The 127432-nt window shown below is 41.6% G+C and overlaps 3 protein-coding genes across 9 annotated transcripts; 1 reads left to right on the forward strand and 2 right to left on the reverse strand.

Annotated features, from left to right (window-relative positions):
• The first annotated feature begins 14676 nt into the window (after positions 1–14676).
• Positions 14677–17115, forward strand: id2a (inhibitor of DNA binding 2a). The gene is made up of 3 exons (XM_080871246.1): positions 14677–15136; positions 15466–15526; positions 16405–17115. The coding sequence occupies exons 1-2, from the start codon at positions 14783–14785 to the stop codon at positions 15520–15522; spliced, it is 411 nt and encodes a 136-aa protein (XP_080727372.1). The 5' UTR covers positions 14677–14782; the 3' UTR covers positions 15523–15526; positions 16405–17115.
• Positions 17116–18494: 1379 nt separating this feature from the next.
• On the reverse strand, positions 18495–64673 carry kidins220a (kinase D-interacting substrate 220a). Of its 7 annotated transcripts, none has more exons than XM_080870100.1 (32): positions 64540–64673; positions 60986–61144; positions 59631–59729; positions 58838–58936; positions 57555–57653; positions 57112–57210; positions 56798–56896; positions 55831–56028; positions 55626–55724; positions 55221–55319; positions 53491–53589; positions 53213–53390; positions 52938–53102; positions 52645–52824; positions 51420–51585; positions 51069–51220; positions 50222–50322; positions 49897–50082; positions 49571–49711; positions 48455–48692; positions 46985–47076; positions 44473–44617; positions 43868–44030; positions 29895–30073; positions 27671–27882; positions 26821–26934; positions 24176–24208; positions 22879–22995; positions 22575–22673; positions 21403–21621; positions 20279–20500; positions 18495–19920 (listed from the first exon to the last, which is right to left on the reverse strand). In XM_080870100.1, the coding sequence occupies exons 2-32, from the start codon at positions 61115–61117 to the stop codon at positions 19030–19032; spliced, it is 5115 nt and encodes a 1704-aa protein (XP_080726226.1). In that variant the 5' UTR covers positions 61118–61144; positions 64540–64673; the 3' UTR covers positions 18495–19029. The 7 variants fall into 7 exon arrangements, with proteins under 7 accessions (XP_080726226.1, XP_080726228.1, XP_080726227.1 ...); XM_080870102.1 differs by having other exon boundaries at positions 64544–64668; XM_080870101.1 differs by lacking the exon at positions 64540–64673 and adding an exon at positions 63001–63089.
• Positions 64674–66133: 1460 nt separating this feature from the next.
• On the reverse strand, positions 66134–115582 carry mboat2a (membrane bound O-acyltransferase domain containing 2a). The gene is made up of 13 exons (XM_080870107.1): positions 115339–115582; positions 90736–90881; positions 85551–85628; positions 80759–80854; positions 78404–78459; positions 75591–75645; positions 74168–74354; positions 73401–73593; positions 72701–72804; positions 72539–72603; positions 72134–72266; positions 69585–69736; positions 66134–68033 (listed from the first exon to the last, which is right to left on the reverse strand). Exons 1-13 carry the CDS (start codon positions 115420–115422, stop codon positions 67865–67867), a joined length of 1518 nt encoding a protein of 505 aa, XP_080726233.1. The 5' UTR covers positions 115423–115582; the 3' UTR covers positions 66134–67864.
• Positions 115583–127432: the final 11850 nt, after the last annotated feature.

A 127432-nucleotide genomic window follows, 5' to 3' on the forward strand; every position in this document is an offset into this window, starting at 1 on the left:
CGCACACACATATGAGAAGGAGGACGATGATGTCATCAAGTCAAGTCTGTGTCTCACATCATCAGCTGACCCGGTGGTGTCGCCTGCGGTGAGCACCTGGCTGCTTTCACCACAAGAGAGCCATTACATGTCAGAAGGTTGTTTAGAGCGCAGTCATTATGCACAAATACACGCACACACATACAGTACATAGAGCCAGCAGCTGGTATGCAACTCCAACTGGACAAAACAATAAAACTTGGAACACCGCAGCCCATTGGATGCTACAGAAACCTGGTGAATTTGGAAAGAGCTCTTTCTGGTTGACTGTATGTCTGTCTGTGTGTCTGTCTGTTTCTCTCTCTCTGTCTTTATTTCTCTGTCGTTCTCTTACTTTGGTGCCACCCAGCCTTGACGCCATAGCTTTTATGAAACACCAGCCTGACGGATGCCTTTTGCTCTGTGTGGTCCAGACGTAAGCCATCCAGGCCACTTGTGTTTGTGTGTGTGGGTTACTTTTTGCTCTCTCTCTCTCTCTCTCTCACACACACATACACACACACACACACACGTCATCTCTTGCTCTGTCTCCACAGGTCTGGTTCTGAGCTCCATCACTCCTAACAATTATCTTTGGCTCACGGATCAGGCACCTCAGAGTCTGGGGCTGCTACAGACGAAGCACATGCCGGCTTAGAGATGTGTTTACAAGAACTGGGGGGTAAAGTGCGTGTGTGTGTGTGTGTGTGTGTGTGTGTGTGTGTGTGTGTGTGTGTGTGTGTGTGTGTGTGTGTGTGTGTGTGTTTTCATGTGTTCATGACAGAGAAAAGAAAGAAAATGTACGATGTTAGAGCAGAAGGCTAGCCTATAGTGCGCTACAGTCACCAAGACTCTAAAAGGAACGCTTGTAGTGCTCTTCCCAGTACCGGATCATGTCCAGTGTGCACACACAAACACACACAGACACAGCCAAACATGCACATACACATTCGCAGAGCCAGATGGACAGCAGTGCTAAGGCTTAGTTTAATGACAAAAGGACCCTCAATCTGGACATGGATTTATCACTCACTTTAAAGTCCATCTGCGAGAAGTTTGGACAGAAAACACAACTGCTCAATCTCACTGCCTTCCCCAGCTTGTGTTTGAGCAACTTAGCAACTCTCTCTTTTAGACCGCACTCACACACTTCGCCACACAGCGTGTCCCGCACCTCTCCTGTATCTTTAACAAATCTGAATGATAAATGTTTGAAGAGAGGGGCGGCTGCGCTACTTAGATTCCCGGGCCGGTGGCCCTGTCGTACAGGCATGCAACCATAGGCTTTTATTTCCTGGGTTTAGTGGTGTCCAGGGGCCTGGCAGCATGTGGGGTGGTGTGAGGGGAAGCTGAGAGGCAGATAGACAAGAAGAGTGACAGCACGGAGATAGACTAGCTACCTATTTATAGCCCGGGCCATCTGCAGAGCTCCCTCTTGTCTTTGGTCATCCTGTTCACAAAGGCTTGGAGGCAGATTCCAGCAGCCCAGCGCCCAGCCGCTCCATTCACTATTCATTCCAGAGCCGGCAGCACCATATGGATCCGGCCCCACTGCTGGGCCCTGGCTGGCCTGTTTCTCCCTCTCTATCTCTCTCTCTTCAGATTGACATGGTAATGAAGCCTGGGTGGCTTGCAAAGCGTTCTCCTTTCTTTTTCCCCCTCTTTCTTCCAGTGTCTTTCCCCTCTTCTCTCTCAAAGACGCCGGGCTTGAGCATGACCGGACACCCCCTCCTCCTTCCCTCCTGTTCTCTTCCTATTACTCTCCCTCCTCCTCCTTTTGCAGCACTCGCCTTCTGTCTTTCTTTACAAGCAGCCCAGACACTCTCCTCTCCGTAGCCACTCTCAGACATTCAAATGATCTCATTTGATTCTCTCACACCTGTGAGGAGCTAATGTGACCTTAAGTGGCCAAGATGTTCTCTTGCCAGTTTCGCACTGCACAGAGATCGCCATCTCTGTCAGGGCTGACGCTGAAACAGAAATGAGTCAAAGTGTGTCACTTTTAAATCACCAGTGTCACATGTCAGCAGGAACACAGGATACTCCCAGACACCATATCCTCTTTTTCAGCTCACATCCCCTTTCCAGCTTGACCATCTCACTTTAATGAGGCATAAAAGGCGATAAAGCGGAAATAGAATCAGAGAAGGGGATTCCACGCAAGGAAACTGTTAATGAAGCTACAAAGCACAGCCCCTTGGGGGAAGTAAAACGACTGTGAAACTAAACCCAAACAGAGCTACTGTCAGGCTCTCGCAACCCTGCTTGGTCCTCCGTCATTGGTCGATAGGAAACACGAAAGGCTTTAAAATGAAATGTCTTAGTCTATAAACACCACATGCTTTCAAAAAGCCCTACTGAACAACCTGACACCATACCTCTGCAAATTGTTCTCAGAGACTTTGTCTTGCAAATATTAACTACAATCACAAGACTTTTCATCTGCCTTTCCCAAACATAAGATCAGAGCTCTAAGGTAAACGGTTCTTTCTCTACAGTACTATGATCCAGAGCAGTTTTATTTTGAAGTGGCCACTAATTGGTGCGTTTATAATCTGATATTCTCACAGCTACTTTCAGCTGTTATTACTGCTTGAAGAGCTAAGAAAGAAGACCCTAATGATAGCAGAAAAAAGAGAAAGTTTAGCAGCTGTTTGATGCAAATATTTTTTAAGAGGAACTGTAACTGCTAGAGCAAACTTTTGTGCTTTCTTGAGTGTTTCCCTCTAATTGCAGAAGGGCATGAAGAATAACTGTGTCCATGAGTATTTATTGCCGTAATATTTTTAGAAGATGGATAACGTTAAAAGTACATTAGTAGACCAAGGCATTATTCCCGCTGTAGTGTGCCAGTCACCTTGGGATCTGTGGAGCCTGAGGCCTAGGCCAGCCTAGTTAACCATGCATGCTGTGCTGGGCCTAACCTAATTAGGTGCCATCCCAATGTCAACACTGCTGCGTTCAGAGCATGATAAAAGACAAGGCTTCTCTTCCTCCTCTCAAACTGTGAAAGGGCTACAAAGTAGGAGAGACCCTACCATCTGCAAGCTCCGTGTGTGTATTTGTGTATGCATGACTTTGTGTGATACTCGCATGCTGTCAATTTGCTTTAAAACACTCGCTGGGAAAGAAAACAGCTACAGGTTCTCTGCGCAATTGCTTCATCTTATTGTGAAACTGGTGTGGACTGGTGGGTTTTTTCTTAATTAAATTTAGAGCTTTTTCTGTGATAAGCCTTCAAAAGTGCATCCTGCAGCCAGTGGTACTTCATACATCCATCTACAATTTAATGATTCCACTTTTACTTTAGTCTAGGTGCACTCTGATTTCAATGCCTTTGTTTTTTGTATTCTTTTTTTTTTTTTTTGGGGGGGGGGGGGGGGGGGGGGGATTTTCCATCGCATCCAGAGCATCATTAAAGCAAAGACAGATTTTTGCACTGAAATCCCAATTAGGGTCGATCAAATATGGCTCCCCAAGCACAGAGGCGCGCACGCACACGAACTCAACGTTGCCTTTTTAATGTGTCGTCAAACCAGCCACTAATTCCATTTATACGGATAAAACACTCTCACAAATAGATTACCTGCTACATACGATCCTCTCTTTCACTGTGAAATTGTGGCACGGAGCCACATCCTCCCACTGCTTCTTAGTCCATTAAAATACAGATGAGAGCGTTTTACAGCCTGGGCCAACAGCAACGCCTCCCAGCTAATCCACCAACAAACACAAACATCAGATGAATTATCTGTAATGGAGAGGACTCTGTTCTGGCACAGCTGACGGAGAAATGAAACAAAACACGAGTTTATTTTGGTAAATATTTGGATTTCGTTTTGATTCTGCTTTTCATGTATGTAATTAGCTGGCAAATATAGATCTGTATAGAAACCTTTGCTCGTCTATGGAGGGTGTTGGTGTCTTTAGGTGTGCTTCCAGCAGTTCCTTTCAGAGCCGCTTCGTGCCTTTGCGTTCTGAAAGCTAAATGCGAAAGGAAAAGTTTCTTTCCTCTCAGCATTTGAAGAGTTTGTCAACTTCAGCGTCTAAAAATGCACTTTGAGAAGAGAAATCCGCTTTCTGAAACCTCCATCCATCCATCTATCCGTGGCCAGCAGCACACTTGACAGTTTCACTGGCTCAGGAGCCAAGCAAACAATGCTGCTCTGACAAGCGAATCTCTGCCGTGTCGGAATCTCATCTACTTAAAGCACTATTTATTCAGCACACATCCTTTTAATGCTGAATCTTGGCAACGGTGCATGAAATCCAGCACCTTAATTCCATTAGCTTGTTACTCCAATAAGTCCCAATAATCTAAACCTAACTGCAACACATACACAAACCCTGGAAATACACAAGCCATAGCTGCTCCCTCTGGGGCATTTTTAATAACAGTAATAGCCTTTAAAGGTTGATTCATTCTGCTGAGATAAAAGTAAATGGCCACATTAACCTGTTGGCTGGGACTAGCTGTGCTGGAGCTTGTCATATAGAGGAAGTAAAAACTAGCGGCAATGTGAAACACAGCAGGTTTTTTGAGGATTTAATGTAATTACATCACAAAGACGTAAAGATGCCACAGCTTAAGGAAGTTCTCCTTCAAACGCTTTCTCTCGGCTGCTTTTTTTGGTTAGTTTCCCACCGTCCTGAATGAAACGCCTTATGCTTGATCATAGTCGACACACAGGGGTGAAGCTATTGTTGATAAGAGACTGAAACTTCTCTTCAAATGGGGCTTAGCGAGTGTCATTCAAAGACTTTGCTCTTCATTTCAAAAGTGACTCAGCTTTTGTTAGTCAAAGGGTAAAGAGGGTCCTTTAAGACCTAGATGCACTTGGTGGGAAAGAAGCGATAAAATTGTGCAAGTGAAAGAGAGAAAAAAGAATTTTTAAAAAAAGGCGAAGACGGCGTCAGCGTCGCGAGATAGATAATCTAAGAGGAAAGAGAGAGAGAGAAAGTGATGGGGATATTAAGAGTACACCAAAAGAGAAAGGCATGAGAAAGTCCGCTGGTAAGTCTGATCCTGTGTGAGCCGATGAGATGGGTGACGGGTGAGGAGGGGTGAGAGATAAGAGCCAAAAAGGATTAGGGCTGTGAGAACCTTTGTTGTTGTGATCAGTTAAAAGCACTGGCTCTCAATGATCCACCTGACCACTTCGGTGTGCTTACAGCAGCAAATCTGCATGTGAGGCATGACAAGACAACGTCAGCAACCCACTGCAACACGGGGACCCACGACCACAAGTCCACAGCCCTGCAGACAGATGTTTAACAGAGCTGACGTCTGCTTTCTTTAAGCATCTTTACAAATCTTAAATCAAAGCGTCAGATACCAATATGAGTGGAGAACACAAGCATGAGTCATGTGAATCCAAGATGTGTCCAAAAGCATTCACCACATATTTTCCCATGTGTTGTCTACAGCATTGTTCACACTGTTTTATCAAAGTATGTGAACAATTATGAGCCAACGGTACCACAATAGAACTGCCTCAAACATATGCATACTGTGACAAAGTGGATGAGCGGTTGAAATACTCTCCACTTGTCCCAGAACTTTTTGCACATTATTCTCTCTATATATTTATTCGCTATGATTTGTTATTGTCAAAGTAACATTGCAGCACTTACTATCCCAGGGTTTGTTTGTGTAAGCATTATGTTACTAGCAAACCAAACATTCGGCAAATTAAAGCAAATACTCAGTTACATGTTGCTTTATATTTTTATTATGTTGCAGAATTCGTGCATACTCACGTTGTTTTTTGTTTTCAGTCTTCATGTAGGTCAGGTGTGAGGAAAGGCCCGCCCAGCATTTCCTGATTTTTAAAGTACTGATGATGTCATGTCTGACATCAGCAGGTTAAACCAAGAGGAGGGGTTTCTTTTACCATAGGAATGCTTCCTTTTGTTTGTTTCGGGATACAGCGGGACTTGTTGAATATTTTTTCTTATAGAGAGCAATTTAGTTGCATAAATGTGTTAATCAGACAAGTGGTGAGCTTTATGTAATTCTCAGTCATTTGTGTTTAGTTTTAGATTCCTCAGCTCAAGCTAGTGATACTGGCTAGACTAACTGAAGGGAAATTGGTAGCCCTATATATAGTCAGTCTCTGCTGATTCAGAGGAAGGAGAGAAGAGTTGTGTTACTAAAGCTGTGTGGGTTTGGTGGGGGGTTTGTTAAGTTTTGCATATGATGGCGGTAACTGTGAATAAATTGCCTATCTCTGGGAACCCAAAATGTCTGCTGAGTCTGCTTACCTGCCACCTTCATTGACGCTCGAGTCAGATTATCTCACACATACATTCTTAAATCTTTTAATAAATTATGCTAAACATCCACTTGTCATGGCCTATTCATTTCTCCTTAAAGGTCATGACTGGCTAAAACTGATACTTTGGCTTTGCCAGCATAAAAAGGATTTGTTTGACACCACTAATTGGATTGATCAATGCTCAGAACAATGGGAAGGTTCAAAGACTACCTTCATCTTCACCTTAACGCAACAGCTAGATGGTTGAGACTTGGCTGTACCAACAGGTCAATGATCCCAAACACATCAAGACTGGTTTTGAAAATGATAAAGCAGGCTAACATTAAGCTGACCTCCCAAAGCTCCAACCTCAGATCTGTGCATTACGCTTAAAAGCTGCGTCTGTGGCAGGAATCCAGCTAATTTAAATGAACTCTACCAATTCTGCCAAGAAGAGTGATCAAATATCCAGCCAGAATTATGCCATAAGCTTGATGATGGCTACAAAAAGCATCTGATTGAAGTGCAACTTGTTAAAGGACATTTGACAAAATATTAGTGTGGGTGTGTGTATATATTTGAGCCTGTATGTATACTGTATGACCCTGTGTGTAGTAGAGAAGATCCAGAATGAATCCAAACTTGCGCACCTAATTCTTGTTTTTAAAGTCATTAAAGATGGATGCTATAGAATAATTCCACCCTAGAAAAGGCTGAAAGAAATCATTAAAATCCTAAAAATTACCATAACATTCATGCCCATGATGAACTTCTAACCACAACTGTATTACAGATAGAGCCATCATGACATCATCTACTGGTTTGTAACTTTTGGGTTTATTACCTGCAGTTTAGCATCATTACTACTGGCATTTCTTACCCTCAAAACAAGCCATTTATCATTTAACAGAGAATTTTGTTAGTGCCCTAGATGAGTCAGTAAGTGGGAGTCGAATAACTCACTTTTGGAGCCAGAGTCAAGTGGCCATTCGAGGTACTGCACTTTTTGGAATTGGTACGTTTTGTCTGCCCTCCAGGTTGCAAATTAGGAAATTAGGGATTTTTGAAGAAGGTGTTAACCACTACACGATGGAGCCACTACATTCCATATGATGTAATTCTCCGTAGCAGCTTTAAAACGAACAACTTTTAAGACAACAAAATGCAAACAGCAATTAACATCACTTTAATGGCATGAGAAGGTGGCATGGGGTGAGAGGTGGGGTACACAGGTCCATTGCAAATATGAACACATAGTCTACAACATCCTTTCAAAATGTATTTATGGTGATGTACTGGTGGTCAGTGAATGTATAGGAGCATGTAATGTATCAAACAGGGCTGACCTGTTTTTACAGAAATAAGTGTGTTTCCTACATTAACTCTCTCTTCCTTCTCTGCTGTATAAATAGATAAAGATTGAGTAAGAGCAAGATGACTGTGGTTAGAAGGAAGTGGGCTTTGCTGCAACTAAGAGATACAGCTGAAGGAAACAGAGTTCTGCAAAAGACAGAAGTCAGTCCGAAATGTTTTCTTCTTGTGTTCCTGTCGGAGTGTGTCGCAGCAGTCAAGCATAAGGTCGTGTACCTTAAAGATATAAATCAATTTTTTGGTTGCTTGGCCCAGTGTATTGAACACAAACGTGACTCCAGCTATGACGTGTTTCTTTTAACTAAAAAAAGAAACATTTTTGTAGAGTTTATGTGCATGTGGTGGTCTGAGAATAAACCAAGAAAATTAAGGTTCTAAATATGCTCTTCATGGTTAAATATTGTGGTAAAGTAACCTACATGTCCCAGACAAATCTAGCATCCTCTCCAGCTAAAGATCCTTGTAGGTCTTTTACAGTGGTACAGCTGATTGTCTTTTTTATTGAAAGGATTAAAAATGAACAATTTTAGAACAATTTTGTACCAACATGACCCTACATGGTTCAGTAAAGATCTTTCAGCTTTAATCGTGGTAAGATTTTTTTACATTTTGTGTTATTGTATTATTTTTAGTTTAGTTTAGTTGTTGGGGTTTTTTTCGTTAATTATGTGCTTCCTGGCCCAAAATGTTAACAGCTGCAGCTCAGATGCCAAATCCATTTCTTAATGGTTTGCTCCAGTTTTGTTTTGCTTCTAGACTTATTTCAACAAACCCCTTTAAACTTTAACTGGCTTTTCTCTTGCATGCTCATGCACATTGCTTCAGCATGTTTCCAAAGATTCAAAGACTTGCTTTTGCAATCCATAAAGAAAAAACAACTTGAACTCTTGAACTCTTAAGGTCTGCTGAGGAAAAATGATATGATACAGCTCTCTGTATGCTATTAGAAATGGTCCCTGTGAAGAGATTGCTCTAGTTCCTGGAATGTCTTGCAAAACGGCAGTAATAACTTTACTGAAATTTGGTGTCGTGGATGAAAATAGGGGACCGCTTATGCAAGGCTAAAGCTTATTTAACCAAAATGGCTTTTTTGACACATATCATCTTCGAGACGAGCACGCACAACCGCATTACCACAGAATCCAAGAAGTCTGAGGGCTAGGTGGTATCAGAACCTAGTTTCACGTCTCATATACATTCTCAATTCCCCTTGGAATAGAGGAACCTGACAAACTGAACCCTGGGATTGAAACAGCCCCAAACTTCATCAGTTTAAAAATGACGAACACAATGATATTACACTGTTCCTGCACCTGTCACATCCTAACAGTAACTGACTAGTGGTCATTAACGCCACACGTTAACGTTGACTTAAAAAAACATTTTTGTCACATGCGTGTAGCTGTGACAGATAAGCAATCCCAACTCCTAATTTCCACTCACACACCAGCTCACCTCTCTTCTCCCAGCTGCATTAAGAAAAAAAATCTCATTTCCACAATCATCTTTTAACAATATTCTACTAGAACCCACACTGTCATACTCCCTGTGTGAAAGTGGAGATATGCAGATATCTGATTACGGGGGTGCAGACTGCTAGCTGCAGTGACAGCTGTACCGCAGTGATAGGTGGGCGACACAGCAATGTTAGCGTGTGATTGTATGCCAACGGGCAATATTGCCTAAAAGTTAAACTGCAGCCAACTTTTTCACACTGCCAACTGGTTGGTGGTTGTTTCTCTGTCCAAAGAAGCCGAGCGGTTCAGCAGAAAATAAGTGGAGTTCTAACTTTACACAACTAGTTGCTTGAACGGTTTAAACTATAGAGTAGGGGGTAGCATAATGCACATCATATTGCTGCAGCTCAACTGTCCATCTCCATCCTCCACTTTTTCTCCTGCAGCCAGCTGTGCGTTGGGGAGAAGCAGAAGAGGAAGGCCGGCCTCCAGGGAGGCTTGGAGTGGCCACTCCACCACCAGCCTGGAAGGCACTTGGACAGCCACGGCCTTTGTCTCCCAGACCAATCTGGCCAAGATCTCTCCCAGTGCTTGCATGTGATGCGGCCACAGCCTCTCACGTTACAGTAAAGCCAGGCATGGCCGTTGCTCAGAGAGCAGAGAGAGTCCCATCTGGACCACAGGACAGACTAAAAGACGGGCAGGAGGTGGACTGGAAGACAAGGAAAGCAACAGGATGGAGGATTTTAGTCAGCTGCCAGTTAAATCAATGCAACAGTCTCTCTGATCTTAAAAAAAAAAATCAAACATATCAGTATTTCACATAATCAAGTCACAAATGTGGGCTGACAACTTAGGGTGTCTCACATAACCTTTTAGTTATTCTACTGCACCGAGATAAAATAATGAGTCCAATGAATTTGAAAGAAAATGATTCAACAGCTCTTTTGATAATGAGTAAATCTGTGTCGGCTCTTGAGCAAAAATACCAACAAAAAATCCCAATGGTGGTTTTTGTAAGCTGCTGTTGTCTTATTGATTGACGGGTTTACTGAAACGCTAATGTGCAGATTACTTGACGATGAGCCTGATCGTAGTCTGCAGTTCAGCTGCGATAAATGTAAAAGAAAGCCTTTACCGTGCTAGAGGTGACTCGGGGGCTGATCACGCTTCACCCCACCGCATCACATCAGTGTTTGGGGGTGTGGGCCTATTTTAGCAAACCCCGCCCTGCAGAATAGACGCTGCTTAAAGAGTCACTGCACCACTGTTTGATGTGTACACTCCTCCACGCGACAGGCGCGTGGCAGCCCTACGAAGAAGAGTGTCGAAGGGGAGACCGCTCGGTACTGAGGGACGGTGGAGAGCAAAGTGTTACTTGCGGTGTACTCGGCTGATGTCACGTCGGAGGACTCGGAATTGCAGGAGGAATTCAGTGTTAGGAAAGAAAGAGAGCGCGCGGTTTGTACGATCAAACCCACATTTGAGAAATTACGAGTTTAAATAACCGTTGAAAAAAAAAAAGCTTTTTAATCATCGGTGTTTTCTCCTCTCCGCTTTTAACCCTCTCCATCACACGGCTGGGGTCGATAACATCAGCCGTAGAGGGATATTATAACATTTTCTCCTATTTTTCTTGTTTTACTGTATTGTAATTGGTATTATTATTATTACTAGTATTATTAGTAGTAGTATTTCTGCTGTTATTATGAGAACTGAAGACCAGTCGCCGTTCGGGTTAACTTTTAGGCGCACGGGGAGGACACTTTGATAGCCTCCACTGTGATTCACTGCATGCAGCAGGGTCGACCAAAAAGTTCATTTCTTTGCGTTTCCCGTAATTAAAGTATTGGCACCAGGAGACGATCGGCACATCGTTTAGAGCCAGCTTCATCTTTTTACCTTGAGAGTTAGGTAGGGAGAGGGGAGGAGGATCAACAAGTTCACCGGAGCACAGTCGGGCTGTAGAGCGCCCGACTCCGCTTTGGGTGCTGAACATTACTTTCTGATCCTTCCCTTGATATTTGAAAGAGAGTTGGTTAATGGGGATTTCTTAATTAATTTATTTTTTCATTATTATTATTTTTTATTTTTTACTATTCTGTTCGCTCAGATTGGATAATCTCTCTGAGTTACAACACTGTGTTACTTTAGAAAAAATTGGGAAACGTTTTGCAGTACTGCTGGAGTCCCAGAGGCATGTTTCTAAAAGTCTGACTGTGCGCTCACAAACTTTTGTGCAGGTTCTTTCCCTGCTTTTCGCAAGGTGATGCATGAACTCTGACACTGTGGTACAGAACAAGACATACAGCCACATATGGAAATAAGTATGAGCTTCATAGTAGAAAAGAGACAGATTACTTTAAAGTAAAAGAAAAAAGACTGGTTAGGTTTTGCAATTAAAAATAAATCAATCCAAACATAGTTGAACATAGGCCTGCAGTTGGTTTCTTCCCACACACCCACACCTAATCACAGAAAACAGAAAGAAGATGCTGACCGTTTGTTACCATTAACAATATAAAGTTTGGTGCAAATGAAAAGACAAAAAGAATTAATTTCATAATGACACTCAGAAATAAAACAAAGAAATTAAAATCTCCAATCATGCACTGAAACAGTCACAGCATGCATGAAGTCTTAGGAAAGTAAGAAGCATATTCATACTCCATAAAATATGCAAGTGTTCTTATTTAGCGGCATCCGTGGATCATTATGAGTGATTCATCTGTTATAAGATGAAGATTAATCAAGCTATTTTATATTCACTTGGGTTTTAATCTATCTTTGGCTTTAATGTTCCTGTGGAAAATCTTAATCCTTAAACTAGTGACTATAGATGTCAGATAAATATAGCCTAATGGAGTAAAAGTATGTCCACAGTATTTCCCTGCGGGTTGGGATGTAGCAGAAGTAGCATCAAATAAATACGGACCTGTAAGCTTATCCTCCATTAGCGAGTAAATGTAGGCTACTTAGTCACACTAGAGGCATCATAGGAGCGGACACGGCACTCGAAGAATCTCCAATTGAACTTTGTTTTAAAGACAGATATTATAGATCTATATAACTATATAGATAGACAGATATAGTTTTTAAAATCAGATTTGATTGGTGATTCATGCATTTGGCTACAGAAATTTAAAAATGGGCTATTTTAGATAATGCTTTAAAATAACCGCCCAAATAAGGGTCCAGATGTGTTTCAGCATGGCTGCGGGGTTACAAGACTTTCTTCTACATACTACAGAGGCTTTGGTCACATTCCTTTAGTGGTATTTTCTTCTTCTTCTTTAAGATTTGTAATGAGATAATCCGCTGGTCCCTCGAAGCACCACCACCAAAGCAGACTCCTCCGGAGACTCAAACCCGTCCCCGGTGTTAACGCTTCCCTGGTTCGGGCCCCGGCTCGATCAGCTGAGAAACACCTCTGACTGACATCCCCGAAACCCCGTCTCTATGGAAACCGCCTCGGCGGCGCCGGGAGGGCTGGCTCGAGGGCTGCTGTGAATGGGGTGACGTCACGGCGCCGGCGCCAGAGAGTCTGCTCCAAAGACGGAGAGAGAGGGAGAGAGAGAGGAGAGAAAGGAGAAACAGGGAAGAGTGAAGGCAGGGTGAGGCTGCGGCTGCTGCTGCTGCCGGTGATTCGCTCGGCTTTGTACCGACGTGCTCTTGCGCCAATTCATCACCTGTCTGTCAGGCATCAGTCAGAGGCGCAGAGCGAAATGTACACAGCTGTGGGAGCGAAAGGATGAAGGGGAGAAATGGAAAAATCCTATTGCACCAGATGTGGACGCAGACTGCAGGAGTTCCAGATTATATTAGAAATGAATAAAAAAAAATCAGGCTCGTCAGACAGCTGAAGGAGAAGCTGTCCGTGAACTGAACCACGCGCAAAACAATGGCACAGATGGTGTTTCACCGGTTTTTCTGAAATCCCGGAAACATTTCTTTGATGTATATTTATATATATATTTATATATTTTTTATGAGAATTTCAGGACTCAAACCCTTTGCATAGCTTCTACTATTATAGACTAGAGCGTCTTTCTTTGCCATGGGTGAACAGCCTTTTTGGGCTTTTTCATCAGGATCCACCCCTGAAATGCTTCTCTTGTGGTCCATTAAGCTGTAGAAAGCGGATTCTTTTGACTTGTGGGGTTTTCTTTGATTAATCCTGTCAACCAAATTGCCTTGCCAAATTACTAGGCCTATATTTCAATAAACTGAAAATACGAACGCTGACCGCTTCGTCGTCTTTTTAAAAGTACACTGAAACGCGTCATCTGGAGCAAATTTGATCCACAGTGCCAAAATCGCGCACATCACATTCAGCTGCCCCTGGGGGCAATTACTTAGTGCAGTATTAAGCAGCCCCCATCACCTCCAGCCGAAGAATGAAGCGTGTAATTCCTGCTAACAAATGACTCATTCAGAAAACATTAAAGTGTCAATTGTAGTTAATCGCCTCTTCACGTGTGTGGATGTAAAAGCTACATTTGCACTCTGCTGTGCCGAAGTGCACTGGGTCTTTATTAAAGACACATCTCCAACGTGAAAGTGGTCTAAACACGATGCTCTGGATTACTACAGTTTAATACAACTGTGGGGAAAAGTCGCTGGAGTAAATCGACTGATGATTTTCCCTCTGATTGCAACTGTCGCGCATCATGTCTAACGCACACACGCACTTTATTGTGATATATTTTACAGACTCTTGGCGTCAGTGAATACAGTGAATACATTTTAATCAGGTATTAGGTGCGTTAGTTAGTTAAACTGTATATTTCTGCCACCAAAACAAAACAAACATCCATAATCTTTCGTGCACATGGGTACGTTTCCTAGTGCGTATAAACAAACAAAACAATTAAAGGAAAGAAAGAAAAAACTTTGACTGGTCTGAACATTTCTTTCTGTTGGTAGCTGTTTCAGTTCTCCACTTTAAGGTTATTGTTCTCCTTCATGCAGGAACCTGCCTTCACGCCGGTCCGGGCTGGTGTGAATTAAGAGTCATCAGGCGCGCCGGACACGGTCACTATCATCACTGCTCCACAACTTCAAATCCACAGCTGAATGCGCTGATGCAAGAAGGAAAAATAAGTGCTGGCTGATGAGGACTTTGATGGTGTTCCGTAAATAGGATTAGCAGATAAACTCTTGAAAAGATCTCCTTTATTTATTTTTATGTTGAATTTAAATACACCTTTCTAAACCCACTGAAGCTCGACGCCGATCGCAAATCTATGGGGTCAAATTTAAAACGTGCAGGCAAAGGTGCTCGCGCCTTGCCGTTGTCAACTGACATCCATGAGAATCATTAATTTTCTTGATCAGAAACAGGTAAGGGCTTAATTTTCCAAATTGCCCACCGGAGCTGCTGAAGCGCCCTCTGGGTTCCGCCTCCAACATGCGTTGCCACTGGTAACCTGGTGGAAAGGGGGGTGGGGTTTGAATGAGAAGCGCCAATAGAGGGTATAAAGGAAGTTGAGTGACATGTTAGCAGCTCCCAATCAGCGCGTTTGGCCCGCCCGTGCCGCATGCCCAGCCTACTGGCTATATAAACCACACTGACAGCTAGGTAATCCAGTCTGATCGCAGATCGTCTGGCAAATCACAGGACTTAATAGAAGCAAGACATCCGACACAAGCAAACCCTCTCGCTCAACACTTACAAAAATGAAAGCAATAAGCCCCGTGCGATCCTTCCGGAAAAACAGCGTGAATTTATCAGAGCACTCCTTGGGAATCTCTCGGAGCAAGACCCCGGTGGATGACCCGCTCAGCCTGCTGTACAACATGAACGACTGCTACTCCAAGCTGAAGGAGCTGGTGCCCAGCATCCCCCAGAACAAGAACGTCAGCAAGATGGAAATCCTGCAGCATGTCATCGACTACATCCTGGACCTGCAGATTGCGCTGGACTCCAGTGTCGCACTAACCAGCCTGCATCACCCTTCCCGGCCGGGGCAGACTCCGTCCAGGACTCCTTTGACCACCCTCAACACAGATATCAGCATCTTGTCATTACAGGTAATTACACTGTAGCTGAGCGCGTATCCTAATTGAAAAGCGACAGTCCAGAGTGTTGTGAGAGAAAGATTTGGTGGATTTTTTTTTCTCTTTTTTTCATGTGCGCGCATAAGCAGTGCGCCTTTGTAGCCTATGCGTAACTCGCACAAAATGGCTTGTTGGAAAGGAGGAGGGGGGGAAATGGCATGTTATATATTTTTTTCCTCCTTTTGTTCAGAATCAGATGAGGAAGAGATTTGACCTACATAACACTATTGCAAACGCCAGACACATCATTCGGATACTGCTTAAAGAATTAACATTTGGTCGGTTTGTTTGTTTGTTTTCAGTCCCCGGAGTTGCCATCAGAGCTGATGACAGATGACAGCCGGACTCTGCATCGTTAAAGCGGTAAGTAGGCTGTCCTCATGTCTGCTGCTGCATTCTGTCCAGGGCTTTTAGGCTCCGCTACAGCCTGTCTCCCAGTCTGCTGGAGCAGAATGGGCTTGAATTACCATTTACCCATCCATTTGTTCCACCGCGAATGTCGTCTCACGTTGCTGTAATGGTCCCACTAATGTTTTTGTATGAGAATGCGATGCAACACTGGGGCGTCTGTTATGGCAAGCACGACTTGGGTACATTTTTATTATTATTATTATTACTATTATTATTATTATTATTATTATTAGTTACAAGGCTCATCCGAAACAAAATTAAAGATCACATCACTGGCTTCTGCGAGACTTTAGTGTGTCACAGATTGATCGAACTATTTCGTGTCTCATCTGCTGTGTGGAAAGACGTAGCAGACTGATATTTCGCGCTGGAGTTTAGTGGCAAGATATTCGCTCCAGGCTGCTTGGTTTACTGTATATAAGTAGCAATCGTCAGGGTTGTATTATACCCTCTTGTGTCTATAATGAAGAGCATCTGCAACAGGAAAATAATGGCTGTTTGGATTACTGCTACTACGATGTCTGCACATAATTGGTACAAGAAGTGGGTAGGCGCCAGCTGAGCGGCAATTACGCTGATTCTTCCCCAGATTGTAGGCTGAAGTTGTGCGAGAAGTGTGTGTGTGTGTGTCTGCCTGTGTGTGCGTGCGCCCTCTCCTTTCCCCCTCTCTCTCTTTCTGTGTGTGTACATCTGGAGCGCAGGGTTTGCTTAGTATTGGGAGTGTTTGGTTAAATGTTAAAAACTGCGGCTTCCTCCCTGGCGCCAGTCTGTCCGGATCTCTGCCCTGTTTGCATTTTCTAAACACGCCTCTCTTTCTCAATCTTTTGCAGGTGTTTGGTCAAGACGTAAAAACACACACAGGACCTGGGGAGCAGGACTTCTCTCCCCCCCCACCCCCTTCTCTCTCTCCCTTCCCTCACCTCCAACCTCTGTCCTCCAGGCCTGGATTTTTTTTTTTCTCCTCTTCTGACGCTGAAATCAAGAGACTTTTGCTTATTATGGGACAATCTTTATGTGATGTGTTTTCTGTTTGGACACTTCATTATTATTTAACTTAAGACTTTTTTATTATTATTATTTGTGGGTCCTTTCTGGAAATGGAAGGCGCGTTATATTCCCGACAGCGGGAGGAAAAACGAGATTGTCACAAGGATTATCCTCCACCCCACCACCACCACCGACTTCACCCCATCCCTCTTCCTCCCTCTTCACCCCCCCTCCTGTCCTTCTCCTCCTTGTTGAAGTCTTCGCTTTTTTTGCGGAGGTGGGAACGTAAATAGACAGCTTGGTTAGTTACTGTAAAAAGTTTAGTCTTGTCAGAATTGTTGGCACATGAAGGACTGGACGTTGTTTAAAAAAAAAAAAAAAAAAAGTTAAAATGAAAAGAATGAAACCTTGTGAACTCATCGGGAGTTTATCTTGTATAGTTGCAGGAATTTCAAACTTCTGCAAAAGTGTAATGTTGTACTTAATTATGCTGAAACTTTTTATAAAAGTAATGTAAATTGTACCTTTTTATACAAAATAAATCAAAAACGCCATTTGGATATGTGTCATTTGGGGGAAGAACCACTTCGGGTTGGGGGTAAATGTGGTGGGCTTTTGTTTGTTTGTTCAGGAGATATTAAACCAGTGCGTAAAATGATCTAGTCAGATACAGAACAAGCTGAGGTTATCTGTGTTGGCTTTAGGTTGGATGTAAAGAAAACATCTGAGATGCATGAAAAACTAATCGTACAGAGTGTCCTTATCAGACCTGCAGTATGTGACCTATAATAGTCTTAAAACACAGCGTCAACACTTCTCCAAGGCAAACACGACCTGGAGGCACGGTTGCGTAAAAGCTTACTGAGGACGCACTGACTGCACTCTTACTTTCTCACATGCCGCTGAAAGTAAAAGGGATTAACTGGTTTAGGTTGTGAGAGCCAGAAGCCGAGGATCTATTGTTTTTTTTTGTTTTTTTTTTAAATGGTAGACAATTGTGGGAAAGAGGTGAAACTATAGGTCTGTGATGGGTTGGATTCCGTAAGTCGAGCTATTAACTTGCCTTTCCCCTTTTTGCAAAACAGAAGTACGAGTCAGATCAAAACGTCCTAGAAGCATCTGTATTCAGACCAGATTTTGACTAATCAAACCCCACCGGTGTCCGCAGTTTGGACTTTATCAGCTTGATTCCTGTGAAATTAAACTATAAACCAAGTCAAACGATGACGGGAGTTCAAAATCAAAAAGCCACCCGTGGTCATTTGGCAGTCCACTGTTCTTTAAAGCAGGCATCAAAAGCGGACTGAGGTAGAAAGGGGGGGCAGGGGGCGGCTAATGCGTGCTGTTGGGTGACGTGATGGACCCCGCAGTGAGACCTGACAGTCACGTGTTGCAGGATCTCAAATGTTTCCATACCACTGACCCGCCAAGTAATCTGTGGCCTCCCATTAGGTGATTATTTTATTTATTTATTTATTTTAATAACCCCAAGGGATACTTAAAAATCTCCAAGTGTGGAAACAGTCACTCTTATACAAACCAGGAAAAATCTATTTATAAATAAAGCATGTCTTAAAGTTAAGACTCATTTACAGTTAAATGTAGAAGTACCAGAAATAAAAACGGCTCCTTAAAGGACACTTTAAGAGTTACTGTGTTGAAGTTCAGAGTCCTCAAACCTGACAGGCGGTGTCTGTACAACCAGGCAGTAGCACGTTTGTATGAAGAGTGCGCCATCTATCGGTCAATACGAATCCTACCACTGAAGACATTTGCTTTTCCTCACCACATCATTAGGTAAAATATGAAAGCTATTAAAAATGTGACTTAATGTGCGTATTCTGGCCTATTTACCAGCGAATTCCAATAATGTACTGCACAAGCAGCTGAGTTAAGTCGAAGAAAACAAAAAAGAAAACCCCCGTCAGACTGATTTCAAGAGTCCACATACTGAGGATGTTTATTGATTCACAAAACACACTTACATGTGACGCTTTGCAGTCTAGTTCATGCATTTCTATCACACAGAAAACAGCACAAGTGTCTACACTTTGTTCTACCTGAAATATTCTAGCAACCTCACAACATGCTTTGAAGGCCGAATGCCTCAGAAACACTAGACTTGTTTTCTCTTCACAGTCATGGCTACTGTTCTATAAGCAACACTTTATTTTGTTTTATTTTTTACTGTAACATTACCGTCACTACACACAGAAAATCCAAACTAACGACAAAAACACACGGGACAAACAAACAGACCTTACAAACATTTTTTGGTATTTAACCATCAACTATCAGATTTATCCTTTTCAAAAATCAAGGTGGTTGCTTTATTAAACCTTACAACTCTTCTTTGACTTTGTCCTTAACAACACAACACTCATCTACGCTAGTTCATCGCAACACAATACAAACATCAAGAACCACACTCCGCATGACCCTTCTTAGTGTAACAAACACGTGGCTTCTTAGAGGACGCTCTCCCTCTCGTCGCCAAGGCTGATGGTTCGCAGGTTCTGGTTGTGGTGGATGGTGGCTGCCGTGGTGTTGGCAGTGCTGCTGCCGGGGATGATGATGACATCTGGGGAGATGATGTTGGAGCAGGCGGACTCTGTGCCTGTGATGGTAGCCTGCTGCTGATGGCTGTTGTTGGTGTTAGTGTTGGTGTCGCTGGGGCTGCTTGTGTTGTTATTAAGGGTGGTGTTGCTGGCGCTGTGGTTGAGGTTGCTGACCCCGCTGGATGGCCACCCCTCATCTGGGCTGCTGGCCATAAGGCTGGCCTCAGATGGAGCTTCGGAGCAGATGGACATGCGGGCCACTGTGGCATCCTGCAGGCCGCTCAGGCTGCTGGGTAGGGGGCCTCTCTTCTTCACCAAGCCCTCCAGCTCCAGTTCAATCAGACTGGGCTTCAGTGCATCTCTCTGTCTGCCAGTCTCTCCTTCAGCCTCTTCCAGGGATGGGTCTGAGGAGCTTTCACTGGAGCGCATCCCCGAATCGGACGAGTCCTTCTTATCGATGAGGATTTCGGTGAGGAAGCCAGGCTTGGCAAGCAGCCCAGTTGGCTTGGAGCTGTGGGAAGACAGAGCACCAAATTTTGCCTCTTTATGGAGGAGAGGTGTGGTGTTGTCAGAGTCTTCTGGGCCCGAGTCTTCATCATTGGGCAGCTTGTGGTAATATGACCCAGCTCCTTTCTTCTTGGAGCCTGGAGTCCTGGAGGACGAGCTGTGATCCAGCTTTTCATCCTCTTCGCTGATGGGGTCTAATCCATCGGTCCCTGAGGCAAAGTCTGTGGCATCAGAATTCTTGGAGCTTCTCTTGGTGAAAGACTTGCGGCTGTCTTGATCAGATCCTTCCTTGGCCTGAGAAGAGGGAAGAAGTTTCAATGAGGAGAACATAAAAATATACTGAATCCTCTGCTGCTGACCTCTGAGAGACCACTGACAAAAGGATTCCTCTCTCTGCCTCTGGTGCCAAGACAAACAAAGAATATAAGCCAATAATGATGAAATGCAAGAAGCAGTGGTCTCCATTTTCTCAGCTGAGACTTCGAGTTCCGCCATTTCTCAGTACAGCAAAATACAACATTTCAAAATCACAAGTTAACTACACAGTACTTTCCTCCAGTCATGACAGTAGAGACTTATTTGAATGAGCTATTTCTGCCATCAGCGATGTGGTGACAAAAACACGACAGTGTACTTGTGACTGTCCACCCACCCCTTTGTCCTCTGAGCTGGCAGCCTGAAGGAATTGTCCAGGGTGGGGCTGAACAGGCCTCTCTCCCCCACTGCCGGACATCTCCAGCTGGGCCATCTGAGCGATGTACTCCCTGTAGGCATCATGATACTCAGCCTGCTGCTTGTCTGTCAGCTTGCAGATGTCATTAGAGGATTCCTGGGAATTCAGGCTAGACATGCTTGAAGTGCGGTGATTTGCCACCTGAAAAAATGAGGAAAAAGTTTGGTTGGGGTGCAACATTCATCCGAGTCTGTCATGTGCTGAGTACAGAGTGCCTTATGGTTCTGGGCTATTGACTTAAGAGTGCATAAAACAAGAGTGCAACAGCATTTACTCTGTGTGCAATCAGACATATACAGCAGCATTCTAAACTGCATGAATATGTACATGAGCTTTTGTAGCTCAGATTGATTTTATTTGTAGAGTTTATTTTTTGCACATCTTATATTTCGACTGTATTTCTTACATACTGTTTGGCATCTGTCGTGTACAGCAAAGGAAGAGTTTCACTGTACAGGGAAACATGTTTCTTTAATGTGCATATGACTAGAAAACTTTGAAACTTGAAACTGAAACTGATCATTAGATCTGAAATATTCTAAATCTGAGAATTGAATGTTTCCAGCAAAGACCGCGTGTGGAGTGGGAACTGGAGGTCATCTGAAACAGCAGCAGTGTCACTCGACGTGTGACCGTTTGCATGTGTCTCAGATGTTTGCACACTGGAAATACAAAAAGGTGAAAATACCAAATAGGGGGCCCTTTGACACCTTTTGGTTTGCAGCAGTGTCTAAGTATTTTTAATTCTGCAAATTTCAAGACCATCGTCAGCTTCCTCCGCTGTGCTCTTCTTTTTTTTTGGGTTAAACCACATTTATGTGAAACTGCTGAGGCCATCAACACACTGGCTTGGTGCAGCGACCATTCAACAGTTTGGGGTCCGACTATTTCCAAGTGTAACATGATAACAGTTACGCTTAAAAGTAGCAACTTCAATACGGTTGCACATCTGCATGTGTTAAAATAATGTGCCCACACACACACTGGTTGATCACGCCGCAGTTGTGATATTTCTATAACAAGCTCGTGACAGGAAGACTAACCGGCCAGTGTGAGTTGTTGCTGCGTCTCACAGGCTCCTCCAGACCCACGCCGCTGAGTTCCTCAAAGCTGAGGTTGAGGCTGAAGGCGGCTGTTTCGCGCTGGGCTCCCCCTGAGCGTCTGCTGGGCTCCCCGAGGTGCATGCTGCTGCCCTGCTCGCTAGCAGCTCGGGACTCATCCTGAAGTGCTGCCTGGCTTTCAGCATGCCGCTGTTCTATGACCTTAAACAATACAGGACAATATATGTGATCAACAAGTCACTTAGCGTGTTGGTTTTTGGTGTGTTTAAATGTAACAAGTACATCAGACTGCAGCAACAACAACAACAAAAGCTTGTGAGAACAGAATTGGGAGCTGTTCCTTAAGTAGATCTACTCAGCTGTCCCCTCCTCCCTGACAATACCCTCCCTTCATCCAGATATCAGTCAGCAATCTTGAACCAGATGGCTGTGCTAGCTGCATCCTGGCAACACAACACTGGTTTTTACATGGAGCTGCAAGGCCACTGCACTCTCCAGCTGCTTCTACCCAAGCCCTGCATAGGATCTCCGGTAAAACACGACCAATCTGGGGCTCTTGCCTTGGCATTAAGAGCACAGACTGACATTTGATGAAGTGGAGCCGGCTACATGTGTTAGTGATTTGAGCCGACTAGACCTCTGGCTGGCTGACTAGCGCCTTTCTCGTAATACGGATTATAAAATCTCCATCCCAATATCTCAGCACAACACGAGATGTCTTATTATGTGATATTGTCTGGATTCTGGCACAAACCACAACTGAAACAAATATCACCAGCGGGGCCCTGGTATGGTTGAGTATACGTCAGAGTCGCAGAGGGGCAGTTGATATTGTTTGTGGCGGACTAATGCTTTCCCTGTCAGCCTACATATGACCACTTCTGTTCACAAGAGTTTAACGGGTAATTAATAAAAAAACAACTTTATTTATCCAGGAAAGGAAACTCATGAGATTTAGAGCCTATTTTTTCAACAGTATCACAGGCCCAGAAAGGCAAGATTGACCTAGCATCTTTTCTGGAGCATGAGAAACCAGAGCTTCAAGAGAAAACTCGCACAAGAATGGTGAGAACATGCACACAATATTTAGCAAGATGTTGAGTTGCACAATATTATTGCATTAAAGGCACCTAAATGAAGCAATCTAGTCTCACCATTCCTCTGAAGAGCTGCCAGTCACCAAAGTTCATCTCCATCTCTTTCTTCAGCTCATCTAGGTTGCAATGCGTGAGCACCCGACCATTTATATTGGCCTGCAACGGATAAAAAAAAGGACTGGTTTGCTCACAGATTCAATGCAATTGCCTAGAAAAGCCCACAGAGTAGCGAGAACTTCATGAAGAAAAACACTGCATTCATATGTTGCAATAAATGTGACCATCGAAAGAATGCCACACAAAGATGACGACAAGAAAAAATGAGGTGTTCACATAAACTTCTTTTAGTTTAAACGCGTACCTTCTTAATGGTGGAGGTGTACTGAGGCAGCATGGTGGGGTCGATTCCTTCTAGCTGCCTGAGACGCTCGCACACTGCGTCTGTGTTCAAAGAGCTGAGCAAGATGGCGGGAGAGCCCTACATAATAAAACACATTAACATATAACTGGAACATATTAAGACAGCTTTCATGGAGTTAAAGTCACCAGAGCAAACACACGCACACATTCTGTTAGAGCAACTCATAACTCCTAACACACTGATTAGGGCAAACTGAGCAACAATTCCTGAGAAACAGACGTGCAGGGCTGTTAGCTGCGAGGCACACAGAGGTGCAAAACCACGATCTCACACTGTATTTCTTTCTATCAGTCACACAGTGTAAGTGTAAAAGTAAACATAAATGCCAACCTATCCAAATATGCTGTTATCTTCCCTTATTCTTTTTCTCTGTGTATATATAAGCGCATAATGTGTGTGCTCAACACTTAAGGGATGGAGTCTGTGAGTCTGTGAGCCGACCAACACCGAAGCGGCCTCTGCTGATGAGCAGCTACGTAGCTCGATGTGACTAACACCAGTTGCCTGTTGATGCAACTGGCTGTCTGTGAAGGCCTCACAGACAGCCAAAATGCCACCCGCTGGCACGGAGACCAAACAAACCTCATCCACCCTCCTTCAACCAACCCCCCCTCCCGTCCCTTTTCTCACCCCTCTCCCTCTGGCTCTGCTCGTCTTTGAGACAACCAAAGTTCTCCTTTCTTTCTTCCTTCCTTCTCCCTCTTCTCTCCCTCCCTTCCTTCCTTCCTTTCACATTCCTCCCTGCTCAGCCTCCTGCACTGACCTCCTATCACTCTCTTTTCCATCACTGTCTTTCTCTCACCCCTCCATCCTTCCCTCCTCCCGCTCCACTCGGCTATTAGCACTATTAAGACAAGGCTTCAGTCTAAGCCCCCTGGCTTTGTTTCTGGTTTCGAGGGAGAGAAGAGCAGAGCTTAGCTGAACTGTGAGTGGTTGTTAGACAAAAAACCTAAGCAGCTCTTACAACACAGTACACAATAATAGGTGCCAACTTTCAGTAATGGCTAGGATGAAGACTGGCACTAAGGGAGTTTAACTACTGATCATATCCACACTCTAGAATGAAACTATGTTAGTGACTCTAATAACTATACTAGTTAAGTTGTGTTTTGCATTGACTTTAAAGCAACAAGTCCGTGTTTCTACAGCATGCAACGTACACCGGTGCAAGTGTTAGGGATGAAGCAGAGATAGGTGGATGATGGAAATGGAAGTAGCATCGAAACCAAAGGTGTACCTGCTTGAATTTGTAAGGCAGCGGCTTTAAATGCTTGATCAGGAGACAAAAAAATAAGAAGCAGACGGACAAGAAGTCAGACAAAAATACACACAGACATTTATAACACTGTGAAACCAGGAGTGTACCTGTGAAAAAAGAAGGCGGGGAGGCAGAAATTTAGACAGACAAGCAGAGAGACTGTAAGGACACATGTTAAACTCATCACCACGACAACAGTGCAGACATTTATCTGTCAAACAGTAGGAGGGGAGACAGCTAGCCAGCCAGTGTTGTCGGCCTGGAAAAGAGGAAGCTATTGGAAGTAGAATTGTCAGAGAAAGAGATTTTGTTTTCGCTGGAGTCAGCTGGCTTTTACAGCCATAATCTTTGCAGACAGAGCGGACTGCGGAGGACATAGAGACAGAAAGAAAGATCCATCTAGAGAATGAGACGTTTCTCACTCTGCAAAGAAAAAGCAGAAGTTTCGATTCACTGAAGGCCTTGAATAAGGCTCCTTGATTCAGACACCAAACGTGTCTTCTAAGAGCGTGAGTGAAAGCATGAATGTCTGCGGGTGTGTCCGTGTGTGTGTGTGTTTGTGTGAACCCTCCCAGTGTGTGTGTGATAAGACTGTAATTACAGCTGGGCTGAGCTCAGGGCTGGGCAGAAGGATGGGGAAGAGGAAACAGAGCTCTGTGAGGGAGGAAGCGTCTTGGTAAGGAGATAAGCTCTACCAGCGCTGGGCTCATTGTCAGTATATATGTGTGTGTCTGTCTGTACGTGTGTTGCCAGCCCCAACAGTTGCTCTGATGATAATCCCAGCAGCCAGAGGAATCCATACTCGCACTTACATCAGCTAGGCAATTACACTGGGATAGGGCTGCTTATATATCCCCACACTAGGAATTACACACAAATGTACACATACACATTTGCAGATTTGTAGAAATGCAGGGACACATGAGCACGACACAAAGAGATTAAGTACAAACCAAAAAAGGGAAGGAAAATGTGAAAATTTATACTAAGGAGGAAAGAGCACAAGGGAGATACGAGGAACAAAAATTGGTATTAAAATATAAGAGACTGATGAAGGTATAAAGGATTTTTTTTTAAAATTAAAGACACAAAATACAGACAGATAAGAGTTAGACGGAATGAACATTACTCAGTAATCTATATTTAAATCTTTCATACAGCTCCTCTAAATGCTTGCTGGCAGCAGCCTGATAAGTGCCTTTGTGAAGCAGAAATCTCCCGAGTAGCGTTATCATCAAATTGTTCTAATACTGGCTGATTTCTCTTCAAATGTGTGAATATCTGGATGCAGAGGCTCACTTCTTTTCAGTGCAACTCCAAGCATCCTTGATGTAAGTTCACAGGACCTCTACATCCATTTACAAGAAGAAGAAGAAAAAAAAATCCAACCCGCTGTTGATTTTTGCACACTGCCCATCACTTATGATGGGCACAAAATGAGCAATGGGCAGTGTGTGTTTTTGGCTTTCGTTTTAAGACAGACCATTTTTGATCCCACACACTTTTCACCAAGACTTCGCAGTGTGAAATATCCATTTATAAGAGAAGTAGAGATTGCAGTGTGCCAGAATCAGAATTAACTTCATTCAGCGTGTTATAATTACATGTGTTATTGCTTGCACACTCCTTAGTGGGGGGTAATAATCACACCGGATGCAGCTTACTATGAGTATTTAAGCAGTCTGCAGCACGCAGCAGGCGTGACAGCTTATTTTAGTTCTCCTGGCGTTTGTAAACCACTGCAACAAAATAAGTAGCCTGCCGCACAACGAGGCATGCCTGTTATTCGTGCAGCATGTGAGGTTTAAGCATCAGGCCTGCAGGCAGATAATGAAGGACTACTTTTTTTGTTTTTTGCATTAGTGTTGAGTTTGTATGTGCGTATTACACGTCCGCTAATGTTAGTAAGGTTACCATTGTGGGGTCAATGGGGCTTGTGTGGAAGGCTTCGCTGGCATCCTCTGCAATAATGTCCTGATATGGAGTGCAGAATGGAGCCAAGGATTGTACAGGGAGACGTGTTAACGAGGGTTGGGGTTATAAGCATGCAGCCTACTGGGAGGACCTTAAACTTCTTAATTTGCAAGGGTAAGGCTTTACAAACAGAGAAATACCCCCGCTAAGGTCAGGACCTGGACTGTGAATGAGAACAGTGATAGTGAAAACAGGGAGTTATAAAATCATTGAGAGGAAATGAAGAAATTTAAAACTAAAGCATATAGAATCACTAACAGGACAAATGAGGTGTGCGACAGAAAAGGAAGTATTAAAAAAGGAAAGGAGGTCATACTTTGCGGTTCACAATGGACTTCACAGCACATTAAACACTGAGTGCTAAAACTCCACGCTGTCCTGAGCCTGAAATTTTACAAGTTTAATTATTTAATCTATTAACTTAACTCTGTGTATGTCTAATCAAATAAGACTTTTCTAGCTGCCAGGAAGCACTGCTCAGATGTCATAAACTTATTAACAAAGTGAACCAGAAGAGTAAAAAGCGTTTAAACTTTCAATCGATCCAGTCAAACAACGTCAAACACACTATTAACACTTCTTTACGGTGTATGTGCTACGGTGAGATGAAAGCACGTGTGAAATGCATTTAGCCCAACTTCTTTACTTACAAGTCCACTGGTGTCTTGCGGTTGACCGGGTGGTTTAATGGAAGGACGCGAGGATGAGGGGACATGGTGGGAGAAATGCCGTGGCAGGTGATACACGTGATGGGGGAAATAAGGCTACGAGGGGAGAAAGAAGGATTGTGGAAAGGCAGGCAGGAAGACAAAATAAAACAAAAATCATAAAATCATATAAAGGAGCATGAGCATGTGTACATATAACAGGAAAGGATGCTGGGGGGGATATCATGGTCATGCGGCACTGTCCAAATCTGCAATGTAGGTCAACTGATAAGGAATAAAGGACTGGGCAGCTAAATCCAGTAACTCTTTGAAATCCATCTTTATTTCAATAGGTGCTTTCTGACCAGAGGAGCCAATCACAGTTCTTAAGAAAAACAATGAGTAAATATTAGTAGAGATTGAAGGACTCTGATATTGGCTGTGTGAGTCTGCACTCAGTGAAAATGACAATCACAACAACCAAAGTAGATCTGAATCAATATGATTTAATGGAGACTATCAATGGTCAAGGATCAGATTTGGAGGCTAACATCAGCAGCAAGCTGCTGAAAGAAGCTTCTGTCTAAAGGAAACAGCTATTTGTAACACTACCTAAAAGAACATCACACTGCTTTCAACTATGTCCTTGCTATATTTCCTTTCCGCCTACATTTTTCCTAATTCCTCATTGGTATGTTCTCACATGGGACCACCCCAGTGGGTAGTCCTTAGACCTGTTTGGCCTGAAAGCACCTATTGTGTGCCATTTTTGGGTTGTTAGCATTGTCATTTGGCCATATAGACACCTTTTAGAGTGAGTAGTAGGTACAGGATGTAAGTCATGTTTCCTCACCCGGTTGTAGAAAGGGTGCTGAGGGCCAGTCATTCCACTGAAGTAGGCACTGTGTGGCTGAGGAGGCAGGGATCCGGTGAAGGAGCCTGCTGGGGAGCAGGCGGCAGAGTGTTGGGTGTAAACTGACTGGGGACGGGCCGCTGCCTCTTGGAGGGGCAGTGTGGGATAGGTCACTCCTCCGATGTGCATCTGCTCCCTGGCCGCACGCACATCTAAGAGACGGCAGAGGCAGGGAAGAAGTACAATGGAAAGAGTGAGAGAGAGAGGAAGGGTTTATCTGTGATGCTGATTATCATGTCTTGGCGATGACTATAAAGATCCACCCACACATCAATAATTTAGCTTTATTTCATAATCTCTGGAGAGTTTGGACAGTTGTGAATTCAGAGGAAAAAAACTACATATCAAACAGCTGACGTACATGCTGGCAAAATTCTTTGATTCTCAAAGCACTGCAGGGAATACAACAAGAACATTGTTCGTGAACATGTTCTCCTTATCCCAGTAAGAAGAGAGTCAAACAACTACAGACTGGAAAGAAAATTAGCGCAGATGTTACGATTACAGAGACCTTCAACTGTGAATTCCACTCTCACATTGATTCCTATTACTCTGTTTGCTCACAAACAGCAGGCGTGTTGATATTCTCTGTTTTCCAGATTATATGCCAGCCACGTGACGTTTTCTGGCACATGCAGCTCTTTGCTGTCCCCGTCAAATAAATTCGCCCATGTAAACAAACAAAGAGGACCATGTGAACTCATAGACATCATCCCGTAAGTGCTTTGCTACAACCGCTTTCACACGAACCATTCTGACTTTGAGAGAAGTCGTGGAGGAGGTAAGTAGGGAGCTTTGGTTAAAGCTCCCAAATTAAAGTTAAATAAGCCCGAAGACAGAACAGAGTAGCTCTGTGCGGCTGGCAAGAAAGGAAGAACCAGAAACAGAAGCAGGCACCAGAATGTCTCCTGGTTATACAAGTGGCTGCTGAATGACACGCTGAGTGAGACCCAATCCAGCCTGTGAACACAATGGGGGCCTTATGATGTGAGTCAGGCTCATGGGCGGGTATCACTGACAGCACTGCCCACTGGTTGGCCACAGGACACTGGGCACCAAGTACCAACTGGTCAGGGAGGGGAGCGCAGGGAGTTCGATGACTGGGTAGGAGCGTTGGTCACCTTCCGTTTCGCCGTGGATAAGAGTGGAGGCACAAACGCCCACAGTTTTGAGCACGTACAAACACATGTTTCACGGATGCATACACTACACGCACCTTTTTAGGAACAGAGTACTGTACTTACAGATCGGGGCGTTTGGTTGTAGTACTTTGTCAGCTGCGCCCTCCGTGACTCAAAGTTGTTTCAGTGGAACAGACTTTCTGTGTGTGCGAGTGTGTGTTTTCTGTGGTCTCATAACGCTATGATGCAGCAGCTTCACACCAGGCGTCATCCACACTCCTGTACGGGCCGAATGGACGCTGACGCACGGTAGCGAAAGTACAACTCCGCTCTGGCTTACAGTTTAACAGTGATGCACTATTACGTCAGTGTAACTACAAAGTGTGAAATTTGGTGCTGCACTATGGCCAGATTGGAAACGGGGAGCGAAGGCATTGTCCTGATCGTACAGCGCTGGTCGACATTTGATTGTTTGGAAACGAGACCCACGCTGTGGGTTACTGAGAGCCCCTGCAGTGGGCGATTTTAGAGCAAACCCTGCTACAATGCTATGAGTAATGCCACTGCCAAATGAGCTGGCACTGCACCGGACACATTGCATAGAGGACAGTTTTCAGTGTCTCCATGCTATTGTTCACTATTCAGTTTGGGGGTTTTTGTCCCATCATAACAGCTAAATCATCCACGTGCCAACTGAGCTTGTCCGTTTGCTGAAGATGTCCATGAGATGTGGCTGAAAGCTTCAGAGGCAACAACAGAGTTCATCCCCTTCATGCTCCCTTTCCTTTCCCCAGATTGCAACAAAATAAAACAGATTTGGATGTGGTAGACTGCACTCCCCAGCACTATCATCAAAATACCAAATGAGGGAATATCTTTTGAAAGAATGCTAATCCCTGCAGGAGAGCACAGGAGACTGCCAAAGAGCACTGAAGTTGTTCTGACAGGATATTGCAACTCAAATATCTACTAACACTATGCTATTTATGGCAGGGTTTGTTTTTTTTTCTGCCATCTGTAAAATATACCATGTGTGTACAGACCTGCTATGATCTCCCGCAATTTGGGGTCCAAGTTAACAGTGCAGGGCAGAAACATCTCCACATCTCTGGCAGTAAGAACAGGCGTCCTGGAGGAGAGGAACACTTCAAAGCTGCGGATGTCTCCGTCGATCTCCAGCAGAGGCTCCACGTCCTTTGTGGTCGGGATGTTCTTGGAGATTCTTTAGAGGAATGAAGAATTTTTGAAGGAGTTATTGTAGTGAATATTTACCTTAATTGATACTTATTAAGACGAAAAATGCCAAGGACAACAAAAAACACATGGCACCACTGACTATTTGAGGGTGTTTAGAAATGTGATGTTTGCAACCACTGCTGGCATGACTTATCAGAATGTATGTATGACATTAGTTAACACCATTTTACTACATCTTGTATTGCACGTGAACACTAAATTAGAAATCAGAAAGGTAAATTACCCTTTGATCAAATACTTTAACAATACAAATAACAGAAATTTAAAAAGCACCAATTGGAAACAATATTACAATTTGACACCTTTTACTCCTCTTTATGAGTTAAGAACCAAAGAGAGCACAAGGATGACGACAAACTATTCTGTCTTACTGACAAATATGGCATAAATATGTAACTGCATGCTAAATTCTGACTTGTGGATTCATAGCAAAAAATAGAAATCATTAAATTCTGACAAAAAAAGGAAAGAGGAAACAACAAGCAGTTCTGTTAAGATTGAAAAGATATGACAACGGTCATCATCATCATGAGAGTAGAGAGATAACTGGATTTAGAAAAAGGCGAGATAGTGAAAGCGGGGATGTTCGAGTACAGATAGAGTGAGGGATGTTATCTTTTCTGAGCAGAGGAGGAAACCTGAGAAGATGACAATCAGGGTAATTTAGCAAGCAGCAGACGGAAGCGCGTCATGATGTGCTGCTACGGTTAACGTGATGTTTGTTATCACAGGCCCTAAGTAAACACCACGTTTGGAGGTTGTTCTGTTTCTGCATGATTATAGTTTTCCTGGTCTATACAGCAGGGGGGAAAAAGCTGTACTACATGAAGAACTTTAGATGAGAACAATTTATCGACGCTGTGTTCAGCTTATGGAATATTCCATTTTAAAACACTAAAATTAAAATTGTATAAACCAAATTTTAGACCCCGGAAATGCTGCATATGGATTACAAATGCTGAAAGGTTATGAAGTGAGGACTTTTATTTAAGCTGAATAATGTTAAAAGTGCTATCACAAAATCACAGAAAGGGTAAAATGAGGCCAAGGATACACAGGATACAAACAACAACAAGCCACAGCAATCAGTACATCTCGACCGATCCTATCATTCAGACAGGAAAATATGAAACTTGGAGTGACTTATGACACCGGCCATTCATCATGAGAGTATGCAGCTCTTATCAGATGAATGAGGAGACTTCAGTGGGGAGTAGACATTTTTCTCATCTCGGCTTCCATTTGTCATCCAAACCCTTCATCATTTTCTCAGTAGATGCTTTTCTCTCCCTACATCTCCCTTAACCTTCCCTCCTTACAGATCAACCTCAACTCACCCTCCTCTAATACATCATCCAGTCTGTCTAGTGGTGAGCTGTGCAGGGAATACAAGCTGGAAAAGTTGGGGTTTTTCTCAAAGACTGAGCTGTTTTCAACAGTGAACACAGACTCGTCTTTCTGTGACTTGATTGGATGATTAGTACGGCTGCTGCTGCTGCTGCATGCTAGCTAAGTCAGGATGAGGTCAGCATCTGGCCAGAGCTCAACACAGCAGACTGTTAGCTAATAATCCAAAATATAAACTAACTTAATCTGGTTAACACGGTGGCCTGAAATGTCCTCCATCAGCCCATTCCAGTGAAGTTCTCATACCTCAGTGATGGGTGGTCACAAACAAGTCCTTTAAAGGTGCAGAACACTCAGTTACAAGTTACATAATTTCCATTTCTGGCTGTTAGTTGACACTCCAGACTGCTTACAGTGAGTGAACAGGTAGGGCTCCAGTCCTCTGTTCAAGGACATTTCCACAGGACAGATGGCTGGTGATAGACAGGTCTGCTGCTGCAGCGCTAAAACCTGTGACCTTGTTGCAGGTTCATGCTCAAGTCTGACAAGAAATACTGACATTTGGGTGTCTTAGAGAGACATTCTGGCGTGTTTGGTAGTCATAATAAATGAAAAATAAATATATGACATGCAAATCCCGCATGTTGATAGCATATACATTATTTCAGTTGAATCAAGTGAATGTTTTCATATTTATCTTCCCACTCAGGATCTTCTCTTAGAACAGCCCAGGTGGCTCACAGCAACCCTTTGTACCCACCCAACTGCTACTTAGAAAAGACAGTGAGGAGTAGGGATGGGTACCGGTACCGGACATAAACGGTAGTAACCAGACCGAAAAGCAGCGCACATTTCGGTGCTTTATTTCGGCGCTTTTTTTTCCTGAAATGTCATACACTTTGGATTCCAGCCAATCATTTTACCTTTGCAAGCGTAGTAGGCGGGCCCAGGTACGTACGTTCTTTTAGAGCAGAGCTACAGATTAAAAATGCCCAAGGCGAAGCGGTCAAAAGTCTGGCTGTACTTCACAGCAAAAGATGCAAACTCAGCAGCCTGCAACAAGTGCTTTAAGCTGATACTGTGATACTGTCAAAGGAGGTAACACTTCAAATCCGATGAAACACCTGGCGACGCATAGCGTGTTTTTAAAAGCAGAGAAATGCGCCGTATTTGATAGCTTGCACTGTGCACCGTGCACATCTACTGCGGGTGTGGTGCCTGTTATCGGACCCGGAGTTTGCAACATCCCCCAAAAACCCAAAGAGGAGAGTCCTGGCCCCTAGCCCTGCCAGTGTAGCAGAAATGATGAGGATGATGATGGCAGCAGCAGCCGTTCTTCTCTGCGTGAGTAGCTTAATGTTGTTCGTGTGTAATTTACGTTGAGTAGGCTAACCACGTTATTACATTAATGCATGTAAGGTGAACTAGCAAACATCATCATAGCTACATGCGGCTGTCTTCTTGTTTGATGGCAGATACTAACTTCACCCTGGCCAAAAAGGCTAAAATGACCAAAGAAAAAGTGGAAAACAGTTAAACATGAGAGGTTTTTGGACAAAGTTTGTGTTTTTCCCCCCCCCATTGTTTAAGCACTGCTTCCAGCCAAGAGTGATGCCATAAATCCCCTATAGCTGCAGAAAAGGCTAACATTGTTGTCTTTTTACAAAAAAACAGCTAAACACGAGAGGTTTTTGGACAAAGTTCGTGTTCTTCATTCTTTAAGCACCGGTTCAAGCACCGTTTAAGCACCAGCACCATTTCAAAAGTACCAGTTTGGTACTGGTATCGGATAAAACCTAAACGATACCCATCCCTAGTGAGGAGACAGAAAAGGCTGTGAGTAGAGAGGACAGAGCAGCACAGCTGGCTCCAGTGGACAAAGCCCTCTCAGTGTTTCTTCCATTAGAACCTTTAATAAGACCCAAAAAGTTGAGGAAGCTCATTGTTGGCACACAGACGAACCCTCTGCTGTGACCTAGCGGATAAGTGTGATTCTGAAGGCACAGCTGTTACCTGAGTGTACATGCACGTAAGCACCACCACTGATGGTGTCAGCCTGAGTGCTGATTCAAATAACACTGACGAGAACAATTATGTAATATCCACTGCAGACACCTGGGCAGTCAGGATGGGAAAATTCAAAGGCACAGATGAAGGGTGGAGTATGTGTTTAAGCGCATGCGCGAGTGTCTGTGTGTGTGTGTGTACTGTATGTGTGTGGGGGTGTTTGGTTCCTTTTCTCATGAACTGTATTAACCCATACACAGACTGAGAGAATCTTGTGCTTTTCCCCATTTCCAGCTGGCTTAGTGCTGTTTATTTGTGGGTCTGAAGACACAGACCAACAGGAGCCAGTGAGTCACACACACACAAACATGCACGCACACAGAGCACTTCCTTTTGCTATACAAAGAACATCCTCCACAGACTTTCTAAGGAATCTTATATCTTTTTATAGGACCATCTAAAATAACTCTGTAATGTGTAAACAGGAAAAAAAAATTAGAAAGGGCTCCAATTATGAAAGTATAACTGAGACTTATTATGCTTAGATGTACACACAGACAGAAATTTTGGTCTACTACAGACTGTTTATATTCATAGATTTATTATAGCCCGAGGAGTCATATGTTAGATGATAAGTTACTAAGAATTATAACTGAAAATAACTCAATAACTCATTTATCTTGTCATATTTTCAGACACATTTGCTTTTGTTAAAACTGAGACAAGTTTCACAAACAAATAAAAAACCCTTAATTTATACTGGACAACAATGGCAACCAAGAAACTGGCTACAATGTGCATAATTCACTGAGTTGTGTGTTTGCTCTTGGTAATGCACAATGTGCAAGCATACAGGAGCACAGACAGATGTCTCTTCTAAATACAACTGGATTTGCTAAGAGCAAGTCAAGTACATCCATCATGCCCAGACAAACTGTGAGAGAATAAGAAGACGACTAAGTTCCCAACTACCTATTCAGACAAGAAAGGAAAGACAGACACTGAGTGGAAATCCTGCTTCAAGGAGGACCAAAACGTGAAAAACAAAACAAATCAACAAATAGTGGAAAAGGACCCCCCCCCCCCACAAAATAAGCATAAACTGTACATAAAAGATGGATATAGCTACTGTGACCCATTGCCATATTGGGTTTCTGAAAAAGAACATGACAAACAGCTGATTTAGACTGGTAAAGCCTACAACGTAACCTACTTAAGCAGCCGACGGCATTGCCAGCATTCATGCGTCTGCATGCTGTATTATGTGTTAATCATCCTGTGGTTGTGTCCCGGTGTATTATATGCACTGGGACACAACCCAGCAAATTATAGTGGTGTGAAAAAGTGTTTGGAAGACTTGCTGTGGTAAATGAAATCATGAATTCTGCTTTCTACCAAAACATCCTGAAGGAGAATGCCCTGCCATCTGTTTGTGACCTCAAGCTCAAGTGCACTTGGGTTCTACAGAAAATGGAGACTTTGGCGTAGCCTTCGCTTGAATCCGATTGAGATGCTGTGGCATGACCTTAAAAAGGCAGTTTAGCTCGTTCACCTTCATTTAGAAAATGCAAGTATAACAAACATACAAAAAAATGGGAAACACTTTTCACACTACTGTAAATCTGGTGCAAGCTACGACTGAAACAAATGAAAAGCTAAGACTTTTTCCTTTCTCTATACATCCATTGAGATCCATTCTGACAGTTTCAGCAATCTCCCTCCAGGAATTTGCTGACATGTGCGAGTCCCTATATTGAGGCTATGATTATTACACCTTATATAATAATATATTACCATAAATGATATTTCAGTACTAATGGACTGAGAGCTAACAACTTGACTGCAGGAGTCTGGGTAACACGCTGAAATGCATGTACCCATTAAATGATAAAAACACTTTTAAAATGAGATACGACCACTTAAAATGCCAATATCTAGAATTCCTATCGTTTGAGATGTTGGCTGCAAATCACTATGGACTAATTAGTCATTCTTATCAGAAACCAGTTGCTTAATGAGAAGTTGGATGTTTTGTTTGCAGTGTCCAAGAAGCCACTACACTACTTTCAAGCAGATGAAGAAAAAATTTTCAGCAGCCATTTTTGTAGCACAATAGGCCCATTGACAGGACCAGGCTTATAGTTGCAGTCATGCAGGCGCACAGGTCCAACCTCTTGCTGTGTGGCGTGGCTACTGGGAGCTTTCTGGGCTTATCCAAATGCTAATAGGTCCCAAAGCTGACTGGGGCATAGCCTTTCTTCTCCTCTCAACTCCCACACACTGCAGCTGATGGGAAGGAGCAGAATTCATCTCGCTCGCTCTCTCTTCAGTACTCTCGCTGGGCACAGAAAGTATGAATGTGCCACTTGACTTTGCTTTATTGCTGCCCACTGTGCTTATGGGTGACATTCGCACACACGCCACAAAGAGGTGGTCTCTCTGCCAAACATTTCCATAAAGGGGCCCAAAGACAGAGAGATGCCTCAGAACAGACAACCGCCTGTGCGCATTGTGTTTGAGAAGCTCAAGAGTTTCGATGTCAGACACTGTGCGACCAGTACAACAATGTGTGGGTGAAGAAGTTAACCAGGCCCGGGTCCGGCACATTCCTCTCCTGGTCAGAGTCATGTCAGAGCTGCTGGTAGTGTCTACCCAGCATGTGGATGAAAACAGCGAGGCCCTCTCTGGAAAAACAGTGGACAGGCGAGTTGGCGCGTGGATTCACAGCATCAAGGCTGAGGGAGGTTATTGTTACAATGGAAGCTGCCAAGACCTCCACCACCCAAAGGCAGAGGGGGAGAGCAAAAATATGTTTTCACTTTAGATGACGCCATGTTCTTTGTCTCCTTAAAAATCCAGACGCATTTCCTTGATTTAAAGCAAATGCTTCAAGTACTGTGGACACCCCTGTCTCTGCTTTCCTCTTCGTCTCTAACCTTCCCTTTTCCTTGCTTCCTTGTCTTGGCAGTGCCAACTGACAACTTGCGGCAGCGTCTGCTTTCCATATACATTTGTGGCAAAGTTAAGTCCAGTAATTGAAACTCTCTTGTACTAAGCTGGACCTGTGCATCCCAAAGCAAACCACAGAGACAAGCAGGCTAATGGGAAACACACCATGCTGATAAAAACCAAGCAGTTTCGGAGCAAGCGGCCTCTCAGTGAAACGGGCTCAGGGCTCAGTGGTTCCGTGAAATGTTGATTAAACTCATGTGTAGCGCCGAAATGGAGCCTCCTTGTTCCAGACCCCAAAAACCTTAACTGAACCCTCCACTCAGAGCAACTAGGGCCTCATTCTTGACAAATATTAAAACAGTAAACCTCAACTTAGTGATTTACGCACAAGAAGAGAGTTTGGAGCATCCTTGGGTCATTACACAGTTTGTTCATTGTGACAGTAATTGCACCATGAAGCTCATATCAGCACATGTGGTTGTTTGATAGCTGTAATGGCCAGTTGATAGGCCATATGATGCTCGGTTAAGTGGGGTGGACTGCTAAAGTGAAGACAAATGGGCAGCTGTAGATTATGCAGCTGGAATAAAAATGAATCCATACAGTGAAAAATTAATATGACAAACAAACTTGGGAGTCTCAGACTGGACGAGCAATCCTGTTCAACGTCACTGAAAGGGATACATGTGTCAATAATAAGAAGAGAAACTGGAATGAGAAAAAGAAAAATCAATGAGAATGTGAGAGAAAGAAAAGGAAATTACTGTGGTAAAACAAAAGCTTCTCCAGTTCAATTTGCATCCAAGTTAGAGGCAAGGATGTAAAGCCTCGCGTGATTATTAAGGACTTAAAAAAAAAAGCAGACTGTTTGAGCAACTACTACAGAGGCTGACAACAAGATCACAGAAAGTCAATGATAATGTAGAAAAAAAGCACCTGTGAAACCTTTCAGAGGCTAAATCCTCAATATGTTTCTCTGGGCTTCTTTGCAATTTCCGTGTGGTTTCTGCACACATATTCTAACAAGCCCTAACCTCCATTGACCTTTGAAGGGCCAGGATGTTAATGTCAGTTAAGAGCCGGATGTGTGTGTGTGCGTATCAAGATTGCCCGTGGCTCCCGCAGTGGCTGAGTGGTGAATCTCACTGTCCCCTTAAAGGTCAGCGCCGACCCTCTTGTAACCCTGTGCTGCTATTTATAATCAGCCCCCACCTTCTAGCAGTTCCAGCACAAAGACACGGGAAAGCACGAGAGAGATCAGTGATAATGCTCAACACTGCAGAAATACCAAAGTATCAGGCGGCTGTCAGCTTCTCAGCCCTCTGCTCTTTTTCTTCCATCTAAGTGTCACATTTAAATGTTAACCCAACCTTGTGGTCTGATGGATGGGCTCTAAGACCGGAGCAGAGGTCAGCCAGAGGTGTAGCGGTGGGGCTTTTACTGCATTTAAAAATGATTATTTGTGCTTTGTACAAAAAGAGAACAGAGCAGCTCTCTTGTTTCTGACCAATTAGACTAATCCTTCAACCTCGGCTTGCAGGCACAAATGAAAAAGGCTTTAAGGATTTTCTAGCAAAGAATGCTGCACAACGTTCTTTCCGGTAGCCTCCCTGCACAAATACACACAAGAGCAGTCAAAAACTCCTCTTCCACATACATACACACACACACACACCTCCTCCTGTGTCACCTGTACACACTGGCCAGAGCTGTCTTTTTTTTCCTTTTACATTTTAAGTAGCTCAGTAGGGGTTGGGTGGTGTTGGAGCTGGCTGAGGCTGATTCATGCCTTAGTCAACGCCAGCAAACACCTGAGGGATGCAAGAACGACAGAGCAGGCCAAATCGACCCACACGCATACGTGCACTCAAGTGGAATCAGCAGAGGACCGGTTTCACTAATATAAACAGCCACGTGGGACCCAGGGGACATGTGCATGAATTTCTGTGTGTGTGTCCACCACCTGGACTATCTCACTTGGAGCAGCAGCATCACCTGAGGCTTCAAATACACCCGAGACGCTAGCACACCAATGGCAAACGCCTCATGCGGTAATCCTGCTGGTATCTGGTCTGATCCTCTGTAGTATTCACAAGCTTTGGTTCCGTTACCTTATTTTACCTCCAGAGACAGAACTCTTTCTTCTTGCTCTCTCTTTCTTACCCACCCCACCCCCCAACTGTTCCTGTTTTTCCATCTTTATCTCACACCAACCCTAGTTTCGTTTTTGTCTCCGTCTGTCTTTATCTTCCCTTCAGTCAGGTGGTCTGTCAGCACACTAGTGTGTAGACTCAGTGGCGGTGTCCTATCAGCGATGGAGCCAGAACTCTATTGAGACACAGGTGACTTCACATTAGCCTTTACAAATTCACACTCGTTTGGAGGCCTCTTGGCAAATGGCAGCGCAGTGAACGATCGAATTACCAGTTTTACTCTGTATTTCACTGAAATACCTCCTGGGTACAGGGACAATGGGCTCTCTCAGAGGACAGAGAGAGGGAAGAAAACCATTTTGCGCATTTGTCGTGCAGCTAGATTATAGAATGTGTTGCAAATGCGACAGAACTCCATATGAATGGGCTGTATGGTGAAGAATAAAGACTTTTTTTTCTTCATTTGAGGGCAGGAAAAGTTCAGAAGTGTTCATTATAACAAAAGAACAGGGTCTCGCCATTTTTTGAGTCCAGATTTTTAAGAGCTTATTAAAAGAACTCCGCATAAAGGGAATCACCAGCGTGAGCTTTGGAATGGCGCTTTTATCCCTGCACATAATTGCAACCAAATTACAATAATTGTGCCAATTAAAGTAATCCCGAATGAAGAGAGTGTCATCTTAATGTTTCAGTACTTGGGATAAGAGTCTCCCTAATTAAGAGTGAATTGGTGGGCTGCATATTCATTCAGACTGTGATTAGTGGAAAAAAAAAAGTTTTTAAGTGTCCATCGAGTGGCTGGCTGTACATCACTGAAAGGGTGATTGTTTAGCGTATGAACGCTGGGTCAAGCCAACAAATCGGAGGTGAAAAGAAGATGAAAGGATGAGAGAAACGGTTCGTTATTCACAAGCCGTGACCTGGTGATTAAAAGCACAGAGGGCACAGAAAGTGGGAATTTTTTTTTTGCCCACAATACTACAAAACATAGTGTCACTGTGTTTCTAAATACAAATTCACCTGACAACAATTTCTCTGCTGTGTTCTGCTTCCTGCACTGTGTGAATGTGTGTGAGTACGCATGTTTGTTGAACACAGCCTGCATCTCAGGGTCTGATTAATTACACCGATTCTCAGAGGAGTTGGGGGTGACATATGTTCTTGCACTGGTGTGAGAGCTAGCTAGTGTGTGTGAATTTTTGTGAGTTTTCTATCAACTGCATGCATAAGATTTGTGTGTGATTTCATGTGTGCACCTGTGTAAATTGCAAAACCTTGTAGTGGCAAATGAGTTTCAGTTGAAACATGCACGGATGACAACTCCTGAGTGTGTGTGTGAGAGAGTGTCTATAAGTCCATGGCATGCAATAGTTTGTGTGTATATATATGAGTGGGTGTGTAATGAACAGAAGATTCAGGTGCAACGCCAGAAACACACTCCTGAGTGCAGCAGGGGCATCCTGGCACACACAGGGTACCAGATGTCAGAGCAGCGCAGGAACCTGCTCAGTGGACCAGTGACACTTTTTTTTTTCTTTTTCTAGAGCTGAAAACTGGATCTGGGCGTCCAGGAATAAACTCTCTTAGGACCCGACTGAACCCGCCCTCACAGATGATTAGATCCAAGTATGTTAACCCTACATCCAAAATTACTTCACTGTGAAACAAATTATCAAAAAACAAGTACAAGTCATTTGAAAGTCCCTGAAGATCCTGCAGTTAGCATATTTAAATCACATCCAAACCCGAAGATATTCAGTGTTTCAGAAACCAAAGAAAGCAGGAACTCCTTTGATTCTGGTTCTAGCTACTTGAATGCCTGGAAGCAATATTTAATTTTTTCCACTAAAAAATAGCAACTTATCACATATTTTTGCCAACTGACTCATCCACTCACTATTTACACTCCTCGTGTCTTCATTGCTTATCCTTTCTCGTTGTTCTTTGGGTTTTTCTCTTTGCTAATACCTACCTTCTGTCAGCCATACTGCTACACTATAAAGCAAATTATTTGCTAACTTTGCTGGTTTGCTTTTTATTTCGTCATTTAGACATTTGATTTTTTTGCTGATTGTTGACTAATTCTGCATAATTAATTGCTGAACACCATGTCCTTAATGCCTATCCACTGCTTTTAATCTTCAACTAATGACAAAGAACAGAAAAAAGGACACAGCTGTAGTTAAGTTTAGAAAATATATTCTGATCACTTATTTTAATTTTTTTTTTTGCTTTTTATTCACAAATACAAACCCCCATGGAGACTAGTACCAACCGTTCACAACAATAATAACAGATGTGTATTCAACATCCTAAAACTACTTGTTCAGACATTTAAATTCACTCTACAAATGAATTTCCATTAGATGGCAAAATGTAATATAATGATGCTGAAAAAGCTCAAGGAAATAAATATACAGCAATAACCGCAAAGCAGGAGAGGGCCAGGGTAGCTATAATCATCAGGTTTCTAATGGCAGCTAAGAAACAACTCCTGAGAAGAGACAATAACGAAGAGGAAGTAATGATGTAACCGAAAATGATAGTCATAATGCTGCAGGCTCCAGATCCAATTTACTAATGGAAAGAAAAAACTCAAAAGAAAGATTTGGGTTTGTTAATTTGACAACTACAAATTGAAGACTTGCAGATGCTGGTCTAAAGCATCTGAGTTTTTGTTTTCTTCTCAGGTTCTGTCAGTGTACTGGACACACCACAAGGCTGCCTCACTCGCCCAAGTGTTTTTTGCAATTTCCCCTGTGAAAGTAGTGACACAAACATTTTACCTATGCTTCGAGTAAAAGCTTGACTGCTTTGGACCAGTATCTCCTTCAGACAGTGCCGTCTTTGTTCCTCACACACCTCTTTCCCTCAGCTACCATGCATGAGCCTGGGCGGCCCTCAGTCTTAGCATTAACGATAGAAATCGCTGAAGTTATTAACCGATTACGCATTCTCCATCAGATTAAGACGGCTGTACTAGCCTGTTCCTGCAACGGGAATCAGAAGTGAGCTTTTCTCTGCACGCCACGTCCTAAAATGACAGTTCACAGCCCTTCATTGATGCTTGTCAATGCAAAGCAAGTTAGTGAAAAACATTTAGCTGTTTCGAAATCCTGTCTGTTTGTGTGAGATAGGAGAGAAGGTGGGTAAGCATTTCTGTTTATTATTTCTTAAGAGTTCAGCTCACCCCCTTCACTGAAAGGCCTGTGTGTATTCCATAATAATTTACAGTGTGAGAGTTAATTTAGTTTTAATGTATGGGGCATGCAATCTGAACTGAGACCAACTAATGGTGGTTAGCCCCATTTAAAGCACGTTTGTACTTATGAAGATGGAAACAGAAAAAAATATTTAATTGCAACCACAGCTGCACTGTTTTCAGTCTTATGGTTAACAATAAGTTTATTTTTGATGCTGTGGTATACTTAGCTGTAGACACTTTTACAAAGAGAGGGCAGAGAAGAGGAAGAGCTGCTGCCTTGTGACTGAGATGCAGGGCGACAGTTGACCTATAAGGGGCTGACTCACCCCCCACGTTCACTTCACCACTAATATATTCACTTAGTAACGCTCAGGGGATGTGCAGTTTTGCTGTGTAAAAAAGGCTGTGCATGACAACTCGCACACATGTTTGCAAAATAAAACACAACAAAGAATAGATGAGATCTGAACCACATGAGCAAAAGGATGCTAAGTATAAAAAAAGGAAATTATCAAACTGGTCAAAGTGAAGCTGTGAAACGAGACGTGGGTGGATGTGTGTATTTTTTAACGCTCTGAAAAGGAAAGCAAATAAAAGAAGCTATCCACTTCTCAAACAGGCAGGCAATCCCCGAGACCCCGAGGTTCGTAGAGGTCAGTCAAGTGCCCATCCGTCGTTAAAGGGAATGAGACAGAATAACTCATCCAGAACAAAAAAAAGGGCCTAAAGAGCCTCAGATCATATGAAAGAGGAAGAAAAGAGCAGAGACAGAAAAAGACAGACAGACAGAGGCCTGAGTCTTATCAGCGGAAGATTGGTGTAGGAGATAAGGCCTCTAGGCAAGGCGTTGTGTTTAGCCTGTTCGAGGCTTCCTGTCATCATCATTAAGCCAGCTTCTTCGACGGCCACTGCGGAACAGAGCAGCCATTTGGAAAGACACTCAGCGAGGAGGAAGATAAAGAAAGACAGGGCCGTTGGTCAAAAGCAAGATGATGGCTATATTAGGTCTAATGAGTAGTCTAAGTACAACCCCATGCTGCGGTAAGGAGACTTGAATCCAGGCCTTTTGTTAGATGTAGAAACATCAGTTTTTATGGCTCTCTTATTTTCCACAATAATTACAGCAAAAGTAAGAACGTTTCTTTTAGGGTCTCCAGTGAATGCGAGTAGAGTAAACATACACAGGAGGAAATGTAGTGATATTTTTTCCCATAAAATGCAGAGAGAAACGAGACATTTAAAAATCTGCATTCTGTAGTGCCATATGGAAAAAGAAACGGTAATAACTTTTGTCCTTTAAAAAACCATAGAGCAAAAATCCAGTCTAATGAGGTAGTGGTTTGTGTTTGGAGATGGGGGATGGAGAGTTGTCGGCTGAATCTAGCTGGCTGAATAGCTGACAATAACCGTCTGTGACACTTCCCTGCCGCAGGAGTCGTGGGCGCTAGTGTATTGTGACAGAGTGCAACCTTTAAAGGCCAGCGATTGATGCACAACAGCGCCCAAACCCAGCGACTCAGCCTCTATCGGTCTCCTCCTCTCGTCTGCGGTGAGCACGCCTAAAAGCATTCATGACCTCACAGTATACACACACAGGGACAAGACTTTACTGCTCCTCTTGTAGACTTTAAAGAATTAGTGTCCCTTTGTGAATCTCGAATCCGGGCAATAACTCAGTCATCATTCGCCTTGAACATTATGGTCAATTACAAAATCTGTCTGACAGTTGCCAATTAGTGTGGCACAGCCTTTGGCACTACATGTGTACAGATTATCTCGCCTGCATGGAAAACAAAATCCTCTACTGCCACCTGCTGGTTAGGGTTACTTAAACAGAGAGCAATAAAAGCAAATTCTTAGCTGACATCTCAGGCTTTTTATTCCGGCTTGAAGATGTGGAATTTTACTCATCCAAATACATCCATCATCTAATTTTCACTTAGATAATTTAGTTGATGATCAGTCTGCTAGTGCTGCCCTCAAGTTAGAAAGAGAATGAATAAAAGGCAATAAAACAACCCGGGAAAGAAAGGCAAGAAAGTCAATAAATCAGATCAGTAACTAATCAAAAGATGATGTTTCTGTGTGTGTATACCTCTCATAGATGGTCTTGAGAGTAACCTGATCAGACATCCCATCAGCCTCTTCCAAGTACAGGATGATCCATGATGTCCTGTAAGGCCACTCTTCTGTCAGGTTTATCCATGACGCCAGTCGATCCCAGTTGAAGATGATGTGATTGGCGCGTAACAGACGACCTGCCAACAACGAATCAGAGGATTAGGGGCCACAGAAGTCACTTCCAATCTGCTTAATAACAAACATTTTCTTTTGGCTGCATCATTGACTTGTATAACATATAATGGTTTTGCTCACAAGCACTAATCAGCTATAGGGGCTTGTTGTGCCAACTTGCTTAAAAACAAACTGTCAGTGGTAGTGCCAACTGTTTTTAATCTTCTACTCTGTTCTATTACTGTACCCCTTGTGTAATTTATTATAATATATTTATAACCTCTAAATCCTAAGTCTGCCAAGCCTTTGTGGTTAAATTAAAATTACTGTTTAAGCTTACAAGCAAAATGTACTCTTCATTAAAACAGAACTCTTGAAGCGCGGATGTTGATGTAAAAAAAAAAAATGGCTTTATTACTGTAATAATATGTACAGTTCCCAAGCAGATCATGGTTAATTCCTCACCTGTAATAGAAACAATGTTGAGCAGCCTCCTCATGGTCTGTGGGCTGATGTCACAGAACCAGTCCTCGGTCACCAGCAGCTTGGTCAGGTCGAAGGACATCTGTCTGGTGAGGGTCCTCTGCATCTGACGCCGTCGGTATGTGTCCTTAGCAGACAAACACTCATTAGCATGAGGCTGGAGATGGTACATGCTGCATTTTACTTCACAATAAGTTACATAATGGATCGCCAAAAAACACTTTACACGAGGGACGTCCAACTCATTTTATATCGTGGGCCACACTTTGATCTTAAGTGGACAGAACCGGTGAAACTACATAATAAATGCATAAAATTACAGGAAAGGTTCTTCTAAGGTTCTTCTATATTTATAAAAAGTCTTCATAAATACAGTTAAAAGTTTAAAATCTGTGCCCACATTCACATTTTCTAAAGCTGTTTAATGAGCCAGATTGGAGTCTTTGCCGGACCGACTTTGGCCCACGTGCCTTATATTTGACACCACTGGTTCACAGTATATAATAAAGGGACCAGGAAAACAGGAAGTGTATTCTAGCCACACATGGAAAAGAAATACAGCAAAGGAACCATAGAGAGCCATAAATTTTTCCTGTTTAATGTTAGACTTCTAAACTGAAACTGCAGCAGTTATTGTGGACCCTGACTGATGTTTGTGAGAACGCACCCTTACTGTCCCGTTATGTGCATCATGAGACCAGAGGAGAGGTTTCATGGTCACCATGTGATCTAAGACCATTTTAAGAACCTTTGCTTCATTAGACTACGACTACATCTAGATGGGATCATTTCTATATTATTCCACATACCCCATATTTGAGAGAGAGATTTTATTTTAAAGTATCAGCAGCACCACAATAATTTTTAACAGCAAACACTACCTTACTCTCAACATAATCCAGTTAAGGTTTATACCGATAAGCCCTGTAAAAGAGATGTACATGGGTTTCTTTCCTTCCATATAATCAATCTCTTAATGGCCATGACATACACAGCACTAAATCTCTGTGACTGCACAGAAGAAATCAAAGAGCCGCTGTCCAACACTGAAAAGTCATGACACACAGGCAAGCTATTGACACAGATCTACCGGAGAACATCTGTGATGATTTCAGACAGCTGCAATGGTCATGAGCCAAGACAAGCCTTTTGGTTGACTTTGAAGTTGTAACACCAGTCTCATGACCTCTTTCTCAGAGAGATGAAACATATGGCCACCGCTCAGTCTGAACCAAAAAGGTCTATCATAGAGACACCTCTTTGGGGCTAGCTTTTTGGTATTTATTAACTTTTGCTGTAGCTTCACAGCGTCAATGGTTTATTTTGATGATTCCTTGAAGTGCTAAGAAATACTAAGCAGCAATTAGTTTCAATCCAATAAATGTTAAAATACTACAGAGATATTTACAGCATCACACTTAATTCAAGAAGTCACAGAATTTCAGTGTGGAGAGAGCTCATAGTCAATTTGCCCTCCTGCCCCCTCATTTTAATCTCCACTTCTAGAAATAGGGCCCTCCTGCCAAGTGCTAGCTAGCGGCATATAAAAAGAGAATGCTGCCCTGTATTAAAGGGGCCAACATCAATAATGGAGGATGCTGGGTAAACCCAAGGTACAACCAAATGTCAAACAAACAAACAAACAAGAAAGGAAAGTGGGAAGGAAAGGGGGGATTGGGGGGAAGGTCTCATAGGAGGGTGGAAGGCATCAGCGACAGCAGCAGAGTCACTTAGCCTCCTGCCAGCAGACCTGGTGCCAGTGTTTTGTCACAGGGACCCACTGCTGCTAGGCCTTGTCATTAGGCTGTGGCAACGCAGCAGGAAGGATAAACAGCCATTACATCAATTACACCAGGAACCTTGGCCGCACACCGAGCACCTCTCTCTTTTTGTCTCTGTGTGTCTCCTTCTGTCCTCTGGCCTCTGCACCGCCTGCCAACACCACGCCTGTACTGAACCCCTCCTCCTCCCTCCTTCAGGGAGGAGGCTGAAGAGAGATAGCAGTGAAGGTTTCTCAGCCAGAATATCTCACACGAAGCCAATGTTTTCTGGTCAAAGAGCAGTGAACTGGCAGCTTTTTCATTTTGTTTGATTAATATGTAGAAATCAAACGTGAATATTAAGTACTTTCCTAAACAGCGTGGGTTTTGGGGAAATTATTGAAACAAAAAAAAAACCCTGCCTGCTTTCATATTGTGTCCAAAGCTTCTTCAATATGCTATTGCAGCCTTTTTGATTTGGGTATTACAGGCTGGTGCAAGCAGTGAACACTCCCTGCTTAAAGTAGAATTTGGACTAATGACACTTTGGAGTTTTTTTATTTGATTTTTCTTTTTATTAACAATCTGTTTTGAACTACCACGGCTCTTCCTCGTCTTCTTAACTTACAAACCTAAAGTTAGGAAATCAACCACTGATGTGTGTTTGTAAATCCCACCAAAATATTACATGTAATACTTTTTTTTTTTACAAACTTGACTTGAATAGCTGTTACCCTGCGGTTTAAGGCATTCTTGCTGCCAAGTTTGGCCTGGTCTTGAGCCAGGCTGCTTTGAGACATCTTCTTGTCCGTGTCTTCATGCCATCCTAGAGAAAGGGATGAAGAGGAAGAGTCAAAGTGTCAACAGAGACGATCAAGCATCACCAAGTATTAGATGTAAAACAGTTTATGAAACTATGAGTTTATAAAATGCCTCAAAGCTCTGTGTAAACCTACTTGTATATATTAAAGTGACCATATTATGCCCAGTTACAAGTTTATAACTTTAATTTGTGGGTCAACTAGAAGGGTGGGTCATGGTTTTCCCTTTACTATACAGGACCACTTTTTATTATCTCACTGAAACGTATCATTTCAGCTGCTGCCTCTTTAAGACCCCACTTACAAAAATTCCAATCTACTCTAGATGGGTCAGCTTGCCTGGAGCGTTGGCTAATTAGCGTAGTTCTATGAGGAGGAGCTGCCTTCTTAGAGCTAAATGGTAAATGGCCTGTATTTATATAGCGCTTTACTAGTCCCTAAGGACCCCAAAGCGCTTTACACATCCAGTCATCCACCCATTCACACACACATTCACACACTGGTGATGGCAGCTACATTGTAGCCACAGCCACCCTGGGGCGCACTGACAGAGGCGAGGCTGCCGGACACTGGCGCCACCGGGCCCTCTGACCACCACCAGCTAGTGGCTAGTGGCTAACAAAATCCTGGGGTGTAGCCAAGAATATGATCCAGAACAAAAAAAGTCTTGCAGAAGTTGCTACCTTACATAAAGCATAACCTTGGTGCAGAGATGATCATGAGCAAAGGAACAACCCGTTAAAGACATTTGCGAATCTAGATTGCTTTCTTTAAAATAACAGGATCAAGAACAGTGCCCGTCGGTATATTTTTCTACAAATGTACTATGAGGGAATTGCTAACAAAAAAGCATTCACATCTACAAAAGCTTACAAATTTTGATGCCTCAGTGTGACAATTCCAATATACTATTGCTCTGGCTTGTGAAATTAGCCCCACAATGTGCTAACATTGTTATGGGGACACTGCCAAAAGTAATCAATTGGTTATTGGGTTCCTCACATGGGGGAAGTGCACATTGTTTTTGCTCTTGCAACCAGTAACAGAAGACTTAGTGTGTTTGCACTTGGTGAGACATTTTAGAGTTAGCATGGCTTCAACAAGTAAGTAAAAATGGTGTGTCAAACTAGCTGCTGAGTGGAAATGTTTGTTTTATTGTGACATAGATGTGGGGGAAGTAACACTTGACCTACAAATGAGGTGCTTTAAACTGTTCAGTAGCAGCACTCTATTGTGGGAAAGATTAACTCCCTTTGTAATAAACTTTGGGTGTAACTTTGCAGACTTTTTCACACACAAAAAGCTATATAACACACTAAAAGACGACAGTAAAGAAAAAAATAAAGCACTTTAAAAGGAAGACGTGTAGCCTTTGTCGTGTACCTTCACCAGACAGTGGCTCCCCGTTGGTGGGTGCTGCCATGCTCATCTTTTTAGCTGTGTTAAATCCTCTGCTGTTGAGGAACACGGGCAAGTGGACAATGTTTCTCATGTAGTCGTGTCCATTGATGTTTGAGTCTCTTAGCACACTGTTGAGGTTTTGGTTGATAGCTTTGATGATAATATGGGGGTCACTGGCAAAAATGGAGATAAAAGGGCCTTTAGAAAAGAGGACCCTTACCTGGAAAGAAAAAGAAACACCATAAGAAAGTTTTTCAGTATCTTTCAGTTGCATTAAATATATGTTTACAATCTAATCACTCCATGACGCGACACCTCGAGGTAGTCAGTCAGCTGTAGTACTTAAACATAATGACTCCTGTGAGAGCTGACTGTCCACAGCACATGGTGCTGGGGAATTCCACTCGACTAACTAAGAGACATTGTCCAAGTGTCACAGGACATCAATTTGTGCTAGATGCAGTGCTGGTTTGTTAACCCGTAGCCAACAACCCTAAGGCTCGCCTGCAGGACGATGAACCTCCTGTCCAAAAGGAGCTGTCAGCAGAATCAAGTGAAAATGTTTTCACATGATGTCTGCATCTTTAATGTACATGATCTGTTAGCAAAAGTACACAGACTGAGAGAAAAAAAATTACATTTAGTTAATTGACAAATGTGTTGTTTGAGTCTCTCTCAAAAGAAAAAGGTTATGGAGTGACTGGGACATGCTTGCAGAGATGAGAAGATTGCATTAGCACACAGGAGGCTGCCGTCTTCCCTGGGATTACTTCACCAAATAATAACATTTGGCTAAAGGAAATTATATTAGAGCAGCTGGGAAAAAGAATCTAAACTTGGAGGCAAGCTGAGGCAGCTGGGAACACCAAGGTGGCTGCAGTGCAACAGAGATGTGTGGTCTCTGTGTGCACAGGTGAAAGACCCACTTTGTGTTTAAACCACATGGCAGATGCTCTAAAACTCTCTGGCTCATAGTTATAAATTTTCTTGAGCGGCAGATGTCAAAAAAATCTAATTATTCCATTATCTTGTTTTCAGTCAAGAGGAAGCTGCTCTAATTGTTAATCTGCCTGTACTGACGCACATGAAAACACGCACCGTGTCCAGCATCTGCAGCACTTTGTCCTGCTCGCAAGCATCTAGCCCATCAATGATAACCGCCATGCGTGTCTGGTTCTGGGTAAAGCCATCGATAGTTTTGGCCATTTTTGACATCAGCTCCACTTCATGTTTCAGAACCTGTGAGACATAAAAAACCCCAAAACAAATCAAAGCCAATTCATTTTCTATGAACTAAAGGAAATCAATTGAATTAGAAAGCACAACTTCATAATTTCATAAGCAAACTGAATGCCCCACTGTCATGGCAACAGGATGTCAGAGGATTTCCATTTTCTCTTGATTATGTACAATTACTAAATTACCTTCATAAACCCTTCACTCTTGAGTCTATGCAAGTTGTTGGCAGCACTGTGCAGGCGTTTCCTCTGGGAGTTGAGGACAGAGTCAGCCACCTGCCACCAGGTCTTACAGTTGAGCAGCAGGGCCAGGCCAACCATGCTAGCCATCGCAATCAGCACTGCATTTACTGTCAGATTCCTAGGGTCCACCTGAGGAACCAAAAGATAAAAAGTAGGACTGAAACTCTGACACATACTGGGTAGGCTCTCTTCTTGTAAGGCTATTTCAGACCAGGATAAACAAAATACACCTACACAGTATTTTTTTCAGAGAACTAAAAACACCTACCTTAAAAATAGACAACAGTGCCACACCAGTGATCAAGCACCCTAGCGTCAATGCAAAGAGTACAAATGAGGGAACACAACATGTTTTCTTCCATTTTTGACCTAAGGGGTTCACAGAAAGGAGACAGTAATATTACACAGATGCACAGAGGGCACAACACACCTTCACATGCTAAAAATACATCAAGAAGGATATAAAGACTTTTTAAGTTGAATAAAACAATGAATTAAAAAAAATTCCTGCTACATCAGCAGCTACCGGTGTTTATACTGGGCTTACTGGGAGTTCTGGTCCTGAATCTACTCTGGAGCCTGCTCCTTCTTTCTATTCATTTACTTTCACCATTAACTTGCAAGTTTGTTTTGTTTATCATTTGTTGTTTGCTGTTGAAGCAGGTTAAAACCACTCCTGCATGACCAAACCAAATGTAGCTAACTAAGAGGGAGACAGATGTCGGGAGATTGTTTGCACAGCTTTCTTCAAAGGTCTATTTACTGCGACACAGGTATCTCTTGGTCTCTCGAGCGCTTTCTTTCATTTGTATTTCCGTCATATTTTTTGCCCACAATGACTCACCATCACAATTTGTGCAGTGGTTCACCAAGAAAAGTCCACAATGCTTATAAGACTCCCACAGAATTCCCATCATTAGAATTTTACACAAGTTCTGATTAATAAAAATACATAATTTATATTATTTATCCTTTGCTGAACTGCAGCACGTTTAAAAAAAAACAGCATTTAGTTATATAGTGTATTATTTGTAAATGTAATATTCTTTATTGTCTCAGTAAACTTTTTCTTTACGAGTCCTGACATGACTCATAAAAAAAGCCAGTAACATCACCTTGGATCTCATCACTCTTGAAAACCCTAAACAGCCGGGTGGCTAAGAAGCCAAACTCCCTCTCGCAGGCATCTGACAGCGTTGCAATCATTTCAGCCATTGACGTCTCTCCTCCAACACTGGACAGGCGATTATAATCAGTAAACAAGAACCTGCATAAAGAGCGAGAGAATGCAGATCAGTATTTAGTTTAATATCATCACTACAGCAGACATATACAGAGTTAGTCGACTGTGCTAACAAATGCATTGCATTTTACAACTTACAACAAGAAAATTGTGAAGGTGTATTTTATGTGTTGACTACAATAAATCGAGTGGATGTAGTTCTGTGTCTGTGCATCATTGTCACCTGACAGGAAGGGCGCGGGTGGTCTGCTCAGGGAGTTCACGAGGGTTGACAAACATCAGTTTGAGCAGCAGCTCCAGGTAACCGACATGACGAGCGAGCCGGGTGCTGATGACCCATGCCCAGTTCCAGCTTTCCCTCTCACGCCGGCTTCCGAAGTACACCAATACTAAATGCAAAGACATATCACAGTCAACAAAGAAAAAAATAACATTGTCCACCTTACTCCATTTAACCAATATCTGTGATTACTTTATCTTCTTAAACCTCAAAAGGTTTGGCTTCTGAAATTCAGTAAGATTTTTACCAGGACCAAGCCTCAGTGACAAAAAAAAAAATGTGACAGGCAAAATTTTTCAAATGCTGTCAAGTATGGTGTAACCAGGATGATGATGGAGTAGGATTGGTTGTGCTTCTTGTTAAGATTTTACGAATTTAAGACACATTAAAGCATTCACCAAACATGCAAAAAATGCCCTGCTTCAAGACCAGGAGGAGACTTAAAACTCTGGGAGGGTCACAAACAGCATGCAGGATAAAAATCTACTAAATCAAATACATGCTGTGGCGCCCCCTTGTGAATATGAAAACAGCCGAAAGACGTTTCTTCACGCTTTAGTAAATTATGATTCAAACAAAGGCTGATCTGTAAGCACTGAGCTGGATCTTTAAAGCATCCATTTTTCTCTTTATTTTGTTCTTAATTGTTATTTTTCACTCATTGTTCCTATTTTTTATTTTTTTTGCTTTAGTCAATATTTCTATACTGTCTGCAGTGGTTGCTTGACTATGTTTCTACTAGTAATTGTCTCTGTATTAGGATAATAGAAGACCCCAAAAGCCTAACCAGGGACAAGATCTGCAAATTAAGTTTGGCTAGAAGTCCTAGCGTAGCAATGTTTACACGTAATGTCCACTAAACGGAATTAAAATTTAATAGTAGCTAAGCTGGTAATTTTTTTAAAAGGGGTTCATTACAACACTGTCACTGACTCATTATTAAAAGGCTTTGATTTACAGTTTAGATTAAATGTTTTTGCACAGCATAAAAACACGCCACACTGAAACAGGGGTCAAAATATTTTCCAGTTAAAGAATTCTGCTTGACATTCTCTTTGGACAGCAGGCTGACCTTTTATTCTCATCTCACTGCAGAGTGATTCAAATCAAAGCAGAGTTTTCCCACAATCATTCAGTACCCAGTATTCAAGCCGGTCTGTCTCCTCACCGAAAAAGATGTAGAGCAGGGCGAGGAGGCTGAGCGAGACCGCGATCGCCAGTTTGGGATTAACAGTAAAGCCCAGAACGATGGCCACTGAGCCGCAGAGCAGCAGGGTGAGGAAGACTACCAGCCATGAGAACTGGAACAATGGCTCTATCTGCTGGCCTGCAAATGTCTTCATCTCATCTGTTGAACAAGAGAAGAACGGAGAGGCGAAAACAAAAAAGAAATTTAAAAAACAATAAAAAGTACTTTCCACATCCCAGTACCACTTTATTCTCATCCAGGAGAATACATACCCTCCAGTTTCTTAAGAAGGAAAGACTTGCCACTGCCCCACTGAGCATACAGGCCAACGCAGATAGGCGGCTGCATCGTGGGCTCACTAAGGATGTCTGCTAAAGCGCTGCTATACAGGTCATAACCCAACATGTCTCCATCAGACTCAGTGGGGGACAGGTGCTCTGAGAGAAAGTTAGGAGGAAAAAATATTCAGAGAAAATAAACAGCTTCTTTTCTCAAATTCTGAACGTAAATTCTCCTTTTTTAGTTTGCAATGTGAAATGTGTCGTACTCGCTCCAAATATCTGCGTCAGGATGCTTTTCTGGTGGGTGCAATCGATGTTGTACGGTGTTTCTCCAGCTTTGTTGGGACGGTACAACAGGCGGCCATCTTTCGGGTTCCTCAGCAGCAGCTCGGCCAACTTTCGGCTACGCCCTCGAATGGCGATGTGGAGAGGCGTGTCTCCTTTCTGAGAGAAGAAAACACAGAGCTCAGTTAATGACTGTTCACTCCAAGCTGAGAACACAATCTAAAAACAGAAGCAAGACCAAGAGTGCTTTAAACAGTACCTTGTCCACTGAAGACACCTTGGCTCCTTTATCCAGTAGCAGTTCCACGATCTCTATGCTCCTCATTTTCGTTGCTTTGATAAGCGGCGTCTCTCCCTCCTAAAACCCAAACAAACACAATCACTCAATTAACTTTACAATGATTTCCCTTCAGAACTTCAGAACCACATCACCTTCGTATGCAGCAGACTATTTATTACATTACACACTGTTAAATTTCACAGCTTGGCTAAATCAATATGGGTCTAATAATGTACAAAGCACAAAATAATCTATGCCTGAGGTTATTTGTTATCAGAGAGATGCAGCATGAACTCAGAGCAAGGGTCAGGCAACATATAAAAAGATTGAGGGGTAAAGTTGTGAAATAAAGTATTATACAGTCTTGAGAAACCCCTCATTTCTTAATATTTGCTTGGAAAGTCTGAAATAGGTGTAGCGATTTTTCGAGTCATGTCCAAACATATATGGATACAGAGTATATAAAGTATAGAAGAGTTTGCGTAATTCTAACAAGCATAAAATATTTGGTGTGACCACCATTATTCTTCAAAACAGCCTGAACTCTCTTGTGTAAGCTTACTTTTAATTTCTTTAGGTAGTATTCAGCTGTAGCTCTCCAGGCGTCTTAAAGGTCATTTAAAGCTCTTCTTTGGATGTTGGCTGCCTTGTTATTTTGTTCTCTGTTAAGATGATCCCACACTGCTTTAACAATGTTGAGGTTCGGGCTCTGGGCAGGCCAAATGCATTTCTCTGTTCCTTGCTGGATTTGTTCCCATTTGTTAGGAGATTACTTTACTGTTCACCTCATGCTCCACTTGTTCAGTTTCTTTGTTTATTTGTTTACTTATTTTTATTTTGCACACCTGAGATATGCTAAGTTTTTCAGCTCTCTGGAATCACCTACAATTTTATGTTTGTGTAAACTGTGTTATTGTTGAGATTTTATACAGATAAAACTAAAATAAAAAACAGAACAAGTATTTTGTTTTTTGCAGTAGGCTTATTGTAAGAAAATGCCTGAAGATACAATTTAAAATTGGGTCTTTGCTAAACTGCCTCATGTGTAGACATAACACTGTGTAGACAATGTGTTATGTGTAGACACAACACCGGTTCATCCTTGACTTAGGTGTCTTTTTTTGACCGGTTTCTTGAATGACTCATAGGTCAGTGTTAAGTGGCTTAAACAAAAACAATGCCTCTGAAAATGCTGTGGTACAATGACTGGACTGAAAATGAGTGAGAAAGCAGCCAGTGTACAAAGACAGACTCTGAAAAACCTTTAGAAAGCCTGGAAAACATTTTTGAAAATGAAAGAATTCCTCTGGAAGCAAAATATAAAGATATCACGGTGACTTTTGCACAGTATTGTATAAATCTAAGGTTTATTTTTATTTATTGTTATCCTCACCATTTGTTTAGTGAAATCCAGTTATAAAAGTGTTGCTATTTAGAAAACGCTCTGTAAAAGTGAAGGTTACAGCCTTCCAGATAATAATTTGTCCTCTCTGAACTTTGTGTGGAAACATATTTGCTGTTGTTGTCTCTGAATAATGGCCAAAATAAAAAAGAACAATGAATCAACACCACACATTTAAAAATAAATAAATAAATACAATTATATATAAATACCAATACCATGTTTTAAAATTTGATTTTCTGGAGGTTTTAAATTGCAACATAATCAAGAAATCAAATTAAAGAAGTTCAAAGGTCAAGAAAGATACCTTGGTGGCGCTCTCGGTGTCAGGGTTGCACTGCAGAATGTCTCTCACCATGGTAGCATTACCTTTCTCCACTGCCCAGTAGAGGGCAGTCTTTCCATCCTGATGAAAAATAAAAGCTTTTTTTGTACTAACAACAACAAATTGCATTAACAAAATCCCAAATAAAATAAAATATATATGGTTTAATATGCATAGCTGGGAATGCAGCATATTATGCTGTACTGTGCATATTTTTATGCACATTAAGGTAGGTCTATGCAACAACAACAAGAAATATCTGTAATTCTAACCCATGGGGAAAAGTTCACTTTACTGAGAAACAATAGGGATAAGTAAACAGTACTGATCAGTAGGGTGACATTTTACACCGAGCACATGAGAGGGCAGAAGGAGAGGAGCTTCTACCTGGCCCCTGGCGTCAATATCAGCATATTTGTTCAACAGAGCTCGCACTATCTCCACATGACCTCCTCTAACTGCTCCTATCAGCATTGTTTCCCCACTCTGCAAGAGAGAAACCAGAGAAAACCAAACAGAGAAAAGTGAGTTGTATTTTATTTCCATTGTATTTCATATCAGCCACTGCTGCTGCTACTGTCAAACATCTCACCCTGTCTGGAACATTGACGTAGGTTCCGGCGTCAAGCAGGTCCTGCACAATTTCTGTGTGTCCCTCCTTGGCAGCGATGGTAAGGGCTGTGTTGTGGTCTTTGTCTGTCTTGTTAACGTTTGGGTTCCTCTTCAGCAGCTCTTTGACGACCTCTGTGTAGCCGCCTTTCACGGCTACGATCAGAGCCGTCATTGAGTTCTGTGAAGCCAAGGAAAGAGGCATATTTAGACATCATTCGAACCCCTTTTTGCTATTCATTCCTATTATCAAACAAAAAATGTGCAGTTATCAGTAAAGATCATCCTTTCCCGCATGCCTGTTTATTTCAGGAGCTTTAAGAGACAATACACCCTTCTGTCAATGAACAATCTAGCTTAAAGAGCCTAATAACCCGGGTTTTGCAAACTCCACAGTCTCTTAGTCACTGCCTTTTAAACTGCTCTGTAACATTAGCTATGACAGTTCCATCCGATTACTGATGCAGCACGTAAAAAAAGCGCATCATTCACTTTGTATTAGCATAGATGCAACATGACTTGAAGCAGCACAGATGCACTACATTGCAGAAATCATTTTTTGGGGGGGGGGGGTTAAGATTGTGTTTTGTTCGTGTGGAAATAAAATAAATAATGCTGCTACTCAAACATTCCAGACACAAAATAATTAAGAACACTATTTTTATTAATAATAAAAGTGACTTTGCTGAAACCTTTAGTGGCATCATCACAACTAATGCCAAATGAAGTTCTTGAGTACTTACATCTGTGTGGAGTAGTCCTTGAAATAAATGACAGCACTGTCTTGTTTATAGTTATGTGAACTACAGCTGAGGTGCTGCCTAATGTACAGCTTGACTCGTAATCAAAATAATTTACACAGAAAGGAAAACACTCCCTTTGACACAGTGTGTCCATTTTTATATGAAACGATTAGCATCACTGCTGAATGCTACTGACAGTCTACTTACTGCTCCTTCCTGGTCTACATCAGCTCCATTGGCCAGGAGGTGCATCACACAGTCATAGTGGCCCTTCCGGGCTGCCCAGATCAAAGGAGTGGTGCCATACTACAAATAAAAAATGACAGAGTGCAAGAGATGATTCAATCAACAACCTAGAGATTGATTAATCATGAAGGAAGGGCAACAAATAAGAGGCCCAGGACAGAGGAAAGGCACTTGGGGAATAAGAATGTTCTTTTAGACCGAGTCCTAACCACAAAGCACATCTTATGTGGGATTTAAAGCAAGTAAATAATGAGCATCTGTCAGTATGTAGTTACCTTGTCTGAGCAATTGACCTTGGCTCCGTGCTCCAGCAGGAGACGGACAATCTCTGCGTGGCCTCGACCTGCCGCCCAGATAATGGGGTAGACGCTGTACTGTTGGGGCAGAGGACAGCCGTGTAGTCATGCTGACAGTAACTAATGATCAGTGTTAAGCCCGCGGTCATACAAATGCTTCAAGCTGTAAAAGCAGATGATGGGGAGAGGCAAAGCACTGCGGTGCTTACCCCTTTTTTATCTTTAATTCTCAAATTTACTGACTTTTACCACTTATTTAAAATGAGACATTTCTCTCTATTTCCCTGCATTTACACAGAGTTTAAAATCATAACAAACAAACCAAATAATGTCTTTATTCAGATTATCAGATCACAGATGCCCAAAGATTTCAGAAGACACAGATAACATACAAATAACAATGCTGTGTTGAGTTTTTATACCTGTCCAGTGATGTTAGGGTTGGATCCTTTTTCCAAAAGCAGCTGGGCCACATCTGTACGACCTTTATAGGCTGCCCACATGAGAGCAGTCCAGCCTCCCTAAGTAGAAAACACAGATAATCTAGTTCAGCTAGTGAGGAGTTTAAGTGTACACGATCAGAAAACAGCAACACACACAACACATGTAATATTCAGTTTATTTTATTATAATAAAGAGGAAGACAAACAACAGTACTGACCTTACAGGCTAGTACAGATCTAGACAGATTTTGTGGTTGGAAAATGTGCTATTTAAAGATGACGTGACCCAGTAAGTGAAGTATCACACAGTGTCGTTTATTATAATCCCACTGTGATGACTGACTGTGATCTCTCCTACGCAGCTTAGACACACCATGAACGCCAATGAGTCAGCCCACCTCCTGACTCATTGCCATGGAGTTGCAGAGGCCAAGGATTTATAATGTACATGTCTGGTACATAATACAAAAGCAAATGTATCCTTTGATACACGGTGATACATAAAGACTGTTAGTTTTCACTATCCTTACTGTGTTTTTTAACATTTCTCCCAGGATTTCAGCCCAGTTAGGAACAACATGTAGATCATATTTCCTAAGCATTGCTTTTAATCTTATTAATACAGAAAAAAGCTTCTATAGTTTGGTTACTGTCGAGTCTTTGCCTCTGACGAAGTAACTAAATCATATCACTGCCCATGCAAAGACAACCAGAGCCCAGTAAATGGGATTACTACTAGAAAGGAGCCATCAGACAGAAAGTAATTTAATTTTAGGTCGATTTCCAAGCTAATGCATTACTCTGTTCAACCAGCAGTGGAACTGTCACATCAAACAGAAAGCATTAATAAATATAAAAGGAATATATACCATTTCAGTAAATTCATAAGACTGATTTGAGGTCTTTTTCTTTTCTGTTGTTAAGCTATCTAGCCTTTTTTTTTATATTATCGTAAATTAAGTCATTTTGGTTGTGCTTGGAGCTTGTTCCAGCTCAGCAATATACCCCAAATACATTTAAGACTTTATTTGGTAACACTGATTGAAAGTAAGGGGAGTTAGTGAGGAGCTAAAGCAAAACAAAAGGCTATTGGCCAATACGTAACAGGTGTTGGATCACGTTTCACCCACAAGGCTAGCTAGATGTTGGGAGCCCAGTTTTCTAGCCAAATTTCATTTTTGCTCCTTTGTATTTGTAGTACAGTAAACACAAACTTTACATATTTTAAATGAGGAAAAATTTCACACCGTCTACATTCTCACCATGTCTCTGTGCTCAAGGTTAGCATTGTTCTCCAGCAAGTCCCTCACCACCTCGATGTGTCCCTCCTTAGCTGCCGAGATCAGCGCCGTCCAGCAGTCCTGTACACAGACACTACCTGTTACTTTGAGAACTCCCATTCTCTAAATCCAGTTGACAGAGCATCTGTCAGAGCAATAAATGGGACGCTCGAGGATGGTTAGAAAAAAAAAAAAGAAAACCGCACCTACCAGCTGGTCGTACCAGGTGCTCATGGGAACGCGGTGTCGCATCGAGAGACAAAGGTGTCACAGAGCGCGAGTGTGAGACACGGACAGGACTACGAAATGGAAAACTTCCTCTCTCTTCTTTGACTTTGAGTGCGCCATGTGTAATAATAGGTTACATTACGTGAGATGTTAATAAGTGGTGTGAGAGCAATGCATGCGTGCGTCGAAGTAGGAGGCTGCATGCGTGCGTGCGTGAGTGTGTGCTGGGATCTGAAGTCGCAGGGTGTTGGCTAGTGAGTGGATCCTGTCATTTACTCAAATGAGCGAAGGTAAAAGTATGTAATAAGCTGTCATTATGGCTCATGACGGATCATAACAGCTGAGGGCTAAGCCCGAATGTGGTGAGTTCAGCAAGATGGAACATCAAGGCCACTAGTTATGTCTTCTTTGTCAAGTGGATGATGTGGTTTAAATGACCGCACTGTTTTTCACCTGTCCCTCCATTCTGCGTACATTGCGTTTACTCATGTTTGGGGCTGTGCTCTTTATTAAGAGATGACACGTGCGTGTGCATTTGAGAACTTACAATATCGTCCAAGTTAACGTTGGCTCCTCTCTTAATGAGCTCCTGCACTATTTCCAGACTGCCCTGCTCTGCTGCCACCATGAGGGGAGTCTGTCCATTCTGAAACAAGGAGACGCGGAGTACAGGTGGTTGATTATCCAATACAAATGAAATAAGACGTCACTGGAACAAAATGACAGATAGGTCCAACGATTTTATGACTTCATGTACAGTAACACAACTGATTACTGTCCCATACAAGTCTACACGCTGCTTGATATTTTCCACATTAAGGGAGAGGTCTGGAATTGTCTCAATTTTTCTTTGTCAACAAATTCATGTAAAGCCTAAAATTACAAAATCTGCTCTACTCGGGTACCAGACTGTCTGTCGCCGCACAATTTTATTTCTTTAATCTTTTAACAACCTGCTATGTGCTCTATTTTTTTTTGGTAAATGCTCCTATATGTAACTCGGGACTCATTTGCAGGAAATTTAGCACTTTGTGGTAATTACAGCAACAGCAAGAGGGTGTCTATACAAGCACTGTGCATAAACTACAGCACCTATATAGACAAACATGGAAACAAACAGCAATGTGCAACAATCAGATTTTGGCTACATGAAAATACTTATTAGTAGTAGGATCGGTTCAGTTTTGGAGTTCTGGTCTTTTTGTAGGATTTCTTGACAAAATATCATCTCACTGGCATTATCCTTTAAGATTGTATATGTTGCAAATACAGGAATCAGGCTACTTACAGCTGCTACAATCGTACAGTGTACAGTACACATAGTGTGGAGATACTGCATTACCTTTTAATGGCCTCGGATGTTTATATTCCCTTCTAAGCTCTATCCCTCTGTGTCTTTCAGGGTATACTGCAATAACGTCCTATGAGTACTAAGTGCACATAATAAACTATTTCTTTACTGTTGTAAAACAGTAGCTGACCTTTTAGTTGCAGCGACAAGAGATATCTAAAATGTTATCTAAAATAATTAAGAACGCAAAAGATAATAAAATAATAATGTTTTATGAGTACTATATCTTCATCCATCCATTCATTTTCTTAGCTACTAGCTGGAGCCAATCCAAGCTGATTTTGGGTGAGAGATAGGAAACAGCCTGGAGAGGTCACCAGTCCTTCATAAGGCAAGCACAAACAACCATTCATATTCTCACCTAAAGCCAAGAATCACCAATTAACCTAACAAGTATGTTTTTGAACAGGAAGAGGACACAAACTCCACACAGAAGGATTTCAGTTTTCCTACATAACACCAACTAAAGTTATTTTAAAGAGCCTTTAATTACTGCTTATTCTTCCCTGAACTTCTAGAGCCAACATTAAGGCTGCTGTGATGTGGCTTACATCACTCCTGCTGTCCACATCCGTGAACATGTCCAAATGCGCTTTGATGGCAGCCAGGTTCTCCTCGTCCACATAGCTGAACAGACTCTGGACAGCCAGAGAGGTCATCTTTAGGGACGTGCTGGTATCCATGGTTGACAGCTAACCAGCTATACACCCCTGCAGAATGAGAGCAAAAGCAGCATTCACAATGAGCTAAAGAGCACAACAATAGCTTTGTGGCCTGTGCAGCTAAATATACAGCACTTCTAAGAGACAAACAAGAAGTTAAAATCGTGACCGGGAAGAGGTGTGGCGTGCCTTTGAAGTGATGCAGTGGAATAAATCACCACTGTCCAAACCCCAACTTGCATGCATACATACAAGCAATAACAATACAGCAGAAACTAGATGGTGTACACATTAAAGTATAATATTTAAGAAACACACATATAAAAAGTTCGACATGTTGCAATATCCACTCTAATGCAACTATATTATCGATCACAAATTATCAGGACAATTTTTTTGAGCGTGCATTTCAGAGGTCATTACAAATCTTTTAATATCATGTTAACGTATCATTATAACCATACTTACAATCTATTAAACAAGCTTATTACACAGGGATGAGCAGGGGCTGTTAGTTCTCTTCAGTTTCGTTCAGTCTGTCTGCTGAGGCTGAAAACACTGACTGAAATTTGTCCACTCAGTATAATGAAGGCTGAGCAATCACAAAGCTCTGCTCAAGATAGTTAACCAAGCCATCAAATACCAATGAAGACAAACAATAGTCTTTAAACTTTGACTCTCTGATGTAATAAAGGCTAGGACAATCGGTGCACTCGACTGTTTGCTCCAGTTATATCAGAGCCAGCCTTTTCTACCCTCCTCCACTTCCTGAAATTGGACATTGCGGAACTTTTGTACACAAGAAAAAAGCAGAGTTCTCCCTAAAAGTACTTTAGCACCGATAGGAAAAAAGCAGTAAGACGCAGTGACTATATGACAAATCAATGCACATAACCCACTGGAGCGAGATTATCTATAATTGGAGTGAACCATTCTCAAGAATTATCCTAAACCCAGAGACAAGCATGTTTCTAAATTTACTGAGTCATTTTAAGCCTTTTTACCTTAACTGGACGGCCAAGGTTTGTTTTTTTCTTTGACACTTTAACTACTGGGTATTGACTTACTCTATATTTAGAAAAGATATTCCCAGTTTAAGATAAAATGGCACAAAACTCCCATAAATGTACTGTATAATATATCTTGACAAGAAAAAGCCCCTAAAATATGTTTTCTTTTGAAAGGGGTTTTTACAGGAATTAGGGATTCAGCCAATCGATAAAAGCACTCATTAATCATTCATCAAGTTGGGCTCTTTCCTAATGGTCAGACCTACTTCCTGCCACAGTAACAAAGAATTAATCAGCTCCATTCATTGCTTGTAAGTTGCCCTGGCAATGGGCTTTATATACGGCTCAATATTTCACCATAATCCTTCAGACAAGCAGCTCAAGCTCAGGTCAATAAACACTCAAATGTCACATGCCTCTTGGGCTGTCAGTACAAAGGCCTGGCAGTTTACTCAAATGCAGAGTAACCAATCAATGCAAATATTTAACCTTTTTTTTCTGAATTCTTTATATTTTCAGTCAGGGATCGCCTGGTAACCATTTGCCCATATTAGACAGTGCCAGGAAGAGGTGAGAAAAAAATCCTTTGTTTACAGTCAAAGCAATTGGAGCCTGTTGACACACCCTCCCCAGCTTCTTGCCTCTCAGCATAATGGGTGGACAAATACACCCAAGAACCAATCAGTAAACATTAAGCGCTCTCTCCCTGTTCAGCAGTGATCAGAGTGGAGCTCAATCGCATCTTTTTCACAAAACACATGCACACTAAAGCTCAGAGACAATAAACCAGTAAAAAAGAAAGAAAGAAAAAACATCAAAAATAAGCTGCTGGAGAAAGAAGGGAAAATAAGACCTACAATCTCCAGAAAACATTACTACAAAAGAAACTCTTACCTTCGTGAAGGGTAAAACTGGCAGTGGTTCTCTGCTCAGCTGCACACAGTTTCAACAAGCACTGCCAGGCTCAGGCTCAGCATCCCCCCCTTTTTACAAACAGCTGAATATTAGATGAGGGGGCTGGCCTACGCCCATCCTCACCCAACACAATAGAGGCACACGACCAGATATTCATTCATTACATGCAATGGCTTGGCACCGACTGATAAAGATAAAAGGCCAATTAGGATGTTTGGACTCATCTGTATGACTTAATTTTACAGATAATGCAATAAAGTAGCATGGGAGCTGTCACTTTAGCATCACTATAATCACAGTGTTTACAATGACTCAGGTGCTGATCAATTAAAATTAAATATTAAACTAACCCTTTGAATCACCCAACAATATAGTAGAAAACCAAACAATTTACTGTTATTAATGAAAATGAACACAGTTCTTGTGAAAGTGAATTAGTGCTATAAAAATGATCTACACACAGGATTCTGGATACAAAAATAAAGAAAAACAAAGGATTACCAAATAAATCAGTCGATCACTGCAAGTTATTTTCTAACCCATTCTTAAATGTGACAATTTATCAAATAAATTGTGTTGCTGCCCTGACAAAACAAGAAACTGGCTTTAGAAGTTCGGTTTTCTGGCATTTTAATGTCCAAAAGTCAAATCGACCAAGAAAATAATAAATTCTAATCAGTAATGAAAACACTTGTTACTTGCAACCCAATTCTCTTTGTTTCCAGCTGGAAAACTGACATAAACATGACATTTATAGTGTTTATATAAAAACACAGAGCACTAGCTAACATCACAAACCATCAAATAAAACTCCACGTCAGCTGTTTGGTTATCTGAACGCATTCAAATGTTAGAAGGGAACTAAGCAACACTGGATAGGGTCTCTAAATTTAACCTGTCAGCTTTTTATGACCAGTCATGTGGGTATGAAACTGCTGAGGATTCAGTTCCCTTATGCATACTAGGGTCTGCTAATGTCATATGGATAAGCAAAAACTGTCTCATGTTTTTGATACACACAGAGTCTTAAACTGCTTGGCTGTGGGCTTTGCAACGTGCACAAAGTTCATGGACACAACAAACTGACAGGCAAAACACCGTATCAACATCGTGCCATTTAAACGATGTTGATACGGTGTATAATATAAAGTCACCAAGTCTATGGTGCGTTCACTGCTCTGACCCCCATGACTCTTAAAAAAAGAACATCTGTATGACGCGCATATAATCAGATGGCTTTAAATGTGACGAGGCGAAGAAAGGTTTAGAAATAGTGTGGCTCGGTTATTCCGGTGTCTTGACAAAGGTCTTTTGCAAACACGATATTGCAAACACAGCAGCGACTTCCCGTTCACTATCACTAGGAAGCAACTTGAAAACACAAGCTAGCCAAACCTGGAAACGGGCTAACAGGCTAGCGTTAGCTTTCCAACAGGTCCCTACATTTTTATTTATTTTTTTTATCTCCTCTAAAAAGCTGGAGAAAAGTACACCAACAATTTTTTAAAGTAGTCTTACCTACGCTGGGTTGCTCTGTATTTTAATTCCGGTCCAGATAATCCAGTCACAAAGTCTTCGTTTTTTAAGCCATAATATCTTTGCTTCTATTTGACAGAGGAGCCTCGACCTGCTACAGTAAGACTCCACCTCCTCGCACCCAAGAGTACAGCAGGGTAACATGTGGCAAGAAAACTAACAGGGGGAAAAAAGCGGGGAGGTGGGATTTGTTTTTACTGTACGACATTAATTTTACAGTTTTAACAGTAACTTTATAGGTTCTGAGTTTAAAAACACAACAAAATATTTTTCTGAATTCAACAAGTAGTTAAAATAAGCTTTAAGCACAAAGCTTACATGCTGTGCGTTGCTTTTAGGCAATTCTGTTGATATAAAGCAAAATATTTAGCTTTTTCTTTGGTCGCCTATTAAAGTATAATATAAATGCTGAACCTGAGTAAAGCATCTGGATACTCCCCCCAATTTGTACTCAATTCCCATTATGATGTGCATGGAGCAGTAGATGGATAATCTAATGATGATGGCAATTTTGTTACACTACAAAGCAGAAAATAAGGCCAATTCCTTTTGTTTGCCCCATTTTTTTGACTTTGGGTGGATGAAGGATATATCCACACAAGTCAAGTATTGTTTAAAAAAAAAAAAAAAAAAAAGAGACAAAAATCAATAAAAGATAAAAACCCAATTGATAAATATGTTTTAATATATTTTAATGATTCTACTCGTGTTTCTCTTTAACATGCAAGAATCTTAACCTCCTAAGACCTGAACTCTTCCACGACATGCTTTTTTAATTTCTCTTTGATATTTGGTCACATTGGGGCCCAATGAATGTAAAAACAAAGAATTACCAGATTTTATTTATTTTTTTACCTTATTTTTGTTTTTAAGAAAAAACTAATTTTGATAGAACAGTAGCAGTATAATGTCCTCGTAAGTGGATATTAGACCCTTGTAGAGCAAAATTGTGTATTTTGGTCTAAATAACCCATGATGTAATGTCCACATATGTGGACGGCAGGTCCTAGGAGGTTAATGTTATATGCACATGTGATATATGCAGCTAAAGCCCTTTTGTACTAGTGTTTGCATTCATTTAAAAACAAATTACTTCGTTTTTTTTAACAGGACAAAAACAAATCATTTATGACATAATGGCAGTGTTAGTGTTTAAAAATAAGTTCTCTTTATTCCCCCACATAAATCAGAATTGTAATGTACTGTTATACAAATCTTTCAATAAATTTCCTTCTGACACAAAAATAACCAATATGTTCCACAGGCACGCACACGCACACACGCAGGCCCACTTATACACAAAAGAAAAAAAAACCCCAAAATGCGCCATTTATGATTTGGCACTTTGGACATATGGAGCAGTTTGCATTGATCTGCTGGTTTGGGTGGCCATGCAGTGCAATAATCGCTATGTTTTTGAACAATGACATCCCTTTCCCCTTGGGTGGGCCGCTCTCACCTACACAGGGCCCAGGCTACAAATATAGTGAAGTCGAGTTCACATCAACGGGTCACATGAATACTGGTACACACACACAAAGTTATGGCAGGAAAATGCGAGTGTTATCTTAGTCTTAAAAACCAAAAAAAAAAGAAAGAAAAATCCCCAACTCATCTCTGCTGCTTTGTTACTACTTTACAGGAAACAAATGCATCAGTTTAACTTAAATTATTGAGAATGATTTTTGGAAAAAAAAAAAAAAAAAAAGGAAGCATAATTTCAAAGTGATGTTGTGGGCTTTGAAATCCCAAGACTATATCTTGCTCTTACAGGTACATTTATGTGTCACTATTATTCAAAGAGCAGCGAGGTGCCTTGTAAAAGGTCCTCTCTGCACCATGTTTTCATTAACTACATCATTCATTAATCCGATCTAATGATTTCAGAAAAATATCACAGCAGTCGCTGTTATAAGGTCCAACTGAGGGACTCTAGAAGGCTAATAAGGCGAGCCACGGACCAAAACAACATGAGGAAACAGGAACACCATACAGCAAATGCTGAAACATCCCCTAGGCTAACATTAAGTGCACACAATATGAAATAAGACCATTTACCACAACAGCTGGCTTATGTGTTTGAAATTTGTACAATACTATAAAGTCACGTACATATATAACTGTAACTGGTTTCTTTATGTGCTTTTATGCACTGTGCATGGACCATTTGACACTTTATTTCTAAGTCAGTGCGGTGATCTGATTAGATTTCTGTTGTGTTTGTAGGACTTAAGACAATTACTGCACAAATAACTCAAGAAGGATGTAAATTCTGTAGGAATTCTGTTAATTAAAATCATTTTGGAGACTTGTTTTAACAACTGAACACAGAGGAAACCTGTCATGAGACAAATATCAGCAGAAATTTAAAAATAATAATAATTCTGAACCCCAAGTCAACAAGCCTTAAAAGGTATTCTAAGTTACCATAGGGTAAACAAACTCCCTTTGAAACACACATTTATCAGATGAGTCTTCTTTGCCCAACAAAAAAAAAAAAAAAAAAAAAAAAAGCAGCAGATATGAAAAATATAAAAAGATATCCAGTTATTAAATCTTTTAGACTGGAGAGGAATGAGATCTGAATTCCACTTTGAGATTCTCTCTTTCAGGCATAGTCAAGTCATCCCACAAAAAACAAAAGAGCATTCAGAATGGATTTCAATTAGTGTCATCACAAACATCTAAGTACAAAACACACACGATGTGAATTCTTCTGGAATAGAGATTAAAAAAAAAAAAAAAAGACATAGAAATCAAACAATATGTTGAGGATCCTAAGGCCTGTTTGAAATTGGCAGCTGATGATAAAGGTTATGTTTCTTTTACATGTACACGGTTTTCTGTTGCCACCTAACAGAGGCTTGTACCCAGACAATGACAAAAACCCTCCACATACTGCGCTTTAAATCTGTTTACCTTACATGAAACCACACTGGTGTAACTGCATTTAGGTTCCTGCAGCGTGCCATTCAAACTGTTATTTCACCTTCAAAGTACATAGAGGGTTTAAGGCAGCTTGGAGGTGTTCGTTTTCACTAATGTATTGTAAAGTAACCACTACCGCTCATTAGTTTACACCTTGGCCATTTCTTCACCTTGGTCTTGTATCCATGTCAGAAGTGTGATTGCTGTCAGCCTTGCTACTGGAAGTTTTTGCCAGGATGTAGACTTGTGTTTTCTGTCTGATAGGAGATATTTGGTTCTTTGTCAGGTAAACGGACTCAACACACTCCAGGTCTCAGTAGTTTATAGTTCGTCTCAGTGTTTCTGCTGCTGAAGGGGCGGCGCGTCACTGTCCCGACCCTCATGTGGTCTTTTCTTTCTGGTTGCAGTTGTTGTCTGTGCTGTTGTGATCTGTCTGGTTGTCCTTCTGGAGGTCGTCCTGCTGCTCTTTGGCCTGCCGGCGTTTCGACTTGACAGGTAGGGCCAGGACCACCAGCAGACATAGAAGATGTAACCCAAAGTACCAAGTCCTGCGAAAACATCGATGAGAGAGAATGTTGTTAACAAGACAACAGTAAACTGCATACTGCACATGTTTGACAACATGACTTTGTAGTAAACAAACAAACAAACAAGCCAGTTTAGCTTGCCTGCAGTCAGACCTTTCATCAACAGAAAACATCTGGCGCATCACAGACATAAAATACAAAAATTAAGACCCGGGACTGAAAAATGAGACAATCTTCTCCCAAAAGTCCAGCCCGGCTCTCCTCAGTTCCAGGATATTCATAGACTGCTACAAGACATGGCTCTACCAATTTTTTTGAGAAATGTTGCTGCCATCAAATTGAAAACAAACTAATATTTTTCTTAAAAATGGTACATTTTCTCAGTTTAAACATTTGATATGTTTTCTGTGGGTGGCTATAGCTCAGGTGGCAGAGCAGGTCAGCCACTAATCAGAAGGTCGGTGGTTCGATCCCAGGCTGCCTCCTGGCTGCATGCCAAATATCCTTGGGCAAGATACTAACCCCATGTTTGCCTACTGGTGGTGGTCAGAGGGCCCAGTGGCGCCAGTGTCCAGCAGCCTCGCCTCTGTCAGTGGCTACAATGTAGCTTGCAATCACCAGTGTGTGAATGTGTGTGTGAATGGGTGAATGACTGAATGTAGTGTGAAGCACTTTGGGGTCCTTAGGGACTGAGTAAAGCGCTATACAAATGCAGGCCATTTACCATTCTGTACTCTATTGTGAATAAATTATGGGTTTATGACATTTGCAGCTCAGTAATGTTTCTTAACATTAAGAAACCAAGAAGAAGAAGACGAAGCTGTGAGCAAGGAGGGAGGGGGTGAGTGAGTGAGTGATTCGTTCATGCTATGATTCAGCACAGAGGGAGGGGGCGAGTAACTCAAATGTGCTGTTAGCATGCTAGCAGAGCGATGCTACTGTGAACCGAGGAGCTATTGTCTTGATGTGACTCAGGGTTTTTTCTTCCAGTTCAGAGCAGAAATGTTTTTGTTAAGAAACTGGCTGTTGTTTTTTTCCCCCCACACAATTTTAATTATAAGCTAGATATATTTCTACTAATGAAATTAGTTTGCTAATAGCAACAGGGATGAGTCAGTGTGTCAGTTGGGCTTGTGAATCATGAGTCACGAGTCAGTAAAGTGATTCTCGAGTATTGAACGATTCATTCATGATTCGCACATCACTACTACAGTGTCTGTTCTTTACTGCCTGTCTAGCAGCTGTTGTTGATGTTTGGATCGTAATTTCTTTGCAGCGACTGGTCAATGTTAAGGTCACTTGTTTTATTTCCTCCTCATCCTTCAATCATAAAGCTGTCTCGTTAACCATTACCGCCTGACAGGCTAATAAAAACATGTAAATTTCAACACTACGGGCAACGATTTCATTTACATTTTTAATACTACAACAATAATAAAGTTTAAGTTTGCTACAATACCACGGTAATCTCACACAACAGAATTGCTTGCAAAATGAATGTATTTTTTTAAAATAAGAAAGGCTGACATTGTGTCTCCTACTCCACAGTGTATAAGAAGCTCATAGACGTACCTGTAGAACTTGAGTGAGGGTCCTACTGCAAGTAGCACAAATGGCGCCACTGTATAACTAATGGCCACCTGAGTCCATGCCCACGTGATCACATCATAGATGCCCTTGTATGAGTCAGACACCAGGAAGTACGGCCTGATGTTGTGCCTTACCTGAAAGAGAAAGTATTTTTCTTACTGCAAGTTCAACTTGTCAATTTAAACATTTTAGGTAAATGAAGCTGTAAAGTTCGAATTATACTCTACCCACTCTTCCGTACGATAGACTAAAGTTGAGCTAACTGACCTAGTTCCAAAAATCTCCACATGACAGCAGGGATTACTGTCGGCTTCCACTCATTATCTGCCCATCTTTCTTTTGCGCCGTCTCTTTCTGTCCCTCGTAGATCTTAGGAGGAATCTATCTCTGAAACAGCTTTGTGTGGCAAAGGCCAGAAGTTGGCATAACTACAGTGGGGCAAAAAAGTATTTAGTCAGCCACCGATTGTGCAAGTTCTCCCACTTAAAATGATGACAGAGGTCAGTAATTTGCACCAGAGGTACACTTCAACTGTGAGAGACAGAATGTGAAAAAAAAATCCATGAATCCACATGGTAGGATTTGTAAAGAATTTATTCGTAAATCAGGGTGGAAAATAAGTATTTGGTCAATAACAAAAATACAACTCAATACTTTGTAACATAACCTTTGTTGGCAATAACAGAGGTCAAATGTTTACTATAGGTCTTTACCAGGTTTGCACACACAGTAGCTGGTATTTTGGCCCATTCCTCCATGCAGATCTTCTCGAGAGCAGTGATGTTTTGGGGCTGTCGCCGAGCAACACAGACTTTCAACTCCCGCCACAGATTTTCTATGGGGTTGAGGTCTGGAGACTGGCTAGGCCACTCCAGGACTTTCAAATGCTTCTTATGGAGCCACTCCTTTGTTGCCCGGGCGGTGTGTTTTGGATCATTGTCATGTTGGAAGACCCAGCCTCGTTTCATCTTCAAAGTTCTCACTGATGGAAGGAGGTTTTGGCTCAAAATCTCACGATACATGGCCCCATTCATTCTGTCCTTAACACGGATCAGTCGTCCTGTCCCCTTGGCAGAAAAACAGCCCCATAGCATGATGTTTCCACCCCCATGCTTCACAGTAGGTATGGTGTTCTTGGGATGCAACTCAGTATTCTTCTTCCTCCAAACACGACGAGTTGAGTTTATACCAAAAAGTTCTACTTTGGTTTCATCTGACCACATGACATTCTCCCAATCCTCTGCTGTATCATCCATGTGCTCTCTGGCAAACTTCAGACGGGCCTGGACATGCACTGGCTTCAGCAGCGGAACACGTCTGGCACTGCGGGATTTGATTCCCTGCCGTTGTAGTGTGTTACTGATGGTGACCTTTGTTACTTTGGTCCCAGCTCTCTGCAGGTCATTCACCAGGTCCCCCCGTGTGGTTCTGGGATCTTTGCTCACCGTTCTCATGATCATTTTGACCCCACGGGATGAGATCTTGCGTGGAGCCCCAGATCGAGGGAGATTATCAGTGGTCTTGTATGTCTTCCATTTTCTGATGATTGCTCCCACAGTTGATTTTTTCACACCAAGCTGCTTGCCTATTGTAGATTCACTCTTCCCAGTCTGGTGCAGGTCTACAATACTTTTCCTGGTGTCCTTCGAAAGCTCTTTGGTCTTGGCCATGGCGGAGTTTGGAGTCTGACTGTTTGAGGCTGTGGACAGGTGTCTTTTATACAGATGATGAGTTCAAACAGGTGCCATTCATACAGGTAACGAGTGGGGGACAGAAAAGCTTCTTACAGAAGACGTTACAGGTCTGTGAGAGCCAGAGATTTTCCTTGTTTGAGGTGACCAAATACTTATTTTCCACCCTAATTTACGAATAAATTCTTTACAAATCCTACCATGTGAATTCATGGATTTTTTTTTCACATTCTGTCTCTCACAGTTGAAGTGTACCTCTGGTGCAAATTACTGACCTCTGTCATCATTTTAAGTGGGGGAACTTGCACAATCAGTGGCTGACTAAATACTTTTTTGCCCCACTGTAGGTCAATGCTCTGCTTGTCTTCCTTCAGATAAAGAAGGATACAGTCGCTGCAGAAACTCACAACTCACTGCCCCGCACACAAAATTGACCGTTTCTGCATTTTATCTCTTTTATCCAGAGATTTAATGCATTCCTAGTGTACTATCAGTCCACTGTCTCTGCATAAATCTCCTCCTGTCTCCTCTTTTGACATAACTGGAATGAAGATGTCTGGCTTTGCTGAGATTAGTGGTAATGGCCTCACGCTCAAAATGAGGTTCAAGTGGCACACTACTTCATTATTATCCACTTGCAATCCATTAAGTGATTTTGTTGTGTGTTCGTTGGTCTGTTAAGTAGCTGTGGTAAATCTATAGAGGTCTTAAAGTCTAGTATGGCGGTGGCAAACAAATCAATTTTTGTAGCAAAATTTTAATGCAAGTTTTTTGAAAGTAAGTAATATGCAAATTCAGAAGCTTTTCATCAATTGAACAGTGTGCACTGCGTGTACTCACTGCACGTGCAGCCATGGTCATGCCGATGCCAGTAAGGAAGGTCAGATAGTAGCCAGGGTACACCCCGTGCCACATGGCTGACAGCAGGAAGGTGGCAGCAGTGGGGTTAATGGGACAGCGCTCGTAGCACACCCTGAGAAGAAAACATAACGCGTACATCTAGCGCTCAGTCCAAAAAAGTGGAGACCAATGAATCAAAATCTCATAAATGGGCAAAACTGTCTAATTTAAGTTCACTGCATCAAATACAAATGCTTCAGATTATAGGTTCTGTAAAATGTCTCCACATAAATGATGCAGGTATCAAGCAAACATTTTTGCTTATGTGTCAAGGACAATATACATGCACAACTTGTTCTCTTGCAGACTAAGAAAGCTACAGCATTATAACAGAAATGCTCTTACCTCTTAAGCCAAAGAGCTGTTTGAATGTTCCAATTGTCTAGGAACAACTTGAAACTGGTGGCGAACTGAAAACGAATACAGAAAAAAATATTCTTTCAGGCTTTACATAAAAAGTAGCTTTATCTGGATACAAAATAATAAAATGAGAACAAAGATCCAGACCTCAATGTCCAGAATTCTGAGATTTGATATCAGATCCCACCGTGGGGAACCATCTTTGTTGTATCCGTTGAAGCCGAATCCGGCAGCATTGTTGATAGCATCAGCTGCGGGACAGAGGTACATGGGCTTCAGAGTAGAGCGACTACAGTAAAGAATGACAAGAGCTTCCCTCCCTGCAGTTTGTAAAGTAGTGACGGAAACAAATGGAGCCTTGGATGAGTTTGTCTAAAATTAAGCGCGACACCACTAGATCTTCACCACTAGATGGCACTGTTACCTCAAAAAATATCTTGAGGTTGCATTTCACATAGACAAGTTCAATTATAAAACTTAAAGAGGCAGTGGGGTTGAGCAATATGATCTTAGTAACACTTATAGACACACATTTCATCAGACTGTCCAGCTTATCACCAAATTTGAAAATTTGAATGCCAGTAGGCATAAGGTATTTCCTCCCTCTCCTGTCCCAGCTCTTCCTAACATTTTGTGCACGTTACACATGTTATTTAAAGACTGTTTCCTTTCCAGCATAAGGGAACCTCTGTATATACAGTGTTTATGCAAATGTTTAAAATCTGCATAAAATCAGAATATACAGATTTTATTTGTAAACATTCAAATGACAGATTCAAATCTCTGAATAACACATTTATGGGAGGAAATGTGTTATTCACTGATAAGAAAGCCAAGTCAAACTCACCGAGCGTCCAGACAAAGTAGTACTTTGGCCTCAGCGCCAGCATTGCCAAGTAAAGGTAGACAACCTGGAGATGGAAGGGTGTGGAGTTTACAAAGTCGTCGTCTATCGAGCGCTCCACTGGGAGTAGCTTGTAGAGGGACAGATAGACGGCCAGCGAGATAGCACAGGTACACAGCTTGGAGATGACATCATTCTGGACAAAGGTGGGAGACAATAAAAGCAATTAAGCAATCCAATTAAACTCGGTGCACTCTATTATATTCAAAAACGAACGCTGGCAACATGACGAGAGGTGATGTTATTCTACAGAAACCCGGTTAAGCTGATTTGAAGGTAAATCAAGTCCTTGAGAATCCTTTCATGTTTTATATTTAGCAACATCTGTTTTCACTTTGTTCCTTTCTTTTATGAAACACTTAAACACAAACGCTAATCTTGGACTGTCGTTAAATTATTAATGCATTATGCATCAAGAATATATGAAAAACCTTGAGGTTTCGATATTTGCGTCACAAATTCCCAGTAATGTCCCAGTTTCTGTCACGCAAATCAAAACCCTGTATATGTATGGCAATATATTATTCTTAGGACTGCTCCACTTTGGGCCTTTTATCGAAATGTGCAATTTTACATCACAGTTATGTGCATTCAAGATTCAAGATAGTACCTTCTGTCAAGTAAAAACTGCAATTTTGTATTGACCGTTAGGCTCATCTGCCTAACCAATCTAAATGGAACTTAACTGTGTCCACTAATGTGCTTTGTACCTTGGGCGAGGGTTCGGTTTGCTTGTACTTTCCATTCTCCTTGCCGTTGGCGTTCTCCTGGTGCCGCGGCTGGTAGCACGTTCCTTCAATGAAGGCCTTGTAGTCGTTGTAGGAGCAGGTTGGCCCTGCCAGGATCCCCATGAAGTTACAGTTGTAGCTCAAGTATTCCAACAAACTGGGCATACGACTTGAGGAGACAGGGATTGAACATTAGAAAATATTCATCCATTCATTACAGAAACCAGACCAAACATATATGAGTGACTAAACCCATGTTATAATGCCTTAGAGCAGTATTGTCCATATCGACTGAGAAGAAGTAGGATTTATTCGACTGAACGGTCCAAGCAAAGATGGAGAATCTCGACTGACCCTGGAGACTTTTTTTTCTCCTAGTTTTTCCTATTTAAATTTCATCTGCTAGGTGAAGCACAGTCTGACTGCTGGAACATGCGGGATGTCCTTCCCAGCAGCCATTTCAGAGTAAGCGGCTGACTCAGAGTAGCCCAGCGAAGGATTGTGATGTCTAGGGCCTTAAAGCTACAATGAGTAGGTCTTCTAGTGATCACTATGTTTGCTCGGTTTTATAACCATCTAGGCTGGTTTGTGTAAGATTCACATGTAAAATATGTGTTATTCTTTGCTGTGCATTTTTTCCTATTCTGTTCTTTTTATTGGCTAGTCTTTTCTAACCTTTTTGACAAATATAAACTACCTGTTTCTAAACAACTACTTTTACTTTTGTTTTTGCTGCATTATGGTCTCCAATAGGAATGACAAATGGCCTGCATTTGTATAGCGCTTTTCTAGTCCATAGGACCCCAAAGCGCTTTACACTACATTCAGTCATTCACCCATTCACACACACATTCACACACTGGCGATAGCAAGCTACATTGTAGCCACAGCTGCCCTGGGGCGCACTGACAGAGGCGAGGCTGCCGGACACAGGCGCCACCGGGCCCTCTGACCACCACCAGTAGGCAAACATGGGGTTAGTATCTTGCCCAAGGATATTTGGCATGCAGCCAGGCGGCAGCCTGGGATCGAACCACCGACCTTCTGATTAGTGGCTGACCTGCTCTGCCACCTGAGCTACAGCCACCCAAGGGGGGGGGGTCAGTTATACAGCAGGATAGATGGAGGGGATAGGCATTCCCACAGTACAAGTCACCAGAGAGTAGTCAATGTGTTGTTTCCTAGATACAGAGTGCCTAACAACTGCTTGACAGCGCCAGAGAGACTGAAAGGGGAGGGCAGTGTGGCGATTGCCTATGCAGAAAGCAATAACGCCTTTATTAAAGAAAAGAGGATCATTGCTCTCAGACTGAATGCCAATTTAAAAATCACAGCAGCTTTTTAATTCCACTTGATTCAGTGAACTCATCATTTGAAGCATCAAAAACATACCTGAGTCACATACCTGATAGCAAAGTATTTCTGACCGGGAGTCAGCTGCCCTTCTCGCTTGGTCAAACCTACAAATGTAGAGAGACACTTCAATGCCAACAGGTGACATGCATAACAGCTTCACAACACACACACACACACGCATTATTTTAAGCTTGTTAAGGGTCACAAGCATTTTTCTAATACACTATGCTATTTTAGCTCTTTATTCTGTCAACAGGATATGGATTGAAATGGATTACACTCCTGCCACAGCAGCTTAATACCATTTAAAACTATCAACAAAACATTTTGTACCATAGATTCTGCAGCGTTAATTGTACAAGTTAGCGTAGGTGCTACACAGGGCCTGACCAGGGTGTATAACCTCACATCCTATGAGGCTGCCCTAAACTGCAAACTTTTGGACATCGCTTCACGGCTTTATCCAGAAAGTTGCAGGCGCGTAAATCCCCTTTTTATTTGTTTTTGTCCGCAGCCCTGGCCTTCCTTAATAACACAATTCCCTCTTCATTTATGCTCATCAGCCACTTTATTAGGAAAACCTGATTGACTGGTTCTTAAGGCAAATATCTAATCTACAGGAAAGGAACAGGAACTTGAGGTGACAATTCACATGGGATCACCATAATAGAAGACTGGAAAATACATTTCCTGGTCTTGATTTGCTTAAGCGCCACAGCCTACCTGAGTATTGTTGCTGACCCTGTGAGCACAGTACCCATCTTTTGATGGCTGGTAACATGCCCTGATGCCACAAAGCTCAAGTCATCGCAAACCAGTTTCTTGGAAGTGATGATGAGTTCAATGTACGCTCACAGAATAGGTATAGAATGGGTTCAGACCACCATCATGTTGGTAAGGAGACCACCTGTCTAACAGTGGAAATTAACTTATGCTCCATCAATCGCAGGCTGGTAAATTTTCCTTCCTGGCTGGCAGCATATAGCTGAGCGGGACACAACAATATCACTTGCTACAGGAACGATTTCTTTACAATATTAACGACCGTTACACGGAAATTTATGGCTCACACACACCTGATCCTTTGTTACCTGATCCTAAACCCAACACACTCTTTTTTTTTTTTTTTTTTAATATTCATTCTTACATTCTCATCTCTCTATTCAGTGCTTGTTTTTTAAGATACCCGTCACCCCTTGTCCCCATTTCACATTCATTAAGCTATTATGTTGTTTAAAAATTCAATACAATATCAATCACAGCTGAGTTAGCAGAGGACAGTGAGTGACGGAGAGCAAAAGCAAAGGGTGTAAAGAAAAGATGATGCAACAGAGTAAACAGGGTGTTGTGTGTGCATAACCTCATTGCCTAACACTGACTGTTCCACTTTGCAGTCTGCTCTTTGTTATGAAGACCAGTGGCTATGCAATTCATTATACTATGAGATTATATGCCTGTTGTGCAAGCTAATATTTAGTTAAACTTTCCTGTTCCTCGGGCCACAATTTAACCCTCTGACTCAATTTAAAACTCAAATTAAATATTGACCTCTGAGACTGTAAACTGTGCCATCGACACATGTATTCTAACAAAGGGAGACAATAAATATTGGGCAGGTAATCAGGATGCGGCACTTCGTTCATGGCCACTTATTAGACCAGGGGTGTCAAAAATCATTTAATTCATGGGCCATTTTATCTCAGTGGACTGGACTTAACAGCGTTACTGCATAGCTACCAAGAGTAAAAGACATCCAAATTTTTAAGCCGTATGTAAAGAATTTTGTGAAAATGTTTGCAAAAACTTAAAATAAAAAACATGCTGGTACAGCTCCTTGGCTTAACCAGCTCAGTTCATTGTTGCATTGCAGGCCATGGGAAATGCGTTGTCGGTAAGAAGTTCTGTAAAAGTGATGATGATTCAAAACTCTGGTTGCCCAACCTGTTGATTTTGTCCATGCCACTCACATGTTACATCTTGTTCTTAATGATTTGGCTTCCTACAAAATACAGTGAAATCTCCAGAAAACATGTACTCCTGTGAGACTTTGCAAAATCATCCAGTGACACCAATGCATTTGGCATAATTGCAAAGAGAAGCAGTTAAAATCCTTATATCACACTATTCAAGTAAACATCATCCAAATTGTCATTAGACTGATGACTGTGTTCAGTCAGTACACTGAGGTGACTTAAGCCACCAAGTGGGCGCTAAACAGCTGTGAGTACCTCTCTGATACTCGGTTAGGTGTTCCTATTTTAAACATGATTTCACTTCTGGATCTTTATTTACTCCTCATTGGCACATGTGGTGTTTCAATTATATCAGCAAAGTCTCTATTTGTTCCAGGAGCAGAGGGAGAGTCAAATGCAGGTCAGCCACAGGGAGACAAATTGGACTTTTGCACGTCCACTAAAAGTTGTGTTACCTTAAAAAAAAAAACAAAGAAATAATCACAGGCTCTGCAGTATGTCACAATGTAACACGGGGCTGTTCCATCACATGTCTTGTCTTGACTTGACTTGACTTTTTGGACAGCACAAAAGCACAAAGTCTAGTTTAATTAGATTTGGGATTAAAGAAAGTCTTAACGGTTGAGAAGGGGGAAAAAAAACAATGCAAAGTTGGTCATTGCTCCATTATATAACTATGTTTATGCTCTCCTTCTGGTTCAGTAGCCCACTGTAGGAACTGACAACTGGCTCAGAAACGTGGCCATCTGATCTGTTTTCACACTCCAAAGAGAATTGAACTGACATTTTCACTTCTGTCACATCTGCTACTTCTTTTTTTCAAAGTATGCACACACACGCACGCACACTACACTGGAGACACACAGGCTTTAACGACACTTGTCCTTACCATCATGGATTTCAAATGCCATGCTGGTGATCTTCTGTGTGATAACCATCATGGGCCTAAAGACAGAGTAAACATTTAAAAAAAACCCAAACAGACCAAAAAACAAACACGCAGCACATTTAAGTCTCAGTGTTCTGACTTTAGGATACATACATTTCCTCATGCACTAAACCTTTGTCCTGAGTTTTCCTGCCTGGCTGCTATCCCATATTCATTTAGCAACTATTGTTTGATATTTTATGTGGAATCTTCCAATAACAGTGCAAACACTGAGTGGTAGTATCTTCACAATGGCTAGTTTCCTCCAGGATAACGGCAGCCTTTATTAAACTTCCTGTTGTTGTTTTTTTCTCCAGTTCTGTGCTGGTCAGCCCTCCTTATCCCGACTTAATGATATTCTCTATCAGTGCGGGATATGTATAAGCCTGAACTCAGAAAAACACAGCTCCTCTCCTGGTGCTTGCATCAGCACATTCTGGATTAATTTTATACATGAAAGCTGCTGGTGGCATGAAGTTGAGCTACAAACGGAAGAATAAGCCACAGGGTAGAGATTATTTGCTCTTTAAAGGCCAATTGGGTAAAAGTTGCAACTATGGGATGTTACTATGAGACTTAAGCCAATTATTTTTATTTTTTTATTTTTTTTATCTTGCACATTTTACGGATAAATATGTAAATGAGGCGTTATTTACCTATAGTACTGTGCAAAAGTCTTGAGCCACATGTCATTTCTTTATATTTTGGTAAGAAGAGAAATAGTTGCAGAGATTCATGGAAATGCAGTATATTAAATACAAACAGTTTGTATAATACTAACCAGCCTGAAAGTCGATATTTGATAAGACCACCTTTATTCTTTAATAAAACCTAAATTCTCTTAGGCAAGCTTTCTTGATAGGTTTTTTAGGCCTGCAACGTTTTGCCCTCCACTTGTCCACGCACACACTGACCACCATGCCAAAATATTTCAAGTTTTCAGCTAATAGCTCTTTAGGAATCACCTTATTGATGCAAAACTACTATTTTATGCCTAACTGTCTCATCTTTTGGCATCAAGCATTTTTGCAGATTCAGCAAAGAAATTGGAAGAAATTGTGTATTTCTGCAAAAAGTGCCTAAAGCCAGAATTTAAAATGCGTTGTATGTTATGTGTTGACACAACACGAGTATGTCTTTTTTCTGCCTGAATGACTCATAGGTCAGTGTTAAGTGACTTAAAGAAAAAAATGTATTTACTGTATATTAGTCATCTTTGAAATATAGTGTGGAGATATGTGGCTCAAGATATTTGAAAAAGAAAAAAAAAAACTTTCCTAATTGATTACACTGAGGCAATTATTTTTTGTGTGGAGATGTTTTTGTAATATGCAAAAAATGGATTAACTCAATAAATATGCACTACTACTCTAATTAAATAAACACCTATCTTAGACATTTCCCCTATTAGCCCGAAAGAAACATAGTAAGGAAACAAAATAGTCCAAAATCTGAATACTGGCCTTAAATAAAATTCCCTTTTTCCGAAGCACATTTGGCTGGGGTGGGAGGTACAATGACATTTAAGAAAACATGTGATTTTGACATTTTGAGCGAAAACAGAGGGACAACAGATGTAGCTGAAGGAGTGAAATCTCACAGAGGAAGTATGGCTTTGCATTAGGTTGCTTAGTAACTAGCCACCCCCAACCTGCTGGGAGTGCGGGCTGTGTGCTCAAACTGTCAGACTGTCTGGAGAAATGGGAACCAGCCACTTGGAACTGCAGTCCCTGCCGACGTCCTCGTGCGGACACAGATGAGCAGTGGGACTCAGTCTTGTATCCATTTAGCTCGAGTCACATCCAATATTCGGCCGATTCTTATCGACGACTTCTCCTTTTAGCGTCATTTGTAGTCCATTTGGGATTCAAGCTCAATCACTGAAGGTCTTTAATGTTAAATTAAGGTCCAAAATATCTTAAAAGTGCACCGATTATGCCTCATTTTCTGTCATTTGGCAAAGTCTCAAATGTTGAGGTCAGCACACAAGTAATCCCCGTGAGCCAAACGTTCAGGCTTCAGTCTACTCAAAACACACAGTTTCCCTCAGACTTTAGAGAGGACAGAGAGGGGATTATTCTTAAAATTTGGTCAGCTCAGGCATACAGTTCACAGATGCCCCACACACCTAATCTTTAAACACACTGTATATGCAAGGGCTAGCCAATCAAACTGGGCTTAAAGGGAGCGTGGTCTTAAAAGGAAAGCATTCGAAATAGCTCGTTTCAGAAAATGGATAACTGATGGGCTGTACAACAAAAAGCATTCTTTTGAAATGTGAAAAATGAGGATGAAAGAGTTCTAGTGTTAGCTTACCCTGTGAAATCTGCAGAGTACATGCCGTAGTCAAAAACGTAGACCCGTGTGATTTGACACAATATCAAATAGCCCAGTGTTACAATGAAGCAGTATCTACACAGAAAAGAAGCAGAGAAAAAAAATTATTAGATTTTATCTGCATTTAAGTGACATTTAAAAAAAAGAAATAAAGTAGTAGTCACAAAAGTCAGACACAAAAACCGCTAAGAAACTTGGGTACGACTTGTTCTCAACTATTCAACATAGCAACGAGGAGCTTTTCAGACCAGCACCTTGATATGTGCAACATAAACAGTTCATTTTAGAGTTCTGGGGAGAAAAAAAATAAACTTTCATCTCTTTTTTTGGATCTCTGTGGTTGAACAAAGATTTTTTTTTTTCCCCCAACACAGCACAGTACGCAGTGGCCTCAGGAACAGGGCAGAACTATGCAGCGGGGGGGGGAGGGAGTCGTAAACTGGACAAAAGGGCAGAGAAGGCTCCAGCAATGTGTCTCTGTCAGGGAGGGAAGACGGAGGACAACACGACCTTTCAAGACAAGGCCCAAAAACAGAGCAGCGCTAAAGGGTCTAACACAAAGCTGCTGCAGAGTCAGCTCAAGTCAAAGCTAGCCAGATAGCATCCCTCCGCTGTCAACAATAAGAGGATTGTGCCTCTCTGAGAAGCAATACAGCATACCAGCTACAACAATGCTGTGCTGGAGATAAGCCACAACGGGACTTCTTGCTTCTCACAGCCTACTGTATCCAAGACGTCACCTGATATCTGCTGCCAAGCACGTATGAAACAAAATAAAAGAAGGCACTCGTACTTCTCCAGTATGAAACATTTGTATAGCTTTCAAGAGCCATTTCTCTAGAAGCAATCAAACACTACAATTGCACACTCCTATTAATCACAAAACCCTTAGAGGAGACAGACAAAGCACAGTAAACTGGTGATAATCACTGCGTAGTCCTTTTTTATTCTCAGAGATTTGTATACAGCCCACACTTGGCATCTCATCCGAGGGTATAAGCAGTTTACACAATATTCTTTCAACATTCTGCACATATAGGAGACCAAACGGCTCTTTGCAATGTTGCTAAGATTCCCACACCGCTGCCTGTAGCTTTTTCAAAGCTGGTTTCATTATTCTCTTGCATAAATTGACAATATTCTGTCCGTCAGACGCTTTCACATAATATTTCTCAAGGCTTCATTCATACGTGGTCCAAAATTAACACCCACTAAGCAGTAGATTAGTAGGAAGACTCTGCATTTGGTCAGTAAATATTGGAGGGCTATCTGTCACACTGGCTGGTAAATACCGGTGGCAAGAAACAAATGCAATGAAATTATGTAATGACAAAACTCTTTACCCCTTGAAAACTTGCAAGGAGTAGATTAGTTTGTCCCCAAGAAAGTGTGAACGCCCTATTATATCTGCTCCGTGTATCGTTGCACATGCGTCAGATCTGGTGAAAATATACACATTTTATTGAGCCCCCATACGGGGTTTTACAAAATGAGTCAAGTTAGAGAAGGCGGGGTCTCCCTGTGCAGCTATCCTTGGAAAAACCTGGAAACTATTTTTTGATGGTGGTCAAACTACATCTTTAATTATATATTCTGAGGTGTCATGACTCGTCATTATGGGTGCAGCGGAGGTCGTCAAGTGTTTGTCAGGGAAAGAGGTAAGTCACTGTTGCCTGAACAGTCATCCAGCATTGAATTAAAAACTGAAATCTGCATCTGCAGTCTGTCCTAGCTGGGGAAAAGAGGGGTAAATCGTGAAGAGGTCGCCAGTCCATCACACAGCAGACACAAAGAGAATGACTACTAACGCTTATTCTGACACTGACAGCCGAGATAAAAATCACCAATTATCCGTGAGAGGCGGCAGGAGCACCTGGAGAAAGCCCACTTAAAACATATTACTGATGCGTTGGAGTGAGGTACATTGTTCAGTTGCACTGGCAGAAATTACACTCACTTTTAACAAAAAGACTAGACTGTATGCCAGAAAGTACACATTTAGTGATTTAGTGCAACACAAAAGGGAATTTTTCTTTTGACTCCACAAAAGAAAAAAAAGAAAAAAAAAATCTTTATCAAAAACCCTAATTTTGCCAGGATCAGCACTCTGCAGTAGAAGTGTGCAGCCACATTTTATCAGTGAGGATGTGAACTATATATGCAGGACCGGCTATATTTGTACTGAGCCCAACAGGGATCCTGTCTTATCATCACCTGATTTGTATTTGTGTAATTTACAGCTCAGAAGGGGGTGTTTCATTTCCACTCAAGGCATCAGATGGAGCCTGGAGACTAAAGCAGGCTGGTCTCCCGCTGTGGGACAGCGGTAGACAGGTCAAGCCACACTGGAGGTGCAGGTATGGATACAGTGCACGGTGTATACAGAAATGAAAACTAAAAGCAGGCCAAGCAAATTTGAGGAAGTAATTCATACAAATGTCACCCTTAGATTTACAGTCAATTTAAAAAGAGATCAAATTTCCTTAAGTCTGTTGGCTAGCACTGGAGCTACAGATGTTTAAAGGGTAGCAAAGTGGTTTCATGAACAGACGGATGCAACAGACTTGGATTCAGACCCTTTTTGGTCTTAATGACCACTCAATGCATGCTACACTATATTCGCCTTTTCCACACTTAAGTGCTTTACCTAGCTTGCATCCACCTACGCCCTATTTAGAGTTACCAATTACTGTGCATGTCTTTGGACTGTGGGAGGAAGTGAGAGTATCCAGTAGAAACCTACAAGCACAGGGAGAATATGCATCATGCCAGTATCTCTTTATCTTTATGTTTTCCCCAAACAAATGACGCATAAGTTCCAGACTTATGTGTCATTTGTTTGGTTTAGGTGAAGGTGCTGCCTGGTTAGAGAGTGTGCAGGTGGAAGGATACATTAAGTGCTCTTGGCTGGCTGTGAATTCTCTAGACTATACTCGATTCTCACAAGGGTTCAAGGTGACATCAAACTAGGGAGCTGGCAGGGCAAAGACCATTTGATATCAAATCAAACTGAAGTAGAAAATTGCGTTCTCACATATAGCTCAGGCCCACAGCTCATGTGTGAAAATGTCTCTTGAGGCCACTAAAACAAATGAAAAAGAAAAGAAAAACACATAAAATAAAGAAAAACAACCCAATTGATTAAACAGCTTTAAGTAGCTACATGCTGTAAAAGAGCCAATTAGATACAATTACCTCATTTTAAGGCTCAAAAGCTGAAAACTATAAAGATCAGGTACCAACACATTTGCATCAAGACAGCAGTTTTTCTCTCATTTCTGTAGAAGTCTGACTTGTTACAATTCTTTTTTACTGCCAGTATCCCTGTAAGTGGGCTCTTTCATTACTCTGATAGCCTCTTTCATTAGTTACACTATATCTAACAATGTCACAGTTCTCCCTCTTTGCCGTCAACCAGCAGGCAGTGCTGTGTTCACGCTCGAGGCAAGTTGGAATGCATCTAGAACATTCCCCGTCATTTGCCACATCCAACAGGTGAGCCGTCAAAGACAGCAGGGAGCTGGGAGTGAAAGAGATCTGGAGCTCACGTGATGAATAGTACAAAATATGATGCCAACAACTAAACAAAGCACCTCTAGTCAGACTACAGCCAGACTTGGGTTCGATCCACACTTAGACCCAAAAAGCTGTCATACTGAGCTCCCTGTATGCTTGACCTTCCTCACTGTATGTTGTGTATGGGTTCGTTAGATTTCCCCATCTGTCACAGATGGCAGCTGAAATCCAGGATGTCATTTATGTCCCCTACTATGGATTGGCATTTTTTTTTTTTTTTAACACTGGAGAATATGTCGATTTGCCCTCAGTGTTTTCATGGCAGCTTGAAGTTTCACAGTGGAAAAAAAAAATAGTGTATTTAGCTTTATAATAATTCACTGCAAGCCTCCATTAAAGGGGACAAAAGATTATTTCCTTAGGTTGATTACTGCAGACAAGTTTTAAAAAAAGAAAAGAGGGCATTAAGGTAAACGTTTTACCAGTGGCACACTTTTATGTGTTGAGATATTTTAAAGTTTACATAAGCTGCTATGTTAGAAATAGTTCAAAGAACAAAGGTTGCGATCTAAAGTTCAGACTGACGTGTCCAGCCACTTGGCACAAACCCCCAGCTCGATCTCAGCTTATTAGACTGATAATAACTAATTTGTTATGTAAAAATATAATGCAGGTGAAGGTTTCATAAGTGTTACCGCAAGAGGGAGTGGACTGCGCTTATGTACCAACCTGCAAAGACACAACACTGGGCTACAAAGGACAATAAGAGTTGAACCTCTTGCAAAGGGTGATGCATGTCAAAACGTGTTACTCATCTAGTTAACCAAAGTTGTCATTTCCATTCTGTCACTGGGTTTGGAGCCTTTTCTTTCTGAGAGCAGCTGTTGTGATGAATATTTCCTTAGTATCTATTTAGAGCGATCTTCCCAGGGGGAAACATCCAATGTTCACACCTGCACTCATAACCTTGAATTCTAGCAAAAATAACATCTAAGCCAATGTGAATATGCCTGTGCGTCTGAGTGTGTGTGTTTGTCTTCATGAGGCATGGACACAGAAGCCCGGGAGCAGAATCAGTATCAGTGTGACTTAGGCCTATGTGCCCTAAACAGATAAAGCACATGAAGCCTTAAAACAGTCCAATATCTAATGTAACATTAATGACAAGATTCAAGTGCAGCAAACTTCAAGTTTTGGTTTCAGGGTTTATTAAATCAAACAGATTTTTTTATAGGTTTGTGAGTTTTCTTCTTACTTGTGCATGTTCTCCAGCCCAGCAAACACCATCACACTGTAAGACAGGCCACTCTGGACCAGGAAATGAAGGGAATACCTGTAGAGAGACAGATACCACAAATAATAAATACCACTGTTTATTTATCTACCTGTATAGTTGTAAGGAAGAGGAAATTACAGCATTACAAAGCATAGTCACACCAGCAACCATGTGAGGACAGACCTTTGTAACTAGTAAAGTGTCATCTTTAGTCACAGGGCAAGGAATGTGACCATAACATCACACTATGTTCTTAATTAACATGTTAGTAACAGCACGTACTAACAAGATATTAAACCAACTCTGCCATATATCCACCTCTCTCCCTTTGTGCGAGGCACAAACAGTTCAGCAGTGGCAGCAGCTACCGGATGGATCTTTGAAGGGCGCAGTGTGTGATCCTACAGATGTCAAGCCCTCCAGGAGAGGAGAGATGTCACAGTGTGTTAGCTGTGACTCAACAAAGACAACACGTCTATCAGGGCTGGCGAGGAACAAGAGATCATAGGGGTGGGTGAATGGAATTAACTGAAAATACAAGGGTTAAGAGTCCGAGAGGGGAAAAGGCAATAAAATTCTTATACAAAGAGACTCCAACCAGTTTGCCTGAAACGTACTAAATAATCAGTTCCAAATGTTTGTCCAGCAGCATTGAGGAAAAAGCGTATGTTTCTGGCAGAGAGGAAATACAACCTAAAAGAAACCAGTCAGCCTGGAGCATTTGGAAGGAAGCTCCTTTAAGACCAGCAGTCGAGGGCTCTAACACAGAGCAGCAGCAGAATGTCTGTGTGCTATGAAAGCCATGACGAAAGCCATCATATATGCCCCCTGAAAAAAAGCATACACCCAAAAAAAACAAAAAACAAAACAAAAAAAAACTATTGATGCATTCATGCATTTAATGCCCTTTCCTTCCTCTACATTACATGTTTATCACCAATTCCACTTGTCAAGTTCAACCTTTTTACCCTGTGATTAGCGGCTAATTCAGTCTTAGCAACATAAAACACTTAACTGGGAATACTGAGCCAAGTACAATAAATGCTATATATTACCTCCATAAAACGTATCTTCTTAATGACATTTCTATGGGTGTATAGTCTTTTTATTACCTACTAATTACTGCAGACAATAAAACTCTTTGGCGGGCGCTCACAGAGGTAAATATCAAATAGTGACTATTTGGCCCCTTTGTGCTAAAATAGACGACTGGTTTTGGCCAGAAAAAATGAAGTTTGCTCACATCTCTTGTGCTGTCGGACTAAGTCGGTGTTTCACTTCCTTTATAACTACACTTCCCCTGTTGCCAGTATCTGATGATAAGTTCCACAGCCTTGCTTGAGACGACTTTTCCAAGTAGCCTGTGGTTGAAGTCAAATGCTGTTCATTTACAAAAATAAATTTAAGTCCACTTGGGACCGTTATTGCCACGGGGCCTTGTGATTTAGAAATTGCAGTGCATCCACATGGATAACCACAGCCTGTGTTTTGCCTGAATTTTGAAAACATCTGTGGTTGCCAGCTTCAAAACTTACATTAAACTGATTAGGCTGCCAGATATAATATGTCCACACATCTCCTTCAGGATTTTCTGGTACAGAGCAGAGTTCATAAGTCTATTAATTATAGCAAGTCATTCAGATCCTAAAGCTTCAAAGCAGCTCCAGACCATCACACTACAACCACCGTGTTTGACTGTTGGTACGATGTTCTTTTTATGTTAGTTTTACTCCGGATGTGACATGACTCACACCTTCCAGAAAGTTAAATTTGTATCTCATCAGTTCTCAGAATACCATCCCATTGTGCTTTTGGCAAATGTGAGATGAGCCTTTGAGTTCTTTTTGGTCAGCATTGGTTTTCTCCTTGTAACACTCCCATGGATCCCATTCTGTTTCTTAAGGTTGGTGGCTGTAGCTCAGGTGGCAGAGCAGGTCAGCCACTAATCAGAAGGTCGGTGGTTCGATCCCAGGCTGCCCCCTGGCTGCATGCCAAATATCCTTGGGCAAGATACTAACCCCATGTTTGCCTACTGGTGGTGGTCAGAGGGCCCGGTGGCGCCAGTGTCCGGCAGCCTCGCCTCTGTCAGTGCGCCCCAGGGCAGCTGTGGCTACAATGTAGCTTGCCATCGCCAGTGTGTGAATGTGTGTGTGAATGGGTGAATGACTGAATGTAGTGTAAAGCGCTTTGGGGTCCTTAGGGACTAGAAAAGCGCTATACAAATGCAGGCCATTTACCATGAATCATCAACACCAACCTTAACTGAGACTAGTAAGACGTACAGTTGTTCCAGGTTCTTCTGTGACCTCCTGGATGAATTGTCGATGCACTGTTGGAGTGATTTTCATAGGCTGTTCAGTCCTGTAAAGGTTCCCTACTGTTCCATGGTTTCTCCATTTGTGTACAGTGGCTCTCACTGTGGTCGGCTGGAGTCCCATAGCTGTACAAATGGCTTTGTAACCCTTTCCAGACTGACAGATGTTGATGATTTTCTATTTTGGTTCTATTGTTGGATAACGTTTTTCCCTTAATAAATGAAATCATCATTTTAAAATACTAAAGGCCACTAGTGCTACCCCTCACCCTCCACGTAGATGCACCTGTGGTCTAAGTTTGAAGTTTCTAGGTGACTTTCTTCTTGAGTTCTTGGATTCACAAGTCTTTTAAGAAAACTTGACCTCTGACCTTGCAGTCATATGACCTTGACTTTGAAGTCAGGGTCACAGAGAATCAAACAGATTTCTAGTAGTGGCACCAATAGCATCAATTTGAGAATGTTCACAAAGTTGGGTTACCATGCCAACCACCCTCCCACCAGGCTGACAACTCCATCAGCTTTGGTTATCCTTGTCTAACATTAACATTTGTTTGATGATCTGAAACATTTAAGTGTGGCAAATATCCAAAAGAAACCAAAACAAATACTTTTTCATGTCACTGTACATAAAGAGAGTGTTTCTGATACTATATGATTGACTATCATCCATCTGCAGCTTGGTGTCAGCTCAGTCATAAACAGTCTGTTGGTAAAGTGACATAAGACCCCATCGGTGTGATGATCAGATAACACTTTATCTGGCTATCACTTTCTCACTTGCTGTGCAGCTTGAAGTCTGATTAGGAGGAAACAAGTGTTTCCTGCGTTTGCTATATATACACACACGCACGCACACAGTGGCAATGTGCCAGAGGTACAGTAGATGGTCTAATACAGGACAACAGCTTCCTAATGAGACAGCAGTTACTACCCAATCGATTACTTTGCTTTGGCATGAAGGGCTGTGAAGGTAGTGGCAGAAGTGACAAGGGAGTGCAAAGACGATGGCAGGCAAACAGCAGACAAACAAATGAGTACAGAATTAAAAAAAAAAAAAAACCAAAAAAAGCCCGGAATAACGAATGAGGCAATCGTACTATCAAACCTAACCTCCGAACAACCACCGACAAATATGCAGGAAGTCTGGTTTCATTTTTGGTATAGTAACATCAACACAAATAAACTACAATAATCAGGCCATAGGCAGACCAAAGAGTGTCACTGTGGTATTCAGTTTAACTGATTATTTGGTTTCTTTGCACGCTAACAGATTTTACTAGTGTTTGATGAGCATTTTAGTAGTTTTAGCAACAATCTTATTGTATATGAGCACGACACTTGAGGGTTATCATTCATTGTAAACCATTTGTGTGCAGTAGAGGTAGTAGGGTAAGAATTTTCTTAAAGCAACAGAGTAAAAACCAGCAGTGACATTTTGTTTTTCACACCTATAGTTTGTTTACTCTAGTGTGAATCAGCTGATGAATTTGTTAACTTTTAATCTCTCCCTTGTTTGGTTTCTCTTCACACAAAGAAAAATCCAAGTGCACTCCAAGCGAACCAAAATTCATCACTACAAACCACGTGAAAATGTTCTAGACTACTGGAGAACACGGAGCGTTTACGTTCATTTTGTGGTTAGTTGGTAGCTTATACGAACCTTTGCACATCTGTAGTGCATTGCTGCATCTTGGAGGAAAAAGCAGACGTGGCTTTGGGAAGTTGTTTTAGTTCAACCTTGTAACATATACCTGGTAGCTTGTTAGGATCAAGGTCAAATCACATTCACGCCATAAATGAACCGCTGTGAAATTCATTTTGAAACGCACTGAGACCACTTCCTCAAAGGGTCTTGGTGCAATTGTTTTGGTCAGCACCAGGGTGTGATTACTGTGTTCACACCTGCATAAATGAAATGCATCAACAGGAAAATGAACCAGAGTTCAATTTAAACAGAATAAACACTGCAGGTGATTAAGAAATTCAAATAGACCAGAAAACGACATTGGAAAGAAAGCCATCAGAGAGGTTTCTTTTTAAAACCAATCTCCTTCTTTGCCATTTGGCACCATTTGGCATCTCTACACTCAAGTAGATTCTGACCTGCTTGCACAGATCCAAAATGCCCTGGACACACCAGGTTAAAAAAAATAATAATTATGTGCGTGTGTGTAGGGGGGTGCACGAAAAGCCAAAACAACACCAAGGCGCACCTCAAGTTGTGACTTAATGTTTGGCACGCATTCATATTTACAAGGACAACAAAGGCCAACGGAAACCATGACACTGGAAAATAAGTACTGCTGCAAGAGGGATGAAATCCAAAATGGTTTTGGAGTCTAGCTTTTTTTGGCTTAATTTCTGTGACAGACGAAACCCAAACAAGAAGCAAATGTGGGTGTCTGTGTCACCATTTTTAAAAGCTGACTTTCTATCAAAACGACTTGTTTTGATAGAAAGTCACTACCTACGTGTAAAAATGAATGCTAGTTTAGCAAAACCAGCAGAGGGTGAACTGTTCACGTACGTCCTGATTTAGGAAGAAGCATTCTGGGAAATGTAGAAAAATAACTTAAGTAGAAATGAACACTTCATTACATAACATTTCTTGTATTATATAACATTACATAACATACTATATACTGATAATTGAACCATAAGTAAAGTCAAATAAAAAATTTTAAAAAAAAAAAAGCACATAGCCATAACATGAAACTGGGACATGCCCTCTGTTTGCAGGAAAACAAAGTCACTAACGTGATAATGTAGGAAGGAAGGTTGGAGCAGAGTCTGAAAGCACACTGATGACAAGAACAGAGCTGCGGGATAAACAGAGGGGTGACTCACCAGCCAAAGCAGAAGAGAGCCAAGTAGAAGCCCAACAGAGTGGCCACCACATGTCTGATGAAGGGACTGGTCTTACTGGGATGAAGGTAGATCCGAAACCAAACAGCCATCAGCAGGGCAAACAGCTGACATGCCACAAAGTTAACCTGCGCACAGAGACACAGTAATGAATGATAAAAATGTATGCTTTTTCTGTGTATCACTTGCATATGAAAGATTATAGTAGAAGACACTGAGCATAAAACAAAGGTGTGGTCCACCTTGTGCAATTAAATTGTCTCTAATAGTGAAAAATAAAGCAAAAAATATCCATCTATTTATGAAAACAATAATATAATATGAGTCTGACAGGTCATAGCTGGGTTGGAGGGTGTTAGAGTGGGTGTTTGAGACCTTGTTTCATCTCCTAATGTCTCCAAATGGCACAGCAAAGAGGCTTTACACCAGTCAATAGTGAGATTGACTGAATCCAGTGGGAGGGGGCAAAGGAAACCTCTCCGTTTGATTAGTAACACCAAACACAGGTGGAAGATAGAAAAGAGATTCTTATACGGTATTGATCCATCTGGATTTTGCTATATCAAGGCTATTTGACACAATTGTGACAACAGCCCAAGCTAACCTTGTAATAATTGTTTGACTCACACTGTCTGTTAGGGCTGCACGATTTTGCATAAAATGAGAATCACGATTTTTTTTTGCTTAGAATTGAGATCACGATTCTCTCACGATTTTCTTCTCCAATATAAATATTTATTGCACTTAACTGCACATCAACTTCGTAACAGTTGAGACAGAACATGAAAACAATAAATAAACATAACAAAACAATAAATGTCTCACATTTTGTCATTGAAGCAAAATGTTGTACTGCTTGAAATTCCGTCTCCACCGTTGCTCTACGCTGCGTGTATAGAGCAGGTAGTGCAACAATAGAAAAATAGTTGCGGGACGGCACCGTGTAGCGTTTGTCTAGGGTGTTGATAATTTTCATAAATCCCTCGTTTTGCACAGTGTTGATGGAGCCATATCTTTGGTCAGGTGATAAGTGATAGCCTCTGTAATTTCTTTGTGCCTGCGGGAGTTCGACGGGTATAGGGAAGCGCTGTATAAGGTTCCCGTTATTGATGTTTGGGTGGTTGACAGGGACAGATTTTCTCCTGCCACTTTCTTGGCCTTACAGCTTCGTCTCTCCGTTGTTTTTTCCCTGCCAGCTGGCTTCTGTATCACGTGGTATAAGGCTCCGCCCTTGTCATTTGCTGAGCAGGAAGAGTGAGTGCTTGTTTTCATGCAAATTATGTCCCGGATCAAAATGCGGTACAATCGCCATCTTTTTTCCTTTTTTTTAAAAAAAAAATCGTTGTCATTTGGAAATGAGATCACACATAAGTATGAATTGAGATCGCGATTTTCTAACGATTAATTGTGCAGCCCTACTGTCTGTCATCATTATATTTCAAGTAGTTTTGGAAGTGTTGACATGTCTTTCAGTATACAAAGAGGTGAGTAAGGATCTATGATCATTTTAACATGTGCAGGCAACACTGAACCATTTTACGCAGTGTAAATCCTCGTGTGTCATATACTGGTACAGAAAACTAAATAATCTTTTCATGTGTGCTATAAAACCTCTCACCACACTACACAAATGCTACATGAACATGCCTAACACATTATGAGAAAGGACATTTATTTTATTGACACATATCTTGCAAACATCTCATAGGGTTTTCCCTAAAATTACTATTGAGGCAGTGCATCTGAGCCAAATAAACAATAAAAAGCTAACTGTTCCCTATCATGTTTTGTTGTCCCACGCTGAAGCCTTTCCTCTTTGTCTGACACACGCAGCAGGGCAGCAAAGAGGCAAGCCCAGGCGAAGTGAAGATTTTACAACACAGCTTAAGTACGTGCAATCAGCCTTCACAACAGAGTCTTTTACAGTACTTTAATCTTGATAAAGGTGATTTAATAAACAGAGAATATGAATTGTTCCACACAAGTTATAAGAAAAGCTCTGCACATAGTGTTACTGGTAACTTAATGTGCCAATTATCTTCACATAGCTGAATCTTCCAAAGCTAGTCGTGGGCCAAGACAGCAGTCGATCCCCTCTGGCAAGGTGACAAAGAATGACTGATGCTTATGTAGCCTGCAGGGACCATGTGTTTTGTGAAAGACTTTCAGTCTAAAACCCCTTGGACTTGACCTCTGTTAATACTGATGAATTTATGGGCTCAGTCACACACTTCAAGGCAGAAAACTTTAGGTCCATTTTGTATAAGTTTCATAAAGCCATTCACCATCAACACCAAGATGATGATGGCGAAAACACTCATCAAGGCTTCATAAAGAGACTTCACTAACAGTGGGTAACATCATTTATATTGTCTATGGTTCTTCAATGTTTTTAAACTCAATGGTTTTCCATGTCTTAAATATTATTGTGTTCATTGACATCTCACTTTTTTTTTTCCATTCCATCCATGTTTCTTTTTTTTTTCTAAACAGTGATTATCTTAAAAACTATTTTTAAAATAGAAATAAAGAAGAGGATGACAGTATAGCTAGCTAGAAGCTTTACTGTGAATATGGGGAGAAGAAAGAACCACCACACCCTCACCTCTGCAACCTCAGAACCTAACCTTATGATATCTTTAATAATAGTTTTTCTATAACATCATACGTTTTCTGCAATATAGAAGCATGTCATTGCACATTGCACAAGCCTATTCCACATACACCCTCACAAATGCAAAGCAGAAGGCTGCACGGTAACTTCTTTATTGCCTCTCCAAGTCCATCTCTGCCCTCAGCCTCCTTTGGCAGATGCAAATGAACTACAGATACAAAACAAATTTCAAACATCAGTACATTGTAAAGGGAAACAGACTGTTAAGCACTAAGCCCACATTTGTTTGATGTCACGTTAAGCGATGCATGTCTGAATACATGACAGCCCGCCAATGTATATAGGTCATGTTAACAGATCCGTCTGGCCAGTGAACGGTAAAAGACAAGCAACACCATGAGCGCCATCCATTATCTATGGATCCTGCATGATTGATGAGAGAGAAAGGGAGGGGGACAGATATAGCCCTAAGTACTAAAGCCCTCGCGTCTGCAGGGCTATGTAGCCACAAATCATCTGCAGCATTAGCCTGAGAGTTTCATATCAGATGCTAGTTGGTTGAAAATATCAGGGCTTTTGTTTCTCCATGCGCACACAGACACACACACACACAATGTATATGAGCCTCAACAATAGAAGCTACCCTGCTTTGTTCTTCTATTGTTACGAGTGATATTGTTTAAAAGGGGGAAACCAGTTGGCACTGAGATGAGTGTAATTAACAAATAATCAAGCAGGAGAAGCTAAACCAGATGGCTGTGTGCAGGTCCTGATGCTGATACTCCTTCAGCTTAGCCCAAAAGCAAACAAATCCAAGCAATCCGCTGGGAAGAAATGTGTCATTTTAGCTCCACGGCTGCCAAAAGAAGACTATGAGTCATTTATCTGTCTCATATGGATGAAAGACAAACAACCGCACCCAGCTGTGTGCCAATAAAGATAAGTTTTATTGACAGTGTCTGTCATTTCCATCTTTCAGCTATGGTTAACAGGGAAAAGGCCCAGTTTCAACCTAAATCATCCCCTGACTTGTAGTAATAACCGAGTAGCACTCTAGCGCAACAAATTTGGCAAAATTAAGCCGCAGTTCATTTGCAGATTGCTTCTAATTCTCTAAAGCTCAAGTGCTAAAAATAAAATAAGATGCCCTAATGTAATGACAAGAAATCACATTAAACCAACCTTCTCTGACTCCCTCTCCACCCACCCCTTCTCATGCAAGCCTCTTTCTTTGCACAGTGTTTAGCCAGTCCACAGCTTTGGATGTTGCTTTACACTTTGATTACCTTCAAGCTGCTCACTTGCTGAATATGACTTGTGTGCCTGTACACCGGCCCACGGGGTAACAGGCTGATATGCAAAGCAACAAACAGCCCACATTTTACTATAGTCACTGATTTATCCAAGTGTTCCAGTAAGACAAAAATAGCAGTTAAAGTCAACTAGTTGAATGTTTCTGTGGGAACCCAACTAGTTTTTAGGAGCGTTTAAATGTGCATGACTCCAATGAGCATTGAAAGTATGTCAAACCACAGGTATGCATCTTAAATTAGATCTTAGATTATTACAGCCACAACCCCTCGACTCTGGATTTGTACTGAAGGAAGTTACAACGTCCTTTGCTGACTAGCTGGAAAATCAAGAAGTGTGAATTGGCCCCTCCCTGGATATCAAAATATTGCCCTAAGAGCAAGGAAAGGGCGTGGCAGACAGACAGACAGACAGACAGACAGCATTGTGTGAGTCAACAGTGAAGCGGAGCTGTGGGTGACCATTTGTGGCAAAACCTCAAGCGGGCCAACTGACAACTGTCAATCATTTATTCTTAAACTGAGAAATGAGATTGCAGTTGTTCACCTATTACGCTTCCAAGCTATTTAATTAAGACAAATAAAGAACAGAGGACCCAGGACCAGTGTTGGGACTAACGCGTTATTAAATAACGCGTTACAATAACTACGTTATTATTGTGGTAACGAGCACGGTAACTAGTTATTATGCCAAAACCAGGAACGCGTTAGTCGTTACTAGGATTTAGAAAGGGTCGTTACTCGTTACTTCGTGTGGTGGCTATCGCGGCGCTTCCACAGATTCAGTAATATTAGCAAGTGGTGGAGGCCAGCAGTTGGAGGAGGGAAAGGGACACAGAAGGAAATGAGACCCGAGGCGGCCGCCGGTCCAAGTGTGAACTGAACTTCAGGTAAGAAGTTATGACCTGCAGTCTCTCTGGGTCAGATATAAACCAAGTTTAGGTGGAGTTTATTTTCGTTATTCTGACTTTTTCCGTACTGCGTGCTAGCTAGCATGACGGAGTTTCTATACAGCTGGGTGGGTGCTATGTTACTGATGTTGAACTTTATTTTGTTCATAAGTTATTAGAGTTGCCAACCGTCCCGTCTGGTATTCAGAGAAAATATTACGCGTTTCTTATTGAGGTGAAAAGGAACAGTTTGTCCCGTAATTCAGCTACAATGAAAAAGGCACAAAGCTGGAGTTATTCTGTGTTTACGCTGCACAGCTGCCTCTTCTTCTTTCATTCTCCCCCCTCCCTCTCCTGTTTCTACTTCAATCATGAAAACTGATCAATGATCAGCTGATCGGCTCTCTTGTTTGTTTATCGCCCACTTTGCGCCAGAAAGAGGAAACCAGCGGATGTCGCGCTAAACAACAGCAGCATGTTTAAGCTTGATCAGCTGTTGTTAGAATTTATTTAATATTAATTTCTAGTATCAGCTGATGTTTGCTGGTCATGATATGGTTTGGTTATCTGGTGAGAGGGAAACATGAAGATGAAACCAGGGGCCCGTTCTTCGTACGTCGCTTACTACATCCAAGATCAAATGACACATCCAAGATCAAATCATCGCGCTAACCGTGAGCTCGCTAATCCGGTTCCCCGAACACACCTGCTGTTGACGATTAGTACAGCTGGACGCAGTAATGTGACATCACTGGGTGTCGTAAAAGGGGCCACGCATCGATAGTAGAAACATTGATCGGCAACCCTCTGATTGGTCGGCGAAAATGTCGACGGAGCGCGCTCGGCTCGGTATTTTTCGGCAGCAGAGCAAGAACTCTTGAGTGAGGGATTTCAGGAGTTTCAGAGTTTAATCAGAACGCAAGGGAACACTGCAAAGGCTGCAAAAGCAAGGAGCGAGGGCTGGCAGGAAGTTGCTGACAAATTAAACTCGTAAGTAATTTAATAATAACAATAATAATGGAGTGGATTGATATAGCGCTTTTCAAGGCACCCAAAGCGCTTTACAATGCCACTATTCAGTCACTCTCACATTCACACACTGGTGGAGGCAGCTACAGTTGTAGCCACAGCTGCCCTGGGGCAGACTGACAGAAGCCAGGCTGCCATATCGCGCCATCGGCCCCTCTGGCCAACACCAGTAGGCGGTAGGGTAGATTTATTATATTACACTATATTATCCAATATTATATTACATTATATTATAATATGTTATATTTTATCCTCTTTCACATTAGAGCCACGACAGGACCCACTAGAACATGGGAACAGGTAAAAGTGAAATATAAGAATATCCTACAGAATGGTAATATTTATCACTTATATTGCTTTTAGTCTCTTGGAAAGAGACCCTGGAATAATCTGTTTGTTTATAACAGCAACCAAGAAAAGGGCAGAGGAAAAAAAGACAGGTGGTGGTCCTGCACCCCCTCGTCAACAAGTTGGTTAAGTGAATAATACCCTCACGGGAAAATCGATATCTCTCTATGAGCACACTGTCGCGCTGAGCTAAAGGATCCTGTCTATCCCGCAATATACGCTGAATTCTGAGGACTCTCCTTATCAATCTTGCACCTTCCGCAATGGGTGGCTCGCGTATACGGACAGGACATGGCTGCGACAGGCTTCCCAAATCCACCTTCGCTTTTATAGCCGTGGTCTCTCATCTTGATTACACGAAGTAATTTACAATTGCTACTCTGAAATATGAATTAAATCTGTAATAATCACATACATGTAATAGAATGTTAATAGTACATTTCCCTTTTTTAGGAAATGACCTGTGTGAAATCAATAAATGGATCAGGTGCTGCATTGTCTTTAGTTACATTGATGTTATTTATTTATGGTGAAACAGTGGTGGAATATCGCTGTTGCTTTCGTATGATGACGCGGACATACCTGCGTGGCCGCGATCTAATCCTGTTTACATAAAGTAAACCTGCTCCCGAGCAGGTTTACGCTTACGGCTCTGTTGCTATGACAGCAAGTCCCGGATGAGCTTCGGGGAACCGACTGATCCAGGATCACGCGAAATCGTCAACAATCTAATCCGGCTAACCTACTTAGCGAGGTACGAAGAACGGGCCCCAGGAGATGTCCTTACTGGATCATCAGAGCCGAAGAGGTGATGGAGAAACAGGTTTACCTTTTAGGTGGCATGAATGAGTTGAAGTTATGAACTGTTTCTGAGAGACAAATAACACCAGGATCCTTTTCTAAGTAGCTGACAGCTGGTAACTGTGCAGGGGCGGGTCTAGCAAAGTGTTGCCAGGGGGGCAGGTAGGGCATTAACAGGGAATGGGGGGGCACAAAGAAATACTTTTCTTTTTATTCTCATTTAAAATGTCTCGCTTTTAAAAAATAATTATCTGAATCTTACAACAAACAATTGATAGATTGATGCATATATACCATCAAAACAGTGTACATCACTGTCACAACAGTGTTTGTTTTCATTCAAAGGCTTTATGATTTTTGCTATAATGGTGGCCGGTCTCTAGTCAAAATGCCCGGGCCAATTTTTTTGTCCCAGTCCAGCCCTGTATGCAGCTCATCTGCAGTCTGGTGTTACCTACATCTTCCTATTCAGAAGGCAGAATTTCCGAGTTCTGAGTACAATCGAAAGCACCACGACTGCAGTTTTTGTGTTGATGTAAAAGGCGCACATGACGCTGTGACGTAGGCTAGAATCATGGCAGCAGTCAATGACGGTCCAGGCGTGGGATTTCTCTCGTGGAAATATGCACATTATCTTTTCCTTTCTATTGGTAGGTGGCACAGTGCACTGTGGCAAGTAAGCAAGCTAGAAGACTGGCAAAGTTATGGAAGAAACACATTAACAAGAGAATTCTGAGTAAAACCAAAGTTACTTTCCCTAGTAACTAGTTACTTTGAAAGTAACGAGTAACTTGAAGTAACTGAGTTACTTTTGAGAGAACTAGTAATGTAACTCAGTTACTATTTTAAAGTAACTTACCCAACACTGCCCAGGACTAAAGGAGAACAGGAGAGTTCATGAAAAATCTGCAGGATTAAGACCAAATGTATACTTACAAATTTACTTCAAGGACTAAAGTCCTTGCAAGAAAAAGTCTCCTTAATAGTAAAGATGACTTTTTTATTACATACTTGCTACTTTACCTGTTGATTGTTATCTGAGATGGAAAAGATTGAATTAATGAGTAATTAAGGGGTTCATTTCTAAAGAAAGCACCTGAGAGTCTTTTATAGTTGCCAAACATTGACTAACTGATTCACACAGAGTTCATTGTGAGAATGCTGTGCAACATCTACACTGAATAGCTAAAAGTAAGCGCACATACATGACCACTTTAAAGAGCGGCTCCCCACTAACTGGTGGCTTATTGGAAATGAGAGCATTTGCATTCATATTCTCAAAGTGTTTCTGCACCATATGTTAGTTAATCGGAATCCTTTTATAGACAAAAGCTACAGCTTGCAGTACCTCTCACCGCTCAGTGCTGTGTGTTCAGCTCAGCGGGAAAGATATATTATTATTGCTCACAAGTCAATTACAAGAGCTCCTGCAGAATCTGTGAAATCATGTAGGAGATTGACATTAGAAATTAATGCCAGCAGTTGAGAAATAAGCTGTCAGGGAAAACATAACCATTTTCGGAACGGTTCTTTCACCCAGGCAGCACTTACACAATGAGACCAGATGACAAGCAAACTTGCTACATTTCACTCGCAGATGTGATTTTACACTGTGAATGGACACTGTAGCATCTGTGATTTTTTTTCCCCCTTCTTCGCTTTAAAAAGGTGCTTTCAACCAGAGCCCTCTGCCTTTGACATAAATCTAAGGAATTCTGGGATATGTAGGAACCAGTGTTCCCTCTGGGTTGCATGCAGTACTTTGCAACAAAGTTATATCGTTATAGAAGCCGCCACATGCCAAAAAGAAAAGAAAAGCAATATCAGACTTGATAGTCACAGGATTTGTTAAAAGATTAGGCTAAATGTGTTTTCTCTCGGCCTGGGATGGTTGTTTATTGAATAAACACTTTGCAGTAGACAAGCTCCTGTGCCGAGGTACGTTGTTCCTTCATTCATAATACATGGATCCCCTCTTCCATTATTGATTCACTCTGAAGTCAACCTTACCCTGGGGTACAGCACTCTTATTGTTTCAGAAACTAAGGCAGAATATCTGTGCTGCAGAATCGTTCAAGATTCAAGGGGATGAAAGAGGAGAAAATGCTATTCTGGATAAATGCACTGCATTTATGACAAGGAAAAAAGGGACACAGACCAGCTTGGGAAAGGGGGAGGAAGACCCCAAAAACAAAAAGTTGCAGATCTGAGATGCTGGTAAGGTGCCATGTCCATGCCTGCTACTGACAGAATATTTACTTCTGAAGCTGAGAAGTGGCTCCAATGAGGCCTGGTGAGAACCATTGTGAAGCTAAAGCCCCTTCCATCCTTTGTCTTCAGCATACAATGTCAAACAGGGATGTCTCAGCAAATCAATCACATGTCATTACAGAGTGTACAGATCACAGAGACAGGCAACATACGGATGTTTTGATAGGTAGCAAGTGCCAGTGTGCAGCCAGCGCTTAGAGGCCATAAGCTGTCAGGCAGTTTTTCCTGGCAGCTGTGGCACAGGGCTCAGTTCAGCTCAGCTTAAAGACGCTATATTATAGACTGACACAAACTGGCACTGGGAAAGAAGCTGAAAGGAAGGCAGGAAATCACTGTGAATGCTGAAGACAGATAAGCCTGTTTCCTGAAGCTCATTACCAAGTCAAACCCAGTGTCCATGTATGGGTGCCTGCATGCATATGAGGAAACATAAAGGCCTTCGGGGCTGATCTTTTTCCAGTTTTTCCAGTTCGTTTATCACCAAAATGATATCCTCACCCACAATCTGGATTTTAAAGCATGTCTATAAAGCAACTACTTCCCGCTCTGTTCAGGTTTTTATCTGTCTCATCAGCCAGGAATTTTGTGTTGGAGAGGAGCTGCAGCTGAGCAGGGAGGCTGTGAGGAAAGAAAGTAGGGATAGTACAGGAACGAAGGGATGGGCGGCAAGTCCTTTATTATACTCTGGGCAAAGCTTATCTTTTTTCTCTTTTCCACAAAAACAACAGTAAGAGACTGCAACCATGCTAGCGACAGTTTCACGCTGCCCTGAAACACAGTTGTGCTTTGAGCTAAATGTTAACATTAAAACAATTATGTCATGCTCACAAGTTATGCAGCTATAGTGTTTACAGTCTTCATTCAGTGACACCATCGCAATGTCTGGTCCCCACGGAAAATATCCACTTCCTGACTGCTTGACCAGTGGTTCCTGTTGACCATTCACCTTCTCACCACTCAGCCAACATGCTTAAAAAGGTGCGAAATTTACTTTTGCCATTTCCTGTTTGTTTTTGCATTTTTCCCCAAGTTTCACTGCTACTAAGTGAGGAGTTGGACACCTTTGCAGACTAGTCGGCATCTTCCATACAAACCGCGGGCATTCACAGCAATCTAGCGTTTAATGACAAAACCATTCACAAGAATATTTGTGGGGCAGCACTCATTTTGTAACTAGTTTCACCAACTGCCGCAACCACTTGCCAACCATTTAGCAACCAGTAACTGCCAAGGGGTCACAAGGGGTCTGAGATGTTACTCATTTAGCATGCTAACATTTGCCAAGTAATAGTACAGTCACACTAAAGAAAATAATGTCTGCAGACTGTAATTGAAAAAAAACTGACTTTTTAAAAAATTCAGAGCAACTGACTGACAGACAGACTCTGATATCCATATCACCTGTGTGACTAACCGCCAATAAACTCAGGATGTGATTAGTAGTGTTTATGTGGAAATCTACATGTGGCCTATGAGGAAACCGATGACAGGCTCACAATCACAGACACACGCCTCAGGTATAAAGCACGAATGCTAAGCAGAAGTGAGAATTTGCATCGAGTCTACTAAAGGGCTTATTTACCCACTTGTGTCAAACTGTGTGTTATGATAAGAGTGGGGAAAATGCAATACAAAAGGTTCCCGTGGGTTACCGTGAGAGATAAACATCTAAAGACTGCCTTGATGAGTTTGACCTGCTGTCTGTTGGTGCCAACACCTTTTCCATAGATGAGATCTTTGCTTAAGGAATGACAAAATTTCACTCCAGTAAGCCTAAGTAGCACAGGTACACACACATACACACTCACAGGGGTAATATCACTTTTCATGAAGAGTATTCCTGTCCTCTCCATGTGTGTAGTCTGTGTTTAACACCCAGGGACTAAAATAGTTCCTTCCTGCACAAAGCCTCCCTTTACTCGCTGTGACGGGTGAGTTCCCATCTCAGCATGTGTGTGCATCTGCTTGTGTGTGTCTACACACACAGAGATAAATTTAGACAGTCATTAGCATAAAGCCCTTTTTTCCATGTCATTAAGTAAACCCACCCTTCCCCCCAAACACTCCTCCACCCATACAGCCTAAGCGACGCTACAGTCCCGCTCCGCACAGTCTCATTTGATTTCCATCAGCTGTAGTCCACAGTGACTCATGCAGATTCGAGTGGAGGGAGGGAACCAAAGCCTCGAAGTTAAACTCAACTAGTTCCACAGTCTGCATTCGATGCAAAACTGTCTGCGGAGGAAATATGGTGCACCACACATACACTGTCCTAATCCTCTTTAGAGAGTGGTGCAGTGCAAGCAACAGTTTTCATGTTAGGTGACAACGAGAAAGAGCACTCATGTTTAATTCCCCGGAAGATTAAAAACAGCTGATGATAAGAGTGTTCTTAAACGTTACAGAAAGCGGGGACAACAAAAGGATGACAGAGGAAAAGAGATGAGGAATTTTCTTTCTGAAACGGAGGTAGGAAAATTATACAAGAGCAAATGTGTCCATGCATATATGAGGCAGTAAATTTCAATAACATGTAATATAGTGAGCTCCATCCTCTGCCAAACAAACTCTCTGCGGGCAAAGACGTGGGAAATGTCACGAGTACTTTAGCCTCTGCCAGTAAATGTGCCACAATTGGTCATGGCTCCCAAAGACAAACTACCGTGTGTGTGTGTGAGTGTGTTTGTGTATGCGTGTGTGTTTGCTCAGCGCAACGAGGTTGTGCTGACAGTACGAGAACAAAAGTGGTCTTGTTCTTTCAGCCAACAGAAACAAAGCTCTGACATGTTTTGTGACACTGGCTATGTCTCTTTGCTAACTCGAATTAAAAAAAAAAGAAAAAAGAAGAAGAAATAAAAAAAAAAAGAAAAGTTTGACACTTTCACAAAGTCTCACTTAAGTCAGTTCAAAAGGCTGTCAGATGAATAAGATAGCCACTGAAAACTGTGGAATAGAGGCCTCACTCAGAGCCATAAACTCACCGTGTTGCCCAAGGCTATATTATGTTGGAGATAATGAGGAAAGTGTCATGCGGATAAGGCTAACCTAAAAGAAGTGTGCACTGGTGCACAAAGACACACACAAACAGAGACGTGTTAAACCCTGCAGTGTGGTGCTTTCCCCCTCGGAGCTGATCCACAGATCCCAGTCAGGCTCTACAGTCACTGCTATTAATAGTCGAACAATCAGACATTCCCCACAAGGTACAAAGTAGCACTGGGCCAGAACCATGCTGATGGTGTGTGTGTGTGTGTGTGTCTCCAGGAAAGTGTTTGAACCTGTCCCAAGCAAAGATTATATGGCAGCTTTTAATCATAAATATCATCTGAGCCCTCCCCCACAAAAATCATCTTGGATCCCTAAGAAGGTGTTACGATAAAGTTGTGCTTCCACAGATGCACTGACCTTGAGCTCGACCTTCATTCCATCCATATTGTACATTACTGAATCAATGCAAACTGAAGAAACAAGTCAAGTCCAGTCCAGTTTAAGATTATGAGTCACATGTACTAAATGGGCCCAAATAGCATGTGAGTACAGTCTCCAAATAGGACTCATATGTGTGGTTAGTTTTACGAGCGATTTACAAAAGTTGAGTCAGAGCAACCAGGCTGTAGCATTTATTCAAGTATCGGGTATCCTATATAGTGCCCAGGAGTAAAAAAAAAAAAAAAAAAAAAATGCACACATAACCCTCCCTAAAAAATGCATGCAAATAATTAGAATGATTAAATTTTGCTGGAAGGGTTTAAAGAAGCTGTATTATTATCTTATCTCTGTCACATTACCTAAGGGACTGACTCCAGAGCCTGTTCTCTGGACGGCTGCTGTTTCACATGAGTGTGTGTACTGATTCATGAATGCAAAATAGCTGCAGTTTTTAAACAATACATTTTTTGGTGTAATTGATTGCATGTCAAGTTTTGGCCCAAGGGCAAAAAAAAATACTGGGCTGTTGCCCACACAGGTCATCTCACTTTACTCACACAGAGCTGCTGGGGAATTGCTAATAAAGATGAGCTAGTTACATCTCGAGCGTCTAAGCAAACTTTAATCACCACCCTCATGTTGTTCGAACATGAGGCCACAGCTGTGCACATGGAATGTGCAAAGACAGCATTTCAAAGGGAGGGCAGGCTGCCATGTGTGATCAGCCTTGCTTTAATAATCCCCTTCAATACTTTAAAAGTGAAGTAGAGGAGCTGGATCTAATCTTAAAGACGTCATATCAAGCCAGCAATTAAACTAAAGGTGGCTCTGTTGTCTGTGACTCAATCTGCATGTTTCTGAAATACCTTATTTAAACTTCTCCACCCCCAGCCGAGAGCTATAATAAATTAATCTACAAGAGCATGACAGCTTTGACAAACACTGTCTGAAGGCCTTTTTTTACTCAGTGAACCAGCTCTGCAAAGATTTCCTGAGTGTAACTCTTAAAGAAAGCCTTTTCTTCAGCCAATGAGGACCAATGCAGAGAGTAAAACAGCCTAAGAAAAGTGCGGCCCTAAACTTGCCATAAATAGTCAAATGTATTCAAACCAGTAACTGCTTGATAACACTTTGCAAGTTAAAGGAAACTGGCACTGACCGCTGGCAACGCCACAAATAGTTCACAAGAATTTACAGTTCATATCAGCAACAGAGGATGCAGGCTTTATTAGCTCTGCTATCGGACCTACCAGCACAAAAGACAGGTTTTTGTGTAAAGTTACAAAAGACTGTAAATGCAGGGATAATGTTACATAAGCAAGTTAAGTAACCGACATTAGCTGGATGGATGAATGTTCTGTGGTTGTTCTTCTGTGGTAATACATTTCTATTCTACTACTGATGGTCGCTGAAAGACATACCATCTGAAACCACGTCCCCCTTCACAAGTGTACCCCACAGGAAAGTAGAAGTGGAGTTTGTGTGTAGACACGCTTGTTCTAAAATTATCAACAGTGTGTCTTTGATATCTCTTTGTAACTGAGAGAGAGCGATCAAATGCTAGAGAAACCCAAGCAACTGCGGCCACTTTCTATATTAAAAATAGCAATAGGTGCAACTCAGCATGTGCAGAGTGGCAACTGCTAAAATGTTTCTGAATGGACAAATACGATCAGCCAGGCATCGTACAAGCAAAATGGATACAATGGCTCTTTCTAAATTCAAGGCTGTGCTATCCTTCAAAAAGTATCAAGAACATGTGTTACAATGCTCGGTCAATTGGCGCAGAAGTGACTGGCTATTAGCAGAAGTTGGCAATGTGACAGGAAACACTCGAGGCTGCTTTGATGCACATGTACATAATGTGGCGAAGCTTCAAGCACAATATGCTTTCATGTTTGCAAGTGGGGGGGATAACAATTCTAGCAGACCATGGCACACTAATTTGTAACTTTGTCAGCTTGAAGCGTGCACATAGCATCGTTCACCTTTAAGTACAAATTAAAAAGCATCGTGTGGCACAACTAATCAAGTTCAAGGGAATCGATAGCAGAAGGTGCTGGAGAGTGAACACGATGAATCAAGTCCCACTTTTCAAATGACAATACAACTCGTACTTTTTTAGTCAACATTTGTGTTGACTAGTTGGAATGTACAGCCAGACAGAGGCCTGGTGAATGTGACTGTCTTCCAGTGAGGGTCAATTCGTTGTATGCCCACGTAGTACTGTGCAAAAGTCTTCAGCCACTCCTCAATGCTTTATTTTTTTGAGGAAATGGGGAAATAGGAACAACAACGTAATGAAATGTGCAAACATAGATGGAAATACAGTATATAAGGCAAGAACAGTTTGTTCAGCTTACCAATAAACTCCCCGTGGCAGGTTTTCTTTAAGTTCTTTTTTTTTTTTTTTTTTTTTGTGTCCCGTTTGGATCTTTAGCCATCAGAATTGTTGTCTTAAGGCCAAGAAAGATGCCAAGCGGATTTATTTTACCAAGTGGATCATCATGGCCTTGCCATATTGGTCCATTTGATTGACCTTTATTATAATTATGAATTTATTTTATTTTCAGTTGCTACAAACGGGACAGACATGACTGGGGGATAGGACAGGGAGAGAGAATGAAAGAAAGAGAGGGAGAGAAAGAAAACCAAAGGGGAGAAGAGACGGTGAGAAGGGGGAGAAGAAAGAAAGAAAAACAAACAAAAAAAACAAAAACACCTGGGTCACCTGTATGGAGAAAAAAAACAGAAGAGAAAGCAAACAACAAAGAGCAACATAATAAAAAAAACGGCACCATCACAATAAACTAGCTAGCAGTAGATATCAGTAGATACTAAATAATAAACGATATTGTGCAGCACGCAAGATAGACAGCGTACAATGTGCTTTGAGGCACATTTGAGGCTTTAAGTTCTTTAAGTAGTCTTCGGGACTAGTTCTCCAGGACATTCAAAGCTCTTCTTTGGATCGTGGCTGCCTTTTGTTCTATTCTCTGTCAAAAATGACCTCACACAGCTTTAATAATGTTTAAGTCCGGGCTATGAAGAGGACAATATGTGACTGATCGTGTTCCATTTTGTGCTTTTTTCCAGATGGTTGCTTGGTGGATCAAGTTTGACATGATCCCCAACACCAATGGCTTAAATACAGCCTCAAACTATGAGCCTCCACTGTGTCTTACAGGTGGCTATAACCAGTGTTGTACTTCACTCTTGACCACCTCTGCACTGTAGGCGATTTGAACCACCAATCTCTCATTTGGATTCATCACCCCGCAAGACCTATCGCCACTGATTTGCAGTCCAGTTCTTGTTTAATTTGGCATACCTAAGGCTTTTTTTCTTTTTCTTTTTTTTTACAGTTTACCTTACTTTCTTGGCATTATTGTCCCACTGAGACCAATAATGATGAGGTTTTGGTCTAGATAAATCAACTTAAAAGGTTTTCCTATTTCCTAAGGACATGGAGTTTCATGTACTCTTCCTCTGCTGCCCTTGCAGGCCTGCCACTTGGCAAGAGAAAACAAACAGGTTAGGGTAAAAGGACTGGACTGAAAATGAGTAGAAAAAGCAGGCAACTTAAAATACAAGCTGGGATAACTATTGTTCAAGACTACTTTAATAAATTAAAGTCTGACTCCATAGAAGCAAAATATTAAGAAACATACAGTGCAAGACTTTTGCACAGTACTGTATATTCTCTTATTTATATTTATATTGGATGCATCTCCTTCATCTTGTTTGACGAAATGAAAAAAAACTGGCTGTGGAATGAATTTGACATTTTATTTGTCCGAGGAAGCCCTTGTATTTGATAAGCTTGCGGAGAATATGTTCAGGCGCTGCTTCATGAGTTTTAAATTTGTTTATATGGGTTAAAAAAATAAATAAAAAATTTTAAAAAATCCTTTTTTGCTGTGCACCACTGGATAAACTGACATTATCTATCATTTAATTACTTTGAGAAAACTTTCCGAAGCTGCAGTTTCCTAAAGTACAGCCTCGCTCAGTGACACCTAATAAAGTAAGACTGTGAGCTTTGCCTTCACCATCATAACCTAAAGCAGATCTTCTCAGATGAGTTTTGCTTGGTCACATAAATTCACATTCTGCAACATCAAATTTATAGAAATTTGACTAGCCTGTAATTTGAAATAGCTAAAATGAGCCCCTGAAAATATCTTCTCTGTGCCACCTATATGCTGTGCCACTCAAGTACTAAACTGGCACTCCAGGCCCGAGAGTGCAGGCTTTTTAGAAACCCAATCCACCCTCATAGCACCACACCATTACCAACAGAACTAATGAGTTAGTATAGCTGAGTCATGTGTACATCCACTTTTGTGGCGAGCACTTCAGACTGAAGAGGAGCGACAGCTGCACAGATTTCCCTCTCTTTCTCAATCTACAACCTACCTGCTTTGCTCTACCATGCAAACAGCAAAACCCATAACAACAGGCATTAGTAGATAAACTACATTACAGGATATACGGAAATCACTTGACTGTGTGTGTGTGTGTGTGTGTGTGTGTGTGTGTGTGTGTGTGTGTGTGTGTGTGTGTGTGTGTGTGTGACATAACAGATGCCTTGTATCACACTTGACTGATGCTTTCAGCCTAATGGCTTTGCCATTCCATGACTGCATTTATGGTTAGTAAGAAATACATCCATACCCATCAGAGTTATCACTTCAACCCTAATACAGGATGAGGTCATGGTGAATACTGAGAGTGGAAGAAAAAGGGGGGAGCTCCAAGTTTTGCTCAAAGATTACCAAAACCAGCTAACCAGTGAGTCTCCAGACAACTTAAGAATTTGGGAAAAATCACTTGAAAGGGTAAATAAAAGGGTGACTGCCACGCTATGATGATAGAACGCAGGTTTGCGCACAGTTTGTCTCTCTATAATGTAGCAGACTCAGTGAGGGAAAGAAATATATGAAAGGCAGCAGCAGAATTTTAATCGCTGTTGAAAAGAAATTAAGAATAAATGGTCCAAAACTCACAAGAGGTGCAACAAATTTAATTTTCCTAATAACATTTAATGGAACTTAATCAGGACATTATGTGGGAGAAGTACTACAAAATGCAGTTTTAGTAATTACACTGATTAAGATGTGTAAATTGGAAAGCTATGGGCTGATCCTTCCTCTATGGTCAGATCTTGTACTTCTCTGGATTTTGCTGTATGTCACACTTGTAACAGATAAGTGTCATAAACACATAATCATTACGTCTAATTGCATTTAGAGGGAGCTTGTCTGCTTGTTATTATTACTGCGTTGCCTGTTATCAGCAACTAACAACAAAGCATTCCCATATTCCCAAGGAGGAATTACACAATGCTTGTATAGTTGATAGCTAACCATAATAACGCAACAGCCACTGGCACTGTATTACAGAGAGCTAAGGGACCGAAATCAATTGAAAGGATACAACTCCCAAGAGGTCAGCCAATTAAAGACAAAGGGGAGGTAGGGAAACTCTAACAAGACCCAAGGGCTTAAAATGAAGACCAGAAGCCCCAAGGCAGGGGACTCTGGGAACTCAGTCAGTGGCAGGAGACTTTGGAGAGGAGCAAACATAGGATTTTTCAGGCAAGGCTTATCCAAGCTCTGCTATCGCTTTACTAAATGAACTGAAAGAAGCAAATGTTTGCTTTAAGGCTAATAAGAGGAACATTAAGTTCATTTTACAGGAAATCAGAGGTATCTGGAATTATTTTGAGTCCCCTTTCAAGATCCCGTTTTTTTACACTATAGATGTGACTACTTTTATCTGCTTTCAAACCTCAGTTAAACACATTTTAACCTAACCATTAAACTGAATTGTGTCACAGATCACAGGGAATTGACAGTGGATAAAAGAAAAGTGGGAGTCAAACCCTCAAGCACTGTGTGGGCTCAAAGGCCTTACAGCACAATAGCTGGGTAGGCAATCCAGCAGCAGCAACAAAAGAAAGCTTGTTATTGTGATAACAGACATGTCCGTTGACTAGGGCTGGGCCATATTATACCGTTCACGGTAATACCGGTATAATGTTAGGCAACGATAGGAAAATGAAATATCGCGATAGAATATGAGTAAAACGCGCATGCGCAGTGCCTTTGTTTTCATACGCACATGGCCGATTGTTGAGTGAAACAGATGAACCAGAATTGGTTTGTAAAAATGGTGCAACTTCCGTGATGTGGAACTGGTTTGGTGTTTGTCCGTCAGATACACGACAAAGCACATTTTTTTGCAGAACATGCAAGCGGCCATCGTTATTGTCGTATTTGTCGGACTAAGATGCCCTTAAATCTGGGAGTAATCTAGGTCCTAAACTCCGTATACTTCAGGTCAAACGAACACTGCAGCATCACTAAGAGTTAAAAACTGTCTAAATTCTTTCATCTTTAATAAAACGATCAGCATTGCTGCTTTACCAGGTGTAACTATGAAGTTTAACTTCCAGGCATCCATGAAAACAAAATGTATTACATTTAACGGAGTTAGAAGCTAGCAGGAAGCTAGCGGAAGTTAGCTCGCTAGTTACCTAAGCATGATATAGCATGTTCTGACTGAGAGATTTCTGAAAAAAATCAAATGTACAGCTCTGCTATCACTTCCAACATAAATGAAGACAGAAAACTAAACAGCAGTGACGTTTGTAGGGTTACTGAAGTTGGGCTAGCTGGTATATAATGATGTGCTACGTGATCGCTAGCGACACAGCTATGTTAGCATAACATAAACAGTGAAGCTGGAGGACGAACACTAACACTTTTCCACTTATAAAAGTTAACGTTAAGGTTCCTCATGGTTAGAGACAAATGCAATCGCATGGCAGGATGCTGTAAAAGGACCAATCTTCAGTCAGGAGAACAACTGAGATAATCCGTCCACAATACGAGGTTAGTCGTTAGTATACTGCAACAACATGGGAATAGAGCCGCTGCCAGAGAATTCAACATTAATGAATCAATGGTACAGAATTGGAGGAAGCAAGAAGAATGAGTTTAATAAAGTTTGATTTATCTGACTGCTTTGTTTCGCTTAATGTGCCTTATAATCCCGTGCACCTTATGGTCCGAAAAATACGTACTGCACACTGCAGTTTAATGTTGCAAAGCACCTCTTTTTAACTTCAGTGGATATTATACGTGGTTATGCTCAGGATATGTCAGCCCATTTCTACTGGAAATGCCTTTTGGTTAAACTTTCAGCAAGGAATTTGCATTTGCACTGTTACATTTTTATAAAGCTTTAATGTACATAAAAACCAGCTTCTTGTTTAAGTGAAAATAAATGGAAGGTTGTCTTTTTGCGCTAGTAATGTTGTGGAGTTGTATTTTGTCTCGCATCAATTATATCGTCAGTTATATAGTTATCGCAAATTTTCAAATATATATCGTGATAAATATTTTTGGCCATATCGCCCTGCTCTACCGTTGACTGTGACAGACTGCAATCCAATATGTAGCACAAACAGAAGATTGATTCTACAGCTGGGCCTTTTGTGAGCACAGGACACAGAGCAGAGCCGCCTGTACACCGTGAGCCCCAAAGACTATATCTTTATATCAGACAGTGCACAGTGAAATTACCACTGAGCTACAAAACCTGCATGTTCACGGAATACCTCTCAGCACGGGTACAAATGCTCTGCTATTTCAAGATGAAATGACAAAGGTGAGAAATTGATACTTTTGTGGCTGAGCCATCAAATCACTGGAGACTAGAGAGAGTACTGTGTAATCCATCAGACAGTATTTCTCTGCATCACAAGGCAGGGCCACTACGGTCTACTGACACACTCACGTCTGCAATAATCAGCTGAAATCTCAAAGCTGTCTCTGAACCTGAATACATGCAAGCTCCTGCCTCCCAGCTTTAAAGGTCACTGCTTACATTAAAAACATCTCATCCAAAATCTCCACTGAATATTTGAGATCTATAAAGACCCTAAGTAAATGAGCAAAATGCCTTTTATTGGTGATGTCGTGCCAGTCGTGGCAGTGTAGCCTATGAGTGCACCACCTGCAAAACACAACATGGTACAGTTGGAAATTTCCACACTGCCATGCTCCTCTGAGACATCCCACACACCTGCACAGGTGGTAGTGCCGTCAGCCTTTTGAATGCAAGTAAACTTTATCAAGTCACATCACGTTTACCCAGAACACTGAATAGAAATGCAAAGTATATCAAGCGTGAACTATGTAAACTTAATACAACAAGATCATTGGTTACAGACACGATCACCACCCTGTAGTTTTAGCCACTAGGCCTGAGCGCTGTAAGGAAACAAAACAATAACACGCTGTAATGGCTGCATCAACCATCTGTGCATCACAAAGTTGGTATTTACTGATGTCAGTGGATGATATTTATCTGTTGCGTCACATCTTCTACTAGTTGTTGGGTTTGTGAAAAAAAAAAATCTTCATTTTGTCGGTTGAGGCACCTTTTTTTCTGATTTATGCCAAGGCAACAAGTATGACTTGTCAATTATTTATCAGTTGTTTGTCCTATACAAGACACTGTCTTATTAGACGTTAGTGCCGTGGGTCATGTGACTTATCACAGGTGATTTAAGATTGTGCCGCCCAGTGTTTCATTGTCTGCTGAAGAGCAGGTTTGCCTAAAATGTCACAACTAGATGCAATAAGTAAGAAAACCGTTGAGTCCTGTAGTGTGCAAGCTGTTCATTTTTTCCATGTTATATTTTTTCAGCTCTGCACCTGCACCGCATGATGTGCATGGATTTGTTCCCGTTTTATATTAATCAAAAAAAATTCTATTATGGCATTAGCTATCAGCTGAATTGCTTTTTTAAAGGACAGTACAGAAGTGCACAACTGGTGCACTGCAATGTAAATGCAAGACAAAGAATAGCTGCACGTACAAAAAAAGTTTATCAACTGATCTCTATTGCACTGTTGACAAGCAAGAAGGCTGTATCTGTTGTTTCACATGCATTTGGTATTGCTATCACCAGTTATTATAACTATATTAAGTTAATTCAAACATCACTTTCAGCCTACAAATGTCTAAAACAAAGGGTTAGTGCATATATACTTCATGGAGTCTCTTACTAGGCCTCCAGCTGCTGCATATTGAAACAGCTGCAGAAGGAACATCACAGCTGATGCTGCAAATTACAAAAGTCCCTTCTAGCTTCAGTGTCATCAAAAAGAGGAAAATTGAATTTGGCCATTACCGAAGTCGTTTCTGGTATGGAGTCATACATTTATAGATGGACTGCATAATTCATTCAACTGGGTTATTTTTGATTTTCTGTCACTCAGCTGAATGATGATATGGACCCAATGAGCCTTGATAACAAGCAAAGCAGCTGTGAGGTTATGTGAACTGGACATTTCAGATTGAAACTGGATCTGCGATGCCTCGACCTGTTTGTAAAAAAAACAACAAAAAAACAGGACGTGCAAACATTAAATCCAAGAGATTTGATTTGATTTATTTACCCACCAGCTCTGAAAATGGCAGCTAAGGCAGCTCTGCTTAATTGTGCAAATACGTGATAGAACACCAAGTCCTAAAGGGAGTAAGAGAGAGCAATAAGTGTCCAGCATCCTCACTGAAAGTGGATATCTGAAACAAAAACTGTCTTTCATGCTTCCTGATAAAAAAAAAAGGATCTGTAGACCAGTCGACATAAGAAGACTGAGTAGGAGGAAGATGGGATGGGGATGATTTCTTCATGAACACTGTATCTTTAAGACTAAGTGCATCAATTTGTACTAGATATGGCACAGTTTAGGATTTTGGAATGTAATTGTGTGTAATCTTTTGAATGTAATTGTGTGTAATCTTTTCTCCTATAAAAACTCTTGAATCAGAGTAGGTGAATAGTGTTTGTGTGGGCACACAAAATGCAGTGGGAGGTCTTATTCAAAGTAGTGCCGGCATGTTACTGACAGAAGGCGGGCAGTGTGTGATGGAGAGAAAAAGAAGAGAGAAGGAAAAACATAGTGTCATTTTAGATTTTACAGCTTCTGTTATAGCTCTGAGACGAGCCAGTGCCGAGGAGTCCTAACATACAGGGAGGTGCTAGACCAAAGCAGGTGTTGATGTCCACGGGACCGCACAGAGTAGAAATGGAAATGTAGGTATTTTAATGCCAAACGCTGAGGTTGAAACATGCTAAATATTGCAGGATACAAGAGAATAAAAATCTCAACAGCTTAGCATGAGATTTGGTTCCAGTCAGCTACAGATTCCTCTAATAATTCTAAAACTTATTATACAACTATTGCAATCAAAAAACAAGCAAATAAGTTTGGATCCCAGGGATGTACACTCCTTACTTCATGTGACTGAGTCCTCAACACATGACACTCCCTGCAGAAACTGGTACATTCTACGGAGGAGAAAAATAATGGCACATTCTTGTCTCCACATGTAGCTTCAACTGAGGATGAAAGACTGGTTTACTGCTTGACACAGCAAGACAAGGAGTTAAACATTGACTAAGTAGCTGTGTGCAGGGTCTGCCAATGGAGATGCAAACCACGTAGTTTATTCACAAATGACAAAATCCATGATTCTGGACACAACTATTTTGTGTAACAAAGTTACATTTTTACTTTTAAAATATGGTAAAACACTAGCACTAGTGCTTGGCTGGGGAAGCAAACATTCCCCACCAAAAACCTTCTATAATGACTTCAAGACTTGCATGTGAAGAAAAATGCATGGCATTAGGAGCATGCCACTCTAGGAGAACATTTTTGGGGAACTTTTTTTATGCTTTCACAAAGTGTTATTCAGACTAGTTATGGCAAATGCCGAAAGCAATGTGGGGAATAAAAAGTAAATCGAGGTTTGATTTCAGATCACAGTTAACAAAAAGAACATTACCTGACATTGACAAGGAAGGTAGCAAGGTAGTTATTTCAGTACAAATGCACGAGATTAGAAAAGACACAAAAATGGGCCTTATCTGTCTTAGACTAGTCAGACGCTTTTACAGACAAACACACCATCTCTGCTGTCCAGAGCTTTGAAACCACCATTACAGATCATTATGGACTGATCCACCAGAGTTAGTGGGTGTGGTGCCTGTGAGTGCAGCTAAAGTGCCAATGTTTTGCACTACTTCAAGAATCTACCAGTGACAAATATACTTCAAAATAATCCACACAAGGCACAGCTATCAAAAGTTACCCAACCCGTCTCCATGCTGTTAAAAAAAATGCCCAAAGACCTGGCTTTGGGCATTGTTTTTAACAGCATGGGTCTCTCTTCTGGTGAACAACACAACACTGTCACATGTTTTCGCGGTTTGGGAATTTTTTAAAGAGGGATTCATGAGCTAAGATTCCTACAGCTATGAACCTAAAATAAAGCCTTACATCATAATCACAAGCCTGATTTTTTAAAAACAGCTCACCTTTAACTATACAGCGATAGATTTTGTATGTAAGAGTGAAAAATCAATGCAGTGGGTTAATCGTTCCTGCCTGCATACTGACTCTTTAAGGAATATTTAAGTGAAATTTAAATACATTTAAACTAGTAGACCTCAATTAGACTGGAGGACCCGATGGAATATTTAAGAGATCCCAGTTTGGAAGAGACTGGATTAGGATCTGGGCATCGAAATAAAGACACAAAGGGCATTACCGTTAGTGTAGCTTGGCTAAGAACTAGCTGATGGTGACAGTGAACCACCAACTGTGATATTTGTGTGCGTGTGCATGTGTGTGTAGTCGTTTTCAGTGAAACCGCAATGTATAAATGCTAAGCTAACGATTTGGTAGTGCGCATCACCAGCCTCTGCTAACCTCAGATCTACGGATGCTTCCTAACTGTGACAAACATGTATCGTAACGTGCCTTTCGCTTCACCGATCAATTTTTTTCTTCATCCAAACACATACCTGGTCAAGAGGGAGGTTGATAATTTCACTGAGCGGCTGCAACAGAGTGGATCCAGTGCATGATGCTGTCGTTTGGGTAGCCATGCTTGGACGGTGTCCGTAAATCCTTTCGTTTCCTTTCCTCCCCTCGGTTCACCTCGCTCCCCTAGGCTGCTGCAATGACAAATACACTGCCGCCGCCGCTGTTCCTGCCGCTGCTGCTGTTGTTGCGACGAGCTGTACTGTTGTCATCCACGGCACACACTCAACGAAGATAACACAGCCGGAACAAGAGAGTTACCCGTATGTTCTTTCTTGCAACTCGTAGTTATATATGTATTAGCTACGAGTTGCAAGAAAGAAACACGTTTGAAAACTAAACCACATTTAAGCCCCCTCTCGCCTTACACAGCATGATAATTATTTACATTGAAGAAAAGTGGCAACTCCTGTTAGGAGCACGCGCAATGTACGTTGTCGTAAAAAAAAAAAATATCCACTGCTATTTATTCACGAGCTGAGGGTTGTTTTTGTTGTTTTTTTTTTGTTTGTTTGTTCTATCTAACGTTTAATATAATCTTCGTTCAATTTCATTAGCTCAAATAGGACACAGCGGTTGCTACTTTTGAAGGCTAGCGCGTGAACTATCTCGATTGTACAACACCTTTGATGACAATGACGTCGACAATGGTGTCGGTGTGGGTGGAGAGATGGCGACCCAGCCCTCCCTGACAACATTTTTTGACCCCTGTGTGCGGAGAACGTGAATCCCATTATCCAGTGCCACTGTCGTAAATCCGCATTTGGATTCGGGGTCCTCGAGGCAAATTGAATTTAAACGTGAGGGATGCTGCACGCTCCGCCCCCCTCCGTTCCACTGTCATTTACACCATTCCACACGCGAAGGGGGAGAAAAAGCATGACGTAAGGGGTGTTTTTGGTAATACTCGTTTAAGAAAAAGACAAAAACGAAGTTGGTGTAAAAAAAACAAAAAAAAAGCAAGACCTTTATCTCAAATATCAGCATTGGTCCTTTATAGCGACATTAAAAGGAGGTAAACATGACTTCAGGGGTCACCATCTGTATAACCTGAGGGTGGTTATATAAAGATTATTATATTACACTTAAGTAACTCACGGATATTTCTAACATCGAAATTATGTAATATAATGTCGCTCAAAATGTCAGTATTTGCACATTTCCTTTTTATACCTGCTAGATACTGTTTAAATGTATAGTGCCCCTATTACTTTTCACAATGTCAGTCATTATTTTCATGATGAACGTCATTGTTTTTATTTATTTTATCACTGTTGTGTATATAAACCTTTTTCCGCTTATAGATTATGATTTTTTTATTCTTTAGCCTGTGGCTGTAACAGTCATTTCCATTGCTCTATTTAATCTATCTGTTTTTTTCGATTTGAGAATGTAAGACAGGATGTTGCCTTTCACTTTCCACTGCATCATGAGGCTGAAAGGAAAACACCATTGAAGTCCATCAATCTGAAAGGTGTGCAGGTGCAGCTTTGCACGTTATGAAAATGATGTGTTTTCCCAAAGGCTTTGTATATGCCTTTTGTATATGAAAATTAGCAAACCAGAAAAGTCACACAACTAGTTTTATTCTCCGTCTGCTATCAGCACCATCTAGTGGTTCCCACTAAATTTTCCTTTTAACCTGCTTAGGTATAAAGTATCGGATATATATTTAAAATGGGATTATAAATAACTCGTTTATATTGTCACTGAAGTGTTAGTCATAGTGTGTGGTTAAGTTTTCCCTAAATAATCCAGTTATGTTTTGTTTAAAGCGGTAAAGCTGGTGTCTGCACCAGGCCTCAGTAGCCAATAGAGGGCAGCGCGTACTCATAAACAGCAGCTCATTCGCTTTTTCACTAGTCCTGCAGTATATGAAAACTTTAGGAGTCAAAGCTTATGTATAATCCCAGTATAGTAAACATATTACATTTTATTAGGTTTATAAAGACACAAAAAATACACCATGTGCTTTTTGGTCTCCAGTGCTTATTTGTATATGATTAAGTAATAAAGGTAACTTTATATATAAGAAATATTTTAATGACACTGGTACAAGGATCGGCTTGACTGAGTTAAATGCATTGCATAGCATTGATCAGATCAGACTCATTCAGCATGGCACAGCTCAGTGGACTCCTTAAGTGCCTCTTAATTAAAAGCAGGGTGATGTGTAACACAACTCTCTGATCTTTTGTTCCACCCCAACACCAAATGCATCACCTTGGCACACATAACAGCACGACAGCTGCTGTGGAGATACAGACTAGAGGCCAAATGGAGGATGAAAAGATTAAGATGTAGAGGAGCAATAAACACAGAAGACTCTCAGTTTGCCTGGTGTACGGGCAGACAGATTAGGTATACTATCACAACTTCCCGCTTCTTAGCAGGAGGGAACTGGAGTAAGAGGAAAAAGGGAGCAGAAAGGGAAAGTTAAAGGAAACACCTGCGTCATCCAAAGGAGTCTTAGCAACTTAACAACTTACTGAAGCTACTAAAACTGTGTGAAAATTATTCTTAAATGACATTAAGTTACACTTCTTATATTACATTAAGTGTTACTTAAACCTGTGCCCAGTGTGTGTGAATGCACACAAGAAGCTACTAAACACATCCCAGACAATGAATGTAAATATTTTTTGCAGGTGTATAGATTAAAGTGGATTTCAAGCATCACATTTTATCAAATACATTTTATCAGCTGTCAGAGGTAGACGAGTCAGCTTGATTTATTATTTTTTCTTCTATTTGTGAAGTTTTTTTTCTCTATTTACTCTAATATAAATACTGGCTCGCTGCCATGCATAATCTTAACTGAGACAATACAGCAGCGTAAATAAGCTCAACCTCTAAAGCAATATTTAATGCACGTGTGTGTGAGTGTGTGTCATGAGGAGTGTTCTTGTTTAAGAGGCTTGTGTTTTTTCTCTCACACGTCTGTTTCCTACACTTGCATGTGTTTTTGCTGGCAGCCTTGGTGGTCTTGTTTGCATCACTCAGTATCATTTTTACCTTGACTTTTGCTTTTAAAACTGTATTTTGCAGTTTTATTTGGAATCAGTCTGACCCCATGGGAGAATGACAAGGCTTTTTTTTTTTTGTGCTATCGCTTGTGCGTGTCTGCCTGTGAGGATTGGGGATGCTCAATTATTTAACAGTCGCTGGTGTATCATAAGGTTTTCTGAAGCTGCGCATCATACTGGATGCTAAAGGAGTCCATGAAATGTTAAAGAAAAGCTCCATGTGCAAGAAAGAAAACGGCTTGCATAAGAGAGAGCAGAACTGTAACTGTAGTGGGTGTAATGAATTGTCAGTTGATTCATCCACTTAGGAGTGTGTGAGACTGGATGGCATCAGCGCCTTTGTAATTGTCAGGCATTTATTTATACTGAGGCCCTCTGGAGATTGCACCTTCACTACACTATGCTCTCCTGGAACACTCACATACACTTCTTGTACCGCAGCTCTTATGTAATTACCGTTAATCATTCATAACTACACAAAGACAACTGTGCTTTTGTTCTTTACCGATGATATCCAATTAAACTGTGAAAAGAGATGCAGTTTGTTAACTTGACACTGTCATGGCAACGCCGTCCTATTTCTCACTGTGTCTCTCTTACAAACTGATGCTACCTAAAGAGCGTGGAGAAAAGAGGTGGTGAGAAAGAGCAGGGAGAAGCTTTCACTGGGCTATTTAAAAGGTTGTAGCACGATGTGAATGGTGGTGGAGTTAATGGAAGTTCCCACTCACATACTAGGGAGGCCACATGCACACGTATGATAATCCCTGCATTCAGTCTTCTATTTCTGCTACTACTTCTATTTCCAAAAAAACCTTTTCACCACGCTAATATTTGTTTATCAGCAAAGCTGTGCTGAGGCAAAGCTCCTTATTTAGTCAATAGCTCATGTTTTGCACTCATTCTTGCTTCTCAGGAGACATGCAGCCTTTCTCTTTACATATCAGAGAGGAAGTGCCTTTGTGTTTGGGGGTCAGGCCTCACTCCCAAAGCTGGACTAGGCTTCTTGAAATAGAACACAAGTCCACAGAGATGGACTACTACTTTACCACCACAATCGGCAATGTCTGAAGAGCCCGCTCTCTTCCTCACCCCTCCCCTCTCCTCCCTTTCCATTTTGGTTTAGCAGCAATGCCCGCAGACAGCTTACTTGGCACAGGAGAGTGTCGACCGTTTTAATGGTTCTGCAATTCCCAGTGGGAATTTTCTGCAAGCACATTATCATCGTCACTCAAAATAGTCTAGTAGTATAACCTGCGGGAATAAAATGAGCTGTTGTTTAAGTCTGGGGCTGTGTTTTTTAATCGGTGAACAGTGTTATGAGCTTTTACTGACAGATAAATCCTAGCTTTGAGATACTGAAAAACTTTCTGAATAAAAAGGGGAAAAAGGTTGAAATACAATATCAACATAATGCCGCATATTATCCAAATACCAAAAAAAAATAACAATAAATGAAAGTTGAAAGGTGTTTTTCAGAAAAATAAAAGCTGCAGAGAGGAGAAGAGATTTACTAACACTTCAAATAATTAGCATGGTGTGCCCCAGCTAGACTGCAGAGTGCAAACACACACACATGATTTTCCTACATCAACAATACATTTGGAAACATCTTTTTCCGTCAGAGAAACGGGAGCTCTCCCAGCTCATTGTTTCATTTTCTGCCCACACTCAGCTAAAGGGTGGGGCTGTCGTTCATGTACCCTCACTTACAGTCTGACTTTATGTAGTCTCCTAATGTCTCTCTATTTTTCCCCACTCATCCAGGATTGTAGCCATCTCAATTAATGGAGATAACAAATAGGTGACCGATCTTATCAAGATAGTGGAAGAAGAACAGATTAAGCTCACAATATATGTTCCCAAACTGGTTCTCGGACAGGTTTTTTTTTTCATAGTTTTGTCAATGAATGCATGCAGTGTTCAACTGATGTTTGAAATCCATCATGCAGAATTTCAGCTTGTGATCTTCGACCTAAATTCACTTCATGGCCACAAAGTTCAGAAGCACTGCACAAACCAATGCAGCATGCAAAGTGGAAACACAATAGAGGCTTCAGGGGAGGGGAAGAGTGGGAGTGTAACTGGGAGTGAGCATAGCAGAATTTAAGGAGGCCTGTCAGTTTTCACACGTCCCTGTAATATTCTGATTTCCATGTCCAAAATCTATTTTCTGAATTCTTTAATGTTCCTCTCCTGTGAAACCACAACTAGCCAAGATACAGGAAGGCAAATCTGTAGTCTAAATCTCCGCAAAGTGCTTTTTAAATTCAAGCCTTCCTTTAAATTGACAACAGCTGTTTTTTTCCCAGTAGGATGAATAAATTAAATTAAACACTAGCAGCATTTTTTTTTCTTTTAGTTGACTTTTGGCAAGAAAATCAATAAACCAAGAAGATAATGAATCACAGAGAATCAGCTAATGTCAATCACCAAACGTCTTATTTAGACTAACCTCACGGTGATTCATTGTGGATACGTTTAATAACCAAATTGTGGTGGATATAAAAAATCCCAGTGGACTCTAGTATTGATCCGATCCAGAAAAGAGATCACGCTTCTGTTTCCTCCTCGCATTGTCATTCCGCTGCACTTCCTGTCTTTTCACCTGCTGCTGTTGCATTATGCAGGACAACTTCTTCTATGATGACATTTTCCATATGGATAAATAATTCCATCTAGTCGGGAAAATGGATGAAGACGACTGCTGTTTAGGCTCCACTTTGTGAACAATTTCTGATCAGGACCGACAGAATCATTGTGTTGCATGGAATGAACTCACTGGCCTTTCATTAGCCTTCCCAAGGGGATACTTGCAGGTTCACTTCGCTTTATTCTTTCTGTGATACACCATAACTGTAGCATCCACTCCTAATGCACTTTGAACTGACCCGGCATTTTCAGGATTGTGGAATGAATTGCATCTACCCTCCCTGCTGTGAATCCATCAATAGGATCTACAGTGCAACTTCTTTAAATGCCTCAGATGCTCTCACCTTATCTGTTATTGTATCAATGCAGCTTGGGAATTTGCACCATGCCACTTAGGGGGGCTTGCAGGATTTTCTGGGAGGTTCATTTGGTTTCAAGGTGCAGAAGAGTAGCAGATTTAGAGAGAATCTAAAGCCAAGTTTACCCTGTTTTAATTTCAATGGAATTAGTGTGGATGAAACAGTGACATGTAGTTCAAGGCCCTGTTAGCCTAACCTCCCTTGGTAGATGGATGGAGACAATAACAACATACTAAGCGTGCTTGAGTTGGTGGCTGTTACGTTCCCCTGAGGGGTCTAGGCGGGGAGGGGGAAGTAACAAAAGTGACCGGGTCAGAAAAAGGAGTCAGGGAGGCAAAACAGTTAAATAAAACAGTTTTATTGAAGTAATTCAACTAAAGGAGACGGACAAGCCGTTATCACCATAAAAGAAACAAACAAAACTCAGGCGTCGGTCAGTAAGGCAAAAAGTCAAAAGGAAAGCGCAGCTCACTAGCTGGAAACACCACAAGACACTCAGCTCACTAGCTGGGCCCACACAAAATGGCACTCTGGCCCAGAGCTCACCCTGCTCTGGGCTTAAATACCCTTAATTGCTGATGGGAGTCAGCTGTACAGGAGGGAAAGGTGGCACCTCAGGCAGGAGGTAGTGGGACACGCCCACACAGGCACCCTCAGGAGAGAGAGAGGCCCTGCTAGGGCCGTAACAGTGGCAAAGAATGTAACTGTCATGTCTGCAGCCTAATAATGATTACCACCTTAAACTATTTTATCCACTTATACTGATCCATAGCTGGTAATGAATCTGTTTAGTGTAGCATCAGAGGAGGGGTTCATTTTTAATTGTAGATATTTAAAATAAATAAATAAATAAATCTAAATATCTGCATTGATCACAAGGAGAGTCCACACAGCACGGATATTATGTTTCCTCGACAGGCATGAGGTCTTCTTAGTACACAGCAGCCTGTGTGCCCATCTGCATGTTTTCAACCCAGAGATACGAGGATTGAACTGGTGAGATCGTTCAGAGATCATTATCACTTTTGTGTGTGTGTTTTGTCACATAGTTTAACAGCTAATATCCTGTGGTACGTGTTGGGGATTAGAGGAGAAGAGTAATATGCACAGCCACTGACCTTTTATTAATTCAGAAGTCTCATGTTGCCCCAGGGGACACTGAACAAAATACGACGCTGGTGTCTCCTACACAATGAAACATGACAAAGTGTGCTTTCACTCTGAATGGAGATCTTTCTAAACGGTGCTTTACAATCTGATTCTTATTCACCTATTTGCTTTCTATCAAGAGCAACTTGTGGTTCGTCTTCTTTTCCAGAGATGCTTGTGGCGGCTTGAACTGAACTACCAAGCTGCTCTACCTAGGAAACCTAGAGATGGTGACAGGTTGACAGGATATAATGAAGCACGGGGACACTTGATATACTCAGGCTCACAGAGCCAAATCCTAAGAGGACTCATAATTACTGTAAAAGCCTCTCGCTCCTAATGATGACAGTGAAGCAGCTGCAAAGCCTGAGCTCTTTTCGATCATCACTCAGATGGATGCGCGTGGTGGGGGTTGACTAAAAATGTCATGCAATTATTCGAGAGAACATGATTTCTTGGATGTCCTTCAGGGTGGCAAGGTTAAAACCAGGTCATTCCTCTGTGTGGAGTGCATGAATGTGCTCAGATTTGGATATTAATGGAAAACCCAGTGCTCAAGATTGGAATTACTTATCGATCCCGTGACCTTTTGTGTGTGTTATGAAGTAACATTTCAGTATAGGGTTTATATATTGCAGTCAGCCATACTGGACCAATCCCCACCAGTTAAATGATTTCTGTTATTGATTGAACCACATGTAATTGCTGCTAATACTGATCTTTGACCCTGGTGAGGTTTTCAGCTGACCTGAAGACATAAGATGAAAATAAAGATGCATGACTGTGATTTTTCTTTGTTAAGTACCACCACTGAGCTCTACTAAATAGTTTACAATCAATTTTGAATGTGCTGTGCACTGTAAAATTTGAAAAGTTGGCTTTACTTTAAAAGATATGCACACAGATTGCGTAAAAATATGACTTCAACCTAGCAGGAGCGAAGCAAGAGTGAGTTACAGCTGGAGTAAAACACCTCTGAATTTTGTGTATGCACTTCAGTGTAATCTGCATGTGATGCAAGCATCATCTCTGTGCAGACTCGCCATTCACGAAGACAGTAATGCTCCAGAATTTGTTAATTTGTCAGAAAATCTCAGAGAATCTGTAAGGAAAGGCCGAGTCTGTGGACTGATGGGCCCCCTACTGCTGCTCTCTCACCTCTTGTTCCTTTGCCTTTGCCCTCCCTTCATCTGTTCATCTCCTCCCATTACAGAGTCCAAGTACGTGAGGCCACCGCTCAGGTTCAGCAGGCACTGTCTGATCCGATCTTGCCTATCTGCAGCTGCTTCGTTTGTATAACAAGCTCGTCTTTAATCTAATCTGCAGTCAATGACGCGGTCCATAAGTTCCCCTTAGCGTGGAATATTCTGTTTTATTTGCTCGTGTGTGGAAAAGTTTCAGGTGCAGAATGGTTTTAATTAGCCTGCAGATTATTTGAAACAAAGAAGTCATTCATTCCAAGCTGGAATGTGAGCCTATCCCACCTGCTATACAATCATGATGTCATGGCAGTCCAATTAGGAAAAAGTGACTCCCACTGGAGCCTCAGTCCCCTTCATTACTGCAGTCTGACATGTTGCCTTGTTCCCGCTAACGCTGAAATACCAAATCAGTCGAACTTTGTTGGATATTTGTGGCTCATTTTGACCAAAGAACTGGCTCACTGACACGCCCTGTGCCTTTCTGTGCAGGATACAAATTACAAACATCATTTCCAAGAAGGTCTCTGTGTACAGTATGACATCTGCTTTGGCTATTGTTCTGTCTGCAGCTGTCTGGTTGTGTTTGGTTTCAGTTTTTTACGACTAAATGAACTTTGGTTCCGAAGGAAAGCGAAAATAACGCATTTCACAACAATTCAGTGATTAAAGTGGACATTTTCAGTTCGCTTTCTCAGTAAATCATTTGAAGATCCAACAGCTACAATTCTGACTTGTTACTCAGGGCTGGAAGTTTCTTGCATGCGAACAAGCTCTGCGTTGAGCTGCTGAATGAAGCTTCTGTCCAGATTAATAACGCAGCTGACGGCTTTTTGCTATGACACCCCTTTTCCGTTTGGGCTTTAAACAAATAGAGCTTGACTGTAAAATGGAAACATGGATGATTATACAATACGGTAAAAGTGGACCGTTGATTATTTAAGCAATTTAAACTGGTGTATTTGAACAGGATTTCATATTTCCTCACTGATAGGCTTATCAGGTCCCATAAAATATAAAACATGCTGCTTTTTATTATGTTTCCAAGCCATATCTTCCAGATGACCCTATACACCTGCTTCTCATTGCAGTACTTCAGAAAGAGACGTAGCACTCTCTGTTTAAGGCAGGTGCAACTGAAAATATTAAGTCCGTGGTGAAGAGGAGGGCTGATGTTGTTTGGTTCTGCTGACCTCACTGACAGAGCGGCTCTGTCTCTGGATAGCAGATGTTCCCTGGAAGTGCATGTATTCATTTCATAAGGGAGTCGAGGCCAGCTAGCCCGGTCAGGGTCAGCCTGGGTCTCGGGCTCTTCATTTAGCAGTTTGCCAGGAGATGCTGCAGCACTGAAAGAATGTGTGAACAGTGCCTATTTTGTGATTTAAAGGCTGCCCAGGGTTTTGCCTCTGCCGCCTCTAGACTATTTATACCAGTAGCTGTCCTGCCAGGGCTGAATGAGCTGGGAAACATCATCCCAAAGCCCAGGAGAAATGCAAGCACTCTGGGAGCAAAGGCTGTTGTTTTTTCAAGCTCCTGTTGACAGAAATTCCGGCATGAGAGTAACTCTTCACAGTTTTAGACTGTGCCTAATGATAGAATATTTTATTTTCTGAACTGTATTTTAGTAGATCCAACTTTTTTTTTTTTTCATTTTTATTCTTGCCTGTAACTTAAAATGCCCATGCTCCATGGGCAAAACAAACATATACTAAACAAACTCTGAAGTGTAGGCAGATAAAAAGATGATAGAAAGCACACCATCAGATTTCCCTCCTTGCACTGATGCTGGTCCTCTTCAAACATAAATCTGGAACTTTTTCCTTTCTTTATCAAAGATGTGGTAGGAGCTGTGACACTATCGAGAGAACAGGAGATCAAAAATGGGTATTTTCCATTTAATCTTCTCATGCAGCACAGTCACATTAACGATGCTCACCTTTAAGCATCAGCATAATCCAAACAATCACATTCAATCCAGTTATTTTAAGTCTTTATTCTCTGATTCACTGAGCCATGATGAGCGGGCTCCTTGAATGAATACTGTACATGCTTTAGCTACTGCTGGAGTATTTTAGGCTCTGTTTGAAATCACAGGCAACATCTGAACAGCAACCCACTGTTACACAAAATAAAATGTTAATGTGCTCCTGCTGTTTAGGTGTTTAGCCGCATATAATTGGATTCAGAGATTATCTTTAGTGATGATCATTCCTTTAAAAGTAACTGTGTTTGTACAGAATAAGAACTGCTTGCTTTATGAGCATTACAGAAATACAGACCTGCAAAAATGACACTCTAAACCGCACTTTGATTATGATAGTGCCGCCAATTTGTTACACCCGGCTGCTTCTCCTCTCTCCACCTTAAAAAAAGAACCAGCAAGCGACTGTACACTCAAAGTGATGCGTTAAAGGTCTGTAGGAAATATTTCGGTAGGCGAAAAAGCTGACTCGTGGAACGCGGACAGTGCACTGAGTTTAGCTAATTTAACACATGACATGTATGTTATATTCTATTGTGCATTTAATACACATATTCTTACTTAACCCTTTATGCCACTTTTGATTATAGGCTAAAAACCCCGCATGTAGTATTATTGGTAGGGTGTTTTGCCACTTTGCAGCCCTTTGGTGATGTCCTCAGGCACTAATTTGTGCAATATCAGTGATGTTCTACATTAACTTATATGTTATGTTATGTTTTCCTGCAAGATTTAAAAGTGGCATGTATAAAATTACCATAAAGGCATCAGAGTCATATGTGGACTGAGTACAGCTAGCCTAACAGATACACAATACTGTTGGTGTGCCCTACAGTATTTTTTTTTCCTCAGATATTTTTATTAAAGTTTCTGCATCCATTTTTACAAAAGACCTACAGTATTTTTTGATTGAAATCACAGTTTGTATTACTTTTATCAAATGTAAAGGTTCATATCAACGTGAAAACTGAAGCCCCCCACACTCACTACAGTGTCCAACCTCCTTCTAAACGTCAGTAAGACAAAGGAGCTGATAGTGGACTTCAGCACTAAGCAGGAGAGGAACTACCAGACCCCTGTCATCAACGAGTGCCCAGTGGAGAGAGTGGACAGCTTCAAATACCTCGGAGTTCACATCACGCAGGACCTGTCATGGTCCTGTCACATCAACACCGTGGTGAAAAAGGCCCGTCAGCGTCTCTACCACCTCAGACGCTTGAGAGACTTCCAACTGCCCTCCAAGGTGCTCAGGAACTTTTACTCCTGCACCATAGAGAGCATCCTGACGGGAAACATCTTAACCTGGTTCGGGAACAGCACCATGCAGGACAGACGAGCTCTACAGAGGGTTGTGCGGTCAGCTGAGCGCACCATCCGCTCCGAGCTCCCTGACCTGCACTCAATCTACAGCAGGCGGTGCTGGACCAAGGCCAGGAAGATCGTGAAGGACCTCAGCCATCCCAACAACAGACTGTTCTCTCTGTTGAGGTCAGGAAAGCGATTCCGCTCCCTGAAGACCAACACAGAGAGACTGAGGAGGAGCTTCTTCCCGCAGGCGATACGGTCTCTCAATCACACCACCACACAGTACTGACCCACACATATGGTTCTTACACACACTGGACATTCTGGACATTGTTTTCACTTCATTACTTAAATCACGCTGCTGTTATTGTGTATATGCTGCTGTTATTGTGTATATATTTATT

This window comes from Rhamphochromis sp. 'chilingali' (genome assembly GCF_963969265.1).
Source record: "Rhamphochromis sp. 'chilingali' genome assembly, chromosome: 21".
NCBI lineage: Eukaryota > Metazoa > Chordata > Actinopteri > Cichliformes > Cichlidae > Rhamphochromis > Rhamphochromis sp. 'chilingali'.

Excerpts from the sequence above, each read along its gene's own strand:
- id2a (XM_080871246.1), top strand. The coding sequence starts at position 14,783 with ATGAAAGCAATAAGCCCCGTGCGATCCTTCCGGAAAAACAGCGTGAAT. Across the intron at positions 15,137-15,465 it reads TCAGCATCTTGTCATTACAG|TCCCCGGAGTTGCCATCAGA; the intron begins GTAATTACACTG and ends GTTTGTTTTCAG.
- kidins220a (XM_080870100.1), bottom strand. The coding sequence starts at position 61,117 with ATGGATACCAGCACGTCCCTAAAGATGACCTCTCTGGCTGTCCAGAGT. Across the intron at positions 53,391-53,490 it reads AGGTGTCTTCAGTGGACAAG|AAAGGAGACACGCCTCTCCA; the intron begins GTACTGTTTAAA and ends TTCTTCTCTCAG. Across the intron at positions 44,031-44,472 it reads CAACATTGTTTCTATTACAG|GTCGTCTGTTACGCGCCAAT; the intron begins GTGAGGAATTAA and ends CGTTGTTGGCAG.
- mboat2a (XM_080870107.1), bottom strand. The coding sequence starts at position 115,422 with ATGGCTACCCAAACGACAGCATCATGCACTGGATCCACTCTGTTGCAG. Across the intron at positions 73,594-74,167 it reads AAACCGAACCCTCGCCCAAG|AATGATGTCATCTCCAAGCT; the intron begins GTACAAAGCACA and ends ACCTTTGTCCAG. Across the intron at positions 69,737-72,133 it reads TGACCATGGCTGCACGTGCA|GTAAGGCACAACATCAGGCC; the intron begins GTGAGTACACGC and ends TTTCTCTTTCAG.